We start from the raw sequence: 144,179 nt of genomic DNA, 5'->3' as shown, positions 1-144,179 counted from the left end.
TAATTTTAGCAAAAAATAGTTATATCTGAAAACTAAGTAGAAAGACTAGTATACAGTTTTTCTTATATTGCAAAATTCTGACAGTCCATCTTTGATGGGCTCAAGCACTGCAAAGCCCTGAAGAATTTTGAAATTCACCGAAGATGTGTTTTTGCCATCTTGTGAATATCTGTCTACATTTGGGTAAAATAGCAAACTTTCAAAGCAATAATGTTTGTAAATGCTCACTGAAAACATTTTTAAGCTGGAATTCTTGATTTTTTCCATGTGTTGAACATGTTCTACTGTAATGCTGAATGAGATCTCCCTTTCCTGAGGGAAATCCAGCTCTGATCCCCTGCAGCTGGTGTCAGATCCTGGTGCTTGATCTAAAAAGCACTACCTGTAGGATTGTGCCCTAAACACTGTTGGTGCCATTCCTGCCTCATCCAAAGCATGCAAACATCCGTAAAAATCTACCTGGGGAAAGTGGGATTGTAAAATAAGCTGTGCCAGGATTGACAGGGGCTGCTCTTCAGGGAGGGAAAGGAGGCAAAGGAGTAGAGGGACTGCTGCTCTTTTGAGGAAGAGGAGGGTGGGAGTGAAAGATGAGGAGTGAGGCTTGAAGTGTCTGAAGAGTTGGGTGAGCAGAAGAGGGTGAGAGATGTGGGCAGAAGCTGTTCAGGAGCTGCAGTGAGAAGCCAAGGAGGAGATGTGGACAAGAGTCATGGTGGGTAAGAGATGTAAATTAGGCAAGCACAGGAAGAGAGAAGATGGATAGCAGGTTGAGGTCTTTGCCAGAGACCAGGATTTAGACAAGAGAGCCGTGCCAAATGCTGAAGAGGTGCGTAAGGAGAGATTAGACCTACACAGGTGAGACCTATAGCTGGCAGTGGATCAGAGAAAGATAAATGTGCCTGAAACTGAAATTCTTTATATTTCTATATCCTATACAATGCAATGCAAAAACACAGATATCTAGAGATATCTGTGATAGTTATCACTGATGTATGAAAGAACTAGGTTAAAAAAGGGCAGCAGTAGGTTTGTGTTCTGTGACTCTTTCTTACACAAGCCAAATGTTACATTTCTACATGTACTTAGGGTGTGGGCATTAACATCTCCTTAACATTTACATGCAAAATAGTAAACTTCCCTCTTCAGGATGAACTGATGGTTAAGTACAAAAAAATTAAGTCATTAGATTTTTCTCCTAATCTTGATTAACGAATTACAGAAGAAAAGTATTACCTCTTAGCTGAATTACAAATCAAAATAGCCTAGATGATACTATAGATGGAGAATATACACATTAATCTGGTGGAATTTAGAGACCAGTGATTAGGATTTAGCTTGAAATACCATAATTTTTAGTCACTTTCCTGTTTGTTCATTCAATGAAGTTATCCAAAGTATGGAATATTAGGAATAAAGCAAAGGATTACATATTAAGAAAAAAAAAAACAAAACAAAAATTTGGTTGTTGAGGTGGGTTTTTTGCTGTTTATGCTGGCAGTTGGGCTGATGGAATACCTATTCCGTGTCCTTAATTAATCTTTTTTTATTCTCAACAATTAAAGTTTCTGAAGACTAGAGACAGCAAAATTTCATTTAAGCAAATTACATTAGTGATGTTAGTCAACTAAAATAATCAATGTTAATATTTAAATTTATACCTACCTTGAGCTTGAGTAAACAGAGCATGGCTTATTTTTTCACAAGCTTATAGGGTTCCCTACACTGAACATTAGAACATTAGATTGTTCAATGTAATAAACAAATAGATTGTTCTAATGTAAATGAAATATTATTTTCAGGCAAAAGCAAAAATTAAAAAAAAATAAACAAACATGCTACTGATGTCAAAAGCGATAGTTAGAGTTTTTATTTATTTCTTTGTTTTCTGATATTACAAAGGATTTAATCTTGGATCACCCAAAACAATGTAAACTCTCCAGATCCTCAAAGATTCACCAACCGGAAGGCAGGAATTTTTCTGAAGGCTTCAGAATTCCTGTTGTTTCCATCATTATTCTGGAATAGAAAAAGCAAGGCATATCCATTCCCCAGCATCCTTGACAATGCAGTGATGACTGTGCTATTGAAATCTAAATAAACTTAAAACTATCCTAAATTCATTATTTCCTTGGAGACAAAGAGACCCTAAAAAGAGTTCCTACATTTCAAAATATATTTTCATTCATTCATTCATTTGTTCATTCATTCATTCACTCATAACTTATTTCTCTGTCGTGTTTACTTGAATCTACATTTATTAAATTGGACTACTGCATAGATAGCAACAGCTGAAAAACGACACCAAACAGAACACAATAGTGGTGCAGTTTCAGATATTAAACACCAAATAGACGCAGGGACCAAAGGCAGTCAATGTTCTCAATTTCCAAGTGTGTTAAGAGCAGCATGAGAAAACACTTGGAGCAAGACAAGAGTGCTTCACAGCATCGGGGGTGCTGATTGGCTGGTGATTTGTAAGGTTGAATTGCACGGCAATCTAAATGCATTTTGATTGTAACACAACTTCAAAATTGCTAAGACTTTAAACACTACTGATTATTCTAAATTATTAAATGAGCTAGAAGAAAATTACCTATGAAGCCAAAATAAGCCTTGATGACTTATATTAGTGGTAACAAAAACATGTTGACATTAGTAAGACTGAGAAATGAACAAGTACTTTGCTCCTGGGACTGAAATTCATGAGAATGTGCAGATGTAAGAGTATTCATGCTGCCTGGAATACATATATATGTTTTATATACATAATTTTCTACTGTGGAAATGTGGAAAATTGGGAATCCTCATAATCTAAACTTTCCTAACCTTAAATACCTATTCTGTTAGAATATGCAATTGAATGTAAAAATAATATAATAGTGTAAGGTAGATAGCACCTGAAAAAGGATGTTTCTTCTTCGGGAAAAACACCTTTCCTCAAAAATATTTCTGGGAAGGGATAGGGGGTATTTTATATAGTTTAAATTGCTTTGCTGCTATCTACGTATCTCAAGAACCATTTAGAATTTCTCATGTTTTTCCAACAAAGATTGTAGTAGGTTGAACAGATAATTTAAAGAACAATTCAGGTTGCTTTTTTAGAGATATTGGAGAAATTTAATAGGACATATTAGCTCTTCTACTGAAGTGGCAAAGCATATAAAAAACTCTGATTAGCCATAAAGTTACTAAGGAAGTCTTGGGTTACACAATATAGAACATGCCATGCAAATTTTATTTCAACTTCTCCAAAATTTCCCATGATATAAACTGGAACCAGGACAAGACCTTATTGGTAATAATAGTGGTAAGCTAAGCATTTCAATTGTAAGTTTAAACCTCTTTGAAGTTCCATTCATTGAAGAATGTTAAAGCTTAGAAACTGAATACATGCTGAAGAACTCTTTTTCTAAGTCAGGTCCTTTTTGGATTTTTTGCAAGGCTGTTACATATTTCAGGGCTCAGACACAGATTTTGTTTGCAAGAGGTTATTGTGATTTAATTTGTGTTGGTAACTAAGCCCCACACATGGAGGAGACCTCTTCCTTTATTTTATTCCAGAACCTTTGTACAGGCTTAAACTGAACTTCAGACTGTTACTCATCACACAGTCAATGGTGTAAGCTGAGGGACCTTCTGCCTCCACTGCAAACTACCATCATATTTTCAACCACTCCCAATTTGGCTTCAGGTATTGCATTTGCTGGGCACCCCAGACAGAGGAAGGAATGATGCATCTGACTCCATGTTCTCAGAAGGCTAATTTATTACTTTATTTTACTATATTATATTAAAAAATACTATACTATACTATACTATACTATACTATACTATAAAGAATGCAGAAAAAATACTTACTGAATGCTAAAAAGATAATAATGAAAATTCGTGACTCTTTCCAGAGTCCCGACACAGCTTGGCCCCAGTTGGCCAAAGAGTCAAAACAATTCACACCAGAATCCAATCAGGCAATCACCTTTGGGTAAACAATCTCCAGCACATTCCAGACGAGCACAACACAGGAGAAGCAAATGAGATAAGAATTGTTTTCCTTTTCTCTAAGGCCTCTCAGCTTCCCAGGAGAAAAATCCTGGGCGATGGAATTTTTTCAAGGAATGTAAATGCCACATTCAGGTTGCTTTGAACATCAACAGTACATCAAAGATGTTAAAAGTATTAGCAATTCCTCCTGTTAGCACATGTAGAGACTTAACTTTGTGAATTATCTTTCTTGTATATTACAAACATTCAGATTGAAACCTCATTTTGAGCAACTAACATTTTTGCATGGCAGGGTACAATTTATTGATTTTGCAACTGAATTATTCAAGTCACTCATTGGCAGTGAAATTATGCAGCTTCAAAAAAAACTAAAACCAATACAAAATTCTGAAAGAAAAGTGCCAGGTATACAAAACTGAGTTGTTTAATGAAATGATAATCTTGTCTGCATGTGGAAAATCAGTAGTGTCTCAAATGTGAAATAACAAATTATTGATAGTCAGTAGACCTGATTCACAGCTTGGAACAAATCTTACATTTAATCAATAGCAGCATTTAATTTTCAAAACTTCTACAAATTTGTAAATCTAAAAGAACTTATGACATGGAAAATTATAACTAAGGAAACTATATTTTAAAAAAGGCTTATAGGCTGTTTGAAATACTTAGGTTAACATGGCTTTCAAATATTGAGGATGCAGCTATATTCTGAAGCTCAGGAATTTTCATGCATATGACAGCTTTCTTTGCAATATTGATAACAGATAGTCACCTAAGTACCAGCCCACTGAGAGGAGAATTTAGCCTTTGGCTTGAAGCACTCAGTTTCCATCACAAATCTTCCTATCTACCCATGTCAAATAGAACAGTGCTGCAGTTGAAATTCTTATGCAATGTGAAATAGGAATTTGCAGGTATGGATTTTCTGAGTTTAAAACTACTTTAACTATTTAGAAGTGAAAAAACGTCCAGGATATATCCCCCAGAAATTATACATTTCATAAAGTTTAGTTTTATATTGGAACTTTGTTATTTAAGCTTTTTTGTTATTTAGATCTGTAGTATAAGCTATCACTAAAGGAGTTTGAGACTATTTCCAAAGCACAGACAAACAGAACCTCTGCTTTCCAGTTTTGAGCAGACTTACCTTGTTTTCTTCATATTAGCTATTTGCTACAATTTCTCAGTTCTTTTATACCCAAGTACCATGGGCTTTATTTTATCCCCTTTTCCTGTGCGCTGCAGTGGATCTTTTGTGTCCCACCCCTCCCATTTGTTTGAAAACTCCTCTTCCCCATTAACATAAAATGTAAAACACCAAAATGTAATGAACAGATCTCATATGGTCCCCTTTTCCACATTATTGTCAAGGTTTCAACTCACGTGTGCTTGAATTCATTTTATTATTATTATCTAAAAAATAATGAACTTTATCATGTTTTGATGGAAGCAACAAAATGAAAAATTATTTTAGAATTCTGTTTCATTATCTTCTTCAAATGAGATCCCACTATCTCCCTTCTGTGGATCACTGCAAACAGACCTGCAGAACATTGCCCAAAACTGCAATTTTTTTGCCCCCTGAACAATTTCTTTTTTTCCCCTCAAATTTGGGGTAAAATAAAACAAACATTAAAAAAGCCCCAAAACATATCGGGCAAAACAAAAAACAAACAAAAAAAAAAAAAAAAAAAAAATCCATAATAAAAAAAAAAGATAACTACTTAATTATTCAGAGAAAAGAAGGAATTTTTAAATGTTAAAAAAATACTTGTTAAACAGATTTTTTATGAAAGAAAAAGTGTTTTGTGAGTGACATCTCCCTTTGAGGACTATACATCTGTTTAAAACGATCTATTTGTTTGTGAGGAAAGAGAACCTACAGTTTGCCACACAAGATAAGGAAGCCTCTTGCCTTTCACAGTAACTAATAGTGGATGTTTAAAAGAAAGGCAAAAGTCACAGTGAATGCCTCTAGACATGCATTAAATGTTGTAGACTGGGATAAAAAGTGGAAGGAAATTTGTCTCCTGACCTTTGCAGGAATCAGCACACACCTCAACAGACAGATAGGTGAGAAATGCAGAATCAATCACCACTATTAAACACATTAATGCTTGATTTTTCAATCTGATGATTGAAATAAAGCTTTAAAAAAAAGAAATTATTTTTTTCACAAATTATTATTAATTTAAATTATATTGTTACCTTTTCGCTGAAAATGGAAAGCTTTCCAAAGAAAATATAATTGGAACAATAAACATATATGCTTATTCTAAAAATAGCTGAAATGAAAAGCTTGAATTTTAATGAAAATGTCATGTCTTTTTTTTACAATTCAAAGCCCACAAACATTTGTGACATCTTGAACACTGTAGAAATTTCAATATTTTGCCAAATGAATTTTCCAGTGTAGTTTATGAAATAGAGACACAAAACATTGTTACTTTGAAAAATTAATTCGAGGAGGTGTTATGTGTTTGAAAAGAGAGAATTTGGAAAATAATAAGATTTTTTGGGGCTTGGTTTTATTCATTAAGAGAAATTCTTCTCTTCCTTTTCTTTTTAAAGTGTTTCATCTTTCTACCATAGTCTCTTTTCAATCAGAGAAATAAAGTTATTGTAAATTTCAGGAGAAAAAGTCCATTCAATCTTGAAAAAAACCAGCACTTTATTCCAATTCAAAGAGCACAGATGACATTTTTATTTAATTCTATTCCTTTCAATTGGAGTAAGGGGCTCACAAAATATTTTAGGGGATGTTAAGTAAAGTCCTAAAGTTAAAAGGCAATAAATGGCAAAAGCAAGGGAATTGATGAGTGGGGGGAAAAATATTAAAATAAAATAAAGTAATGAAAATAAAAATAACTGAATTGCTTCTCAGTTACAGAAGTCATTGTCATTCAGCACATCAAACACATATTCCTTGTAATAATTTGAATTCTAAGCTGTTCACGCTATGAAAATACCTATCTGATTTCAACACCATCATTCTGAAGCAAAAGACAAGAAAACTTTTTTACATGTAAAATTGACTGAGAGAAAACACCATGTCTAAATAAGAAATAATTGCATGTACTAAATTTTTAATCTTTTGGGATGGACTTGAAGAAATCAGATGTGGTTTGAGTCAACCAATAATGGTAACTCATAACTGATTCATTTTATTCCCATTTCCCTGCTGCAAGCGGGGATCCCTGCAGAAGGAAGATGACTTGGGATTTCAGATGCTGAAGATGGGTGAATATTTTTCTTTTTAAACACTAGATAGCTAGTGAAAGTTTTTTTTCTCTAAGTTTGAGGGCCAGAAGAAAAGAAGACTGGAAAAAATTGAGTGGTCTGATGATATTCATGTATTTAGTATAAAATTTTCATTGCTTGCCAAAGGACTACAAGGAGTACAAGTATAATTTAAAAAGTATAACCTTTAATTACAATGGGGTGCAATAATAAATCATCAATAAGGAAAATAATCTCTAGAATTTCTGTTAGGGCAGGAATGTAAATAATATTGCATATTGAGAAAGTTACCTACCTGAAGTTTAACTGTATAGTTATGATAACAAGAGAAGATGTAGAAATTTTTCCCCTCTGGTATTCAGATGGTGAGACTTGGGGCACTCAAAAAGTTCTTGTGGCAGTTTAAGTTACTACAGGAGCCACCCCCTATATTTTACCACTTCCACAGAAGAATTTGCTAAAGAGAACACGAGAGTCCATAGAATCCATGGTGCTTCCACGCAGGGTCTGGCACCGTAATGCAAATCCAGTTTAATTGTATTTTTAAGCCAAGGCATGAAACTCAATCCAAGACTCCTACTGATGTGTAGGCAGGTGTTCCCTTCTGACAGCTTTACCATGGAAATAGAAACCTCAAGCAGAAAAAAAAAAAGTAAGTAGCAGCAGTGATACCATCTTTATTTCAACAGGACTCACCAGAGTTCATCTGTCAGTGTTGTTAGTTCCCCAAGTAGAGATCAAAAGAAGCAATTAGAATTCTTCCTATCAGATTTCTCTTTTCAGATAGTATTTCTAATGGGAACTCTGCAACAACACTTTCAATACCTTTCATCTTATTTTCAGATTTAAAAGATTAAGTGTTCTTCCATTTATCAGAAAATCAGGATCTTTTCTGTCTGTAAGGAAATTCCTGAAGCCAAATTAAGACATATAACCAGAATACTCTCTACTCTGTTAAGTAGGATAAGATTCAGCATTAATAAGTCACCTAATGAATCCCTAATGGGGTACCTAGAAGCAAATGTGTCCCAAGAATATCTTGGACTGTTTTAAGAACAGTTAACTTACCAGAATAAATCCATGCCCATATACATATCTTCTTTAATCTGATCTAACCCCTGGTTACATGTAAAACATTTTATTTTCCCTGTAATTTCAGTGTTGACTTTTTTTCCTTCAATGAATCATCTGCTTTTTGCTAACAATATTGTCAAAGATTTCTTAGGTGTCATGCAGTACATTACATTCTGATGATACATCAGCTTGCTTCTGCTTGCAGCATCTGATGTTACAAGAGATATGAAACATGACATGACCAATGAGACTTGATAAAATGTGTTACAATCCAAAGCATTGCTCTGAAACCTGAAATTACCTTTTCTTCATTATTTTGCAATATTTTGTTGTTTGTACATTCACAATATAACTTTTATTTATTTTTTTTTTTAATTTAAAAGTGTGGCAGTAAAGCAATATAAAAAAGTTTATATTGAGGAAAGCACTGGTCCAAAATATTGGTAATACTGATACAACTCTAAGAGAACAGGACTACATATGTAAAATGTGGAAAGAAACCAAGATGGAAAAATGAAATAAAGAGTAAACATAATCCACTCCAGTTTTAAAAATAATTAACAGCCAAAAATGTTACTTGAGAAGCTGAGAAATATTACTTGAGAAATCTGACTGTAAAATGTGCTAATAAATGTTAATGACCCCTGTGAACTGGACAGCATACATATGTGTGTGAGCACACACACACATATATAGATATACATTTATGTATGTATATATATATATATATATTTGCATACACACTATGAACAAAATTATAAATGCTTAGATCTGCATGCATAAACAAAAAGATTAAATGAAACCAGGAAAACAGGAATGAGGGAATAGAAATCTCTGGGAAGAATAGCACAAATGAGAGTATATATATTCAGTAGAGATATATATTATTGTGACCCAAGAAATACAAGAATTGCCTCTGTTTGGAAAATTATCAGGGATTATCAGAGATTGCACGTGTACCGATGCCTTAGGGAATTCAGCTGAAATTGTACTTCAAAAGACTTACAAAGGAACATAAAAAATATTTTTAAATTATCATATTCCTATTTACTAGATGATCTTCACACTTTGTCATAGAAAATGTCATCATGTATAAGAAATGCATTTTAAGATTCTTTATATTAATTCTCTTTATTAATATGTATTTATGTAAATATTGTTAGCTGACAGTTACAACCATTATTAGGTTGTGGGTGAAAAACTGAAATAAATCATTCAAAAATCAACTGTGTTTAGCTTGTAATATAGCTTCTTTGTCATTTCTTACCCAGAAATTACATTAAATATTTTATGCTTCATCATCAATCTACTTTTCAGCATCTGCAAAAATCAAATGCATCCAATTATATTAATTTCATTAGAAAACAGTTGAAATGAAAGAGGCATTTCAATAATGTTTTGCATATTATTTTCAAAACTGAATTCATGAAAGTTAAAATAATGTGAAGTATAATATTGCTCATTCATACTTTGTTTTTTTGCCATTGCTTTTAAGTAATTTAAAGTATTAAAATTTTACTTATAAATTTAATTACAATGTAACTTTATGCTCATGGTAATAGCACACAGCATGTAACTTGATTTCTTGAACACTTGAAAAATAGAAGGGTCCATATTTCTATTAGCTACAGTGGTTTTGTTAGAGAATCCCTGTATATTTATTTTGTAAGTTTTTGGATGTTGCTCAGATGTCTCTTTTTATATTACATCAGTTGAAACTGGTAGGAATTATATAAGGAGAGAATTAGATCTTTATTCAATTAATTCCTGATCTTGCTAACACTTAGTTTTGGTCCTGAATTAATCAAACTTAAATGAGACCTTTACAAGAAATTTTTAAAAGCACCTTTTAATCTCTAGGAGCAAAATTTTATTCTGCTTTACAGAAACTGTGAAGATCTCATGTGATACCAAAGTGACATAAGGTCCTCACTGACAATGAATACACATCCACGTTGGGTTCGTGTGAATCCAACTTTTGTATCCCTGTTCTACAAAAAACCCATTATATGGCAGAGAAGCCCTTTGTAGACATGAAAATTTTGCTATCAGGCTAAAATGTAAAAACACAAAAATGTGCTATTTAAGTTTGCCATGAGATATTCAGGATGGGATATAGTTGAGACAATAATATTAGCTTAAATGGAATATGTTTCTAAGATTCTGTTCAGGATCCAGTTCAGGAGTATGGGTGAAGAGCATCACTGAAAAGCTAAATAAAACAGGGTCAAGAAACAAACTTCAGTTCCAGGCCAAGTGATACAGATTAACTAATCCATAATGTTTGAAATGAGTTCTCCCTAAGACTCCCTGATCTTATTTGCACTGCATTATTCTAGGTTGTAAATCCACCTTGGCCCTGGGAAAGAAGAGATCCCTTCTATTTATAATTAATTTAAAGTGCTTAAGATTACATTGTATGTTACTGGTATGGTGACTTAGCTCCTGTGAGGTGGAACTATATGAGTTAAACCCAGGGAATTGCATATTCTTGTGTTAGGTATGAAAAGTCTGCTGGGAGGGTGCAGGTAGAGCCTTGTGTGGTGTTACTCCTGTTGTTTCCCAGTGGAAGAATATGGAATAAACTGTTCTCATGATCCTGTTCTGGCTTCTTCTTGGTAAAAGCTGGCTGTCACAGGACAAATCAGAATAGTGTGGGATTGTAACTGAGCTCAGTCAGGAGCACAGTATTCCTTCCTAACACCTCACAGGCTGCTGAAGATATCCTTGCTCTCCCTCTTCCCCATGGCTAGAGTTTATAACTTTTCCTGTAGAATAGGCAAACTCCTTGGAGTGACGATATGTGACTTTTTTTACTACTTAAGGACATTTCCACAACTCAGCTTGCCTTCTGGCCAGCTGCATGCTCATCACTGCAGGTCTCAGTTTTACACTTCTCACTGCTCTTGTTCCAGTGAAAGGAGCTGGAAGTTATTATTACATGCTACTAAGGCATTTCCATTTTCTATGATTTCTGAGATGCCTCATTTTATGCTTTGTTCCATTTCAGATAATGTGTTTCTCAGATTTATTTTTATGCTGTTCCAATTTTTCATTTCTTGTTATTATGAAGATAGTTTTGAAAAAATAATAATAAAAGGCATGCCCATTTGTGAAGACTGATCACAACACTTGCTACCTGCTACAAATAAGGTTGTGTGAGAATCCCAGAAGTACTGTCACAAGTGTGCTGTCATGGTTTATTGACTAATAAGCAAAGAATTGAAGTCTTGATTAGCTTTATTTGTTGGTTTCTTGAAACAGAGAGATGGGAAGTACTGGACAGATTAATTAAATTTTGCTGGGGAATCCAAACTTTGGGATGCTGTCATTTTGATTGATGGCTGTGTAAAAGAAGAGGTGTTCTGAAAATAAAAACCTCATGAATTGTCACTTTTGTGACACATCAATATAATACTAAGTTCTTCATTTTAACTGCTTCCATTCTTTTTTTCTAATATAAATATCAATTTCTGCATCCAGAAACAACTTCTTGAATGTTTATGAAGCAAGGGTTAAACAGGATGTGAAGGGTTTTTAGAATAAGGAAAGTAAATGCTTATTAAAAAGATGTGTGTGTATATATCAAACTGTTTTAGATCAAAGATAAAGGACTGTTTGACCCTTGTGATTGAGAAAATATTTGAAAATTATAAGAACATTTAAATTGGTATAATTTACAACATATAGAAGATAAAGTAATGGGAACAGCTTTAGTTAGTGTTAGCTAAGGTTTTTATAAAATATGACCCCAAGAACAGTGGAAGATTGGACACAATTTTCACATTCCCATCAAGTTTGGAAATTCAAGGTTACAGTTCAATTATGTTCAAAGCTCACTATTCATTTAAGTTATTAGTTATTATTATTCTGTGATCTTGTGTTTTAAGCTACAGGTCTTTTGTTTTATATGAAAAACTCCAGGTTTGACCCTTTCAGATAGATTGACATATTAAGCTCTTTCACTACTCCATCATATAAATATTTCCTCTGAGAAGAGCTGAGAGAGGACAAGAATTAAACCAGGAATGTTAAAAGATATGTCCTGAATTATTGTTCTATAAATACTCAAACATTTGTCCTTATATGACAAGAAATAATTTAAAGCATTGCAAATTCATAAATTTGTGGAAGAAACTGCTATACCCTTTTCTCAGAGGCACTTTTTAAAAAAAGTCTATTGTAAAGCACTACAAAATAATTTCTTTATCCAAAAGCTCTGAAGCAGTTATTAAACCAGCTGTTTTCAAAAGTACACAAATCTGCTAAGTTGCAGTTGGGTAACTGTTAAATGTTAAAGCAGCGAATGATCAGCATGTAGCAGATGGCCTGGGAATGGGTTAGAAAATGGCAATGTTAATACCACCAGACTGAGATGTTCATTTGTGCTGTGGTATGTGCAGGCTGGGTGAATAATGAAGGCTCTGTAATAATTGTGTAAATCCCAACATTATTAAATCGATTCAGCTGGGGTTTCTTAATATATGTGAAGCACTTGATGTACTTTGAGAAACACCTCCTCTTTTTGCTAAAGCTGTTCTCATTAACTCATACTGCTTTATTTGCTGTGACCTCAGTGTTCCTGTTTAGTAATGAGTGGAATAAAAATTAGAAATCCACTTTAACTCTCAACAGGAGAGAGAGGAAAATATTCCAGAAACTAAACACCTATCCCACTGTTTTTGCAGATTGGCCATTATTTGAATTGTACACATTATTTTTTAAAATAGGATTTTAAAATTAAATTTAAAATTAAATTTCTCATAAAAGGAATAGAGGAAGGAAAATCACAACCCAGTCAACTGCTAAAAGTTGTTTTAAGGAGGTCAAATAAATGAGTACGTGAAAATCAATAACCCCAATAAGAATTTTGGTCCAACAGCTTATCAAAGCTTGTTCATGTGTGTGTAATGCTAAAAGGCAGAATGTTTTTTATGACTAGAGAGGACATAGATCAGGAGTAAAGCACCAAGAATATCCCATGTGACAGCCCCCAGAGGATGATCACCCATGATTTGGAGGTAAAACATGAACCAAAAACAAGCAAAAAGTCAAGACACTGTAAACATTCTACAGGCAGGTGCACAGCTAGCAGGTAGACCCTGGAGTACCATACTTGTATATGTGCAGGTGTTAGAACATTTAAAAACTGTTACCCACCTACAGCAGGTAGTACCTGTGAACTGAGAATTCTCTTTACCTCTCAGCTTTTACCAGATAAGGTGGAAGCTGAAAGTTATTAATACAATATTATTTTCTAACACCATGGGTAATATACTGATTTAACTGTGCCTGAGGGGACTTGCATTGACATCTATGCCAGGGCTGATGGCCAGACACCAGCCCTCTGCACCAGTATGAGGCACCGTGCATTACTAGCAGTCAAGGAAGCTGGAAACATAAATTCTGCCAATTCCTGTCATTAGCCACTGCATATACATTAGGAAAAAAAATAAATAAAAGAAAGGAAGAATTTATTAGTATTATATCCATTTTTAATGACCCATAATACACTCCTCAGAAAAAATAAAATCTTTAAGAGATGTCTATTAATAGTTCTGTTTGAAAATACTGGATGGTGAGGCACTGAAACAGATTACCCAGCAGTGGACGCCCCATCCCCAGAAGTGTTCAAGGACAGGTGGAATGGAGGTTTGAGCTACCTGATCTGGTAGAAGGTGTCCCTGTCCATGGCAGGGGGGTTGGAACTAGGTGATCCTTAAGGTCCCTTCCAACCCAAAACCAAATTTTACTGTTTCATGATAACTGAAAGATCTAGAGATATGATGTTTTATTTGTCCCTTAATTAGCAGTATATTGCTACACACAAAAGATGCAATATGGAAGATGGCAGTAAATTCTAATGTCATCTTACTGCTAAAATTCCAAATGTCTGTGAGAAATAAGCAGCCTAATATTCCCCTTCATCAGCTGTGTATCGTTTTGCAGAAGAGAAATCAATCTACTTACTTTATAGAAACTCATCCCAGTCTTCGCATTTGAGTGAAACAGTTTTTCTTTACATGACAGCAACAAACTGAGACTGGTTCGAATTAATACTACAGAAAAGGTCCTATTTTGCCCTCAGACACGTTGTTTTAACATGCAATGCTGTACATGTCACCTGAAGTGTCACATGCTTAGCTAAGGACAGAATTCCTCACTCAGATTGCCGGATAAAAAGGGACTGCAGAGCTCTTTAGGATCCCTGTGTTTTGCTTAGCTCTGCAGTATGGTACAGCCTATGGGAAACTTAATGAATTTCCATAGCTGATTTGGCAAGCCACAGTTAATTAGATTTAAGGATAAGCCAAATTTTACAAGGGTAATAAAGTGATCCTTTCACAGTCCTCTTCTCAACGCCAGTTGCTACCAGGGTAAAAAGTGAGTGAATTTGATACAAAAGTTGTACCAGAATATCATTATTCTATACCAGTCTTCAAATTGTGTTTTCAAGTTCCTGTGAAAAGAGAGGGACTGGACAAATCTTCTTAACTCTCAGTTTCTCTCATCAGAATGTAGAGAAATAGCTGTGCATAAAACAGCAGCAAGAAACACAAAGTTTAATTTTAAGGTCTTCAGAGATTGCTTCAGTAATAGCTGCAGAGCGTGAGCTATGTCCATCCTGTCTATCACAGAAGAGACAAACTAAATGGCAACCCACAACAGGTTTGTACACTGGATTTTATTTAATAGCCAACAAGAATAGTGCTTCTACTCTACTTCATTACTTAATGCTCTCAACTTCCCCTGCATTACCCAGTCTTGTCTTCCCATTAATGAGATTGATGCTGGTCAGGAAAAGCTGGACTGGAAGACCTGTTGATTGCATGCAGTCCAGCTGTTTGCAGTTCCAACTTCCCAGTTTATATGAAGAAGTACCATGTACCATCAGCTTCCCAGCTGTTTCTTTTGACAAATATATATTGTGTAGCTCTACACTTCTGAGAGTCCCACGTGTGTAACTTCTGCTTTGTCAGGCCATACCTGCAGTTCAAATCCAGCCCAGACTGGCTGTAGCTCACCAGGGTAGGCTTGAGCTTGAGAATTCAAAGGCTCAGTTTGAGACATTCATGCACAAGCACATACACAATTATCTGCCACGCACCATAAATGGCAGACTGAGTGATTTAGTGTGTATCTCTATAAGATATACACACATAGGGTGTATGCAGTGGGGAAGCAAAAGCCCTGCTGCAAAACAGGACAAATCAGCAGCAGGTGCCTCAGGGGTTAACACCTAGTGACTTATTAAATAGTTTCAATTCATCTAAACATATTTTTTACTTTCAGTGTGTTTCTAAAAACTTGCTTATGAGGAGGAGCAATAGAATTGGACCTGCTATGAAACACAATTATTCAGATGTGTACGGTTTATGATCTTCTCTTGAAATTGAAGTACAAAAACTGGCTAACATATTGATTGAACTCAAAAAAAATCCCACAGCATATTACTGGTTGTAAAAGCAGCCAGCACTTAGTTTTGTTTGCTTCACTCATTTTCCCTATTCATCCTGTTTCCAGATCATTAATGAAGACTAAAAACAGTCCCAAATTGCACCATTTAGCAAACTCTGTATTTTATATTTCCGTGTTTAGAAAACACTCTTTATTTTGTCAGTACCAATCCATAACAGTAGTTTTCCTCTTATCCCAAAATATCTGTATTTTCACGTAGCTCTTAGCTTTTTATGAGGAGTATGATTGCAGCATTTCTGAATAAAAAATACATTATATCTGTCAGTTCCTGTTTACCTGCTGTTTTGCTGACCAACTCAACAATATCTATCAAAAAGGTTGGAGTCATATTTGTCCCCTTTCTATAAGTGATTTTGTTCCAGTTATATCTTAGCATGTTCCAGTATTTCAAAGAACGTTTACAAAAGAATACAAAGTCTTAGTGTGAGGTATGTATTTTACTCAAATACATGAAATAAGAAGGTTTAGATAATGGAAGAGCATTAACTGTGTTAGGCAGGCAATTGAGCTGAATAATGGTGCTTTAAACTTTTAAAGTTTATCTATATTCATGCAGATATTTTGCAGTTTCAGGATTCATTATTTGTTTCAAACCTTTTTGGAAAGCTGTCATAATATTCACAGCAATTTTGAGAGTAAGGTAAAATGTTACCTTCCATAACATCTGAGCGCCACGCATTTTTTAAAAATTAACTTATTTTTGTAAGTGGCACACACATGCAATTCTTCAGTTCCTTCAGAGATTTGTGTGGACTGATTTTTTCTGGCTTTTTCCTTGGAAAACTAGAAAAATGTCTGAAACATCTGAAGCAGTTTCATAATCAAAATGTCATTTGAAAAAGAGGAGGTAGTGGAGCAGTGGTGAACGTGATTGCACGGGTGTTCAAACAGGAGGGAAAAGGGAATTGAGTCCAGTCAATTTCAATTCTGAAAAAGTCTGCAAAAGATAATCAATGAAATTATTTGCAAGTGTATGGATGACAGTAAGATGATGAACAGCAGCCAAGAAAAAATTGAGCCAAATTTTCATGTTTGTGCTTGTTTTTGTCCAAGACAGAGTTAATTTTTCTTTATAGTAGCAGATATGGGGCTTTGTTTTGTATTTGTACTGGAAATGGTGTTGGTAATTCAGGGATGTTTTAGCTGTTGCTGAGCAGTACTTACACAGAGTCAAGGACTTTTCTGCTTTTCAGCCCACCCCATAAGTGAGCTGAGAGTGCACAAGGATTAGAGAGGAGGCACAGTTGGGACAGCTGGTCCCAGCTGACCAACAGGACATTCCATATCATATAGTATCATGCACAGAATATAAACTAGGGGGAAGAAGAAGGAAGGAAGAGGCAGGGGAGGAACATTCAGAGTAATTTTGTTTGTCTTCTCGAGTAATGGTTACATTTGATGGATCCCTGCTTTCCTGGAGATGGCTGAACACCTTCCTGCCTATGGGAAAGTGTGAAGGAATTATTTGTTTTGTTTTGTTTGTGTATGTCTTTTACTTTACCTATTAAACTGTCCTCATCTCAACCCACAAATTTTCTGATTTTTACTCCTCTAATTCTCCATGTGTCCCAATGGGGGGGAGTGAGTGACTGAGTGGGGCTTAGTTGCCAACTGGAACTAAATCACAAAAATGATAAAGGAACAGGTGTTAGGATAGGAGAGAATTAATAGAAATTCAGTGACTTTAATCTATTAAATCATATGTCACAAAAGAAGCTGTGGGGGAAAATTCTGGATTAAATTTCTATTCTCTTGCAGCAAAACAGGTTGGACCGCTCAGTCCATAAAATAAGCTTCCAAAAACTCACTTTAACATAGAAGACTGTGTCAAGCAAAATTTTAAAGATTATAATAGTCTTCAGGATTTTCATTGGTAATCTTTCTGAAGGAATACAAAATTGCTTTGCTTCAGAAATAATAGAAAGCTAAATGAGAATATGCCAAGAAGGGTGCTACAATTAAGAAAGCATAAAAAATTTTGAGATATGGTCTAGAAAGAGTTCTAGTTTATTTTCTGTGAAAATTAATCAACTTCATGAGTGCTTGTCTGGTGCCATTTCTTCAGAAAGTGGAAGTTGGCTTTTCTAGATCATAAATTGAATACAAGACAATAAGGCCACAGCATTGCAGAGAGGGCAACCTGCATAGTGGAATGAATAAATAAATATGAGGACAGTCTATAAAATAAAAAGATTTTTTTCACTCCATCAGCTCAGCTGAACTGCAAAATTTTCTTCTGAAACATGTTTCAATGAAGATGCGAACTAGTTATGCCTGTGATAGAGAGAATGATCAAGTTCTACAGAACATGACCCAGATGAAAAAAATTGAGCTATTAAACCTAAATAAAAGAAGAGGGCTGGCAGAGGATACAGTAATATACTCAAAGTTATACAAAATGGAAAGGAATATATAACCTCAAAGGTCCACCTTGTTATAATGTCTATAGTAATGGTCAAAAACAGAATCTCAAAGTAAATACAAGGAAAGACCCCAAACCTTCTCAACCTTAAACTATTTTCAAGTGATGGACTTCCTGAGTTGGGGGTAGTTTTCATGTGCCTAACAGAATTTTGAAAGACTGGGACAGTGATAAAGAAAAAAATCTGTTCTCCATGCATGGCAGATAGGACTGTGAGTAATGGACTTCAACTACATCAACAAAAATTTATGTTATATTTGTAAAAAAAAACTAGTGATAATGGGTAACAAAGTAGAAAACCAGTTTTAGGTGAGGAGCTTGTGGAGTCTTCCATGTTATCAATAACTAAGAAGAGAAGAGGACTCTATGGGATTGATATAAGAATCTGTAACAAGTAGCACATGGTGGCAAAAAGGAGAACAAAATCACTCATGCTGCTCTGTATTCCTGTCTTTCTGTAGTTCTACTGATTCCTGACAAATTTTTCTTTTTTTTTTACATTTTTACAGTGATAGTGACTGCTCTTTCTTTCCTAAGCCATCAACACCAAATTAGGTAGCCCTAGCAACTAAGTACACTATGAATCAGCAATTTTAGTCTTTCCTATGGATTATTATAGGAAATTCTAGGAGGAATACTTTGTTTATATTTAGATATTTCATTTTTCCAGGTAATTTTTTCAATTATTATTTTTTCTCATAGGTTTTAATCTATCAGTTTTCCTTTATAAATGAAATAGGAAATTTGTGCTTATGTCATTTACTTTCTGCTTTTCAGAGTAATCATCAGAAAAAACTCATTTAATTAATGTGTTTTTATACGCAATGAAAATGCCACTCTGAAAGCAAATGCAGCCATCTCTCTGGCTGGCAAACAATTCTGGGAGCAAATAACTTCTGTGTAGAGTTCAGTATTAAGTCTGTGCAATACTGAGTGATATGGTCACATGCTGCCTCTTTATTTCAATTTAATTCTATGTTCATTCAACTAAACCTGTTATTTAAATCTTCTGTTCAAATAATCAGACAGAGAAGTGTGTGCGCATTTTATGACCCTTGAAAGGCAACAGAAGAGCAGCAGTTAACATTTTCATAAAACTTGTTCCCTTTCACTCTACTCATAGTAAAATCACTGAGTGCGTGAAAACATAGATCTCTGTGTTGTCAAATAATTTCAGCTAAAATTAAAGCTCTTAATTTGTAGGTGAAAGTGTATTGAACCAGTCCTAACAAAAAGGTCTCACTCAGCTTTTCATGAAAAAAGGCAAAATTTCTTAAACTGCCATTAACAAGGTGGATATATAGATAGATAGATAGATAGATAGATAGATAGATAGATAGATAACTATTTCTTTATAAAAAATATAAAACTGCCATTATTACTAAACGAACACAGTGTTTCACTCGGAAGGAGTGTCCATGTCAACCAATACCAAATCTACAAGCTTAGTCTTCTCATCAATAGATTCAGTAAGTTTTCAAAATCTGGAAAAATACCTACTTTTGAGAAGCCTAGGCTGTAATACTAGCCTTGAAGATCTGAGCTACAAACACCACTAACTTAATAAAACTGAATTTAATTACAAGCCTTTTCACTCTACATTAAAATTAATCAGTACTTCCTTTGTGTTTCTCCTCTTCTGCATAACATGTGGGTCCAGATGGTTCTCAAAGACTGTAATTTCTAGGGATTTTGAGCAACACATTTGTATTCTGTAATAGAAGGCATTTGATCCTTTATTTGATGTTGGTTCTCAGAAAATCCCTACCTTTAAAAATTCATGAGAGGATTGGAGTTGTAATCTAAGCAGCTGGTCATTTTCCTGTTCAGGTCTTTTAAATCTAGCAAAAAAAAAAAAAACCCAACAAAACCAAGAGAGAAAAGATTTTTAAACAGGTTCACGGTTTCCTGGTCCTAATAAAGATAATAGACTGTGAAATTTCATCTGTAGAATTTAAAATGTCAAGAATCTCAGCTAATGAAAACAACAATTGACTACAGGGATAGTTGTATTACCTGATCTGTTGAAGCAAAAAACCACACTTAACTGAAGGGGGTTTGTCTCCACAACTTAAATCCAGGCTGTTTATGAGTAAATGGATGAGCCAGGGGGTTGTGAGACAGATTAGACAGACCTTTCCTGCTTAGCTAAGTGGTCTGATAAGACCCAAATCAGTACAGAGTGATGGCCAATATTACTTGATGCCCAATGTGGCATATAGAAAATTGGTTCAATGTTTAATCCTAGTTCAGCAAGATCAATTGCTCATTTTACAAGAATGATCAATTGTTCAACTGCTAGCTGATCAGGATAAAAAACACAATCCAAGCTTATGAATAGAACAAATAATTCTTTATATTTAAGCATACCTTTGCTCAGAAGGAAAGTATTTTTGATGGTATGCTTGTGCTTTCATCACTTATGTCATGTCTGAAAAGGGAAGTGCAAAAAGCAGTTATGCCATGGGAATATGTGCAAATGCAAACACTAAATCCTGCAAAAGGCCTTGTTTATTTTAAAGCACAAATTTACTGTGTGAAATATGATGTGCACATCTGTATGTACTTGTGTGTCTTAATATATTTTATCTATTATAAATAATTGAAATAAAAGGTCTTATAAAATACATGGTAAATGTAGGAATTCAATCTAGTACAGTAATATTACATGATATTGGAAACCTCTTTGAGATATTTTTTTATTAAATGAATATGATGTTCTCCTCAAGTAGAACTTAAGTTGTGAGTAAGGTCATCTGTTTACTCAGATACATGGGTGGGAGAAGGATGGAAAATATGTATTACATAATATCATAGTAAGATATTAAGTCTGTTCAGATAATATCTAAATACATAAGCTTTACACATCATGCAAATATGAAGAGAGTTTAAGCTGAGTTTCTGCAGAGTCAGTCCTAAGGCTATGCTATATTTTAATAGCATTTCAGTCAGAAATGAAAATAAAGATGTAAAGCATGGAAATATAGAATCATATAAATTTCCTTTATTTTACAATATCTCATAAATATCCATATTTCTTTCCTAAAAAGAACATTTTAATAAATTTTATACCTTGATACCATTTTTTTAGCTTTTTAGTTTGTAAAAAGTTAGCTTTTCTTTCAGAATTCCCTATGAACATTTTATTTTCATGCGTTTCTCTCATTTCACCTTTAGTTAATTGTTTTCTCTGAGTCCTTGTCTTATCCATATTTTGACAATGATTTCTTTTCGTCTTTGCTATCAGGAAAATGCAAGGGATTTTGACCTGTTAGGTAGCAGGCTTGGGTATTTTGGGTTTTATTTATTTATTTACTGGCAAATTCTGTGGCAGCATGCAGCAAATTCAAGGGGGAACACAGGGAGAGGAGGAAGAAAGGAAAAAGATCATCATTTGGGTTAACAGTGATTGCCATAAGCATGCATGTGGTACTGCTCTCTCCAAATCTAATTACTGACATGAATAGCGGGAGCAGAATCCTCTGATAGGTTGGTTCAAAAGCACCCAGGGAATTTGTATGAAAGGACAGCATTTGCCAAATCATCATCTGTGTCCCTTTCCTCAGAGAGCTCTGTGGGAAATAGCTGAATTGTAAACATGAGTGGATTATCAGCTTTCATGGTATCATTGCATTGCACCTTTCCCCCAGCAAAGAGAATGAATGACTGACTGTCTTTATAATGATCGCTGGTGAAAGATGGTAGTGCTCGTGGATTAGATGGAATTTAACATGTCAGAGAGAATATTTCCTAAGTAAAAAAAACCCCCTGACTTTCAAGGAGAATGCATGGAAATTACTGTATTTCAGTTTTAGTGAATTCAAGTGATTAAGACAGCAATTTACACTGTATAAGAAAACCTATTTAAAAATTGCAAAGCAGAATTTAAGGACCTAGGAGCTAGGGGTTAAAATTCAGGGGCATTTAAACTGGTTAAATGTAAAGGATTTGCTTCCAAAGAGTCTAACACACATCCAATTAAGATTGTAACAGCTGAAAAAAAATAAAAAAAAAAGACAAAACCCACAAATAAGTAGGAAATCAAACACATTTGCTTGTGTGGCTTAAGAGACAGGAAAGGGAAGATAATTTTTGGCTGGGCTATAAGGAGTTAAAGACAAAATTATGAGCAGCAATAATAAAAATACCCATGGAAATTTGCTGGCATGAGTGTGAGTTTTGGTGCTTTGCCTGTTTTGCTCAGAATGACATGAATAGGTGAAGTATGTAAGCATTCAGTGGCCTCCGAAACTCAGAACCCTGCAGTAAAGAGAATCTTTTTCTTTTTGTTGTTTTTAAATCAGCCTCCCATAAATTCACATTACAGTACCATTCAGTAACAAACAGAACAGGGGTCAATGCAATCAGTCACAGGGTCAGAGATTTGAAGTGGTGCAAGACACAGACTGCAGGGGCACAAGAGCTGCAGCAAGGAAGTCTTCTAGGAGACTTTGAGGGCTGCTCCCAGCTTCTGACCAGATAAACCCCCTGCAGGGGAATGAGACATCACCAGCAGCATTATTGGGAACAGCGACTCTTGAAAACCAGCATCTCCTTGGCGCTGATATTTCAACACAAACTTCATTTGAGAACTCAAATTTGAGGAAGAAAAATGCATGCTGGCATACCTCTTGCTGTCCTTGGCTTAAAGGATTTCTAGCACAATACTGAGCATTTCCCTAAAGACACAGAAACCTGTGTAAGGGGAAGGACATGACTCTGTGCTCTTTTCCTAGTAAATTCAGTAAATAATCTTCACATTCTGTAATGCTGGTGCCAATGTGAGAAGGGCTGGCAGAGAAAGGAGAGAGTATGAGAGGAATAAAGGAAGGGAAGGGAAGGGAAGGGAAGGGAAGGGAAGGGAAGGGAAGGGAAGGGAAGGGAAGGGAACGGAAGGGAAGGGAAGGGAAGGGAAGGGAAGGGAAGGGAAGGGAAGGGAAGGGAAGGGAAGGGAAGGACACATAAGTGAACTTTGGAAATAGATGTTTTTAAAAAATATTCTGTCTTGTAGTGATAGTGGTAGTGGTAGTGATAAAAAAGGAACTCAGACTACAAGTACTTCTTGTTGCTTTTGTTTTCATGGATTGTGACATTTCTAAGTTGAATTTCAATATATACACTTCACTTGTTTCTTGATAAGAAAGACTATAAAATTCTTTTTCCTTTTATAGATACAATGTAAACAGATTTTGTAGATCACCTCTCTTTCAAAACAGACTTTTCTTAAATTTCCTTGGCTGAATTATCATAATGTGACAAAGCACATCTAGCTAAAACTGTCAAGTTGTGTAACACTGCTTTCTGTAACACGACAGTGCATGGCTGATGTGACAGGAGAATGAATAGAGCAACACAAAGTTTCCAAACAGGAATTTTATCGTGAAAACATTGTCTTTGCTGAAAGCCATTAAAGAAAACACATATCTAATCCCTTGTGCAATTTGCTCCATCTTCAGTCCCAAATGCAAAATGGCTGTACTTAGCTGCAGCTATCTGAAGGTGTTTAATAGACTGTGCTTTTCTTTGCAAATAATTGTGTTCTGGCAAAAATTAACTACGTTTATAGCAACTGAATTAGCCAGGAAGTTACCTGTAACAAGTTGGTTTTAGGCCAAATGCATTTCAGACTAAGAGCTCACAAACACTGAGACAGCTTGAGAAGCCAGTCTCTCCACACCATCCTGTTTTAATAGTTTAGTTTATTCAGCTTCATAAAGGTTATTTCCCATCCTTATGCTCAGGAAAGTGTGGTACCTATAAAGAACTGGACTTATCAAAATAAGTAGCTGAGTGTTGAGTACAGCAGAGGCATCATAAGATAGAGGGGATTTATATTTTAACAGCAACTCTTTACAATATTTTTGTCATCACCTCCTATTTCATCTACAGAGCTCATGTGGGTATGTGGAGATTGAGCCTGTCTTTAAATCAAAATTAAACAAAGAGGATTCTTTCTGCTTTATGGACAGATGGCAGCCTATTACAGGTACTCTCAAATGGTTTCTCTGTGCTTAAGATGACATATGTCAATGAAAAGTGAGTTGCAGTCAGAGTGGACTCTTGGCTGGAGACTATATACCAGTCTCTTTACGGATACATGAAAACATTAATAAATTAATTTTCTCACAGTATGGGGAATTTTCCATTATGATAAAACTACTAGTTTAAATTAAGTCATTATATGTCATTAGACTAAATATTGTGAGATCAATTCAATAATAATTCATCTTTGACATGTTTGTAATACAACTCTTTCAAACTATCCTCTAGTTCTTAGGGTCCCAGTACAGAAGTCTTGGAAGACATGAAAATAATTAAACCTAAATCCGTTCTCTGGTGCATAGTGGCGTCCTCATCTGAATCGCAAATAATCTGAAGCAGACTCTTGGTAAGGAAGCATAGACCGGTATAAGCTGAATTGCAAATGCTCAGAAAAGTGTTTCTGTTCTTCACAGAGACAGCAATTGCAAGCTTTGAGGAAATGCAATGCTCAGTTGCTCAACTGCAACTGGGAAGTTTAAAGAGAAGCTCAAGTAAATCTCCTCAGCCGTCCTCTGAGAGAGAACAGGGAAATGGAGCAGTAGAAAATAAACACTTAAAAACTAATCTGACCAGCTTTCACTGATGAATTAATTTATGTGGAATTGCCCATTAAAGCTTCAGTCCTACTAATTGCTGAGCATTCTTTCTTTTTTCCAGCAAAGCACTTAGGCATGTACTTGAACTTAAACATAACCATTCTTTGGGATTTGCTTGACTGAGCCATTCTACTCACTGCTTCATGGTATCAAACACAAAAGTGTGATCTGTGAATTTAGTTCCTTGCCATTTTCCCTTAAAACCCTTAAAATTACCTGCTCATTAAGTTTATACTCTGTGAAGCGAAAGTGCAAATATTTATTGGACAAAGTAATCTCTTTGCTGCTTGCTGAAGGACACCAATAAAATTATACCATTTCTTCTAATCTATTTAATATCTGACCTAATAAAATGATAGAATATGATAAAGAAAAACCAGAAACACCTCAAACTCCTCAGTAATCTACATTTCTCCATGCATATTTTTTATTTCATACTCCAATAGACAGGTGTTGAATACCAGAGGCTGTTATGAAATTGTTCTGCTTCCAGACAAGACAAATATGAGGAACAGAATTTGTGGTTATGATCTTGTGTTTAGTATATCTAAATAAGTGAGGAAGTGAGGAATCTGGCAATTTCAGATCAGGACAAATACTTACATTTGCAGTAGCTTGTTGAAGATAGTTACATGCATAAGGAAACTAATTTTTATTTTCCAAATAATTCTAAAAGACTGCTAATCCACAGTAAAGCAATGATGTGGGCAGTCAGCATTTATTATCCTTCAAATAGTCCTATTGATAAGAAGTTAAACATTTTTTTTAATTACAGGGAAATATTCATGCTTCACTCAATACAGTGCAAAACCCAATATTAGGATGTGCGAAAGCAATGGCTTAAGTTTTCTTTAGTGTTTAAATATCAACAATTCCAATTATACCTTACATGAGAGCTGCCTTTTTTGTTGCAGGTAGGTCTCTTTCCAAATAGAAAAGCACAGTAGCAAATCATATTTGGAGTTCAGTACAGATGTCCTGAACTTTATCATCTGGTGATATTCACTGAGACAATCATGTATTTCCTTGATGATTCTCTTTTCTTGTCAAGTATGTCTTGGAAATACTAAACCTTGTTGTGAGAAGATGACTATACTGTACTTCAAAGATCTTTTGCATCTTAGTTTCTTACTTAAAATTCTAAAATGTTTTATCTGGAGTTCAAATGTTCATTGAGACTTTGATAAATTTTCAAGAGGTCAGTGGATTCTCAACATTTTGGCTTTTCTACACACAGAGAGAAAGAACCTGCTGTTCTAACAAAATGTGTTCTCTGGGGCTAAGTGTAGACACCTGGGAGAGTATCACAGAGACGTGATAAAAATGGCAGGAAGTGGTGAATCTGTGGCAAAAATTATTATGAGACTAAGAACTAGAAATGTAGCCACATCTCACAGCTAAGGTTCTGCCAAGGTTCAGAGGGCAATGTGTAGAGCTAGGCCTAACATAAAAAAATCCCTGTGAATATTAATGGACCAAAAAATTAAAGTCCTGACAAAGTATTTACTGGCAAATAAGCAGAGAGTTGATCCCCTCCTGGAAGAGACAGCACAAGGAAGGCAGACAGAATTCTTTAAAAGACCTCTGACAATATTTTTGATCTTTTCCTATCAAAGGTTTGTCAAGCACATTTTACAGGTTGGTAATGTAAACATTTTGCAAGTCAAAATGAAGCTTCAATCTCAACCCACCTCTTCCCAAATTCCATTTTACTGAAGCAGTAGTTTGTCTTCCTTCATTGGCCAGGTTTCTTAAAAGTTATCCCTCTTTTTCCATTTTCACTCTCCAGTATTCTGTGGATGAGATGGGCTCACAGTAGAGAGGGCTTCAGAGCCCTCAAGTTCTCCTCCTCATGAAACCTCTGAAAACTGGTGCATAAATGTTCAGGCTTTCCTGCTGTGCAAAAGTTCATCTGTATGCTTCTGGTGTGGGGAAAGAGCCACAGTGCACAGAATCCACCTGCATTGATTTTAATTTGAAAATGGGAAAATTCCTCAGAAATTACCACAAAAACTGTAAATAACAATTGATTCAAAATTTCACCTACAACAACAAGATCCTTCTTAACAGGTCAGTCCTAGATGGGGAAAAAAAGTCACTCTTAGGATATTTTAACAAAAAGCTTCTTGAGCATTTAATAATCTGTATATATCAGCTTATACTGCAGAAGTGCGTACATTTCATGGATTTTGTTTAAAAAATGTAGAGGTAAATAGGTGATGTGTTGCCAGAATTTTATATTGAAGTTGGTAAATGAATGTAAACTTCTATTTGCACTATCTGGCACTTTTTTGCAGTATATTTATCAAAAACATGGAGCAGGTAAAAGCAGAGTAAGACTCTATAAATGCCTTTCTTTTACTTGCATTTCTGAGAAGCTGAAGAGCAGAGCACAATAGCTGCTTCCCAAGCCAAACGGAAAAAACACTGTAATTTCCAATGAGTTATTGAACCCTTACACTGCAAGTAAATTTAGAGCAAACTACTGCTTTTAGAAAGCCTGTTTTGGTCTCAGTGGCTGAACAATCTCTCTTTCACTGATCAGGGAAAAAGGGTCTGACTGTATTGCTTTGGTATCCTTGGACATCAAGAACGGGCAGCATTTTAGATAAAATGCCCTCTATTTTATAAGACAAATATTACAACATTCTGAGTTGCCTGATTGTCTGACACCAGCAGTGACATGAGAATGGTGAAATAAGCCATATAAATATTCAAGAAGAGAGCATTTGCCTTAATACTTAATTTAGCTTTTTTTCCCTACTAAGTGTACGAACAGACCTGCTATCAGAGAAGCAATTTACTTGAAAGCCATGCTTCCTAATGTTCTCATTTTGATTTTGTGTTTGCAGATCAAAGAGGAAATCTACCCATACGAAACTTTCTCAATTTATCACCTTGGTGGATTTCACATTTATTAAATTCTTATCCATTTGAGCCTATGCAAAATTCAATATATAATTACCACCATTATGTGTAATGCATAAGCTATGGCTTGACTTTTTTTGATGTCATAGATGGGGCAGTAGGTACAACAGGTCTTAAGAACTCAACTTTCTCACGACAGAATTTGTATAGATTGTGCTTAATTTCACCTTACCATTCATATGTCAAAGCAAATTATATATCTATTAAGAAAAAACAGATTTTATTATTTCAGCTGGTTTTTAACTTCTTCCATGAATTACGGAATATCATGAAGATATTTTCCTAGTAGGAGAAAAAAATAAAAACAGGCCTGGAGGAAAATGGAAAGGCAGCGGGAAGCATAAGAGAAAATGGCAAAACATTAAAAAATACTGGATCTAGTCATTAAAAAATACTGGATCTGGTTGCCCTCATTTCTTTTTTGTTTCAAGGAGAAGCAAAAGCTTACTTTCTGAAGCATTTAAAATGTCTAATCTTACCTAAAAAAATGACTCATTCACTTATTTATGCTCTTAGTATTTTGAGCATCTCTGAGGTTTTCATTCCATTTTTTTTTTTCCGGATTCCTCCATGAGGCGGAAAGAGTTTTTTGCTGATATGAAAAAAATGAGAAGTTTTAAACCCCAGATTACTGGAATAAGAGAACATGTTGTGGGAAGATGGCAAATAGCAGCCATAAATCATTTTCTTCACAGGCAAGGAAAGCACTTTTCCACATTTTTAAAGATACCTTATTAACTGGATTGGCCTGACCTAGTAGGACAATTCCTAGTTTATTTTAATTGGTTACTTTGTCTGACAAAGCAAAAAGGAACAGCATTTTCCTGATCATTTGAATTATTAAGTAGTTTAATTTCATATGTGCATTTTTTGCAATAGATAGACTGCTGGAAAAACAAATGATACAGTGAACACAAGAACATCATAAATGATCACTAATTGCAACTTTTAAGTTTGATATAAATTCTTAAGTAAAATGCATTGACAGTTTTCCTTAGATTATGTGCAATATTTATTTTGCAAAGGTCACATACATGACATGAAAAAAACAGGAAGAAGAAAATTGTTAGGAAATAACACAAAACTTTTATATGCCCATTGACTTTGCCTTTTGAAGAATGACCTCAAAACAGCAATGGCATATCCTATCTGAAAAAATAGTTTAAATTAATCTGCAACCAATATAGATGATGGAATCATCTTGACCAGACTGATGACATTTCCAGTAAAAAACTGTCTCCCTTGTTTCCCTGTCCTACTATGAAATTTGCTTCTGCAAGATGCATGGACCACACTGTCTCAGCTACTGGTGATTGCTTTCACCCAAACACCTGCAGCAGCTGTGCACCCCTTTGTGACAAGAAGAATATCAGAGGGACCAAAGTAGTGATATTCCATTCCAGTGAAGTGCAATGCGATGAAAATCTCAAAATACATTAATATTTTAAAATACTGAAATTACCATTCCAGTGATAATGAACTATTAACCACTGCAAAGATATTCTAAGAGGATAAAAGGTCCCATAGTGGTTTCTGATTCCACTGAAACTAAGAAAGCAGTTAATTACTGAAATTCTAATGAATGACAGTTTTCCACTGGCCAGACTAAAGGATGAGATATGTATCTTTAGCACTTGTGGCTCTCAGGGAGTCTCTATCTGATAAAAGAAAGACAAACATTAAAATAACAGAGAAATATTTGGAGTTATTGTATTAATAATCCATGCAACTTCCAGAATACTATAGATAAGAGCTAGAAATATAAAAAAATAATAAAGAGGAAAGAAAAACAAATGTGACTTAAGAATTAAATGATGGCTATTCCTTACCACCTCAGTACATTTCTACACAAAATGCATAAGGATGAGGAACCTCTGGATAAATACCAAAACCACAAACTTTCAAATTTATCTGTGTGAATTACAATGCAAAATAATAATTTAATTTATTAAAATTTCATTAAAAATAATAATAATTTAATATGAATAAAGATTGTAATAAAGTGTTCCAGGAGAATGTGATAATTGAATCTGAGCTCATATGCTTGAAAACAAAAAAGCATGAGTATGTAGAAAAAAAATCCAGAGGGGCTGAGACACAAACTGAGTTTCAATTAGAAAGGAACAAAAAAGGCAACATGAAATAGTTCTATAAATACACTGTAAATAAAAGGAAAACAAAGAGAAGAATAAGTCCATTACCGAGTGTGAGAGAGAGCAAATAATAGCATAGAAAAAAATGCTAAAATATTCAGTGCCTTTCAGTTTATTTAATCTTTACCAAAACATTAAAATGTGACTAGCTACTGGATTTTATTTAGAAGATAGGAACACAATGCAAATCAGAATGGACTGAAAAATATACAGTTAGAACAGTCTGAATGTTTAGGGTCATATGTTTTTCTGAATCAATCTCTAAGGCTTTACTGTCATCCCCAATGACTGAAGGAAAGCAACATTAGGAACTGTCTTTAGTAGAAGGGGAAAACTCAGAAATTCTCTTCCTTTTCATCTCTAGAAATAGTGAGGGTAAAATTATTAAATAATCAAACAAATACCTGAAAATACTAAAGTAGGAGAAAAGAATTAAACTTGATTTGACAAGAGCAAATTATGCTTAAATTTTTCAAAGTTCTTTCTTTGATAGAATACAGTGAGTATGGCAGGAATTCTTGTTTGGATATTGAGAATGTGCAATGGTTTTGGTGTTATTCAAATGGCTTGGCTCCTAAAAAAGCTAGATAAATACTGGTATAGATGTAACTTACATCAGTGGTGTTTTTACAACAAATGGACTGGTTCATGTACAACAAATTTGAGCAGTAAGTCTCAAAAAGAATTTTCAATATGTCTCTGTCAAAATGGAAAGGATTTATTGTAAGCCAAGTTCCACTTAACAGTTTCAGCGATTTGGATGTCAGAGTGACATTTTTGCAGGAAACTGCAAGGAACAGGACTTGCAAGCTCTTTGAGAATATGATCATAAATCAAAATGATCTTGGATAATTGGAAGGAAAGCAAGAAATAGACAAGAGCAAATTAAATGAAAGCATGAGCAAAGATCCACAGTTCAAAGAGAGTATTTAAATGGACTCATATAAAATGAGACCTGTACAGGAGTACAGAAAAGAATCTAAGGCTTATAATGTCTTTGAAATTAAATATGAGCCAGCTACATGTTTCCATTGCGAAAACATTAAATAGGCAATGCAGGTCAGAGCTTTAGCAATAGCAGTATCCTGTGTAGGACACAGAAAATAATTATTGCCTCCTATTAGTCCTGATCAAACTGGAGATAAGTTGATGTACACTCATTTCTAGGAAAAAATAAAAAAAGCTTTTTAATTGTTTGGATGATGGAACACTGGAGCAGCCTAAATCAAACTGTTGTGAAATCTCCCTCATTTTTTCTATTTATTGCATTTGAATTGAAGAAAGAAAAAAATAATGGTTGTATTCTACTGTTTGTTTAAACCAGCATGTTGGATCTATTTCTTTTTTTAAGCAAGTATTTGTTCAGGGAACTTAAGGCATAAGCTTTCAATGGATACCAAAATTTATGGATATTATAATCTATTTTTGTCCCCTGTAAGATTAACTGGATTGCTTTTTAGTCTTGCATTTCCTTTAGGCTACTCAGGCCTTGTATGTAAGTATATAGACTTCATTTTCCACAAAGCTTTCTTAACATCCTTAGCCTCTCAATAGTTTTGATTATTGTACAATCATACTTCCTTAAGAAATAAATATTAAAATAAAGTACATATGCTTATATAAACCAAAATAACAGTCTCTATGCAGATCTATGTTTTCACAGCTTCACAAAAGACAACATTTTATTAGCATTTGCAATTAAGTTTAATGATTAAATGAAGAAACCCAAGCTTAGTAAAAATTATTTTATTATTTTCATACAATAGCTATATAAATTTTTGAATAATGTTATATAATAAAGGTTTGAATCCTCCTAGATGTACACCTTTGATCCAATTTATCAGGGTATAGCATTAAGTATAGCAAAATTAAAGACTAAATGCTGTACAAATGTAATTTTGCAGGACAGAAATGTCTTGCTCTTCCAAAGATTTCATCAGTACTATGGATAGTGGGTGTTCATAAAAAGAGATTTGGCTTTTTCTTTTGCTTTTGCTTCTGCCTTTTGAATACTTTCTGAATATTTGCAATACTGAAGTGTTCTTCTAGAAGGGATCCTCAGTAGTGCAGACTGTGGAATAAGCAATAGTTATTCAAACATTACATTGTTAAGTTCATTACTGTGATCTCACAGGTACAGTAATGTTTGTGTCTCTTCAGTTACTGTCTGCATTTACAGTGATGAACTCTGAAGGCCAGAGAACTATTAATTCCCCTATAAAACATACAATGTGACTCATACATTTTATTTGTTTTTTAGAAATTCAGATGGTATAGTTGGCATATGCTAACTATATAGTAAGTCTTAGTTATAATTTGTTTCTTGTTAAGAGGTTTTAAACATTAAACTTAAAAAAAAGCTCAATTTGGACTTTATATACAAAGTTTTGCTTTATAGTCAAGTAAGGGATTTAATGATTTTAAATTAAAATGGAAGTTAGAGAAAAGTATTAAGGGATTGAGATTTATTAATACAAAGATATATATTTAATTTAAAAATTGTTTCAATTAAGTACTTTGACACTTTAGTTAAGACCAGTTTATTTCTTTTTATACTAAAATTTCACAAACCAGAGAAAATTATGCCATGAGTATTACGTACTGAATGTCATGGGCAAATGAGAGGCTGAGATAACTCATCTTCAGGTGATAAAAGGTGGTATCCAGACAATGAAATTCAGGTGATGACACAGATTTTTTTTGTACAGTCCAAAAGCAATCTCTACTACAGCCTCATTTGCAGTCAAAGTAATAGGCCTCGCCACATTACTTTGTGTAGTTAATAGCATGCTGTTAGGAAAGATGTTTTTCATAGAAGTTATATGTTATTAATTAATCATTGAAATATACTGCTACTTTCATCTGCAATATTCCAAGTTATTTAATTATTAGCTAGTTGGGAAATGTCGATGCATCCATTTAAATTCAAACTGTTATTTATCTAGCATACAATCATAGCTGCATCCAATCTAAATTAAAAATGCGTTGAAATGCACTGAAGACACTTTATTTAAAGTGTTACCAAATATGTTACAGGAAGTAAAGCTGTGTAATTACTTAAGGGATCATATTTATAGCACTGGAGTATCCCAAGCATTAAATGGCTTTTGTAGTTGATTAAATGTTGAAGTGATGCTGAGGTAGAACTGCCAACGCTGCCAATGTGCAACCCATACATTTTCCTCCCAGTCTGTGAAATGCTGTGCTGGCTTCCTTTAGGGCCATCCAACACTATCCCTTGAAACAGCAATGAATGATGGAAATTAGGGTTTACTTGCAATGTGTGGAAGATTCAGAAAGTAGTATGAGAGATTAAAGAGCATATAAGGAAATATTAGAAATCAGGAGGAAATAGCATCATGGAGGTGGAGGACTGATGTACAATGCTGGACAAAGATAGCTAAGGAGGAAAGAAGGTAGAGATGAAAAGGGCAGGGAGTAGAAAAACAAAGTGGATTTTATTTAATCTTGAAAATATTGTCTAGATACCTGACAAGAGGGTAGGGTCACATAAGAAAAGACATTCTAAAAAAAACTTTATGAGCTCTGTAAAGACTGTAAATCAGTAGAGGTGGTTGCATCTTTATGTAGTCGTGGATCAAATAATGGGTTTTTCACATGATCACAGTGCAGTCTGGGTCTTGCAATCCTCAGCAAGAACAGGATTCTTCCTCCTACAGACAGCACAGCTGAACAAAATGCTATTGGGCAACTCAACAGTAGGGCTATGTATGGTCAAGAAAAAGAGAAAGATTTATCAGAGAACATACAAAACCTCCAAATAAATTATTAGGGGTCAGTAGTAACCACTGATTGGACAATACTACCAGGTCTTCTGCGGTATGTTCCTCGTCTTCCTCACACAAAATTTGTGAGTGAATGGTATTTTTCTTGTTCTTATACATTAGCTCAATAAGTCCATACGCAGTCTGTTTATTCAGATTTTTCACACAGAAAAAAGAAAAAAAAGGAAAGGAAAGATACCTTGAGACAAAATTTTAAAAGTGCATTTTTTAATGTCTGCTTCATATTAGGAACTCCCTTCTGGCTCTTCTAATATTGTATTTGGAAAAAACTGTTCTATGTATAGAATTAGGACATTTTCAAATGTATTTTGGAGGAAAAGGCAAATAGACTGCATGAAAATGAAGGATACAAGAATACTATAAAAAATTAGGAAGTTGTTCAAAGGTGCTCATTTACACTGGAGGAAATTAAATATGCAAATATATTATTATCATTGAGATATTTAACAAACAAATGAGTAGGAAAAAAACATTGCGCCTTCTAATTCGTCTTTGTTTAGAAGACACCTGTGAGTTCTATCTGAAAAATGACAGTGCTGAGAAATGCAGATGGTTGAATTTTGCCTTCTCTCATTTACTTCTCTTACACGTTAATTACATGGGGGGAGGAGGCAAGAATGTTGTCTGTAAAAACACAATATTATTTAAATACACACATCAAAATTTACATACAATTTAAATATTTATGTTAAATGCCTAAATAAAAGCATGAAAGACATTTTTTCCTCTCATTCTTTTAATGTGCTTTGTCTGCTTCTCAAATTCACAGGAACTGCTAGAAATCCCATCTAAAAGATTTTTCATGGAAAATTTGAGCAGTTATACTCTTTTGTTGCACTGCTTTTTTAATGCTTCTTGACATGGTGGCTCTTGAGAATCATTACATGTGCTCAGAAAAAAATTATTATGTATACATAAATGACTTTCAAAAGAACACTATTTGCTTTTACTTTTTAAGCCAACTGTTGCTGACATAATTCCATATTTCAGCCAAAGTAATTTCATTTTCCTCTTAGATCTCAATTCGGAGATTAACTTTTTCACACAGCCAACTCTGGATAAAGAGAAAAATTCCTTGTGTTTTAACTAGTGGACTAAAGTTGTCCCACAAAGGGTCTCTAGGAATGTTAAAACAGCCAAGATCTACCCATTCTTCCATAAAACCTAATCTTTGAGAAAGTATGATGGTGTTAATACCTGTCCTGTTCTTCAAGAAAATATTTTAATACAAAAATGGGTTGCATCTATTGGCCTTTAAACTTCAAGGAGCCATTCAAAACTGGAAAGAGAATGTCAGGAAATAAAACTTTTAATATATGAAGACCATTTCATGTCCATTTAGCAATAGATAAACATTGACAAGGATTGTGTTTCAGTCTAAGAGTGCAAATTTTATAAGCAGAAGAAAACGTTCTACAAGAAGTCATTGCAGATATTAGTTATTGTCACTGTTGTTTTATTAATGCCTTTTAAAGGAAACCTTCTGCATGAAAACATTAGGTTGGTTTAGCATTTGTCTAACCACAGTTTTTGTTATAAAATGGGAAATTGGGATGGTAGTAAAAACATACAACTACAAGAGAATATTTTAAACAGTAGGGCCATGAGCTTTTGAAGACAGAGAGTCTCTTGAGCTCACCAAGAAAATGGTTAAAGAAATGAGGACAGTGTCAAGATAGTTAAATTTTGAGAAAAAAAATTCAACGTAGCCAAGTTAAATAGTCAACAGAGAGGTTTCACAATCCCAGGTAGGCAGGCAGAGCTTGACAGATGTCAAACTGGAAGGTACAAAGGAAAAGCTATCTACAATAATGACTGCATTCTTCAGAAAGGTACAGCTAAACATTTTTTTTACCTATCAGTTCTTTAGATTTTTTTTCTAACTTCAGAAGACAAGCGCAAAATTTTTTCCAAACATTAGTATATAACACAAACACATTGGTTTGAGAGGAGTTACCATACATACTTACTGTGCCAAATGTTGCAGACATTTTATTCCCTCCATATTTTATATCAATAAAAGAGACGAATGACTAAAATAAGAACTGAGGCTCTATGTCTTTACATGGGAAAATCTCAATTTTATTTTACATTTAATAAATATGTCTTTTATATACATCCTTATGTTGTCATTAAATATTGTTTGAATATAGGCCTTTGCTGTGATAGAGGTAGTAATGACAGTGCTGGAAATTCATTTTAAGAGAAGCCACAAGAAGGAATTGGCAGACCAGACATTGGTTAAGCAGAGTCCTGGAATGCTATATATATCTTTCTGAAGCAAATATTAAATGGGGTTGGCCAGGTGTAAAGCGATGGATCAGGAAATAAGCAGTGAAACAGGACTGGGCCAGAACTTGTGAGATAAATTTAAAGAATTTAAATTTCACTACTCTGATTACCATGAGTATGAAGGAGACATGGGAAAGCAAGCCAGGAGATTTAGCAACTTCTGGAAATATTAACTTCTGATAAAATCTTACAAAGCAAAATTAGTTTGCAAGTCTATTCTATTTCTTGCTTTGTACTTCAACAAAATATCATAGGCCTTTCTTGGGAAGGCAGTATGGAGGGAAATATCTGCTGAGAACCATAGGTACTAAATTCATCTCAGTGTGATATTTGTAATTTGGTTTCACAAGTATTCAAGACATCCACAGGTTTAGAGGTTTTGTTTGGTAGGTTTTTTGTTTTGGTTTGGTTTGGGTTTTTTTTTAAAGAGAAGAAAGGAAAGAAAGAGAAACATTTGCAAGAAAAACCGTACCCTATTTCAGAAATAATGTTTGCTGGCAAACAAGTACAGTATGTGCTCTAAAACAGTTTAATCTAATACAATATAAACTGAATTACTTCTTGAATTGCCACCTTCCAAAAGAAACAAGTAATAGTTCAGAGGATGAAAATTACTGATCGATTCCGCTGATTATATATATTTATTGTAGGTTGTGCTATAAATGTACCAGACGTGGAATAAGCCAAGTCTTTCATTCTACAAAAAACCCACAAAATCCTCAACAAAACCAACACACAACACATCAATTTTTTCTAGTACACTGGAAACATATTTTTTTCATAGAAATAAACACACTTTGCAACCTTTTCTTTTTCTCTTTTATTTTGATAAAATAAAAGGTACATAGCAGGGTGTCGTGTAACAAACTGTCTCTTGAAATTGCAACAGGACACTCTATATGCCTAGTGGCCATTTAATTTAATGGGATTTTTATTAGAATACACATACTGGTTTATTTAAACCACAGGGGTCTTTGCAAGTAAAAGCACAATTTGAACATTGAAAAAGAACAATCACACTTACTTTATTTTCAAAATTAAATAGATTGCATTTTGATTCAACTTTTTAAATTGTGTTTTTCCTAACTATTTTATGAAATTTCACTTCTGTTGCAGTATAAAATATAATTCACTTCTTTAATTGTCACTGCATAACAGTACAATTGCTTTGAGAATATCAAGAGACTTTACAACTAAAGGACATTATCTTTGCACCACAAGTAAATAAACTTTACATCCAAAAAAATCTCTTTGTTTTCCTTCTTGAGGGAACATTTTTATTTACTTCATATTTTCACATTCTAATAATTATACACATGGAGGCAGAAAAAAGGCTGTACATGGATGACCACAAAAGTCTGAAATATCTATCATGACAGTGTTTAGACTTCTGAATCTACTTTATTTGACTGCTGTTCCAGTTAATTAGTTATAGCTGTATTTTAGAAATAGCTATATTATTAATGAGATTAATTCACATTGTGATGACAAGTTTTGCATTTAAGTCGATTAATAATTGCATTTCTTTCTTAAACTCCCTCATTAAGGTTTTCTAAAGTGAAACATGAAAAACTGCAACACAAAATTTTGGGGTTGCAGTATGGAAATTACAAAGTAAAAAAAAAAATTTCACAGGAAAAGTAATGTTTTACTGATAAATGCTTCTTATACCTAAGGATCATATGAAGTTCAAAATATCTTTTTGTTCTTATCTGAAGTAGGCATTTTTCATATTGTAAAGTACAGTTTAAACAAACTGCTGTTTATAAGAAGTGACCAATAAGAGGTAAAAAAAAAAAAAAAATTATTAATACCAACATCTATACGATGGTTAAAAATATTCCAGCCAAGAACACAGAAAAAATGGATGTCGACAGGATGGTAGCAGTATACAATTATTTTCTTAGCTCAAGGGAAAATTGGCTAAGAACTTACACAGCAACAATGTACATGAAAAAACATTATCAGGGCTACACAGTCAAGCATTCAAGATTGTTAGAATTTCATGCTGCCACAAATGAAATGTTACTGTGTTTTGAAAAACCAGTACCAAATATCCAGCCTGCATCAACAAACATGGAAAGCCTCCCGTGCTAATCACTACTCGACCTAGGCTGTTTGTGTTACTTCCACAAAAAAAGTAATGAACAATTCCATTCATAATGGATTATGAATGCATCAAATACTAGTAGTGACCAAACATTAAATAAAATTATTATTTAATCACACGGTTCAATACTAAAGAAAGGATGACCATTATTTTCTGAACTATTTGCATCTATGGACCTGTATATGGTGTTTCTACCACGCATATATTTAATCTATTCTCTATGATTTTGTGATTCTGTATGATTAGTAAAAAGATTTGCTTTTCATACTGAACACTTGCAAAAGTATTTATGTATGAGCTAAAGTAGTTGCTTTGTCATCTCCCTGTTCCAAAAAAGAAGTTATTTAGCAAAACAAGGACCAGTTGGATCTTTGAGAGGCAGGTTACCACTCCTCTCTACAAACAATGAATAATCAGCTACAAGTATTCAAAATGAATGATTTACTAATAACAGATGAATTTCAAACTGTTGGCTGACATTGCAAGAACTCACAAATAGCAATTAATAATTGTATTAAAATTGAACTAGAAATATTTATTGAGTAAAAGATTTATAGTGAGAAAAATGGCTAAATTGACAGAGTAGTGGGCATGCCTCTGAGCTCACTTCCATAGAATTAATTTTACTGATTTTGATTAAGTCAGTAGGTTTGTTTGTTGGTTGTTTCAAATTTACAATAGTCTACCTGAATAGAGAAGAACAGTAATTTTTATAGGCAAGATAGTAAATTTCTGTTTAAAATATCAAGAGGAATCAATGTGTAAAGGCCACATGTCACAGAAAAAAGCTAAGTAATGAGCTCAAGTAAAAGGCAAACATTACATTATTATTAATGAGATTACCTTCAAGTGAAAATATGTTATTCCAAGTTAAATTACATAATTCAGTCTTCTATCAAGTTCTGTGACTTAGTCTATGGAAGTGAAGAACTGAGGTGCACAGCCTCATTTGATTTTAGGAGGTGTGACACTGGAGACTGAATACAATTTTGCTACTAAACCATAAGAGGGAAGATGATGTCCTGCTTCACAGTGTTTTACTTTCCCATATTGCTTAAAACCGCAGAAGACAGGGTTTATCCTGTACAATTTATTCTGTATTATAAAAACAGAGCAAGCATCATTCTGGGATTATCATTGACTAGTTTGATGTTTGGAACTTGTAATATGAGTCTTACAGCATGGTTTCCTTTTGAAGATATGGGTGTACAAGAATTATGCAACTCTTTTCTGTTTTGATAAAAAGCCAGGTCCTTGGCTGATTCCAGAATGTGAAAGCTAACCAGGTCACTCAGAGCCACACTGTCCTTTCTTACTGATCTATGCTTCATTCACTGAAAGTGTAATCCAGTATTTTGTCATAATGTTCAAATTTAAATCTCTCAAACCAATGCAAATAACAGGAAGTTATGAAGATGAAATTAAAAACTATAGAGCACATTGAAAAAGGAATTTACAGGAGTGATTGAACATCTAATCACAAGACACGGCAGAAGAGAGCATATGTTACTGTAAATCTGAGAAGTTTATAACTCGTGTTTAAGTTTATAATTGGGCATTGTAAAGACAACAAAAGGAAAATAATTGTAATCATACATTTCAATGAAAACTGCAGGTATCAAACCACTGGATATTACAGGTAGAGATAGCAGATACCACAGATTAAATCATCTTCTTTTCTACTAGTTATCACTTTGAACGTGCCAAAAGCCAGTTCTCTGATGCTGCCAATCTTACAAAATCACAAATCATAGCTTTTCCCTCAAAATCGTGAGTTTGATTTCAAAAACTGGGAGATTTTGTGTTGGCATATGTTTTCTTCCCTGGTAAGATATTAACACTTGAACATATGAAGAAATCCTGTCCTCTCCGGGAAGAAAGAGTAAATTACCTCAGTGAAAGCTTTTTTATACATAGAGAAGGAGATAAGGAAAAACTTGGTATCAGTGAAAATAGAATTGTCAAAGCAGAAAATCTGCTTTCAGCCAGCAACATTCTAGCTTTATACAAAGGCTACAACTTACAAACTGTAAAATCCTCAGTTGATTCATTTCTATCATCTGATTAAAAAAAAAAATAATAAAAGAAGAAAAAAAGACAATATTCAGTCTTCCATCATTCCTCCTCAAAAGGCTTATGTCAGATAGAATAATGTCAGTTCCAAGAAACCTAGAAACATATTTCCAATGTACCTCTATAGGAAAGGAATGATAGTCAAGAAATACCACTATAAGAAATCCAGAATGCTAGCAGGTAAAAGATACACAAAGCATTGTGCAATCACCTCCTCAGGATAAAAAATCCTGACTGGGACTATTGCACTTAGCCATACTTAATTCAGTGTAAAAAATCAGTGAGGTTTAAAAGCTTCATACAGAGCCTCTAATTGAATTTAGGTGAAGCAAAACTAATGTACTGTTTGGCATATCTGAATCACCCTTCATAAAAGAAGCATTTGACTTTTTCCTATGGTTTTTGAGCAAGGATTCAGCTCACAACCTGTAACCTGTGCTAAAAAAGTGTGTTGATGGGAATACACGTGAGTTAGAGGCACTGTCCTACTCAAAACCACTCATTCACCTCTGGCACACACCATGGCTGGCCCTTAGGTACAGAGCTGTAACCTGGAGTGGTGCTGTAGGAGGCCACAGACTCTGTGGCCTGTACCGATCACTGATCACATCTGATCCTCACCTCTCCAGAGCAATCCTGCTGGTTTTGAGCTCCAAACCACAAATAGCTCCAAACCACAAATAGGGTTTTGAGCTCCAAACCACAAATAGGGACCAAAAAGGGAAGCCTTTTGCATAGCCTCCTGAATTCTATGGAATAAAATATGGAACATACTTCCTTTCTCAGAATATAATTAAATGCATGCTCATACTATGCAACATACTTTCTATATAAAGGCTATATACACGATTTTAGGGCAAAATGAAAACTTCGCAATTATATCTAATTAACAGAATTAATTTTCTGCATTTTGCCAGCAACACATGTAGCACATCAGTACACCAAATAGACCTGTAGATAGGTAAGTAGACAGATAGATAACAGATAGACAGAAAAACAGATAGATAGACAGGCAGAAACAACTTTCACTAGACCAGGTTGCTCAAAGCAACATCCAACCTAACCTTGAACATGTCCAGGGATGGGACATTCACAACTTCTCTGGGCAATATATTCTAGTGTATTATAAAGCATTTCTTCTTAATATCTAATCTAAAAATACCCTTGTTGTGTTTAAAGCCTTTGCTCCTCATCCTTACATTATGTGCAATTGTAAAAAATTCCTTTATGGGCTTTCTTGCAAGCCTCCTTTAGGTACTGGAAGGCTGCTCTGAGGTCTCCCTAGAGTCTTCTCTCCAGGCTGAACAAGTCAAATTCTCTCATCCTGCCTTTATAGGAGGCCTTTATGTGTTCCAGCCCTCTGACTATCTTCATGGTCCTCCTCGGGACTCACTCCAGCAGGTCCACATATTTTTTTATGGGGTCCAGAGCTGATGCAGTATTCCAGGTGGGATCTCAGGTGAGTGACATAGAATGGGGGGAATATTCTCTCCTGGTACCCTGCCCACAGTTCTTTTGATGCAGTACATGACACATTTGGCTTTCTGGGCTGCAGGTGCTCAACAGTGGGTCATTTTAAGCTTCTTCTTAACCAACACCCACAAGTCCTTCTCCTCAGGGTTACTCTCGTTTCATCTCTGCCCAGCCTTTATTTTTGCCTGGGATTTCCTTGACTAATGTGCAGGACCTTGCACTTGGTTTTGCCGAATTCTGTGAGGTTTGAACTGACTCACGTCTCAAGCCTGTGAAGGTCCTTCTGGATGGTATCCCTTGCCTCCAGCATGTCAACGGCACCACACACCCCTGTGTCTTCAGCAAAGCTGCTGAGGGCGCACTCAACCCCACCTCCCTATCATCCATGAAGATGTTAAATAGCAGCACCCCCAACACCAACCCCAAAGAACACCACTCCTCACTAGTCTCCACTCAGCCATCAAGCCACTGACCTGAACTCCTTGAGTGCAGCCATCCAATTCCTTTTCCACAAAGTGGCCCATCCATCAAATCCTTGTGTGTCCACTTTAGAGACAAGGATGTCATGCAGGACAATGTCAAATGCTTTACCCAAGTCCAGGCAGATGACGTTGGTTGCTCTAATCCACCAATGTTGTAAACCTTCTGAACATCAAACCGATCAGTGCTTTTTCAGTCTTCACTGCTAGCAAGTATAGATCACTGCCTGAAACTTGTGTAATACTGTTTTCAGTTTTTCTTGTTCTATTGCTTGAGTGTCTACAAAGGGTTGCTTGTCTGTGCAAGTGCTATTAGTTGCCATGACAGTATTTGTGCTATCAATAAAGCAGCAGTTAGTTTGAAATCTCCTGTTCCCAAAAGGTGCTTGGTGCTCGCTATAAAACATGTAAAGACAGAGTCTGTCTTTCATGGTTCAGATCTCCAGAAAAAAATCAGAGACAGGGCCACCAATTATTCTTAACATGCCCAGCTACTGTCTTTAATTTTGTAAGGCAAAACCTTTCTATAATTCTTTGATTCTGTGCTATTTCACATAAGCAGTGGTGAGAAACTTGATTTCCTGATGGGGAAGGAACACAGAGAAAGACAGAAATACTGAACACTTGAGCCAATGGACCCTACCACATAAGGAACTGAAGGGCTCTTTTTAAGGTCAGTTCTGCTTTGAGGAGGTCAGCACAGACAAGTTCCAGATGTCTCCTCCAACCTAGAATATTCTGTGATTCAATGACTCAGTCGATGGATTCCTTCAAAAATTAGTCAGGGTCTTCTTTTAGTCAGATTTAGAGGGTGTTTTCAGAGGGTAGGGGGCAGTGGCATTCTCAGCGGGACCAGAGGGCAACCGCTGGTTTTATGTAAACATCAGTTTATAACAATAAGGAAAGGGAAAGTACAGCTCAAAGGAGCACCTTGAAGAGTAGGGTCTCTCATTTTCAATATCATTCAAAAACAACCAAAGCAGACTAATGCAAAACTAATTCATGGAGAAGCTTCCCATAGATATGCACACAGGTAGAGGAAAGCTTTTTTCTTTGGAATGCAAAGGGCAATGACAGGAAAAATTGTTACCTGATGACACAGGATGTGGTACAGCTCATAAAATGATTTCACATTAAGCAGCTATAATGCCCATCTAAGAATCTGAAACACTCAAAATTCATTTTAGTGCTTAACTCTACCAACTGGAATTATTGCACAAAGAGCATCTGTAGGCAGAACTGAAAAAAACAACATAAGGTCCAAGAGATACTTCCATTTTCCTGAATCAGTTATAAATATTATGCTATGGAAGGAGGGTAGCTACATAAGTACTGAATAAGGGATAAGATAAATAAGCAATATATGAACTGTGAGGCTAATATTAATGAAATAATTCAGTTGCAAATATGTTGCAGAGCTTTCTCTCTGTGCTTTGTTCTGTTTTGTTTTAATATGGGGAAAAAGTATAAATGACTGAACTAGCAATATCTATTTCTATAAAAAAGTATACATAATTTAGAACACAATTTTGATAACAAAATGCATTTGCAGGTCTCTTTAAATTTGTTTCATACTTCTTTGTATAAGCGGTGGGAGATATAGAATTTGATATAATTAAAACTATAAATAGTAAGACTTGCTTCTTGAAAGTACTGAAGATTGAATTCAAGAGCTATTTTCTTCAGTTTTCACTCATTTGTTGACTAGGCAGAAGAACAGCTAACATTTATCTTGCTTTTAGATCTTACACCATTTATTGCAAAAATGCCTGTGGAAAGGAAGAACCAAGAACTGCTGTGACTAATCCCCAAAAGACATCATAGGGTGCATCAGTTGTCCCTGATTTTTGGCCTTTTTGCCTGTTGACATTTACTGTTCCATTTAGAGCCATTAGGAAACTGCAAAATATAGATTCTGGTACAGTGAATGTCCCCTGTGACAAGAGACCAGGACAAATCTAAAAATTCTTTGGTTTAAATAAGCAGATTTCGGAATCCACAGGTTGTTAAAAAATAAGCAATGACAAGAAGGTCCTTTTTGGATCATCAGCTTTCCCCTTGTACCAGAAGAATTGCACATTAACACCCTAAAGATATGTTCACTTCCAGAAATTAGACAAAATGGAGAAAACTGAATTATCAAATAGTGCAAATTAATATAAAACAAAATGTAAATCAAAGTAGCTTTTATTTAACACTTACTAAAATTAATTTGAGTTAGATGAGTAAAAACTAATGTGACCTGAATTAAACTATATAGAACCAAAATCCCTGTCTCCAGATCACCAGCTGATAAGAACTGCACTTCTGAGAATCCAGAGACTTCAGCACAGAACCTACCCTGGAGTTAGACTCTAAATCAAACAGCAAAGTCATTGTGATTCTGGATCTCAAGCTTGATCCAGATCTGCTCCTCTTTCAGCTCCATAGAAGGTGACTGAAGAATAAGCAAATTTTTTTCAGAATGAAGAATTGTTTTGTAATGAAGAAAGTATGCTGGGACTAGTTCCCAGACCTGACAAAGCCTCTGTTCTGACCTTAATCTCTCTCTTATTCAGTTCCTTATCTATTAAAAAAAGACAATAATCCTTCTGTTCTCCCATTCTTTGTCTGACTTGCTTCCCTGAAGTGTCAGATCTTTGGAACAGCAACTGATTTCATTTGAGTATATTTTCTGGTCCTTCCATATCTACATTTTAATCACGGCTGAGGAGACAGAGGTTCTTTTAATACAAGCAATTAAAGAAAAATCACTGAGTGTTTTTTTGGGAATAGAATCATATCTGAAACCTAACAATGTAATACTGAAAAGCTTTCATGATAAAATCACTGTATATAATGTCCACTTTGGAACAAAAAGAAGTGTTGGAGGAAGGGGTAAGTGGTGAATAAAATAGTGGCAAAATATTTTGCTGAAGCTTAAGTTAACAACCTAATTACTTGACATAATTTATATGAAAATACCAAGTTTTACTGAGTATATGGACATGCGAGGTCCTGCATCGTTTTAGATAGGAAAGTATCCTAGATGCTTTTCCCATATAGCAAGTTAGACAGATTACCCCACTTCTACTGGCAAACTGTCTTAAACTAATTTAAATTAATTGCAACATTACCATGTACAAAAAAATATCATTAAATATACCAAAAGTTATCAAAGTGCTTTGTTCGAGACTATCTGAAGAGAAGTATGAAGGGAAACTACACTGAGAACCTGCAAGGCAGCATGAAGACTGACTGAAAAAGATTCCTGGATCATTTCTCAAAATGATACCAAAATGATTCCCAAAACCATACCTGTCATGGGGGACATTAAGTACTGATACAGCTGTTGGATAAAAACAAAACTAATCAAGCATGCATCATCACAGAGGGCAATTTTTTGATCCAGAAAGGAGAGGATTTAACTAGCCATCTCAAGAAGGAACTAATAGAAATTGTAAAAAATAGTGACATTCAATACTTTTTGACCACAAGCTGTTTCAATTTAACAAACTAAGAAATGCTCTCCCTGAACAAACCAATATAAAATACTGTATTTTCTAAGCACAAAGTGACATAACTGAGATGGTTAGAAGTAACAATGTTCAAAGGCCATAGCAGTATTAGATTGATCAGGACACTATTTCAGAAGCTTAAATCCCAGAAATATTTGCTGAAATAAATATATTTGGAAACAAGTTAGGTAAGATGTAAGGCAATTGAAAAAATATTGCAAGGGTCAAAAGAGTAAGGAAGATATCTGCAGATCTGATAACTGGAGAAAGAAAACTAAGTGAAATTTAGTTCATCAATAATTAAGGAGTAGGATTAAATAAATTATATGAACATGTCATCCTAAGGCTCAATTTAGGAGAAAGAAGTGATAGTGATACACAAAATGAATAAAACAGCTTTGAACATTTAGTAGGTAATAATGACTTTGAACACAGATTCTAGGGATTCAAGGACTCTACTAACAAACCTACTGAACCACTAAAAATTGTTTAAGTCATAGAGAATTAGAAAATATTAGAAAAAGCAAACCTAACAGTAATCATACGAAAAAGGAACAGAGAGAAGATTAATCCTTAGGATCCATGTATTTAACTCCATTGCTTAGGGAAACATATATAATGTAAGAAGTATAGGAAAATCATAGGAAGAAGCCTAGAATTTTATAGTGTCATTTGAAGAGACACAAATAATTACACACCCTTGTCAGCCTCATCACTCAGGCAGTATATCTAGTAAGAAATTAAAAGAGACAGTCACAGTTTGTCTTTTGCAATGAGCATTCAACATCCCTCCTCTTTTCCTGCAGATCCGCACATCACCCTCTGTTCAACTGTGTTCTCTGCCTGTAGAACAACAAAAGATGGATGTGGGGATATGTCTTCCCAAAACTTTCCACCTCAAAGTGTGTAGTCACAATGGAGCACTGGCAAATATCCCACCTTTCCCTAGGCTGAGTAGAGTAATAAGTTAAATATCATCTTACAAGTCTTTCATACTCTTCTTCCTCTGTGAAACTAACACATCTATGACAATTTACCCCTAAGTGAACATTTAGAAGATTGCAGTCATGGTTCTTGTGGATTAAAGAAATGCAGCACATTGCATACATACACATGTTAGTTTCAGGTAGCATCAGCTAAAAGACCAATATGCAATAACATTCTATGAGAGAACAACCTAGAAACAAACACTGATGAAAGGACTTCAAGTCATGATGAACAGTAGGTACATGTTGAAATGATGAAATTAGATATTTTTTTCTTAAGCAAATTTGCAACAAGAAGTCAATATGAAATGTTTGAAGGGACAGATGGGTTAAACACTGGCTGGATGGCTGGGCCCAGAGTGTGGTAGTGAATGGTACTACATCCCGCTGGTGTGCAATCCCTGGTGGTATTCCCCAGAGCTCAGTATTGGCTCTGTTCCCATTTAATATATTTATCCATGATCTGGATGAGGAGATGAAGAGCACCCTTATTAAGCAGGGCAGGAGTGTTAATCTGCTGGGGGGTAAGGAGGCTCTGCAGAGGGACAGACGAGATCAATGGGTTGAGACCCATGGTATGAAGATCAGCAAGTCCATGCTGCATCCTGCACTTGTGTTACCACAACCCCATGCAGCACTACAGCTTGGAGAGCTGCCCAGTAGAGAAGGATCTGGGGGTGCTGGTTGCCAACCAGCTGGCTGACCATGAGCCAGAATGTGCCCAGGTGGCCAAGAAGGCCAGTCACATCCTGACATCAACAGCATGGCCAGCAGGACTAGAGAAGAGATTGCTACCCAGCACATTTGAGGCCACATCTCAAATTCTGTGTCCAGTTCTGAGCCCCTCACTACAAGGAAAACACTGAGGTGTTGGAGAGAGCCCAGAGAAGGAAAATGGAGCATGTGAAGGGTCTAGAGAGTAAGTCCTATAAGGAGTGGCTGAGGGAGCTGCAGGTGTTCAGCCTGGAGGAATGGAGACTCAGGGGAGACCTTAATGCTCTCTACAACTACCTGAAAGAAGGCTGTAGCCATCTGAGGGTCACCCTCATCCCCAGGAAACTAGCAACAGGATAACAGGAAATGGCCTCAAGCTAGGCCAGGGGAGGTTCACTTTGGGCAACAGGAAGAATTTATTCATGGAAAACGTTCTCAAACGTTAACATGGACTGAGCAGGGTACTGGTGGGGTCACCATCCCTGTTCAAGAAATGACTGATCATGACACAGTGCTGTGGTTTAGTTAAAAAGGTGGTGGTGTCAAAGGTAGGACTTGATGATCTTGGAGGTCTTCTCCAACCTAATGATTTTATGGTTCTATGGTCCTATGATTCTATAGCATGAGAAAGACATAAAAAGTCACTTTTTGAGGTCTGAATACCAAATTGCACCTAAAATACTTTAGGCAGGCTTCTTAGGAGAGCATAGATAAGTTGAAAGGAATTCAGAAAGGAGCATCAAAAGTCATGCTGCTATTGCAGAAATTCTCATCTTATTAAAGAGCCAAAATGCTGGTATATAAAAGCAAGAGCTTTTAAATAATGAAAGAATATAAGCATCAGACAAGAGCAGAGACTCCCAGGATGAAAGGCCTTATACATGGGTCAGCAAGATGAGCTTCAAAACTTGACTTTTGTGCAGATGCACTTGTTTATGTCCAGAAAAAAGGCAGAACTCCAGATAATACACAACTCAAACTATACCAGAGGGGAGAAAAAAAAAAGAAATGTGCTTTGAAGCACACTATGATTTGGCAAAAGGAAAATAGCCCTATTTTATGTGTCAGTATTCCTTTTTCTTCTCTATCAGATGGGTAATATTAAGGGCAATATAAAATGCAGTATGCAACATAGTAATAAAGAAGAATAATGAAGAAGTTTCCCTTGTTTTTATTTCTTTTCATTATGTGACTACCAAAAAAACAAAACCTCTTTTTTGCTTTAAACAAAGCTCCTAAGGAGAAAAGTTCTGTTCAGTTGTTTTTGACAAATACATGTATTTAAATCTTATGCAATCATTTTGTTTTATAAATTAATAGCAAGAACTAGTAAAATCAGGAGCCAGTGTATACTTTGGTAAACATATTGAGAAAAGAGCAGAAAAAAGCAGAATAAATAATAACAAGAGTAGATAGCAAATTTACCTAAGGTTTTTTGGAATTAGAAAATGGGGGAAAGTGGAAGGAAATACCTAAGGTTTCTAAATATCTTTAAAAAGTTACAACAGAAATATTCACAACATTTTTAAAATAGATTAATATAAAGAAGACGGATAAATATCAACAAACAAAGGTGAAAGGAGGATGAAAAACAGGCCAAGTACAATATAATTTAAAAACTATATTAAGCAGAGAGATAGCAGAAGATAATGTCAAAACAGAGTCAAAAAAATAATGAAAAGGCTGAGAAAACTGACCAGAGAGAATGCAGCTGCAATGCTGCTGTTGCATCTTCTGAGCCTGCACTGTATGAAGGAAAATTTTTGAAAAGATAGTATACTAAAATGTCAATTTGAAACTGGAGCAAAATTATTGAGAACCAATTGATAAATGTCTTTTTCACTCTAATCTTTGCTCTGAGAAAAGTTAAAATTTATTTATCACATTTTCAGCATGAAAGGTAGATATTTTGTTGAAAGAAAAAAAAAGGAATTTGAGAGAGAAAAGAGAAGGCAACCATAAAAAAAGTTCCCAGAAGGTAGAATAAAAGGAAACCCTCATTAATTTTTTTATTCCTGAAATATAAGATTTTTTTTTCCAATACTTAAAGACACTATATCTTATAATTGGAGAACTCTGTTGAAATAATGCTTTTTCTCCTTTTCATACACCTACTGGATTCCAATTTGGTTGATTTCAAATCAAACTGGACACACGCCATGGAAAAATTAGTGCTAATGAATTTCTAGCTTGAATGCACCATCTCTGAATTTTTAGCACATTTTAAGAAAAGATCAACATGCATTAATCAAGCAACATAGGACTATTTCATTTCTCCATTTTTTTTGTTCTCAGAGGGCTAGCAAATTCAAATAACAATTGGAAGACTCAGAAATACCTCACACATTAGCAATCACTCCTTGTCAATAACTGAATATAAACCAGAATGCTTGGGTCTCTTTGCATTGTTATTACACTTGTTTACAAAGTGATCTGACTTCAAGTTTCTTGACATGTGGTTTGATTTCATGATGACACATATTTCTCTCAAGCACCTACATTTCTGCAATCAATGCTCTATTTTGCCTAAGTGATCATTAACTTTATTACCATTACTGCAAGCTGAAGAAATTTGTTGCAGATACTTTAGCTGTAGGATCAGCAGAATTTGGAAATACAGATTAGGGCTCACTTCTCGCTCATCATGAATGGGTAATTCAAAATTACCTTTGGACAAAAGAGATGAAAACTGGCTTTAATATTTCTGCAGGGACTTTACCTTGCTTTAAAAGGGAAGTTGTCCTGGTAAGCAGCATTAGCTGGCTTCCACTAAGATTCTGCTATGGTGGCTGGGCTGCTTCTGATATTTAAACTAACTTTCTTTATAGCTAGCTCATGTAATTCTACCCTGAACAACACGACAAATACAGAGAGCAAAGGTTGTGGGGGTGGGATGGGGCAGATCTTGTTGTGTTCAGCTATTTTCAGAGTACATTTGGCATTTGAGTTAAACTGGATGTTGAGAGTTACTGGATGTTCATAGGTGGAGAACAACCTCCTTATGCAGCAAGAATGTATGTGTCATAGAAATTAGCAATCAAGAAATAATTTTTCCACTGTCTTCCCTTGTCACATCTTTCTTGCAGCAACTAGTGACCAAGGTATCCATTCTGAACATTAGCTGTAATATCAGGGTAGAGTTGCCCAATTTTACAATGAACTATCACTGTCCTTGCTGAAGCTGTAGGTTTCAAGTAGCACTTTTTCCACCAGACCATTAATAATTTTTCAACACAGGTAGGCAGGAAATAATTTCCTATTGCCTAAGATTTCATTTTCCTTTATTCTAAATCTAGATGAAAAATAATATTATAGAAACTTTATCAATTGCTCCAGCAGAATATATTTGAACTATACAGGCTGTTTAGTTTCATTTTGATCCATTATGATCCATTAGATCATTTAAATTCCACCCAGTTTTCAAACAAATCAAAAAATATTTTTGAACAAAGAATTTACTTGATGATATACTTATTGCAAATTCTTTGTAATGTTCCATATGTCCCACAAACTCTTTCATTTGGTAGACAACATTTCCCCTACAATGATAAAAAGGAACACTTTGTCTCCCTGTTTTTCAGACCACTGCCCACTTACCTTCATCTGCACCAGCCCAGGGTAAACAGTGTCTTGTTGTCAGTCTTTAAAGTAATTTCTGAAAGATTTGTTTAGTGTGGTTCATTACCATGAAACTTAGTGTGGCTGGTGCTGCAAAGATTATGCACAAATGAGAGCATCTGTAATTCTAATGCTCACAATTTAGCTCTGTTTTTGCTGTTAACCAGACTCACCAGCATTTTTAACTCAGAATATTATTTGTTGAATAGAAAGTGCTGCAACTGATGATCATTGTTGGGTGTAATAAAAAATTCCCAATTTGATAGAATTAGCTGAGAAACTATGTTCAATTTCCCTGTATTATTGTTTTGGGCACAAAATTGCCAGAGAATGGAATAATACTCTGTTCCAACAGTACACATCCAATGTTATAGTATCCACCATACTACCATATATGTCACCATATCATAGGGTCTTCCAAAACAAATAACTTGAGGAAAAAATTAAGTGATTGGCTACATAATCACTGGCACTGTTTCAGAGTTCCTATGTGTGAATACTGACCTGAAAAAAAAAAATGAATAGTACATTTGAGGTGGACTAGAAGTTCTAGAATTCATTTCGGGCCTATGGGAAAATGAGACAACAGAGAGAATAAAAATGCTTGGGTTTATAATTGCCTTTATTAAAATTCAGCAAGGTATTTGTCCCTTTTCTAATGAAATGAACAAATAGGAGAGAGGATTGAGAAATGTCAATTTAGAAGTACAGATTTGTTAAGAAATGCTATTTTCAGGCTGAGGCCCTTATGGTTATTTGCAGAAATAACTCAGCAGTACCTGTTTGTATGTTTAAAACTGATTAGAGAAAGTCTGAAACCCCCAAACAGGTGAGGAATCCTCACAATACTGATATCCCCGAAGGCTTGTTAGAGTTTCATCCTGAAATACTGCTTTATATAAAGCTGTTCCTTTACACATGTGGACTGAAGCACAGTAATTGAATCCTCATGTGTATAGCAATTAGCAAACCAATGCTAATTTTGAGTGTAATTCAGACCCAATTCTCCTTGTACTATTATATAATGGAAAAATTTCAATTCTCCATATTGACATTCAAAACCAAGTCACTACAATAGATAACTACAAATCACGCAAGAATAAATTGGAAGCTAATGCTACACCTTGATAATAATTGCTACTTAGCTCTGTGGCTTGATTTTTTAATATACTTTAGGATAAGAATATTGATTTGGACAATAAATTTGCATTTACAAACGCTTTATGTATTTAAAATTTGCAGATTACTTTTAGACAGTTCCTATGATTTTGCTCATACATCCAAGTACATGACTGTTTTTTATAAATTGTGCAAAAAGGAGACCCAAGGATAGAGATTAATCATCTGAGGAATGTCATCTCTTTTTGTGGACTCTGGAGGTAATACCAATGACCACCTAACACTAAGTATCACACCTCTGGATGGAAACTGTCAGGTAAAACGGATTGTGTTCAAATTAAATCTTTTTCCTTGAAAACAGCCTGATCTTTTTTGCTAAATTTCTCACTAGAACAATTCTTTTAAGAATGCCAAATTTTAAAATGAATTTGCATTTCAGGGAAAAAGGCATTTTCCTGTAGTTCAGTTTGACCTAAAGCTATGTCTTCTTGAACTTCAACTGTTGAACTCTTACTTTTTTCCTGCATGAATTCTTTGATATGGATTTTTATATTAAAAAATATATTACAAAGTTAAAAACAAAATTTAAAATAAAAACCTAAACATTGGGTTAGAAAAATTTTAAAAGTTTTCAACATTTTCATTTCCACCTTTCAAAACAGTATTTTACAAAAAATAAAGTATATTATGAAATGCATTTTGATTAAATAGAATGATCAAGTTCATCCCTAGAGCAGGCATCAATTTTCACTCTTATTTTACACATAATGGTTTGTTAGCTGGAAGATCATAAGTTAAAGTCCAGAGATGACAGAGGCACACTGAAAGGAACATCCAAATTTCTGAATTTACAGTCAGGCAGAACTGTGGAATTAGGATTTTTAAATATTTGTAATTTCCCTTGATTGCATACATAAAATTCTGGTTTACAACAATTAAAATGGATATCATATAGTTTACTTTGTTATATTAAATACATTGATTTAAAGAAAAACAAGTATTTATGCAGTTCTGGCCTACTCTGCATAAAGGCCAGAACCCAAGACGCAGAAAATAATATAGTACATATTGGCAGCCTGAATTATATTCTGACAAACTTAGTTGAACTGTGGTGTTGTTCTGGTTAAAAATACATTTGGGGGCAGGAGGGGGAATATATAAATAACATCTCAGAATCGAAACTGGAATGAATTTCTCTTTCTAAGAGAAACATACAGTATTTTACAAGGTAAATATAACTGTCATGCTTTTCTTCTGAGTAAGGAAAGATGAGGTGTATTTGAATTGGTTTATTTGTTACTATGCAATGAAATCTGCTACTGCTTTTTCAGAACTGCAAAATATTACTTTTTCATGTTCATCTGTTATAGTGTGGCAGTCATGCAGTTAGTGGGGACACAATTCTGTGTCAGCAGACACAATGCACTTCTCAGAACGCCACAAACTCTAACCAGATCCTGAACAGAAACTACTTTGTGAGATTTGTATATTGCCATCTGAAGTGAAAGTATTTAAGCTTACTTCATTTAAGACTCACATTTTTTGTTGAGCTGAAAAATGTTGACTTGTACCATATTGGCTCTGTCCTTTCACAAACCCTCAGCTCTGTTTAGGCAAGATATCTGACTCAGGTGAGAGTTCAGGAAGTCTTAAGCATGTTGCATCTTCATCTACTATTTCATCTACTAATTTTCATCAATATTTCTTTTTCTTCAGGCTTTAATGTATTCATTTTCTGTCTCTCATTTGTTCATTTGGGGTTTTTAAAGCAGTCTATGACTTCTATATAAATATCAATATTTTACTGAAAAACAGAATTAAACATCTTTCCTTCTCCTCCATGGTGCCCTTTTCACCATCTCGTGATAAAGAAGACAACGGAACTAGTACAGTTAATGATCCCCTTTTCATTCTTATAACAAAGCAGAAAAAACTTTCACCCAAAATCTGCAAAAAAGAAAGTGTTTTGCAGAACATACATGGGAAGTCAACTGTTGGGACCCTGGGCGGGGGGGGGGGGGGTATCCCCTAGGATAGGGAGACACAAGAAGCTTCCCTCAAAAAGCTGTTAAGATCCCATTGGCCCCTTCTCCTGTTCCTATGTCTGTTCCTATGTCCGTCCCTATGTTCCTGAGCCACTCCCTCCCTATTCCCTAATTGGCCCTGATCTTTGGACTGCCCCAAGGCGAGGTTGACTCCCAGGGCCCCTTGAGAGGGAGAAACCTGGACTCTCCTTGTGTGCGTGCCTTGGACTCTGAACATCTCACCACACGGCTGAATCAACCATCTGTGGGTTTGTTTGGCCCATGCAAAGGCCCTTTTTACTTCTTTACCCTCAACTTTACTGGCAGCAATTCAGACTGCAACAGTCAATACCTGAGCAATGTCTGGTTAGAGAGAGCTAAAAGATATATTATTACACAGCCAAGTACTTTGCTGATACCTCTCTTATTGTTACACAAACAGGCTCTATCTTGTATGCATTTCCTTTTCCAAAGACAGAAATGGCAGCAGAGTCCATACAGAGCCTGGTAAACAACAGACTAAGATGTTGACCTTGACTTCACCACACTAATAAATTAGAGTAGGAAGACACAGATTCTTTAGATCTGCAAATCAACATCTGACTTACTACATGAAGACCTCCCTCCAGTCATTTTCAACTACAACCTAGTAAGCCTTTATCAATACTTTCTTCTCAATCTTTTTGGCTTCATTCGCTTATAATCAATCTTTGAGCAAAAATTTTAATTTAGATTCCCAAAGCATTCCTTCCTCTTTTGCTCAAGTAACTTAAAAAAAAAAAAAAAAAAAGGTAACAGTTAAGTCTTCAGTAGTGAGCTAAGTGGAATGTACATAAACCAGAAAGGATTATTGTCTCTTAGGAGTGCAGCTATTTCACGACTCTTTCATTGGCACACCCATATTACCCACTTTTGACTCTAAAGTCAAGATGGCTACATTACTCCTATTGTCATTCAATTTGAACTTGACAATAGATCATGTTGGCAATGGTAAATGTAAAGGACATCATGAAAAATCAGCAGCCACTTACAGATTAAGGCAGACTGTGAGTAAGCTGAGGAATAATAATTTGGTAAATTCCACCCTTGAATTATGTTAGAAATACTTGAACCTGATGCATCACTTCCATCTTTAATGAGTATATAACTTTTTTTCTGTCTAATGACTGCAGCTTATTTAATACAGAAATTTCTCACTAGCCATAAAATCATATACTGAGATTCCTAACATATTAAAATTCCTTCTTTTTTTTTTTAGGACATCAAGCACTGTTCTTCATGGTGTATTTATTGCTATTGTATTTATTGTATTTATTGCATTGCAATGGAGCCATAAAAGCCAAACAGACCAAAAAACACCAATCCTAAACCTTTTCCTGTAAGGAAGCAAACTATGTTGCACCACTGATAGTTCACAGAGCAGCAGATCCAGCAGATCACATGCACTGCTAATCCATGTTTTTCTGGTGACAACAGGGAACCTGGACTTAGAAGAAATCTAACAAAATTCAGACAGAAGGATATAGCCAAGGTCACTGAATACCAAAGCTATTTAAGTTAGTTAATTAACTATGCCCTAATTAATTATGACCTAAATAATATTTGGAAAACATTCATTTATTCGTATGAAAAACAAACTTCTCAACATACCACCCTGCTATCACCTATTTTACTCAGTTGAATCAGGACACTGAAAAATTATCTTAAATATACAGCTTCATGTACTCTGATTGTACAGAGAACTGAATGAGATACAGCCTCTGTTCTTCCTTGTGCAGCCCCTTTTGATTCTTTAGATACAAACACAGCTCATTCAGTCATCTTCCTAGCCCAGGAATACTTTTTCAAACAAAGTTTCCAGATCAAGAGCCAAGATCTCAAAATCAAGCTTTTATTTTTTTTTTTTCTCTGCTTCTGTTTGAGATATCAACTCTGAGAGAAAAGACTCTTGTGTGGGAATTAATCTGGAAATTCTGCTGATGATAGACAAGATAAAACAGAGCACAGCTCCTCCATTTGCAACTACATTGATCGGCAGTACTGACAAGATAAATGTGTTTCTGTCACTAAGCTAGACAGGGTGCTCAGAAGACACATAAGAAGAAGATCTCTTCAGGACATAAATACAAGTATATAAAGTTGGTTTTTCTGACTACATTCAGAGGAAAGGTTTCCTCCTCAAAAGTTATGATTAGCAGGTGAGAATATGCTTTTCTTAAAGTAGGCCAGTGAGTATTTTATATTCACACTTTGGTAACTCTTCTATTGGTTCCCCCAAATACAACACAGAAAACAGAATTTTGCTAAATACAAGAAAGTATTTTCATCACACACCAGATTTATTTTCAGTAAAAGAAAATTTCTGAAGCTGCCAAAATACCAGTGATAAAAAGTGAGCAAAATCAGTTTAAAAATAAACAATAAAATTGTGAAAATGAGCTGTCTGTGGGTGACAGATTTGTAGGGTTGTCTGTGTCTGTCCCAATCTGGGCAACCCACTCACAGGCCACAGTCCTCAGAGCCAAATCTCTTCTGGCAGGAGCACTTCTCCAGCAGCATCTCCAACCATGGCTCTTCCCAGATATCCTCAGCTTTCTGCTCCACTTTCTCTTGAAATAGTCCTGTTTGAACACACACCCTTTTATAAACTAAGCATGACCACAAGTTTAATATCCTTGAATTGTAAACCTAAGCTTTCCTCTCAGACGAGAGGGATAGAATTTTTTTCAGTGTGTACGCACACAGAGCACACCTCCACCCCTCACCCCTGAAGATTACAGTGTTTGGGTTAAGATTACCGCAGTTTGAGTAAACTTGCCTCACAACCTTCCCCTTTAGTCTCTATAAAACGCCAAGCCTAGAAGTTTACAAGGCTGGTCAGACACCGGTGGCGATCAGCCCCCAGCTCCTGCCCTGAGGTGTGCCGGCTGCCCTGCACCTGCGGGGTGGCCATGGGGGATGGCGGCGGGAGCACACGGTGCGGCCGGCCCGGGCCCCGGCCCCGGCCCCGGCCCCCGCTCTGGCGTTCCGAGCTCGGCCCTTCCCAGGACGGGCGTGGCCCACTGGTACTGCCGCGGGCAAACTTCCACGGGTCCAGAGCTTTCACCACTTTAACCCACTGCCGAGTAACATAAACCTTTATTCGCGCCTCTAGAACTGAGAAAAAACAAACAATGGGAAACACCTTTTCTCCTCCTTCCTGAGGCTCCACTTCAGTCGCCTCCCCGTCCTCCCTCCCGTCTCCAACCCCTCGGTGGGACATGCCTTGAAAGGTGCCGGTGCACAGGGGTGCTGTGCCCCTCGCTCTGTGCCCCCCGCTCTGTGCCCCCCGCTCTGTGCCCACCCTTCTGTGCCCCCCGCTCTGTGCCCCCCGCTCTGTGCCCCCTCTGCAGCCCCGCATCTCCCGCTCCTCTGCCCTGGCTCGGCTCCAGCCCTGCCTGCCCGTGCCTAAGGCTCTCCCAGCTCCTGGCGTACTCCTCGCCGTGCAGCCGCTGCCCTGCCTGATGAAGACAGCCCCTGACGGGGATAGGGAGCTCCCCGCAGGGCTGGAGCCAGCGCAGGGAGGCTCAGAGCCGGCACCGGGCACCGGGTGCCTTCGGTCCAGCCCGCTGCCAGGAGGCCGGTGCAGCCCTTGCCGGGCCCGGGGCTTCCGACAGAGGTGCCTTCTTCTAGCGGCACGGGTTAGTTCTGTCTCCGTGGGGAATAAAGTGCCGCCAAGCAGAGATGCAGGCTGTGACGGATGAAAATGAATTCTAGGTCAAACATAATTGCACTTTCCGTCCCTTCAACTCCCCCGCAAAAAAAAAAAAAAAAAAGAAAGAAAAAATAAAAAACAAAAAACAAAACAAAAAAAAAAAAAAAACAAAACAAAAAAAACCAAACAAACAAACAAAAAAAACCCAAAAAAAACCCCCAAAAAACAAAAAAAACCCCAAACCCATACACACACAAAAAACCCAAAATAATCCCAAGTAAATTAAAAAAGAAAAAAAAAACACACCGAAAACAAACAAAACCCCCCCCATAAACCAAAGCGCCAAACCCTTTTGTTTGTAATTATGGAACCTGGTCTTAACGCAGGAAAACACTGTGACGTTTTAACCCAGGCTTTTAAAAGCCTGTTAAGGTGAGTAAGGGCTGTTCTTGAGCCTTGGCCCGAGGCCAGCTTGGAGCAGGGAGAGAGCTTGGCTGAGTCTCTGCAAATGGATTTTGCAGGGGCCCCCGCACTAGGGTGATCCTCACTCACCTCCCATCCCCATCAGAAAGCCAGGAAGATTCTGGCAGAATGAAGATTTCCAGAACCAGACTGTTAATGCAGCAGGGTTTTTACTGCAGGAAAGATTGAGAGGGACTCAAAAAACCAACCCCAAAACAAAAATAAAAATGCCAAACAACCCTGACAGACAAGGATCATTGCAGAACTCAGTATGGAGAAAACAGGTGTAAATTCTTACTTGCCTACAAGCTGAGGGCAAAGGAGTCACAGTGGAGAAGCCAGAACACATCATGATGTTCTCTGCCCCATCAGAGAAAGGAAAGGCTACTTAAGTAGCCATGCTAATTATAGGGGTAGTTACAGATCCTTCTGGCGTACCAATGAGTAGTAGAAACAATTTTTACTTGGAACTAGGTGTAGTTTGTTCTCAGGAGAAGTGCCCATTAGCAGGTGGAGAGCAGTCAGTTACACGAAGCTGAGAGCATCTTCTGCTTCTACTTCTCTATCAAGTTTTTGTGTTCTGACAGTACTTTGCAATATGAAAGAAATATATGAATACATCAGAGGATTTGCTTCAAAAGCATATTCCTGATCTGTCCTGAAACATTAATGTGGGTGTTCCCCTTCTAGGCCAAAATTCAAGTATAAAATCAATGTCTTAACTTTCTATTGACTTCAGTGGTCTACCATTAGGACCATGGTAAAAACATATTAAATAACATTGAACATGTTAAGATTTTTGCCAACAAGATGTGTATCCAGCTGGCCTGGCCAGGATCATTTCTGTGCTGCACAGGAGAAGAGACTTGGCAGTGGAGTCCTCGCAGCAGCTTGGGGTCATCTTTACTGGCAGTGACAAATTCTACAACCTCTAAGAGTTATCAGATGTAGGATTGCAATTTGGGTCAAAATCTTGCTTTCTTGAGTCTCCATAGATCTTAGGCCACATTTCTTGCCTGTTGTCCAGGGGTTTTTTTGTTAGGTGTTTGTTTATTTGGGGGTGGCGGTGTTATTACATGTGTCCTTGAAATATATGTTTGCAATTTGTTCTCCTGAGCAACTAATAGAAAAAGAGCTGGTATATGTGATAAAATGCAATCTTGTTGCCATCTTCATTGTATTACAACAAAGGATCGTTGCTGACAGTCAGCTGGACTTTGATTTTTCCAAGTTCAAGACTTAGTCTTGACATAATGTATTTCTTAATTTTACTCCTGGGAATAGTGTTTTAGAAACAATGTCCTATGTTTTCAATACAGAGTTTTTAACCTTGTCACCCCTTTAACCCTTGTTTTATATTTTGGTTTTAGTGCCTACACACACATTTCCTGTCATAATAACTGCAATCTTAGCAATTTTGTTGCTAATTTCTTCACTCTCAAATAGCAATGCCATGTCTTCCTGCTGTGGAAGTGCATCCTTAAGAGCTGCAGATGACATTAAACCTCAGCCAGCTTAGGCAGCACTCCAAATTGTTGGCATGGCACATCAGTGTTACCAGCTCCTGTGTCTCCTTCCTGTAGTGCCTGATGAAATGGAAGAAGATGGGTCAAATGAAGGGAAATAACAGCTCATGTTCCTGTAATCTTCTCCCATCAGTTGTACAGCAGTGCTCACCCCATTAACTTCAGCCTTATTTATCCCTACTTTAAAATGTTTTAGAGAAATCAAGTCTGTATGGTCTCTTTTGAATGGTTTTTATTATTTATAAGTTCAACGCTCTCCAGTTATAGACCAGATGATCAGCTGGTGAATTCAGTACAAATTTACTGGCCTAAAGCAAGTTTCTTTGAAACTAATGAGGATCCAGCTCAGACAAATATAATCTTTTGGCTTTAAAGTCCTATGTATCAGCATGTATCTGTGAGATGATTAAAAGAGTGAGTGCCATATTAAAAATAAACTGTTTATGTGCTTTAGGAATTTGATGTCTGAGAGTGAGAGAAAAAATAAGGTCCACTATAGAGCTTTCTGTTGCATTTTAAATTTAAAAAGGGAGATGCAACAAAATACATATTGTATTCCTGGTATAGCCTATCTACACTACAAAGCTTTGGCAAGACAGTTCTTTCTGCACTTAAGTATCCAGTTTGCCTCTGCCTAACTGTTTGCCTCTGTTGGGAGGTGATTATACAGACAGCGTATGCCAGGGAACATCAACACATCTCAGAATTAATTTATGATCTTTTTTCTTGGATTATATTTGGAAGTAAAATTGTAAGTTTGGCTGCCTGAGGTCAGTAGGATCATGTGTTGGGATCAAAGGCCTGATTATGATTAAGGTAATTCAAAGAATGCCTGTCTATAAAAGGAATGGTCATCTCCTTTTCCTCCTAATAAAATACTGCATGTTCACTTTGTCTTTTACATTCTCTGCATGCAGCCCTACTTCCAGACCGAGTTCCTATTGAATTTAAAGTGGGAGTAAGGTCTCTATCTAGTTGTTTCTTTTTCAACAGCAGAATTACTTATTTAATCTTCTGTTCTGATGAACAAAGCAAACAACATCTCCTTGTACCTTAACAAATACAGGATTTTAAATTATGGAGTGCTTACCCAAGTACTTAGGTTTCCTCAGAATTTATCACTGAAACAGAATACTTGCCTTATTTTAAACTTTACTAACAGTCTATTTTTATTAATGTCCATTACTTAATCAACCTGATCTTCCCACTGAAATTAAATTGCCAAACTGTTGTTGATAGCAATGATATCAGGATCAGACCTATGTAGTAATTTTGTCATTCTTAAAAGGTTTGGTTTAGAAGTGAAAAGCTGTTTTGTCAGTGGATGTTCAAGAGCAGCACAAGAAGAAATTATGTAAACTTAAGACTGTATTTAAGTGTGCCAGCCTGCACTGAACAGATTCACCTGATTTTGGTTTTTAAACAGAAGTGGCATCAGTGTGCTGGTGGTTGCTCCAGAGCCAGGCTGAAATGCCTCATGTGGACAGAAAGAGAGGGCAGCATGATTGCTTCCTAACTGCTCCTTGCTTAATAACCATCCTTCTCTCTGACTCCTCAGGGTGCTTGGCCTCATTACGACTTAATTTGCTGTTTCCACAGATGTGTTTTCATTACATGAAATAAAATAAATCAGTGCTCTCCTACACCTCATGGATTTATGTCACCCCTTCAAAGTAGATTTTTCTGTTAACAGAAACTAAAAATCTAGACATTTCCTTGCCAAATTTTCCCTGACCTCAAAAAAGGAGATGATTGAAAATGTCTCATCATAAATTACAAAAGGGATTATAATACATTGACAATCAACATAGAAAAAGAATTTAAATAACTGAAACAATCTTAATCAGTGTTTTGCATCTTATTTACTGAAGCACATACAGCATCTGCAGCACTTTAGATCATACCAGAATCACTTCAGATAGGTTCCAAACTTCACATAAATGAAGCTTCTGTTCAGAAATGACAGCTCTAGAACAAATGTTTTTGATAGTTTCTTAGTTTTAGGAAAATTTTGCAGAAAATGTTCTTGTTAAATTCTGTCCTGAATCTTATTTTCTTTCTATTAAAGGTAGTCTGAAGCAAAAAAAAAATTTAAACTATTAAATGTAAAGTTTTTGCCTTTTGAATACTTAAGCATACATTTGAAAGAGGGGAACAACAATTCCCTTCAAGTGTTTAATTCTTCAAATGAGTAATCATTTCTCCACATAACTTTCAACCATATTTTATCATTACATTTGTTTTAGGCTGAACTGAACTGAAACAATTTCTTAGAATAGAGAATTTCAGTGTCATATATATACACTTATATAGCTGTGCTTGACAAATTCAAAGTGTGGAATTCGGAAATACATAAGACATGGACCATCTCACATTGTCAGGCACACAGAGCTAATTCTGTTTCATGTACTTAGTCACAAGTAGCAGGTTACATCTGAGACATGCAGCCACCTTTCTTTGCCAGAAGTGATGTGTTATCTTTATTTTTTGCTCAGATTTGCTGCTAAAAACAAATGAAAGGAAGTGCCAGAGTATGGAATTTGCATTTAGTAGCATGAGTCTCAACCATGAGATGAGACTTACTGTAAACCTTTGCCTGTGATGAGAAAACAAACTGAACTTGGCTACCACTGAACATAGGAAATCTAAGAATGTCCATTTCCTTATAAAGACTAGGAATTACCTACTTTCAGAAGACTTGTACCCAGTATTTTGAGTGACTGCACATCCCTGCACCATCTGCTTCAGTATCAGGTCCCCTGAACGGCTTCCTTTCTTTCCACCCTGCTGCCTACCCTTCAACTTATTTCTGTAGAGTGCTACCACTACCCAGATTTTACTTTCTGAGAATCATCTATCCCCAAAGAATTATCTTTTTCACATCAGTTCAGTGGTCATCAAATGACTCACACAGTCACTACAAGTTTGCAGTCAATATTTATATCTTTATCATAATATGGTATCCTAACCATCAGGGAAGAATAATAAACTCACTTATATTTACTGATAACTTGTTGACTACTACATTTAATCCCTGAAGGAATAAAAGACTGGGGATGTTCACAGTATTTTGTTAAACTGTTAGCAACATTTAAACAAATCAACCAAAAAAACCCAAGACTAAAAACAAAACAAGGAAACCACCCCCCCCGCCCCCCCCCCCCCCACACCTCCCCCATCATTCAAACCAGTCTATTGCAAAGGGCAGATTTTTTTTAGGTTCCTTCTAGGTCCAGTCTGGAAAAGAGAAGGATTGGGAAGACCTTATTGCAGTCTTTCAATACTTAAAAAGAACTTACAGGAATGATAGAAAAAGAATTTATACCAGAGACTCTAATGACGGGACAACGGGTAGTGGTTTTAAACTGAAAGAGGGTAGATTTGGATTGGGTATAAGAAAGAAATTCTGTGCAATAAAGGTGACAAGACCTTAGAAGAAGCTCTCCAGAACAGTTGTGGGTGCCCCATGGCCTATGCCCCATGGCTCATGCCCCATCCCTGGAAACATTCACAGTAGGGTTGGATGGGGCTTTGATCAACCTGGTCTCTGCCCCCTGCCAGGGGGGTTGGACAGTATGATCTTTAGAAAGTCCCTTCCAACTCAAATCATTCTTATCATTGGGTATGTGTAGAATTGGAATTGTTTTGTCATGAAGAAACAGACTCTTTTCGTAACAGTATCCCAATCTGAGTGAGGTTATATTTAGTCTTCTAATATTTTAGTATAAAATAATGAGAAAATTTTAAAAAGATAAATGAGAGCATCTTCTACTCATAGCCTATATTAAGAAAAGTAATAGACTGATACTGGTTATCTATGAAGAGATTTTCATCTAAGGTTTTGAGAATTTCCAGACAGTAAAATATCACATGCCTGATGAGAACTTCCAGGTCCTCCCATTTATTTCACAGAATCGCAGAATTAACTAGGTTAGAAAAGAAATTTGGGATCATTGAGTCCAACCTGTGACCTAACTAGAACATGGCATTAAGCGCCATATCCAATCTTTTTTTAAATACCTCCCGGCTCAGTGACTCCACCACCTTCCTAGGCAGCCCATTCCAGTGCTCAATCACTCTTTCTGTGAAGGATGTTTTTCTAATGTCCTGCCTAAGCTTCCCCTGATGCAGCTTAAGACTGTGTCCTCTTGTCCTGTCACTGGTTGCCTGGGAGAAAAGATTGACCTCCACCTGGCTAAAGCCTCCTTTCAGTCAGTTGTGAAGTGGGATAAGGTCACCACTGATCCTCCTTTTTTCCAGGCTAAACAAGCCCAGTTACCAGTCACTCCTTGTATGCCTTCTATCCCAGACCCTTCACCAGCCTTGTTGCCCCTCTCTGGATGTGTTCAAGCATCTCAATGTTCTTCCCAAACTGAGGGGCTCAGAACTGGACACAGCATTCAAGGTGTGGCCTCACCAGTGCCAAGGACTGCTGGACACACTATTCCTGACACAGGCTAGGATGCCAGTGGCCTTCTTGGCCACCAGGGCACACTGCTGGCTCATGTTCAGTCTGTTGTCAGCCCAGGTCCCTTTCTTCTTGGCCACTGTCCATCCACTCTATGCCCAGCCTGTAGTGCTGCACGGGGTTGCTGTGACCGAAGTTCAAGAGCTGGCATGTGGTTTTGCTGAACCTCATATTGTTGGATTTAGCCCATCTGTGCAGCTGGTCCAGATCCCTCTGCAGAGCCCTACTGCACTCCAGGACTTGGTGTCATCTGCAAATTTACTGATGAAGGACTTAATCCCCTCATCCAGATCACCAATAAAGACATTAAACAGGATGGGGCCCAACACTGATCCCTGGGGGACACCATCAGTGAGTGGCCCCCAGCTGGATGCAACACTACCAACTCTCATCACCAATCTCTAGGCTTGGCTGTCCACCCAGTGCAGAATGAAAATATCCAAGCCATTGCCTTTTCCAGGAGTATGCTGCATCAAAGGGTTTGCTGAAGTCCAGGTATTCACTCCAGTAATCCACAGCCTCTCCCTCTGCCACCAGGACGGTCACCTGGTCATAAATGGAAGTATTGGGACAGTTTGGTCAATGATGTTTTAGGAGTCCTCAATCTTCCCTGAGAAAGTAATAAATAATAAGATATGCTGGCAAAATCTTGACACCAGAAATTCCCAATGTGATTCTACTGTTATGTAATGTCTATCCAACAGTAAATTATGCATCTGCTTCTTCATATGGTTGTCTAATTAGGCTCTTTGCATTTTGAAAGGGAAAAAAATTTTGGTTCCTAAATGCCATGTAATATTTGGTTTGTTTGTTTGTTTTAATCAGTATTGAGAGAAACTGCGCTGTCCTGACCTCTCTTTTAATCAATCACTATTTCCTTGTCATTTTCCTGTCAACTTGCTGTAACTGCTGTATTAGATTATTAGAGAAGCTGTGGTCTCAACATACTGAGGTGTCAGCCTCAGAATGATCTATGCTTTAGAAAGTCATATCTAAGAGGGGTTATATTGCAGTAAGAGTCAGAATGACTGCTTTATTTTTCACTACTTGAATGATTCAGTGTACTTGGATAGAAAATGCTGTGTGGCCTATCAGCTACTCATTAATAACACTATTTCAAGACAGGCATCTCCTTCTTTTTCATTCTTTACACTCAATTTCCAAATAAGTGCCCAGTTTAAATTTCCAATTTGCAGTTAAGGGTTTGAACACAGTGCTGGAGGTATGGGATGCTGTGTACATTCTGGTACTTGAGAAGCAAGACATACTTCCAGGTTTGTATCCACTGTAAAAATGTAGAACTGTTGCAATATAATGTAAACAAAAAGAATGAAAAGCAAACAGTCCGGAACATCTGCTGTGGTTTTCAGGGCCATAAGTTTCACTTGAGCATATATTTAAAATTAGTCATACTTCAGAACTCTTCCAGGGGAAGACTAATGGTAATAATTAAGCTGATAATGCAGTTTTATATCCGCTGTCTGATGAATCTCATCAATTGAATGACAGTGAAACTCACATAAAAAATATAAGAACTTATGGATGTGTTGCAGAAAAACCAGACTTCCCTCAGGGAATTACATTTAGTTTAATTTATTCCCAGTTAATATAAATTTCTAATCACTGATCTGTAATTGAGGCAAAAAAAAGAGATGTAAACAGTTAAACACCTTTACTCCCCTGCTTCCTAGGCTCAGCTTAAGCTGAGCACCTCTCCTGACCCCTTTCTTTTATCAGCTTCTTTGTTTTCATTGTGGATTAAACACAGACCATCCAACTTCCTTTGAATGTGCCATGCAGGAGATCAGAGTGGTGTGTAAGAGTTTCTTACTGCTGCTACTTGCTCTGTCCAGGGCATTCCCCCTCCTCTGTGCTTCTCAGTGTGCAGCCTCCAGCCCTGCCCTCCATGGGCTGCAGTCCCCTGGGATTTCCCTGTTTCCCCATGGGCCATGGGCAGGCCACTGTCCATTGGGGCACTCCTCTTCTGCATGAAGTGCCTCCTCCCAGGAGCACATCTCCTGCTGTGGGCCCCCAAATGCTTGTTCCTCATGAGTATTCACCAAGAGTGGCTCCTTGGTGTTTCCTCACATCTCTGGCCCTCCTTTTCTTCCTGATACCAGTACAGTGTGGCCTCCTCCCAACCCTGCTATCCCCATCCTGTCAGGTGAGCCCAGTGTAGTATGCCAAGCTAAATATAATCAGTTGGTTTTGGAAACAATTGTAAACACGTTATTTTACCTGACTGACACATGGCTTGAGTGTGCAGTTGTGCATTACCAGTGCCTGCTGAAAGGTTTAAAGGGTGTGACTGGAGGGATGAAAACCAGGCTGCCAACTCACAGACCTGAGCAGGCAACAAAGGGAAAGAACCAGGTCTGCCCTCAAACATACCTCAGAGAGCTGCATCCTTGCGCATTGTGCATTGTTCTTTTTGTGTAATTTCTAAGGTAGTTTCTGAAGTAGGATTCTTATGTTTGTACTTTCAGATAAATTAATGCCATGATTTCCAGTTCTGGAGTACACATTACAGTACCCTTTCTCCCATGATTAGAAATTATTTTATCTTCAGGTTATGAGAGCCATTCCTCCACTCAGCATCCCTCAGGTGTAGAGCTAGGGGTTCAGTGGACAGGCAAGTCTCTTTCTGCCTTTGATACCCCTTGTCTAGCACATTAACATGGGGTCTGTTTCAGGAAGGCTTGCCATAGAAACTCCTCTTTTCAGCATTTTCTTTCTCACCCTCTGAATGGAAGGCACATTTATGCTTTTGAATATGTATGTTTAGGTCTTTCCCCTGTTCATCTTACATATAAAAGATGGGAAATGTAACTTTTATGTGGAGGAGACACGCAGCATTTTTTATGCTGTTTACTAACATGTAATTTATCTCCCTAGTCAGGAATCATTTTCTTATTGTTTGTTTCAAATACAAATCAGGAGTAAATCAAAATGAATTCCTTTTAGTGATTAGTGATCATACCATATCTTGCCTGTATCATACACTTCAATTTTTTTGTGATCAGTGATAGGTACAATGCTGATTTCTTCTGCTTACCATTTCATTTCTAGGGAAAAACACAATTCCAATTTTGTGATTTTATAAGTTAACCCCATTCAAGCTTCCAAGTATTTTAGGAAGAGTTTCATTGAAATTCAGTTAAAAAATGAATGTAATTTAGTCCTAGTTGATAATAAGAGATCATCTGGCTTCAGCAAGGCTCGCGTGACTGAGTTTAATAAAACATTTGATGAAATCTTGATTGGATCACACAAAGCTTGGTATTTGGGAAACATCAAGAGTGATTTGTGCTTTTGTATCATTGTAACCCTAATGTCTCTTCTTGCTGAATGAAATAATCAGCTTAAATGTATGTACACTAATGATGTGTTTGTCATGAAAACACAGCACACAATTCCTTCATCAGTGTCATGGGAAAGCACAATGGATTTAATTCAGTGCTAGTTGCAAAATATTTTTGTGGTGGGATGTTCTTAAAAGGCAAGAGAAATTTGAAAAGCTCTTCTGAGTATAATTTATACAGACAATAGAGTGGTAAGCAGGGTCTCATAGTAGATGCCCTTATTCTTCTCATTTTACATTTGTTTTACATTTTGGAGTTGGGAAAAATAATATACATTTGACTGTAATAGGATATGGTCTGAAGTAGAGTTAAAATCGCCATCATTCTTATGTGACTCTCCTTGAAACAAATTTTTTGCTGCAGCAGTCATGTATGTAGCTTGTTAATGCTAGATTAACGTTCCCATCTCCTTGTCTTCTGTGCTGGTTTCAGCTGGGGTAGAGCTAATTTTCTTCTCAGTGGCTAGTATAGGTTGTGTTTTGGATTTGTGCCAAATAATATTAAGATGTTTTGTTATTGCTGTGCAGGGTTTATACAGAGCCAAAGCCTTTTCTTCTCTTCGTACTGCCACACTGGCAAGGAAGTTGGGTTTCATGGGAGTTTGAGATGAGACGGAGCTGGGACAGGTGACCAAAATTGACCAAAGGGATATTCCAAACTTTGGGACATCATGCACTGTATATAAAGCAATGGGGAAGAAAGAGCACCTGGGGGGACATTTGCATGATGGCATTTGTCTTCCCAAGTAACCATTAGGTGTGATGGGGCTCTGCTCTGCTGGTGATGGCTGAACACCTGCCTGCCCACAGGATGCAGTGAATTAATTCTTTGTTTTCCTTTGCTTGTGTGTGCAGCTTTTGCTTCCTTATTAAACTCTTCTGCCTCAACCTACACATTTTACTTTGATTCTCCTCCCCATTCCACTGGGTTGGAGGGAAGGGAGAAGGAGGTTGAGTGAGAGGCTCTGTGGTGCCCAGTTTCCAGCTGGGCTTAAAAACACAGCACCTTCCATGGAGGCAAATCTTCATGCCAATATGAAACACTTTTCTCCCATTGTAAGTTGTTAATTTCAAATGCACATTTACATCAGATGCGGAAAGAAAAATTGAAATCTTATAAAACGTTCTGAGATAATACTGTTTTCATTGAAGAACATCACCTCATTAAAATTAAAGCAGCTAGATTTCAATAATACTTCTTTAAAAAAGCTGAAGTAATTTCAATGAAGTCAAAATGTTTTAACTGATGAAACTGAAATGTTTTCTTTGATGAAACATTGTGACTTTTCATTTCAGAATATTTGTTCAAGAAATTTGCTATGACATTTTATGTTACTCAGTGGGAAGATAAACTGGCAAAGTCAAAATGTTACCTTTCAGTGCCATCAAGCCAAGAGATTAATTTCCTTTTATTTTTCCTTTTTTTTTTTTTTTAATTCAAATTTATAGAGTCTGGAAGAAGATTAAGATAAGATTCTAATAGTACAAATATATGTATACATTTGTGGTGAACACCTCTCTAGAATGGATATTAATCTTGTCATCTGTTAGCTGCAGCATTAGAAAAGTTTTCATCTGTGATCCAAATAAACTAGGCTGGAATACCTATTTTACTTTATATTCTCTGTATTTAAAATATTTTTTTACATTTTAATTTCGGATTGAGGTGCTTGTTTCCTGGCAGATCCTATTTGCTCATTGCATTCTGTAAGAAATATTTTATTATACAACTTTTATGACTGCAACAACAGATAACTACAAAGTAAATTAGAATTGATAACAATCTCAAGAAACATCTTTTAAAAAATTGAAATCCATATGAATCTAGGGAGGAAATGCCAGGCCTCTAAGTTGTCCATTTTGTTAATTTTGTTATTCTTGTTGATTTGTTGCTTATCTTGTTCAGTTGTTGCTTACATTTGGTTTTGTTTTTTAACTTTCTCTGTAGACCTTCAAAATTGTGAATATATTTCTTCTTGGATGGCATGTTGGCAACAGATACTGCTGTCTTCCCTTGGTTTATTAGAATATTTTTCAAACTGAGAGTGCAAAAGTGAAGTCCCGGTGTCTCCATAGTTTATTTACCAGAAGACTATTAGGAGGAAAGACTGGGCTGAAGCAAAAATGTCTTCTTTTTTCTTTTTCTGAGAGGAGACATTCTGAAGTGGAATACTTAAGGGAAGGAAACAACATTGCATCTTGTGTGAACTGTTACCATTTAGTGCTTGCAAAGCCTTGCGCGGCTTTTTAAAATTGGAACAACGTTTAGTTGAAAGTTCTGGTTTAGAATTTCGTTCATGTGTCAGTAGCATCAAAAAGCTATGAAGTGGCAGCTTGTAGGTGGGAATGAGGTGAGAGCTTACATTAGTGAACCACAATGCATGAAGAACACTCAGAATTTCCTGTATTTATGACCTCTGACTTTAAATGTACACAGGATGTAATATTTGGATCCACATTTCATATAACATTTTAATGAGCTCTGGATCTAGTGTCTGATATAATATTTATAAATTTTTGTATTTCTAAAATCCATCCTTGTATATAATTTGCAGATATTGTATCTACTGTTACTGCTGTGTAGACAGTGATTTTAATTTTATTGTCCTAAATTTTATACAAGCCAAAAAGGTCTCATATTGGATAGTTAATTTTTCCTTTATAATGCTCCTGCACCTTTTAGCAGCTGAAATTGTTGAAAGCTTGATATAGAAACTAATAACCACTAAAATTAATGAGAGGATCTGTCTTATGGAGGGGTGTTTCAGCCTCTACATCTTCAAGTAAATTTAGTATTAAGATTTGCAATGTACTTGATCATGTACCTTGTTAGTCACTTAGATCCCCATTTGAATGGTTTGGTTAATACTCATAGAAACACACAGATGAAGGAAATGACATCAGAACAGAAAATCTGTCACCAGTAAGATTTATTGTGAATATAGAAGCCTCTGGAAACCCTCCAGCACACAATTTACAATACTACCATGCATGTCCACTAATGTTAGGGTCCATGTTTCATATTCTTTCTCTAGTTATTTGACAGTAGCAATGTTTTCCTGCTGTGAAATACCATAAAGTACCAAATTATTTATATTTGCTGTATATCTAGAGTTAGAAAATTATTTAGAGAAAGAAGATTTTTAGGGTGCTTTGGCTGCTGGTGTTCAGTGATTGTAGGAATTCAACCTTCTTACTCTTGGAAATGTTTATTTAACTCAGAAGGAAACATTGAGTAATGCCACAGGCTTAATATTCCTATGACTTTTTGCTCTCACACTTCTTCAATTATGAGATTAATTTTGTTCATCTGTAACTTGACTTTAAATATACAAGTTTCTAAAATTTGGTAATTTAAAATTATCAAACTTATTTCTTCTTATACTATACAGAAAGAGATGGATTCAAAGATAAAATATCTGGTTTTTAGGCTGTAAAACATCATTATAGGCTGTATAATATATGGTGTAAAAATAAATACATCTTGCTACATTCGGACACTAAGTTTTTTTAAAAAATTTTTCAAGGGGTTACCTTTTTATCTTAGTCTTTCTGCTTTAGTTTCTTCACATCTATTGCTGATTTTACACCCACAAAATGGATTAGAAGGAATGATAAAAAAATGCAAACATATGCAAAATATTCCTTTGGAAAATACCAAATACTGCAAGATAGCCTCTAGCCCTGTACATGAATCTGAAAATATGAACAGTAGCTAAAAGCTAAGAGCTTTCTCAAATGACAGGTATCTCACCAAAGTCAGAGTATTCCCTAGTCAAAAGGGAGTCTGGAGAACAAACTGAAATTTTATTATCTGGACAGCAGTAATCATTTGGCAAATAGCAGCATTTGATTTCTAAAGTAACCTGGGATTCAGAGACATTTTCTATATGTTCGGCACTGTCCAGGTACATTTTTCTAACCTTACACTTTCCACTATTTTAAGCTTTCCTCCTCTGGGGTCAGAGTTTAGCACTTGTAAGTAAACAGTGATTTCACAGGCACATCAAACTGTAACTGTCATTTAGGATTTGCTGTAAAAAATGGCATGATTGTGCATGAGCTTTTATTTGTTAAGCACCACAATGGTTAAAATTATTACCTGGCTTCACTGTCTTTAAAATAATTTTTGTCATAAATTCTAGAGCTAAGAATGCAAAAATTGGTCTAGAGAGAACAGGAATATTAGGGGAGGAGAAAGCACTATAAAGAAACAGCAGTGCAGAAAAAAAGTCCAATAAAAGCCAAACTTGGAATGCGGTAATAATTATTGATTTTACAGATGAAATTTACTGCATCCTTGGTGAAAATAGTTTCCTCAGTCTATTCCTTGATTTAGTTCCTAGTGACTTAATAGGCATTACCACTGCATTGTGTTTTTGTCCACGAAAACATTGTACAATATGTCTTATATGTCTCTGTAAGTGTATTGCTGAATACAGAGCTAAGGATATGTAAAGATTTGGGGTAAGAGTTGTACCAGCACATGTGCTATTACTATTATGTACTCACCTGTAATAAGCAAAAGCCACTGGTATCATAAGGAAAACCTAACACAGGGAAGAACAAAAGGGACTGTTGTGTACATCCATATTGAGAAAGTAAAACTAGATGAAGTTAAAGTTTGTTGGTGTTATGAAAAACAACGAACAGTGCAGGGCTGCTTAAACGTGATATGAATGTGTTGTTTGACTGGTAAGCCAGGACCCTGGCTTCCAAACCACAGTAAATAGAATATAATGTAGCCTAGGAAAAATACAAACATTCCTTGGCTGAACAAGAATTAAAGTAATACTAAAAATTAGTTCTGTTAAGAGAGGTAGATATTGCAAAAAAATTCAAAAAGGTGTCTGTAAAAACACAGGAAAGAAATAGAGAACATAAAAGTAGGAAAAGGCTTAGTTGTGTGTGCCAGCCCATGCTGAACAATAACAATTACTGGGGAAAAAAAAGAGAGGATTTCCTGTGTATGAAAGATATGACAATTTTTGCTTAGAGTAAGCAAAAAATCAGCAATGTAAAAAAGAATCACATACTCCACTATATAAATACATATACATATAAATATAACATGTATCTACTCAACAATTTTCTTAGCAGCCTCAAAGTAATAGTCATAAAGGCAGGGGTGAGGCTGACTGGCACAGCATCAGGGATAGCCCAGATGGGACAGGTGTTGGAGGGAAGAACAGTGTTGTGGCAGTGCCATTGTCCCTTTGGCACACCTTTTGCATCCCAGTGTCCCTGGAGCTGTAGGCTTTGTGGCTCCCTTGACACAAACCCTAAGTCTGGTCCTCACTTTCCTGACTAATGTCAGTTAATTGCTACCCTTTTCCAGTTTTCCATTTGTATTTCCAAGGTAATTAAATTAATAATTTAATTTTTAGATTAGTGCCTGCGTTTTTTTTTTATGATTTGGGGGCTTTATTTGTATGTTTCCCTCATCTTTGCTTTTATTATTTGTATGTAAAAAAGAGGAAGTATCTGCAAAATTATGGCAGACTCTTAATCCATGTAACTCTTAGGAGAGATCCAAAAACTGGTAAGGCAGACACTGATACTTGTTCTGTTATATCTGCTGTAAACAAATGTGAAACAACTTCCCATCTTTGGTTTCCATCTCACACATTCTTTTGGGGAATTTTAAGGTATTTTAGAGGAGGTTCATATATTTCCATTGAAATTCAAAGGAAATAGATGTTAGTCTTTACATAGGGCTAAAGGAAAAGTAAAGCTCATGACTGTGTTCAAGAGATTATAAGAATTAATAAGAGAAAATCAGAAACCCCCAACAAAACACTGAAAAATCCTAATAATTCTTCTGTCAAGAGAGATATTTGTTTTTTCCCCACAGCTTCTATATCTTTGGTTTCTTCATTTTTATCATTCAAGGTAGCAAGGGGATTTTTTTTGTAGGAAAATATAGCAAGATTTTGCAGTTGCTTAAAGATTTGATTCTATACCTCACCCTAATGAAGATTAATGTGAATAAAGTGTCAAAGGCCATTTCAAATTGCAAGAAGAATATAATTTGTTCTATCAATCATCAGTTTATGTCAGTAAATATGTGCGACGTGGTATAGATCTTGAAATTTGTCACTTGCTTTATTACTGTTGTTCATTTTTTAGACTAATCTGTAGTCATATTTCACATACTTCTTGTTGATGCCAGCAACTGCTTCTAAAAGTGATTTCTAGGTAGTGATATCAAGCTCTAGGCTGGAAGTTCCTTTAAACTAGAGTGGTTTGATTCAGATTCTTGTTACAGCTTTATATCAATGACTTCACCTTTCAGTTGCTCTTGCAAACGTCTTGAATATCCTGTTTCTATATGGTCTGAAAGTGAGAAACTGTTGGGAATCAACTCTATAAAATAATTTAAAATTATTAGTAATTATTTTTGTAGACTCATAAGTATGAACTTTAGGAAGTAACATAGAAAGTCATTCTTTTATTTCATGCATCTTTTCTGATAGCATTTGAAATGTCAGTGTTTGAATGCAAATGGGGTATAGCACCTCTGTGCTGTCAGCAGTCTGTCACTACAATTATCTTGTCACGGAACCTGAGAAAAAAGGCTCTTAAAAACCTGTCTTTATAAGCAATCCAGAAAGTCAGGGATACCCTTTTTTTAATATGAGTCTGCAAGTCCTCCTAGAACTCTTTTTCAACTCTCTGGGGCCTCACTGGATGGTATGATTTATTAAATTATTTCACCAGTAATAAAGTTGTTTGTTTCTCAGTATAAACTCTATATTTGTGAAATATATAAAACAATGTCAAGGAAATTTAAAATCTCTTTTTCTTTAATCCTGTAAATTGTTCTTTGGCCATTAAATGAGAATGATGGCATTTAAATTCCAATATTTAGTTTCTAACCATCTACTATATTTTTCTTTTTTTCCTTTTTCTTTTCTTTTTCCCCCTTTTTGCTATAGATTCAAATTATAGCTAAGCAAGTGGATCCCAAGGTTGTCCACACAGTGATGACCTAACTTAAGAGGGCAGTTGGGAAAGCTCCAACTTTTGATGAAACAGCAGGTGAATCAAGTGGTTACAGAAAATCCTGGGGTACTTTGCCTGGTGGCTGCTGTGCTTAATTTAGGCTATCCAGAGGGGATCACTGTAAAGCAAATAATTTTAAAATTCTTACCCTTATTCCTTTGTGTGCTCTTTGCCAGGTTCATAGCATGTTAATTGAACTTGGAATTCAGCTGCTTTTGCTGCTTTGAAAAGCTGCAAATTGTCAAGTCATTTAGAAATATTTATTGTTATAGGCATAGCAGCAGTACAATAAAGCTGTAAAAGAACGCTATTGAAGTGAATGACTGTGCAGATTTGTACTTTCTAAATGTCTTGGATGAAAGCTACAGCCTGGCTGAGAAGAGTCCAGAGCCAATATTCAGAGCCAGTCTCCTCAAATCACCACAACATTTGGAGCAATAGAGCCTCCTCCTGAGTTTGAACTGATAACTGTAAATATTATTAATTCAACAATTTAGCAAAATATAGAAAAACATTTCTAATTGAAACAAAAGGAGTAATTTAGTAGGAGGTCATTACATTTGTTTTCCAAAAGCATTCTAAAAGCACAGTCCTTCGGTGTACTGCTTTTCACAATTATTTTAATTCATATTTCACAGGCAGATTGAAGAGTTTGGTGTGACCCAGTTTCAGACATGAATTATACAGCTGTACCAGCTTCTGCGTGTGCATTCACCTGTTACTCTCTTTGCATTTGTCTGTGTATGGTCACCAGTGTATCTAAATATGGCAAGAATATTGTCTGTTTTGTTTTCACAACTGTGGAAGAACCAGTGAGGAGTTCTAGGAATAACGGTGCAAATATATGAACTTTCAAGTGGTAATTTCACCTCCATCCTTATTAAAATAAAAATCACAGTTCAGCATTTGATTGTATCCCGAGCTGCACAAGTAACCCTTGGTTTCAAGTACACATGAATTTCCTTTTTGAGGAAAAGTCCTTTCAAGTGTGAGAGGCTGAGAACTGAAAAATGCAGTGATCCTGATGCCCTCTGTATAAAGGCTACATTTCAAGCAAGATCCAGTCATCTCAAGTCTTCTCCTTTTTTACTTCTCATGTCTGTTGTCTCCTGTATAATTCATGGCCTTATACATGCCAGGTAAGTCACTCTTTTATTCCAACTTTAATATTACAAATAATCTCGCCATGTCTTGAAAAATCAGAGTTCCACATCTCTGCTTTTTCTGACTTTCTTTAATATATGATTCACTTGCATCACATATCTGTCCTAAAGAGGTTTTAATTTAATAGTTTCATCAATCTTTCTATCATCATCTTCTCCCATATTCTTCTATATATCTGTCTATATACCTAAGTCTCAAATGTTTAAGATCCATCCTTTTCACTTTTTCACCATCAGTTCCAAAAAATAGAAATAAAGTCTTTCAGAATCACATACATTTTATCTTGTGCTAATATTTACCTTTCCTATTTCTTTTTCCCCAGGTTTTTATGCTCTAAATATGTGGTTTGCATTTCCACTTGTAGCAATTTCTTCCACTAAAACTGCAGTCTTCCTGTTGGTCACGTCACAACTATTACCCAATAGTCCATCTTCCTACCCTCCAGCTTTGTCTTTGCTAGTAAATTAAAGGCTACTGGGGTACAGACCTAGGCATGGGGACATTCTTGACCACTGAAACTCTCTTTTGCTTATACATATATTTTTATAATAAGTCTTGCCCAGATTCCATCCAGGCCAAATAGGACTGTATTAGCAAATTTCAGAGCACACCTCTCAATTTAAGATGAGCCATGAACATAATATTAAATTCATTGGTTAACTTGTATGAGACTACCCTCTTGTAGAAAATAAGTACATTTATTGGTATGGACACAGTTTGTTGGTCTCATTGCAAAAGCTCAGTCCCAGACACATTTAATTTACAGGTGTACATAGTCTCACATTGCTTCTCACTGCAATTCATTCTGTAAACTGCCTGTATAGGCTCTACTCATGTACTTCATCCTATCAAACCTACCAGTTCTCCTATGTAATTGTTGCCCAGTATTTACTTATTTACTTTTTCTTCATTAGGCACATAAATCTCTCCTTACATAAATCTACCTTTCCTTTTTTTCATACTGCTTCACACATTGAGAAGCTTCCCAGATTCTGTTCCAAGCTGCTGTTTTACCCTATTTGCTGTTGTGAATAACCACTTTCCCCGAGGGGAGCTCAGAAGTCACTTTATTGTCAACATGCTTTTATCACTTCAAAATGCTTTCATCACACATTGCTTGTCTATTTCCTATAACACCATTTGATTACTGGTGATTAATACTGATTTGAATTTCCTCTCCTATTTGGCTTTCCTTTCCCTTGCCATGAACCTGTCACAAGTGGCATAGAATATGTCTACAGGGGCAACTCTGCAGAGGTACTTCTAGTGTTTACAGAGTCTCTGTACTTGAAGTGATACACTGCAGATTTGAGTGTAATGCTGATATGCCTGAAGTTTTTCTTTTATGGTGGAATAGATGTGGTATAAACCAAGGCACCCTGTGAGCACCCCTCATGCAGTGCAGACACAAGATCCTCAGACAACCAGTGCTCTCTGCACTCATGCATTGTGTGTGTGTCTAGGATAGGCAGCTGCAGCCAGAGAAATTAATGGTTGGTAAAAACATTGTAAATATAGCTCTGAACTGTAACTAATCATAGCAAATCAAACCTTGGTCCCTTCTTCTGTGCATTGCACCTGTTTCTTATATAGTCAGCTCATAGGTATCATCTCAATAGCAGGAATCAGCTCATGACGTTTTGCATTCCAAGTAGAAAATGTATCTGTTATAAAAACTATAAATTAATTAAAATTTATATAAACCTATGCATGCACAGCTTTTCTTCATTATACATGACAAAACACGAGAAATGGAGAACTGAATTTTGGGATCAATTCAAGGTCTGTTCCTGCCTTGTTTCCAGCAATAGAAGGTGAGTCAAGATTATGTGAACACCATAGGGGTCTCCTAAGATCTCCTAGTTTCAAAAGTTTTGTGAATTAGGGTCCTCCTGAATCACACAGTGTCTGGTATTTAGCAGTCTCTGATAAATTCTTCTCTCATCAATGCTTTCAGCCTCTGTTCAAGTTGTGTTTCCAGTGTATTCTGAGGATGAAATCTTTGCTAACTATCCAAAGTTAGGATTCTTCTTTAGACCAGGGATCATTCTTTAGACCTCCAGCCAAAGACAAGTCACTGTGACTTTGAAAGAAACACTAATGAAATCACAAGACTCAGAAGATATACTTTGATTTTATTCAGTAGCATACCAAAACCCCATCTTCTGCTGTAGACACAGTAGAGAAGTACATTGTACCCACTGCATTGCAGGCTGAAGTCTAAAGCAAAAGGTGTCTGTCCTCACAGATGGAAAGATTTCAGGGAGAGTGAGGGAACAAAGGTAGAGACACAATTTATTTACATAAGGAAGAGAAGGGGAGACAAATGAAAAAGATGGGTCTGCAAGCCCAGATGATTACTATTTTTATGATTTTACATATATTCATAGATGTTTTGCTGTGTCAGTGAGCCATTTAGGATTTAAAGCAAGATAAGTTATATAATCAAATGGAGAAAGGCTTCTGATTTTATTAATACATAGAAATCCAGAGCAGGTAATTATGCTTAAAGGTATAGCACACAACATCATAGTATTGAGATGAAAAATATCCAGCCTAGAAAGGAAAAAAGAGAGTAGAAAATAGAGTTTAAAAGTCTCCTGTTAGCTGTAAAGTGAAGCCAGAAAATTACCTGTTTAAGCATGTGGTGCACTGCCACATTTTGTTGGTCCACAGTGATCCCCAGGCCTTGGAGCCAAAATAAGGTAAAGCAGTGGCTGACCAGCGTGCCTCCTGAGAGAGGCTGTGGCTCAGGCAGTGGAAAGGGCATCTGGTGGTAGTGACTAGCAGGAGCATCTAAGGAAAGGAGGCATAACAAGGAATAGCTTGAAGAATAAAGATCCATGGAGAGAAGTCAGTGATGGCACCAGAGCAGAGCAGGGAGCAGTCAGAAGAAGATATTAGAGAGGAAGCAAGCCACAGCTCAGGAGGACCTGACAGTCCTGAACTGTGAGTAGAAAAGAAAGCAACTAGCCATCCTTGCCATGTCATGCACTCAATAGCAAAACAATAATGTAATAAGGGAAGCATTCAGTCAATCTAAACTGATGTTTTTTCTCTTCCTCATTTAAATTCATTCACCACTTCCCATGGGCAGGCAGATGTTCCAGCCATCCCCAGGAGAGTACGACTCCATCGCATGTAACCGTGGCTTGGGAAAGCAAATGCTATAACTGTGAATATTCCCAGAGTTAATCTTCCTTCTTCCCCAGCTTTATTTACTAGGCATGATGTCATATGCTGTGGGATATCCCTGTGTTCATTTGGGCTCACCTGTCCAGAATGTGCCCCCTCCCAGCTTCTTGTGCCCCTCCCATTCCCCCATCCTGCTCACTGGTGGGGCAGTATGAGTAGCAGAAAAGACCTTTTCCTCTGCCCAGCAATAGCTAAGATATGCCTAAATTATCAGCACTCTTTCCAGCACAAATACAAAACATAGCTCCATATTAGCTACTCTGAGGAAAATTAACTCTCTCCCTGTCAAAACCAGCACAGGATAACAGCTCAAGCCACTGTTTCAGTAATGGCCTCTTAATGTTGTATCCTTATCTCAACCAGTGATTTCTTCTCAGAAAAGTTAGGCAGACCTAAAACTACCACAGATGTCTCTCTGGGGTGGAACATCCCCAAGCCACATCATTGTAATTGCACCACAGAGGTCTCCTCTTTGAAAATCATTAATTTCTTAACTCTAACTGTAATAAGCTTGAAGGATTCGCTATCATCTCTCCATTAGAAATAACTGATGTCGAAGCATTCATGCACATAGTGGATCGTTACCCAGTGATAAAAACAGTCTCTGTTAACACCCTGGACTCATGCATCATACAAATTGAATTATTTCTAAGGGTTAAAAAGAACAAAGCTATGAAGCTTTGACCTGTGGATCGATAAGGAACTTACATCTCCAGCAATGTGTGGCTCTTAATCAAAACCATGGCTGCTCATTTATTCCAAAATAAAAGGTCATTGATGCACTTTCAGGGAAAAGATTGACAACTTTCCAAAACTCCTTCATTCTCTGATCCTTAAAATTTTTTAATGAGCAAGAAATGTACAAGAGGAAGTTCTTCTGACTGAAAAATACCATAAGAACTTAAATAAAAGACAGCAGATATGAAATTGGAAAAAAACCTTTCAGTCCTTTGACTGACAAAGCTGACATGAACAGAAACCTTTGTATCCATGTTCTCTGTAAGAGCAGTGACAGTATGAACTCATCTGGTGACTCTACTAGAAGCTAAATTGCAATACAAAAGATAGCTCATCAATCTTAAGGTAAAAACAAAAAACAATGTTTAAATTAATGCATTTTTAACAAATGTTGTTGTTCTACACAGTGTTAATCTAGTTCTGTATGTAACCACACTTTATTTTTCACACTATCAGTAAATGTTCTAATAAAAGCCACAATATTTGTACAATCTTGACATAATTGCAATATCTTTAAGATAAGTTTTTATGAAAGTTATGCAGCAATGTCAGTGATGAGTGTCAGATTTATTCTATTAAGAAAATTTATAAAAAAATAACCTACCTTCATGTAAACAGAGGAAGACATCACAAACATCTTGTTAGTGTAGTTAGCAAGTTTCACCGTGACAACTTTGTCAAACTAAGAGTTAAATAAAATTTCATTAATTGTGGAGTAAAATTTGAAAACTGCTAATAGGTCATTCAATTTCCATAAGAACTAAACATGCAAAATATCACAGGGTGTAAATCTTCAGTCATGCCTGATCCTTGAACAGTGCAGGTATGTACCAGTGTCATGCAGACTCATTTTCAGCATACAAATTAGCTGCTAATATGATCTAATACAGTAGAGTAACCAAATCACTGAAATAAGAACTCTGTACACAATTCTTTATCTATTTTACTTGCCTCTGTTTAACTCATAAATTAACTTTTAATAGCAAAAGGTGAAAACAGAGACTTTTTATGTAGTCAGTAAAGGTGAGTTCTTTGACCTCAACAATTCACGCAAAACCACGGTCTGAGCTGCTTTGTGTGAAGAGCTTGGTGTGGCTTTGTTTTGGTGAGGAATAGCCCATGGATACTTCGTCTGACATGTACAACCCTCTCACAGGCCTCATATCTGACAGTCCTGTATGGTAGATGCTGAGATAGTAGCATGACACAGACTGCCATTAAGCTCTAATCCTGACATAAATCTGAGTTCATTGTATTACAGCCAAACACTCGCAGTCCACAAAAAAAAAATGAAGTTCTTTCAAAATTCTTACCTCCTTGTATCAGAACACCTCCTAATTTTCTATCACTGACTATTTTAGCCTTAGTAAGACAGACCTAATGGGACAATAAACAATCTGACAGTGTCTTAAAGGACAGTGTTTATACATCCATCAGTCAGTCTCTGTTCATTGGTGACAATCTTAGCATGCCGGCCACCCTCCAAGAAATCCAGGTCTCTTAACCTTATTTCGTGTACTAATTTTCTGTAATACTTCACTATGTGGAACAACTCTCTGTGTCAAAGCAGCAATAAATATTCACATTAATCTGTTCTGACTATTCTCTGGGTATGTATTTATGATTGCTTCTTTCAGCTGACAGAAAAGAAAGGGATTTCATTAACATAGTTTAAATTACAGCTCCATCATGTCACCAAAACCCACCACCCACCATCAAACACAAAAACTGCAATATCACTCTTTTCTGTATAAAGTTTGTTAAGAGCAGCTAATCAAGCCAAAATATGTAAAATATTAACAGAATGGAGAAGGCTAAAATCCTTTATTTGTTCTTAAACATGTACAAAGAGGTCATAAAACAAAGCAAGCCTATCAGTGTCTCACACAGTCATTTGGCAGGAAATTCTGTGAGTTGCTTAAAATATTGTCCTTGTGAATTACTTGTGGCATTTTTCAAAATGGTCCTTTTCTGTTCTCATTTTCTACACCTATCAATTGACCGCTTCAAGGAAAGGCATTTTTTATTGCTATACTCATCCAAGAGAAAGGGAAAAAAAATTAGTGACAGACCTTGAGAGAAATAGAAAGCAGCAATAACTTGTGTCACTCTATTTGAGAGCAGATGAATAAAAAGACAGTAAAACCAAGCTGGTAATATTGCCCAGCTGATACATTATGCCAACCACAACCTTATACAGTATTAGTTAATGTAGCTTTCACATAACTTCTGGGAGTTTTAATGTACCCATTTTCCTTTCTGCCTTAGAAGATGAATCTGTGAAAGCTCTCCTAAGCTCTCAATATCAGTATGGTAAATTTTGGTGCAGATTTTTCGTCTGGCTGTAAATCTAAATTCCAGACTAATCAAATTTTTAGACTGTTATATTTTCTGCATAATATTACTGATTGAATAGATCCAGAATAGGGGGACTCCTCTTTTACCCACTTTTTTCAATACTTCTTTAAAATAATGGCACGTGTTTTCCCAGAGTTGCCACTAGATTGGCAGATGGAGCACTGTAGTTAGCGTGTTGGAATCAGCTGGAACCAGCTGTGTCTCACACAGGACAGCCCCTGGCCTCTTACCACAAGGCCAGCCCTCCAGCAGACACCCCTGCCACAACCCTCTTGCCACCTATACCCAATACATGACTATGTGAAGAAAATTTATTATTCTTTCTGTGAGGTCTGGACTCAACAAAAGATTACTCTCCTTTGGGATATATAAAACAATGTTAAAGAGGCGTTTAAATGCAAACTAAAACAACCCTTAGAACAAAGAGGTGAAAAAGACAATCAGAGAAAAGTAAAATTAAAAAAAGTAAAAATAAATTGCTGCCCCAAGGCACAACCATCCCTCAGTGAAAATAATCTCAAATATGTTGTCACCTACATGAAGTCAAGTTTGGCTGATTTTTAAAAGTTCGTAAAGTGATAATTGTTTTTCGGTCAAGGAGGAATTCTGACTTACATGAACTTGTGCAGAGGACTTGCCTAGACCCAGGATGTTGAACTTATTGTTCATTTCAGATCAGCAAGGTAGTACATGAGTACGAAGTTTGATATCCTTGAGTGCTTGGCCTACTGTGCTCTGGCAGCTTGTGGTCAGATTGTAAATCAAGTTAAATAAGAATAAACTAATCAAGCATCATGGAAAGCATTGATTAACTTGGTAAGTAAGTGTAGTCCTTCTGTCCTCTTTTGCTTACTGAGTTTGAATAAAACCTGAGTCAGAACTTGGGCTACCTTCATCTAGACAATATGCCATAAATCTTTAATTTAATATGAGTGTTTGTAGGATTGTATAATGGATGGAAGTGCATAGAAAAAGGTATTAATGGCTGTGACAACAAGACCTATAATGGACATTGACAGAGCTCTGGAAGGACTTAATGTTGCACACAATGACAAAGTACAACGAGTTGATAAAATAGTTGTCAACAGAAACAGGGGAGTTCAGACAGAAACATAATGTATTAATTACCTCTAAGTCAAAGACAGGCACCTAAAAGAAATCTCCCTAAAAGCAATATTTACCACTTAATAAGATAAATTTATGTCCACACTTTATTTTTGTGGTTTTTTAAACAATGGCCTGAGTGCTTTGGTTCTATACAATCTGTATCATCCTTCCAAAGTTGTAGAATAATGTTTTCCACTGGGAGCTAAATGTGGTGATTTTTTGTCAGGTGTGGTCATGCATAAACTTAATTCATAGCACCATAGCATCAGCAAGCTTGAAGAATAATTATTTTAAGGTTAAACATCTTCTAGAAGCACTTCTGTTGCACCAATACATACTGCTAAACAATATAAAGAACGGAAATTTCAAGTGAAACACATGGCTTTGTCCTGAAAAGAAAAATTTCTTCTTAAAAATGAAATCCACTTTCTTAGAGTGGAAATTTTGTACTGAAGAGAAAAGGAGAGCAGAATACAAGACCTTCTTTTATTCCCTTATGCCTATACAAATTCCCTTTAGTGTCAATGGGCATACAGTGAATAAAGTATAATGAATAGAGTGAAGTATAATGAATAGAGAATAAATCCTATCATGAATGATTTAAAAATATTATTTTGAGCTAATATACTCTGGAAAACCTTCCTGACAGCCCATTGAAAGTCGAAGAAACTGTAGTTATGCCACTCCTGCTCTGTTTCCATTGCCTGAAATGCTTTTTTACTATGCTTAATTGACTCTAATGTTCATAGAGAAAGTGGCAGAAACTCCCCTATGCTGAAATTCACATCTCTAAGGCAGAAAGAACATCAACACTGTTAGTGCCAGTGCTACTTTCTTTGTCAGTTTGATGTGAAATTTAGGTAGACCACAGCTCCTTAGAAGGCAGAAGGTAATACTGAAAATGTGAGCAGCACTAGGAGGCGGATGAGAGCTATAATTTTATTTACAGTCAAAAGAGAGATCACTCACTACCAATGAATGTGATAAGAACCCATGCCTGCTCTGCCTGTTCAGTGCACAGGCAGAGGACTGTGACTATATAATATAATAACATGTAATATTACATTATATTATATTACATTATGTTATGTTATGTTATGTTATGTTATGTTATTTTATGTTATATTATATTATATTATATTATATTATATTATATTACATTATATCATATTATATTACATTACATTAAAATAATACATATTTACTTATACATAAATACACTATTTACATAATATACACATGTGTATATATATGTGTGTGTGTATTGATGGAACTGCAGAAATTAAATAGATATAGCCATAAAATCATAGGTACAAAATGACTAAAAGAGGTTTAATAAGAGCCAATGGAATAGATAATTAAAGTTTAAATAGCAAGTCATTAAACAAAAGTAGAAGAAAATTTCAGAGCTGCCACTTTACCAGGTTGCAGTACAAGCCATGGCATATCTGAAGTGTGGGGACTTCAAGGTCGTGGATGGGTGGTGAATGGGATAGGGGACAGGGCACAGACAAGCTGGAATATGTCCAAGGACTGCAGACCCCTTTTATGAGGCTAACAAGATGCCCCTGTTGCAAGCTTGGAAAGATGAGCCCAATCCAGTGAGCTGGAGTTAGAGATCCCTGCATTCTGCTGCAGCCCAACAGGATGAACATGCAGATTTAGTGGGACAGACTTAGGCCTTTGCATGGTGCTACAAGGCACACGCAAAGCTGTCTGAAAAGAGAAAACCAGAACAAATGCCAACTTCAGAAAAACTGGTATGTATGGACAGTAAGAAAAAGGCACAAAGGAACTCTCACAAATGACTGCTTTCTTTTGATGTTTTCCGTGACATTTTCTTCTGGCTTAAAAGTATCTTCACTGGCTGGGACAGTAAAGACATTTAGCATTGGGATGGTCTTCAGCGTCATAATACTAAGTAAACCGTGCACTTGGTAGTTGCAGTTCACTGCACAAGCTTTTGTTATCAGAAATTCCAGCTATGCAAATACAAATGTGTGTAAATAATCAAATGCACGTTGCAGTTAGATCAAAACTATCTGCACAAAACTTAACTTGGCAGGTTTCTCTGGGTGGCAATAAAATTTATCCAGAATTACTAGATTTATGAGCTGTTGGAGTGGTCTAAACCAGCTAATATATCTCTATGTACAGATCCACTCAAGAATCCATATGCCAATACCATTAATAAAATACCAATAGGTTCTTTCCTTTCACAGCATAACATCCTAGAACTGAATGCAAACTAGGTAGCATAACTGGTCAGAGTTATGCTACCTAGAGTCCACCAGTGAAGATTGTTCCTTTCCATGATTGGCGAAGCCTTTTGTAAACTGAGACTCTTACTCCTACTTGATTTGCAATGGAGAGCATCTGGCGTGTATCTGAAATAATAATTATCTTCTTCTGACACATTTATGAGTTTTCCCTTCATTAATTTTTATCTGGGAAATATTCACTGCTATGGTAGGGTAGTTTTAGAACAAACACCTGGTTTTTACAACTCTTATCAGAAATTTGCAAGGTTTCAGGCAGGGAACAGCTTAAAATTAATGAAGTGAAAAGCTTAACCCTTTGGGCCTCCTTTTGATGTGTCTCAGCAATACCCTTTCCAGTAGCTTTGAAGGGTAATTTTTTCCTTTTTTTCCTCCATATATGTTATTCTCCCTCAGTGACTCACAGCTCACAAGCTGCCATAACTTTCTGCGAACTGGAGGTAGCAGAAAGTGAAATATCGAAAAGAAGTCATTTTGCTGGAAAGATCTGAAACCTTTCCCATGATTCAAAATTTATTCCCAATTCACTGTTTTTCTGAATGCAAAGAAACAATGAATTTAGCATCTTTGAACCCCCCTGTGGTCAAGCCTCTATACATTTCCCTGTATTCCTGTTAATAACATCTAAAAAAGAAACCTTGGTATTTTTTTAAGATGGTTCACAACATCTGGCAGTAGCCATTAAAGTTATCTAGGCTACCTCCCTTAAGTCAGTAAAAGGAACTGTGTGAAAAATGCAAAACACTTATTGTGTGAGGGGAACAGAATTTACCAAAATTATTTATCAGCTCGTAAAATAACAAATATATTTGTAAAGCACACTAGGAACAACCTGAAGCTGACTGAATAAGCACTTTTTTTACTTCAATCACCATGTAGAATATACAAAGACTGCAATCTCTCCTAAAGAGAGAATCCTTGACAAACAGAAGTATGGAACACATTAAATTGATATAAGTTCTAATGCATACAGTCTCATAATACAGCCAAATTATCATAGTGTTCAGCTTTCAACTTACTTCTCATATTTATTACACACATAAATATATATTGTTTCATGCAAAAAGAAAAAAATCAACAGAATAAACCCTTTGATTTCTTTAACTCAAACCATCATTTTTAGAGTTAAGGTATAAATCATGACAAAACTGACATTTGAGGAAGGACTAAAAACTGCTTTGGTGACAAAACAGGTTTTCTTTATCTCTGAGTCATGGTGCAGGATCTTTCTGAGCGCTGTGAGAGATATTGTGCATCCTGCTTTGAGCAACTCAACTTGTTTTTGCCTTTGTGTTTGGATAATATTTCTCAGTTTCTGTAGCTGATAGTTTTTGTTTTGACATTTTCAAATGACAAGTTTTGACTTCAAAATGTCTCTTTCCAAAATTTATCTCTGAAAATCTCATGAAAAAGTAATGGCTGTCTTAGCTCTCATGCACACTGTTAATATATTTAGTTAGCACAAGGAGCTGCAGTTCTAGCATGTGCTAATCTTCCTACATCTAATTTTCATGTTAGCTGATAATTTTAACTTTCAGAATACATTTTTCTCTGTTTTCTATAAAAGAACAAGAGAGAAAAATATAGAAGAAAATAAGAAAAAATGAATAACCTCTATAATCAGTTGACACATCTCATGCACTACCAGCACAATAAAAAACCAAAGCAATGAACGCTGCTATTCATAAAGGATTCTTTTAGTCCTATGCAAACGTGCTTCGTGTCTTCCACAAAAAAGAAAAAAAAAAAAATCAGCCTTTAAGTAAGGTTTGCGTCTTTCCTATCCACAGATATGTTATTTTAAATTAAAGTCAGAAGAAATTCTCATTATTGTTAAATGAATGAAATTCCACTCATATGCAAGAAGTCTATGTTCATATACCAGGGTAAGTCTATCTCTCAAGTCAAATTTATTAAAAAATCTTCTAGCATGAAAAAAAATCTGCTTTATCCCAACTGTGACATACTTGACTCTATTTGCAAAAGTAAAAGACACACATTTTGCCTTTTAGGTAGGAAATGTAGATGCAAACATTCCACTTTTAAGAATTTAAGAGAAAAATTTTAAAAATCGTAATGTTGCATTATTTTTTTAAATTTAATACATAGGGCATGTAAAATGGTTCATTTTTAAAGCCTACTTCAATGACAACAAAGATTGAACAGCTTAATGTCATAAATGTAAGTTCCTTGCTTGAACTGTAAACAGAAGAATTTACCCTTAATAGATCAGAACTTTACACCAAAACTGTAGACCTGCATACTTAAAAAACCTAACTTTTAAATTTTATTGTTCCTGCTACCGGCCTTGCTTTTAGTTGTCCTCTTGGTTCACTGAAATATTCTAAACAGAAACACAAAGTCCTGAACAGGCTTAAGATTGGATAGCACTTCTTAAGTTGCTCTTCTTAGGGAATGAGAGGGTTTATCCCCAGCTAATGATTTTCAAACATACTAAATAATTTAGCCAAATCTTGCAGAGATCTTGAATATTTCAGGAACTGTATAGGATCTTATGGAAATTTGACTGTATGGTTCTATTTTATTTATGCAAATTCTATTAAATGTTTGAACTAATAATTTGGCCACTTTGAACAGAAACAGAAGTTGATAATGTCATGCTACAATTCCACCTGCTTATTTTAATACCAGGAATTTACAAGCATAATCCTATTTGTTTGGGATCAAGTCCCAGTGGACTGATTGTGAACCAGCTGTTTTATATATTTATTCTTAATTTGAAAATATATGAAATAATTTTTTTAAGAATGTCTAACTTAAGACCATATGTATGATCATATGAATGTTAGTGTTTTGTGAGATGCTCATGAATAATTATGGAAATAACCATAGTCAAATTTTGATTAAAAATTATTATCTCATCTGCAGAAAAAAAGACAAAAATACATTTGTGACAATCAAAAAACCCAAAGATCAGAGAACACTGATTTCTACCTGAACTAGCAGTGTTCATGGCTTGATTGACTGAATGACTTAGTATAATTCCATCACTTCATTTCTCTTTGCAAATCTTTGTTTATACATAAAACAATAAGCTTCTAAAGTGAAGACAGTCAAGTTCCATAAATTAGTTTTAATAAAGATCAAACCATAAATGTTCAATTACTTATCTTATTCTCTTTTATCTTTCTATTTCCATGATAATAAATCGGAGATAGTTGTGCGCATATCTGTTCTGCTACATCAGGTGAAAAGATGGTAGAAGATAGTGCAGTTATCTGTTAACCATGCCCTGTAACACAATACTCTTATGCAGGTTCAGGTACACTCAGTACCCAATCTTATACAAAGTGGTAGCAAGATTAAGAAATAAGTCAACACTGAGAGAGTTCTCTACCAAAGACCTTGTTTCCAGGAGGCAGGTTAGACTTACAAAGACCTCATCAAAGCTCTTCATGCTCAGACTATCAGTAGTTGGCCTAACTAGATCAATTCTGGGTTTTGAAAAAGCCGTGTTGCAGAATGCACTGTAGTACAGGGAGGCACAAACTACTCTTAGAAAAAATAGCATTGCAAGACTTGCATTTCTTACGTATTAATGTGTGCAACACAGTAGGTCACAACCAAACACATAAACACTAAATCCCTGTGTGGAGGGAAGGGGTGCCATCCAGAGTGACCTTGGCAGGCCTGAGAGGCAGACCAGTGTAAAACTCATGGAGTTCAATGAGGTCAGATGCAAGGTCTTGCACTGGGACAATCCCAAGCACAAATACAGGCTTGGCAGAGAATAGATTGAAAGCACCATGTGGAGAAGACCTAGGGTGGTTGGTAGATGACAAGCCGGATGTGATCTGGCAGTGCACACTTGCAGCCCAGAAAGCCAACACTATGGAAAGGTCAAGGAAGGTGATTCTACCCCTGCTTGCTCCAGTGAGACTGCACATGGCATTCTGTGCCCAGCTCTGGGGCCTGCAACACAGGAGCATGCATGATGTGAGTGTAAGTTGCAAAGTCCAGAGGAGGCCACAAAGGTAATTGGAGGGCTGGAGCATCTCTCCTAAAAGAAAAGGCTGAGGGAACTGGGGTGGTTTAGCCTGAAAAAGAAAAGGCTCTGGGGAGACCTCATGGCAGTTTCCAGTGCCTAAAAGGGGCCTGTAAAAACCAGGAGAGAGACTTTTTGCAAGGTCGTGTAGCTGCTGGCTTTAAACTGAAAGAGGGTACATTTAGATTAAATGTTAGGAAGGAATATTGGAATTGTTAGGAACAAGTTGCCCAGAGAAGCTGTGAATGCCCCATCCTTGTAAGTGTTCAAGACCAGGTTGGATGCAACCTTTGAGCAACCTGGTCTAGTGAAAAGTGTCCCTGCCCATGGCAGGGGGACTGGAACTAAATGACCTTTAAGGTGCCTTCCAACCCAATCCATCTGATGAATCTATGATTTTATATAATTTGCTTACAGAGTGATGAGAGGAGGATGCGAAAGAGTAAATATGTGGGAGCTTGCAATGCCTACCAAGAACTACTCTAGCGAGAGCAAAGAGAGACAAAGAGGATAAAGTGTTCAGGATGCAAACTCTGGAGATATTTCCTGCTCAGATGTCTTGGAAAACTCTATATTAATTTTATTACAGACTGCCAAGAAGAGACAAGTCACGAAAACACATTTTTACAGGGCTCTGTTTTCAGTTTAGTTACTGCATATGAAAACTTCAGAGGTTTTTTCTTTTGGAATTTTATAGAAAGGAGGGATAACAAAAATATAAAGTGTTTTGTATCAAGTGCTTCTTTACCACCCTCTCAGCATAAGTCAGCACAGTGACACTCAGCCGCACATAGCTGAAGGCACATATCAACAGAAATAAATACATATTCCAGAGCACAATTACTGAAATTATTAACTTTGTTTTAAACAGATCTTCTCAATTTCATTTATGAAAGGCCTTTTTTTTTTATTAGATTTCTCTTGTCTTCTTTTCTTTCATATTTGTTGTGATTCACTACTTAACTACTAAAGTTTAGAAACAAAATTCTCCTTTGTTCACACACCATCAGAAAAGTGGGATTTTTTAAAAGCACTGAGTATTGACCCAACTGTGTCTATTCATGCCAGTATGAGCCTTACCTCTGACTCTGGTTGAATGGATTTTTTTTTTTTATATTTATTGTTTGCCTTTCCTTCTAATTGAAGTTCTTTCAAAAAAAGGGCAAAAATTTTCTGTGAGGGAAACAAGGTTGGAAAGAATGGATTCAACAAAAAATTGGGCAATTCAGGACTAGAAAAGTAAAGAAGAAGGAGCTAGGAACAGTGGTGGTATGCATTCTATGGACCAAGTAACAGTATTAGAAATAAATGTAAGTGTACTCTTCTGAATACTACTGATTTCCCAACCTCGTTTCTCTACCCTTTGGTGCCAGAGATTCTGCAGGTAATTAGCAAGTCTTCTGTGTCTACTTTCATGGCCATCTTTTGCAATTGCCGTATAATTAGTAGCTTTCCAAACCCAGTATTTCTTTTGCACTGCAGTAAAATGTCCAACACAGTGCAAGCCCGGTTTCACTTTGAAAGAAATATAGATACCATTATATTACAAACTAATATTAGGTTACAAAAAATACAGATGTGTTCAAAGTTCCACAGATGTAGTAATGAAAAAAAAAAAACTTGAGAGATTATAACAATTCCGTTATCAATAATTTTCTTATTGATCACAATGAAAAGATACTTTAGTAGCTAATTTATGCTAGGGCTGATGAGGAAAACACCACATGAATGATATTCTGAGAGAAAATTTATTTTTCACAAAATTTAAATTTTCTGTAAAACTTTGTTTCGAGAAAAAAGTTAATTTACATCTGAAAATGAAATTAAGCATTGTATTTTCAATATATTCAGTCTCTAATTTTAATTTTTTTCATTGCTGAAAGACATCAAAAGCCCCAACCAAATTTCTCTAAAAGTAATAGGCTCTGCTACGTATAGACTCGTTACCTTGAAGATTTATATGTCCCAGAAAAAACTGGGACATACCCAGTTAAAAGAACAATGAGCAATCTCATACCACATTACAAGTCTGCTAAAGCTGTTGTGTGCATACCTTTGCCTGGACTAAAGAAAGTTTAGATTCAAGATTCTCCTCAGTCTTATTTGGAGAGACCTGGTATGAAAAATTGTAATGGGAAAGAGGCTGAGCACAAATGTTTCCTGCATGTAACATATTCTTGCTCAGGACCACTTCCAATACATTCTCAGTGTGGCTTTGCTTTAAGATAATTCTGCTTTCTCACTTCTTCAAATTTCTGGCTTTGTTCTCAGGAAAAATACAACACATTTTGGTGCCTTTAGTTTTGCTTTGGAGTAGAATTGTCCTACTCATTACAATGTGTTTGGAGCTAAGAAGAAAAGTATGTAACGTTAGGAAATCCCCTAGCAATATGTACAAATAGGATAAAACTCCAGTTACATAAATCTTGAACACTGGCTCTTAGTTTTAGCAGCAAATATATAAAGCTTTTTCCTCTGTTTTGAAACGTTATATACTAATCAGATTATGGTTCTCAAATTTATTCTAATCAGAGTTATTGCATTATAACTCTTGATACTTATTTTAAACCCCAAAGAATTTGTATATAGTTAAATTTCTTTATAATTTTCTTGTCCCTTATAAATAGGAAATATACCATTATCAAAGAAAGCTGTTTCATGAAGCCCATGTGGTGTAGAATTGCTAAAAAATCTGAGTTATCACTTATAAAGTATATTAAACCAAAAAGAAAATTAGGCATATGAATTATGAGGAATAAGCAGAGGAAGTGAGACATATAAAGAGAATAATATTTCATTGTTTTTAAATATAATTTATTTTGAGTGGTTGTTTTGGCGTTTTGGGGTGATTTTAGCAAGGCATCATGAGATGGCTAATAGGAATATGTTTAAGAAATATAAATTTTCATAATCAGGTGAAAGAAAGATCAAAATGTTTAATATACTCAAGCATGGACACAAACTGTTGACCATACTAGGTTTCTGAAATAACTGCAACATGAAATCAAAGTTTTAGTAAAAAAGAATTTAAAATTAAGTCAGGTCAGCGGCACTGTTATACAACAATGGAATGACAAAATAGTACCTGCATTTAAGAAACTAGTATGAGTTTATATGATACTTATAACACACAAGATATTAGTATGTGTCACACAATAAAGTTTGGTATAGAATGAAGATAAATAGAAGAATAAAATGCTGATTTACAAGAGTGAGTTCATGACAGAATAACTGGGTAGATTTCTCTGAGCAAGTGAGTAGCTTTCTACAGAGACAAAATTTATGTTAGCTGTTGATAACTTGAGTCTATCATTTGATACTGGTGGCCATATGGGAAACAATTAGGAAGCCAGAAATGCTGGTTAATACAAAAATAAGCTGAACAAGCAACTAGTTAAATGAAGAGCTGTGAGGCTAAAGAAAAAATAATTAAACTATTCAACTTTTAATGGTAAATAATCTGGAGTACATTTCAGTACATAAAAATGAAATATAGGAAAACCTGAGTGGCCTTGATGAACAAAGTCAAAGGAACACATTTTGAGTTTTCCTTCAGTAGAATTCAGCTGGCCTAATCCTCAAATATTAAAGCATCAAGTAAGTACCTAAAGTCATGTCTAGATTTCATCTAAATTCTAAGAATATATACTGACCTAAGTGATTTTCTTGCATTTCCAACTACAACTTCTTTTAATTATACACAGATGAGGCCCTGCTCAATGGTGGAGAGATTTTTTTTCTTCTTTCACTGCAAACCCAATGGCTATCACAATTAACAAATGTATTAATAGCCAGGTCTTTTGAAGGGGATTTGAACTTGAATTCTTCATCTCCTAAGCAAGAATCCTTTTCTCCCTCTTTAAATTATTTTAGGATATCACTTTTGAACTTTCTTAAATGACTATATTAAAGAGATTAAGACAAAGACTTTAGCTCAATCCACCCATATCACAGAATCATAGAATATCATGAGTTGCAATGAACCCACAAGCATCACTGAAGTTCAATCCCTGTCCATGCACAAGACAACCCAAAAAATCACACCATGTGCCTGACAGCTTGTCCAAACACTTCTAGAACTCTCTCAAGCTTGGTGCTGTGACCACTTACCTGGAGAGCCCTTTCCAGGGTCCAACCAGCTGCTGGGTGAAGAACCTTTCTCTAGCATCCAACCTAAAGCTCCCCTGACACAGGTCCTGTCACTGACCACGAGACAGAAGAGATCAGTGCCTGCCCCTCCTCTTCCTTCTCAAGGAAGTTGTGACTGCACTGAGGTCTCCCCTCAGTCTCCTCCAGGCGGAACAGACCAAGGGACCTCTGCTGCTCCTCACATGGCTTCTCCTTAAGGTTCTTCTTTGGACACTCCCTAATAGCTTTGTTTATATTACACACCCGAAATTGGCCCTAGCACTCAGGGCAAGGCCGCTCCAGCTCAGAGCAGAGCAGGACAATCCCCTCCCTTGCCTGATGCCCCCCAGAACAAGGGTGGCTGTCCTGGCTGGACACTGCTGAATTATGTTCAACTTTCTGTCAAGCAGGACCCCCGGGTCCCTTTCTGTGGCACTGCTCTCCAGCCTCTCATTCCCCAGTCTGTCTGTACATCCAGGGTTGCCCCATCCCAGGTGCAGAATATGGCCTGCATATATCATATTCATAATATACAGAAGTGATTGTGATGAAAATACAGTCCCACTCTCCTTGTTTGCTAGTTTTAGGCAGCTGCAAGCTAAACTGATGTGAACTGGCCCTTTCTGCTGAAGGTCTGTGCCTTTAAAGATGCCAAAACTTCCCTGCATACTGTTATTGAAGATGAATCTACCTGCAGATTCCTGGATCTCTGTCTGATGTCTCTTACCTGTTACTGTACTGAAACTAGATGACAATTCTTTAGGAACTGAAGTCCAAAGTGACTTAGACTCATCCTGAACTGACAAGGGGATAAGGAAGAAAACTGATTTGATTTTCTACCCATGGACCACAAGGCATGTGCCACACATAAAGTGTTCTAAAATGAAGCCACTTATACCTTCTCTATGTCTGTGGAAAGGATTATATGAATCTTAGCAGAGTACCAAACTTTAACAGCACTTTTGGCCTTTACAGTCATCCTAAAGAATGACTACTGTCCACATATAAACACAAATATTTGTGAAGCAGGCCAGGAGACTACCTTTCCTATGGAAATGGTGATATTGTCTCTATACTTAATGGGAGGGAGAGAGGGAAGAAATCTGTAGCTGGGACATTTGTCTTTTAAATGACCTTCTTGTAGTCATATTGAGATATCTAGCTCCTCTGTGGAAGAAAACAAAACAAATTAGTTGTAACAAGAATCAGTGGTGGGGAGTGGGAAATGTGGGCATGGTTTATAGTGTACTACTGAGTTTCATTAAATTGGCAGCTTTATCTGATTTCTTTTTCTTAGTTTTAGTAACTACTTCTACTGTTATGTTTGTATTCAAAGAGATAAATTGCTCTGAGGATAAATTAGGTAATTTAATATTTTTTAGGTTTCTTTCAGAGTAGACTATTCTTAGGGTACTGGATGCTATGTAATCAGCAGTAGTAGAAAGAAAGTTTTAGTTAACATCTTTGTTACCCCATAGCACAGTTCACACACAGTTTTCTTGCTGATAGAAGACCAACATCTGTTTCACAGAAAAAGCCTGTAGTGTATATGCTTTTGAATTGTTCTGTTTACATCAGTGTGTTCAGTTTTTCTTTCAGTTTCACACTTCTTCCTTATATTGCATGATTAAGATAACAGGAAACTTAGTTTAAGAAAGAAAATGTTTTTCTTGGCCTAGTTTTGGCAAGTTTGTTTGTTCCTTGTGTTTATTCTTATATAACCAAAGAAAGCAATGGACTGTAATAGCATGCCATGTTCCTTTCTAAAATGATCATAGATAAACACTTTTTTCCCAGCAATGAACACAAAGCATCTTGAATATTAAAATATACTATGATGACCACCGCCTCTCTGTGATTTACTGGAGAACTCCTGCCTAGAACCTTGCTAACTGCTCCTTTTAACATCAAGAAAGTCTCCAGAAAGATAATTTTTTATGATTTTTACCTGTGATCTGTAAAGCCCTATTTCCCTGAAATTGCTTGAACAGGGCAGATGATGATGATGATGATTCTCTACTACAACACGGAATAGCAGCCACACTCAGGGTAGGTTTTGCAATGAATGTGTTTATTTTACAAATGAGTCCATGCATGCCGTGTTGTAACAGGCAAGTGGTGCAAATCTCCTACTGGGGAATGCCCCTTAGCCAGAAGGTCTCCAGGATATCTGATGAGGGATCTCCTGTTGCTTTATTTGGCTCTTGCTGGTACCCATTTCACTGCTGACTGGACAAATGCAATTCAACAATAAAATATTCTTGCCTGGAGGACTTGACACAGATGGGTCTGGTCAGATTAGTCTGTTTAAGGGTAAGGAATCAAGCTTGTGACCTTTTTTATTGATAATGGTATTATATGTCATATTTTTCACAGAAAAGCTGTTCACTGTTTGAGTTTACATTGCACTTCTATTTAATTTTTACTTCTTTGGGTTTTTTTACCTGACACTCCATACAATCACAGATCAGTCTATGGAAGCTGAAGATAATATATAATTCTTCTATACCAAATATAAAAACAAACCACATTTTTTTCCTTACGTTTTTTTGGACAAATGTCACTTTTTACTAACAATTGACTAGTCATTATGAAGATTATGATAGCCAATTCTTAAAAATCATTTTATGGTGATTGGATGTAAAATAATTATTATTCCTACCAAAGTGTGGCAATATGTTACAGAGAAGCAACTCATTAATCACCATGTAATGAGATGGTAAAAACTGGTACAACAAGCCACTTCTCCATTGAAAATAATATAAATTTAGAAATACTTCACTGAAGTTAGTAATCTGATTGAAATGAAATGAGAATAAAGTAGGTATGCTACCATAGACCTTATCTATGTAGTAATGTGGTGTATGACTAAACTCAAAAAGTTTCAGGAGTTATCAGAAAGTAGTTTTTATTGATCATATTGTATATATTTCATTCTTCTAATTGTCTCTTTTTCTATATTGGAGTCATCTTGCAAAAGTAATCTCTATAGTCATATGTAAGCAAACCCAAATACATTCCTGTCTATGGTATCTAGAGAAATATTTTTTTTTTTTTACCATGAGGTAAGGAAATAAATGTGACTCTATAAGGCCTCTTTCATAGTGGAAGTAACTTTTGTAAAATTATTTCTTGAATCTCAACATTATAGTATACTACAATTCGTTGCCATGATATTTTATGTTACATCCCTCTTTTTAGCAACCAGAAATTAAGAAATGAACCCAGGTTTAACATTTTAACTGAATGTATCAGGACAGCTAAGCCACCACAGTTGGATTGTAAAATAACATCCCATTCCATGTTAAGATTCTGTCAGTCTGGGTGCCTGGCTGCACAAGTCAGTGATCCAGCTGCAGTAATTGAGGCAAATATTCACCACATGATCCCAATCACAGGCCTAGGCTAATCTCATCTACAGGAGAGTGCTAGAATCACTGGAAATTTTGGTAAATACCTCGGTGAATTGCTCTCTGAGTGTTGGCAAGTGCCAACACTTGGATTTTTTTCTCTCTTGGCTAAGGGTAATAATTCTGCTCTTGATCATGTGTCATGTAGGTCAGGGACATAAGTCACCTCAGTAGACAATTATAAGGGATTATCTCCCAGTACACCAGACCAGAGTTTTGGTATGGCCAGGTAGATTACTTGTAAAGTACGTAGAACTGAATATAGGTATTTAATAAGGATCTAGTTTAAGAAATTTCAAATGTACATGTGTGTAGTTCACTAAAAAGGCAAAGTTTTCTCTAATTACTCATTTGTTAGGAAATATTTACCCAACTCTGAGATATTAGTCATTGGTTGGCAGAATTTAATCTTCAGAAATGCTAGAACTGTTTTTATGTAGAAGCAGCACAAATAACTGGAATGTAAGTTTCCTCACTTTAATGTCTGTACATCTCAGGTCTAAATTGTTACTATAAAGTTGTTTTAAATTAAAACTTGGAAGTTCAAATTGAAAATTGTCTTGTATGTTGTAATCAGTTTTTGAAAAATGTAATTGTAGCACAAGATGCCATTTAAATAGTTATTTCCCATGGTGTAATTACCACTGAAGAAGAATAGAGCAGCTAAACTACAGCGAGATTGAATTTACAGCTGCTAATGCAGCTCTACTTCAGAGTACACTGTTGGCTGTAAGGCAGACGTGAGATCTCCCAAGGTTACAGGCTGTAAGTCTCAAAGCCTCCAGCAGATTACTTCCTTCATAACCACACAGAGAATAAAGTAGGTATGCTACCATAGACTCAAAGAGCTCAGAGGCTTGACTTTAGAACAGAAATACGTATACCTCAGAGAAGTCACTGGTACATCATATTCAAGAAATTTCAATGTTAAAACTATGATATAGGAATCAACACCTGTTCATAGAAAAATGTCTCAAACTTTTGTCTAACCTGACATTTCCCATGGGAAATTTGTGTATCTCCTGCTTCTTATGGCTTTTAATAAAATTCCAAACCCAGATATAAGGAGAGGCTGGAAATACAGTCATAATGAGCCATTAACAGACATGATGAGACTTCAGATTTGTCTTATCCATTAATAGTATTATGTTTTAATCTTATTTCAGCAGTTCATTTTGATCTAACAGACTCATTGTTCCCTACACTTAAGATCACATAGGCAATCTGTAAGGTGATGAAAGGAACATTGTCTGCATTGTGTTCCACAGCTCTGCCCTATTGACCAGGACCAGAGGAGCTTCTAGAAACCATCCAGCATACAGATATCCTTTCCCTGTGCTTACCTATTGCTTACAAAGGAACACATACCCCTTCCTAAAAAGCAGAGTTTCCATAAGCTACAAGAGAATACATGTCAGATAAAAGCACTGCAGCTGCTGAATATGTTTTTATATATTAAAGCGTATTGAGATTGTGGGTATATTGCAAGTAAATTATTTAACTACATTCAGCTGTCCTGTAAGTTGTTTGTAATTACTGGTTTTGCTTTTGAGATGTGCATAATAAAGTTCTCATCGTAGCTCTTTCAAATGCAGCAGGAATGCTGACTCTTCAGTACTTGATAGTCCAATCACACAGGATATCTTCATATTCAAGTGAGAAAAAATAAAAAAGAAAGATAGAGGCAGCACAAGGTAATGCATGGTATTATTAGTGGCTTAAATTCATTTGCTTTGCAATGATAGCTACAGTCTTTGAAAAAATTTTATATTTTTAATCATATCTCTGGCAGTACTCACAACTTTAATATTTCAGTAAGTCTATAAAATGTTTCCTTCATACATTGACAAATTTTCCTACATAGTCTAGACTAAAAGTTTCCTTCTAGTCAAAAATGATATCAAAATATCTTGTCCTAAAAATGTAAGATGCTCAGACTGCAGAAAAACAAAGCAAATTTTTCAAGTGTCGGTGTAAGGTAATTTGGCATATACTCTGATCTCCAGTAATCTCCCATTTGTACCACAGTTTATCACCATGACATTGAAACAACTGGGATTTTTCCTTTTTTTTCTTAGTTTCCTATAGAATCCAAGCATATGCATACATGCCCTATATATGTCTAGAAATTGATAGCATAGCCAAACATTTGTGAAGCCCTCTAATTATAATGAGTATACTAAAACTTCCTTTCACAAGAAGTATAAGCAGATAGGCTGACACAAAACAAATTGTGATTCTGCCAACACATTCATCAGGAAATACGTGAAAACATGATTTTATGAAGTAGCAAGAAATTTGGTAGACCAAAAGATGAGAATTAGAGTGGTACTGAGGCTCAGATAAAAATTACAGTGCTTCCACTCAAGTTAAGAAGATATCATCAAGAAGAGTTCATCCTGACCAGTATGCTTATTTTTGAAGAATAATTTAAACGTTTTTGATTTTTAACTTTCATCTAAATTAACTTCCTGACAGATGATTTGACTTTCAGAACATCTCCTCCCACTTCTTGTTTTTGAAGATGAGGGTCTTCTGGTGGAAAAGCTTCATCAGTACCTCTTTCTAACTCCCCTTCCACTTCCATCTCTCCTGCTCTTCAGATGTCAGTAGAAATATTCATCTTACTTTGATTGGGAAAAAAGTTTTGTGTTCTGTGTGATGAAAACAAACTGTTTCAAACTACAATTGGAATTTTACTTAAATTACCTCAGAACCTGTTCCACAAATGAAAGCACTTTTCACTTTTCAATCTGTTTTAATTTGATGCCAGAATGTACACATAATCTGAATTAGAGCATTTTTGTGCTTATGAAAAAGACCAGATACACAGACAAATGTCTTTTGTTTACCTGCAGACCATGCTGCATTGAAACGAGCTTCAGGAGTTAATTTTAAGAGGACAGGAATTAAAATAGAAAGTAAGGCAAATAAATGCCTTCAAAAGTACTTTATTTTCAAAGACTCTTCAAAATCTCTGCAAATACAAGGTAGCAATTATGAAGACTGCTTTGTATATAAAAGGCAAAGCTTTGTCTGTGTTCAAGCAAGTTTTGCAATCAGTTTTATACAATATTCCCTTTTCTTAAGAGAAAAATGACTTTTCAACTCTCTGCCCTGTAAAAAGAACTTGAATCCCTGCCATAGTGAAGTATGAATAGTTGAATACAGGAGCATTTGAACAGCTATCTTCCCTTCAGTGCACTGTATGGTTTAATCTGTCAGTAAATATATTTTAGAGAGATAAAACACAATGCAAAACTAGGGCAGGTTAAGTTCAATAAATTGAGCTCTAGTTGTTCAGGTTCTTGGCCTGCAGAAGTGTACCCCTGCGACAAAGTATCAATTTTTATGTTCTGATTCCACATCTTTGTCTGGTATCTGGCATGAGGGAGTTCTCTTTCTGTCCTAATCTTCTCTGGGCAGAGTAACTGATTGAAAACTTGTTAGAACAGATCACTGTGGTATTTATGGCCACTTCTGTCCAAGGACTGGTTTATACATTACACAGTAACTATTTATGGGGGAGATAAAAGCTGGCTGTGCATCCTCAATAGGCAAACTGTGCTCCATCATAAGGCACTGCTCATCAGAGAAGCAGCAGTCAGTGAAATCAAGCTGTCCCTTTGAAACCAGCACTGAGGCTATCTATAAACAACCATTAACACTTAACTACATTGAATCTTCTCTTCAGTTCACCACTTCTAGAACTTCATTCAAATCCAGTGGACCAGTATAATCACAACATAGAAGATGGACTTAACCTTAGAAGTGGCTGTAGACACTACTCATTTCAACTGCTTTTCTTTCTCATGTAATGCACCCAGGTCCACACAATTCCACTAAAAAGCAGGATCTGTCTCACATTTATTCACTTGATCAAAAATTTAAGTATCCAGGTGTCCACTTTAGTAAGAGATGCCTCTGGATAGCAAGTAGGTATCTGAAATAGTTAGGTTACTTCACACCAGTGAGATTTTTTTGTAGCTCATTGTATTTTTTTAAGGCCCAGAGACTATAAGGAACCAAAATAGCTTCAGCTGTGTATTGACCCTCTAGATAATTATGTTGATTGATATGAAACCTTTCAAAATCTTCGGGGCTTTTCCTTGTTTTTATAATTTTGTACCCTTAGTCCTCTCTTTTTACTCACATCAGCATTTTGATCTCACATTGCTATTCCTTTGATTCTGCTATTGATTCTAGGTTTGACAGCAGTTGTCTGCTAAGAAAATACTAGTAGTCCACTAGGGGGACTGAGCACTGGAATTCTCGTTTAACTGCTTTTTCTGATGAATTATAAAACTTTTTTTCATTGGGAAGAACCTGTATATTTTTCCCCACTGTTAATGCAAGCCAAAATATGTATCAATTGCCAAACACTCATGAAATACTGAATTCTATTCTAAATTATTCAATCATTTTAAGTCCTTTTTTGGGGGGATAGAAATTAGAGCTTTCACTAAAAAATGAAATTTTAAACTGGTCAAGTTTTCCAAAAAGTTGTAAAAATCAATACAAAACATGGCAAAATTTCTGGAAATCATGTCATATTGACAAGAGAGTCATCAGTGGAAATCAAATTTAGGATTAGTTTCAACATGGTGGTGTTTACTATTTGCTACAAAGAGGTCAGCATTCAAACCCATGGCTAAGGTAGCACGTCCTGAAACATTACCATGGGTCAGATGAGCTGTCACAGTTCCACATGAGCTCAGCCTCTGTGGTAAATTCCAACAAGGTAATTAGAATGCATTTAAAGAGGGAAAATGACAAGCCTGAGCCTATGAGTGGTCAGTGCCATAACTTGGTATGGAAGAGTCACATGCTATAACCGAGTCCTCAGGTCAGTTATTCCTGTGAATCCCAATACCAACACTTCTTCAAAAGTCTGTTCCTCTGCCTTTTCCTATTTAGTTTTACTTAGAAGGGAGAAGGAAATTCTCAAAATGAAGGCTAATGTACAAGAATAATTTCTAAAAAAACAAGGAACAGCAGCTATTTAAAACAAATGAACATGTAACAAGCTTACAGCACTTTAACAGCAGGATATGGGACAAAAAAAATGCAAAACTAGCCACTTCAAAAAATTGTTTATTAGAGCACTCATCTTCCCAGCAGGAAATAAGAAAAATACTGGAACAGCCACCTGAAAAATAATTTAATAAAAAACGCATCACCAAAGATGTACAGAAAGAAAACAGTTTACCAAACAGCTTAAAATAAATTTATTCAACTATGCACCAGCAGGATATACTATAAAAACTATAATCTCCACTGTGTGAAATAAATAAATAAAATTATTTTGAAAAAAAGGGGCAAGAAAATGTCATTTTAAAATGGATTTATATCGCTTTCTTTGCATTAGTTGAGCATAAAGACAGTTTTATTTGCCAGTGGCTTTACTCTTCATGATGTCACTTTCCCTGGCCCCATTCAACAAGCATGTCCAATATGCATTTAAACAGAATCATCTGAAAGGCCCATGCTACCTCAGGTTTAAACATTGATAATCTCACCATCTTTAATAACTAATCTCTTTAAATTAAATTATATCTTCAATAAATTTTCTTGCAAGCCTGTTTTGGAGAGGGTGATACAACTGTTCTAAAATTTCTTTTGCAGCCGTGTTACTATTTTCACTGTGAATCTGTCATCCTTCCTGGCACGTCTCAGTTTGTATTTGTGTGAGGGTGACATCCAAAGTTGAATGGTAGCAAAGTATCTTTAAAGAACCCAAGGATTGCCTTGTTGTAGTGTGTTCTTAAGTTTCTCGTTTGTTCCCCCATTTTAAGTATTGTTCCCCTTTGTTCTATGTAAAATGGTTCTGCCCTCCCCAGTTTTCCCGCCACTGCCCTCTTGTCAGTTACATTTCCATGGTTACCCCTTCGCCCTGGCTTTGTCAGTTAAGTAAGTTATATAATTTCCCCTCCCATAATTTTCCTTATAAGTAAACTTTTCCTCCTCCCTGGGCCCAGTCAATCACCCCCCACTCCTCCTAGTCTTCGAGAACCTTCTTCTCTCTGGGGGTTGTGGTTGGCTGTGGTCCCAGGGCCCCTCCTTTACTTTGTATTTATTGGATACTTTTGTATGTCGATTATGTTGTGTGCTACCCTGTTCCTTTCCCTATTGGTTAGCTGGGCATCCCTCCTTTATCCACCCCCCCCTACCTTTAAAACCCTGTTCCTCCCTGTGTTCTTGGCCATTTGCTGTTTGGTGCCTTGTCTCGGTTGGTGCTCTCAGACCATCAATAAACTGACCTTCACCCCCAGCAAGTGGTCGCTCCTTTGTCTCGTCTCTTCAGCGCTGCGAGCCCGGTCCGCGATCCAGCCCAGCCCGAGGCCAAGACGCCAAGGGGGGGCTGGCCTTCGGTGCAGCTGAGGCATCGGCCCTTATCCTTCAGCTAGCCGGACCTTGGCCACTTACACCTCGCCGCATTGCCTAATTCCAAGGAGGAGCATGACAGTGCCTCATTCTACTACGATGTTATCTCACTCCACTGGGCCCAGTGGGGCGGGTTCTGATACTCCATGGTAGGGGTGACAACGCAGTCATTCCAAGCTATCACCTTGATTTTGCCATCTGTTGTGTAAGCTCAGATACACTTGTTAGCCCCATAGATCATAGTTACTCATTTTTGCACTCAACAATGATCAAACCAGCATTGCTGCACTAAGGTGGAGCATTCAGGATATTTATTCCATTGCCCCACATGCAAGTAAACTTAACCTCATAAATACTTGTATGCTCTACATCTCTCGCTCGGATTTTTGTTGTACCAGTGTGAGCTAGGTTGGTCAACCTAGAGAACTTCTTTAATATCTAGATAGCCCAGAACTCTCTCTGTGTTTAGGAGCAGGCATGGGGCCACAAAGGATGCAGTGATTCTGCTGTGTTTCAACAGACCTAGACTGGCTACATGCTTTATCCATGCATTTTCCAAGCTCTGGAAAGCCACCATGCCTGCTGATGCAATGCAAAGAGAAAAATCAGATTCCAGAACTCCTCCCAACATCAGTTACCTCTATTCCAACATGCCAGACTTTCTGTGGTAGTAATAGGAAGCCATGTTACTCACAGACATGTTCCTATAATATTCATTCTATGTATCCCTGCCCTTCCCCACTGAGGCCAGGAGAAGTCAGGCCCTGGACTCTCCTTCTTGATGTGTGTGAAACAATCACACTGACAAAAAGCTCTGATGAATTTGTATGGAGACAAAACGACAGGAAAAAATGACATGAAAAATATGTATAGTATTAACAATCATGATGAGTTGAGAATTGAGCCTTCTAAGTGGCATTACTATGAAACCAGGGAAGATAAACTCACATTATATACAGAGCAAATACCTCCATAAATGTAAATAGATGTGTGTGTATAAACATAGCAAAGGAGACAAGAAAAAGATGAACACATGCCAAAGCCACTGTGTGAAAATATGGTTATTATAACATATATATCCATGACATTAAAACATTTCACTACTTTTAGGGAAAGCTAAAACAAATGCAGGGAACCTCTTAAGAATTCATTCTGCATACAAGTCAAGCAAAGTTACTGTATGAATAAAGGCTTCAGGATCAGGCCTAGTCCTCATTTATTTCTTACCCTGTTGTATAATTCTATAACTAAAACTGCAAGGTAATATGTGTATAAAATTTAATCTGTTGAGATGTGGCTGATTACTTTATCAAAAGAAGAGGATTGTGCTGTTGGATTATGTTAAATCAAACTTCAATCTCTTTATAATCTTAAAAAGCAGCACCACAAATAAAGTTCATCTACAGTAAAGCTGGGGTTGCTGCTCAGGAAAATATTTGTGAGTGCCAATGATGATTACAGCAAAGGAAATAATTCCTTAAGCATTATTTATTCTGTGAATTTCACCATTTCTTCTGTCCATGATTCGTCTGAGATCAGACAGCAATTCTCTCAGTGTTATTCTTAATTCAGAATTGTTTGGGATGTCATCAGTGTCATTGTGATCTGAAAGACATTCACAAACAGCTTTTCAGGTTAAAAACTGGCCTGAGCCTGTGATTGTCTGCAGGAGTGTCTCAGGTAGCAGGTGTCTCAACTGAGACTTTTCTCACTGACTTCCTACTCATCTTTGTAGAACATCTTGGAGAAAAAGTATGTGAGCTCATTAAAAAAAAATGCCTCACTGAAAATGCATTTCCAGCTCTGGAAAAGAGAGGCTTAACATTAATTATAGGGAGAAAGCTTAAAATATTGAACAATGCAGTTTTCTTGACAAATTTCTACTTGAAATCCAGTCACTTGGAGACTGTGGAGAAAGCAAGTAACACAGCTGATAGCTCCTCCTAGAATATCCTTATAGTGCTTTCCCCCTGGAATTTCCTAATTCACCTGTATGGTGGCAAGAAAGGAAAGGTAAGATGTTGAGATCATGAGGTGGTCTCAAATACCATGAAAAAAAAGGAGCTATCTTTAAAGTGTTAATTGTCTCCCAAGTACTCCTTTCCAGCATCCTTCTCATCAACCTGCTGTGTATAAATAGTAATAGTCAATAAATGCTCAATAGTAATATTCAGAAAAGAGCAATTTCAGGTTCATGGCCATTACAGGTGACTTAAAACTCTTACACTTTTCCTGTTTTCAAATACTTGGTATCTACATGAAAATGTCAGTAGTGACACAGAAAACTATGACCTCAATTAATAGCAAAAAAAAGCAAAAATAGCAAAGACTTCAAATGAGCAAATCCTTTTAGATTCATTTTAACATCCAGTTAAAATGTGTAAACACTCAGTAATGTTTACTAAGGATGCCAGGGACTGGTAAATCGATGCAAAAAAGGCATTCTCATTTCTTCATCAGCTTTCTACTCACCAGTCTAATGTTTATCTGCTATTGCACTATTGCAAGAGATTTCTTGCTGGCTAGAAAAAGAAAATTCTCATGGGATTTCACCTAAATAAAGTAATAAGACCTGAGTCATCAACATAAGGAAAATTTCATAGTGTTTCAGGTATAAAAACTTTCATTTAGAATAATTCATATCTTAGTAACAATATTGGACATACCCTTTAGCTGTGTTGTGTACAGTGGCTGTGCACTACCAAAATACTCTTTTTTCCCATAATGGTTTTGGAAAAAGAAAATATCATGTTTAGTAATGGGGTTATATTATGTTCTTACTATTTTTGATTTTTTTAATAACAACATTCAGGAGATATTATTGTTCTCCTTTTATAGGAAATTTTTTTTTGGTTCTATTAAAAATCATTCATCTAAGGAGTTTAATAACACTCCTATATAAAGAAGTTCTTATATTAATATGTGTATTTTACACCACTTCAGCTGTAGTTCTATCTTTAATTTCATATAAGCTATTTGGAGTTGATTAAGTGCTATATAATCTCTGCCTGCCAAATACATGAAAAGTTGGTGGTGTATTTTTAATCATCTATATTCAGGGCTGGAAATTAATTTTACTTTGATTTTTTTTAAACATCTCCTGATTAAAACTTAAGCAGTCAAATATCTCAGGCATTTAACTTCAATGTTGTGTCCTCCTCTATCAGAACAAAATTGGGCATTTTCCTATACACAATGGAGGAAAAAAAGCAATTACTATCAATCAGTGACTAAGCAACAGATTGGAGTATTTAGAAAGACTCATTCATACACAGATTTGCAGCAGTGTTCAGCTCTTCTGATTAGATTCCATAGATTTTAAATTGTAGCTAATTAGGCTGTCATAGGTTCATTAATGGCTCTACTGATTCAGCACTCCCTCACCTGCATGCATATTAAAGCTCATTAGCTCCCTTGTCTAAAATACCACCTGCATTAATTGCTGCTGATGCACTAGGACTCCTCAGAAGGCTCTTCTGACAACAAGTCTACCTGCTTGTAATACCCATTGCCCCCAGAGCTCTCCAGGACAGCCAGCACATAAAGTTCACAGTGCTTCACACATTGTAATGCTGCAGCTGTTGTCAGGGCAGTCAAGCCTGTTTTCTCCTTAACAGCAGGAAATAAATAATTAGCAATGCCTGTACTGTAATACTTACCACAGGACCAGTTAATTTGCTCTAGAATCTCACTACTGTAACCTACCTAACAATACCATGTACTGTGGGAGATCCAAAGACATAAATAATCTATTATGTCCAAGAACACGAGCTGACCTCAAGTTTGACTATGTCTGATGTTCAGTGACCTCTTTAGATCAAATGTTTGGTGAATTATCTGCTGTAAATTCAGTGGGCCAGGCCTGAGACACAGTGCTTACCAATTCTTTGGTCACTCTTTGTGTGTTGGTGTCCTCATTGGTATCAGAGCTAGATTATGTACCACAGGGTCTACAGTTGGAGTGATAAAGCAGAGCTGTTCCTGACTGGAGAATTTAGGAAGCAGTTTTCCCTGGCTCCTGGTTTCCAAGCAGTTACAATCTCAGGGGGACTAGTAAGCTAATATATATCATAAATTCAAAACACACTTCATAATGTTACTGACAGCAACTTCCTTTGCCGAATTCTGTTAAACTGCAGCCAATGTCTCACTCTGTCATGGAGAGTTCTGGGATAAGCAATGGTAACCTTTCATAGAAGTTGTCCCCAAGCATAGCAATCATGTTAGGAAGATTGTTGTATTAATCATGGTTAGCAAACTTTATTTTTTTTCTCCCAGGAGTTACATATGGCTCATTTCAAAGTAGCTTTTCGTATTTCTAGTTGTATTTTCATACATACATTCGTGATTGTATTATCACTCTTCCAAAGTTTCTATTTTGCTCACTTCTTGATATAAAAATAAATCACAATATTTTGAATTAAATGTATTTATTATGCTGATTTTGTGATTATTGATTTATTTTTTATTATTATTTAATTGAAATTTAATTGAAATAATTAATTTTTTTAAATATTGAAATTATAACAATTTATTTATTACATTTTCTTTCTTAGTTGGTTTATGTGGACATATATATGTATACATACACAAATGTCTATATCCTCCTAGACCTTTGTGTGTACTACACATGCAGAAAATTCACAAAATTTCACTTTGCTTTTGTCTACTGTAAAAGTATTTTGGGGGTGAGGATGAACTAACTATCCTTGCATCTTCTTTCCCTTGGAATTATTCAGAATATCTCCTGAAATGTCCAATCTTTTTCCTAATTTTGAATAAGGTATTTGAAAGAAGGAACACTACAAATGAGAAAACCTCTCTGTTTCACATCCGTTATTGTAAACTTACCATACAAGGTGACATTTCAAATTTAATTATTTGATGTTGAAAATACTTGATGGAACAGAGAATGGCTGTGCAGTAAAATCTAGATCCTGTTTTGGTAGAAATCATTTGGTAGAAATCATTTGGTAGAAATCAAGTGATTAGTGATTCCTCAAAGAAATGTAAAAATATAGAAATTATTAAGAATTTACAGTTACTGTTTGAAGCTCTTCCTCTGACACTGAGATCTTTCTTACCTATCCTTTTAAAAAATCCAAAAAAATTTATTTTCAGTGAAAATACCCACCATTTGAGTAAATTCTCAGTTTGCTCAACAGGCACTGCAGTAGTTGGAAGACATGAAACAGAGCTTTTACAGTTGTGTTCTTCTGCCCTTTTTACTGGACACATTCAAGTGTTTGATGACACACATCACAGTTCTTGTTGTGGATGATTTCACATCCTGTTACTTTTTTTTTTCCCTTTCCTATCATAAAAGAAAGAAGGAAAATGTTATTTAGTTCAACCTCCTTTAGCCCACCTGAGTCCAAGTCTTCAGTGAGAGTGAGCATAGAAAAAACAAGTCCATATTGTCAGTATAATTTTGTTATGATCAAAGGCAGCCTCCGTAGTTATAATAGCAGTGTCACCATGGTGAGAAATGAATACTTCAGCAAATGTCCCAGCCCGTCAGGGGTTAGTGTAATGGGAATCCAGACAGGCAAATTAAGGTTTAGGGATAATACTAAGCCTTTCACTGAATTTTGATCAATACTTTGATCTTGCAAGTCTGAATGCCAGTCTGAAAAAAAGAAAAAGAAGAGAAAAAAAAAAAAAAGTAAGAAACCACTGTATCAACAGCAGGTGGCTTAAAAATACCTTGCATGTGCACTGAGGCACAGGCAGATGGAACCAGCAGAGCAAACCCACCGATGATGTTTCAGAGCCATTTTGGCAACATCCAAATATAATCCCTTCTTCCCACCTGTGTAACTGCAGACAGATGTCAGCAGACCTGGGCTAAGAATATGAGAGCTCAGTTCTCCACTTCTTCCCACCTTATTCATTCTTTCCAGTTCTGCAGAGCTCTGAGGTGTGACAGGAGTGGCTTATACTACAGGATTTCATGGGAAGCAGAGTCTAGTTCTTGTCATAGCGGTGGCTAGTGAGAAAAGTACTCCTTAGTCTTTATTTTCCTCTAAGTTTTATTCCTTTTCTTTTCTATCTTCTATTAATTAAATGCACTTGTGGACTGAAAACAAAAATATTCTTCATTTTTCAGCTTTTATTTAGAGCCTAGTTGCATTCCAGAGGTAATCAGATTTACTAATTTATTTGGATTATATTCTTCACTTTAGACTGGCAGAGATACAGCTTTTTTTCAAATGTGATTGTGATCATGAATCAGTGCATCTGGAGAAGTCACTAATTCTCAGGTACTTTTCCATTAAGAGTTTATTTTTCCATTGTATGTTATAACACATAAGTAATGTGTGTTTCCATTAGGAGTTTATTTTTCCATTGTATGTTATAACACATAACCAAGTAATGACAACTGACAACAATCTGCGCCTTTACTGTCAGCCTCAGCTGAGTGAGTACACCAGGGAGACCACTGCATTTCCTTATCCTTAGATGTGGGAATTGGGACACAGCAGTTAGCAATGTGAGCATAGCTGCTGCTTTTTACCAGTCAATGAAGGGAATTCTTTTGACAGTCTAGTGTTTTCAGAATATATTTCTCTAAGAGTTTTTGAAGTATAAAACCACTCAAACCCCTCTATTTCTTCTGTCTCCAGTGCTGTGTAGAGTTTTTGATACTTCCCAGAAGTGCTGTCTGAGAAGATCTGTCGCATCACAACAGACTTCCCATAGGGGAAATACACAGGTGCTTCCAGCACTGCACAGAGAATAACAAAACATATATTTTGTAAGCATATACAGGATCAAATTGTCACCCAATGCTATACCAGAAGACATGTTGTTGGAAAGAATGTATTTCTTAGCCCACAAACAGACTACCATGCACTAACCCAAGCAAATGCTTTTATGTACAAATCACAGAAGTATTTATCTATGCTGAAGAATAGGATTATTTTCTTCCATTCACCTCCACATACACACAAACATCCTTTTATTTTGGAAGAGAACAGTTTGGAAGTGGACTGTTTGAAGGATTAAAAATTGTTTTTCTCCAAATATCTGCCTTTGAGCACTCCAAAAAAAAGGGTTGTGTGAAAGAAAAATCAGAAGCACTCCTGGCAGGGAGGATGTAGCTATTCCTGACACTTTTTCCTATCAAATTCATACCAAAACCTCTCCTTTAACTTGGGATTAGTTTTAACAGCCTGCCCACCAGGGCACAGGCACTGGCTGCCAGCCAGGTAGCACGGTGGCCACCTGCCAGCTCCTGGGCACTGTCAGAGAGCGGCTCCACGGGGACAGAACACGCTCTGTGTGCCGGCACACACGATCTGCACCGATGGCTCTGACATGTCCCTGGCCATGCAGCTTTCCCTGGGCCCCAAGTGCAGTCTCATTTGCACCAGGCAGCTCAGTCCCAAATATTGACATTAGGAAACATTGCCATTGCTCATTTGTGTCAGTGGGAACTGGCTTTGGATTAGAGCGCTGGATTTCGCAGTCTATTGGAAATGAGCATTTCTCTCCTTCATTTTTCTTGACATAGGAAGAAAAATAAGGGCCCATCATTTTCGTCTCTTTTATTTAGTGATCTCTTTGGCCAGAATATCTAAAACAATAGACTAATATGTATTACAGATGTGAAACAAAAACCAGTTAGATACAGGTACATATTAGATATTAGATTTCTATATTTGCTTTAAATAAACTAGAAATGCCCCTACTTTTCTTTTCTTAGATACATATTAGATTTCTATATTTGCTTTAAATAAACTAGAAATGCCCCTACTTTTCTTTTCTTAAAATGTTTTGTCCATGTATCTTTGAAACTGCAATGTTAGCAGGAAAAAGATCCTCTCAAGTTCTTGCTGCAGTGTCTTTTATTTTTCTTACAGAAAAGGGAGTGCGTAGTGCCTTTGAGACCCTGAAGAAACCTGACTAACAGGACAGGCCTTTGAAGTTTAAAAAACATGTATAATCTACTTTTACTTAGTCTAACAGAAGAACCATATTTACCATGCTCATGTCATTATGGATTTTAGGTTTTTTTGTTCTGAGTACAAGGTGTATGATAGTCTGGAGATTATCAATTTGGGATACATTTGAAATTTGACTTTGATCTCCTTAAAGCTATCAACCCCAGCTTTGGAAGGAACAAAGAGATAAGAGAAACTAGAAACCTAATTTGCATCTGATACCTCTGGAAAAAAAAGCAGAGAAAACAGGGAACTAAATAACTAGAAAGCCAAAAGTCTTGCTCTGTGCACCGCAGGGTCTTTGTAAAATTGCTTGTTTTATAGCTAGAGAGACACCCAACAGACTGTAGTGAGATAAAACCTAGCAACTCAATTATAGCCATGGGCAGCCTTATTCTTTATATGGCTCATAAAACTAGGATTTGTTTTTAATGATGAACTAGAACCTGTGTCTTCTGCAAGATATAAGCCAGAAGCCACACAATAGGGGCAATTATTTAGACTTCAGAAAGAAGCCTGATAAAAACTGGATGTTAATTATAAAAGGGAATACAGGAATAGCACTCTGTTAAGAGCTCTGCTTGAAAGTGTGTTTTGATGATTTTTCTTTTGAATCAATTTCATCCACTCTCTTATCACATCACGCCACCTCTTCACCAATGATTCAATACCAACATCCGAATGCTGCATGCCTTTCTTCCCATTATCTATATGAATGAAGTGCCCTACCAGAATGGGTCAGGAAAGCCATTGCCCTTTCCTTTTGTAATTGTTTCCTGAAAAAAACCACTTTTCTTCTGTTGCCTGCACGGAAATGACCAGGTCAACACGCACTTCTTCAACCTTGTAAACTCTAACATAAAAAAAATAACAGTGTGTACATTAGAAAAAAATTGCCAAATGCCTAGCACGGCTGAATGCTTTACTACACACAATTCTCCCCCAAGAATAAATACAAGGTATCTGAAGGAGATTCTAGCAATGTCATTTAATGCAAAAAGGTGCATAATCTTCCCTCTATGGCACTCAGAGTCTTGAAATGGCTGAAAGAGTACAAGGCACTGCACACAGTTGAGAGGATGAAGAGCCCTGGGGATTGTGTGTAAGTGGATACACAGCACCAGCCAGCTTGCAAGCCTGCAGGGAAGGATGGCTGCAGCAGAGCTACACTCTGGGATGATCCAGCCTTCCCATCCACTCCAGCCACTTCCTTGTGCACCTGGAGACCCAGCGTGCCCTGTAGTTCGCACTTTGTAAATTCACTGTCGAGCCCTCCAGGCAAACCATAAGAGCCTTCATGTGACTGTGTATGGAAACACCTGCAGCCAGGAGTGATGGCTGTCTGTGTAATGTGTGATGTAAAATCATCACTCTGATGATTTCAGCCAGTGATTAGAACAGAGGCTGAATTAGAGGTTCTCATTGACCTCATTTAATTACCTCGTAAGGGAATTGCTCGTGGATCAGTGGGCATGAATTGGGGGACATAGAGAAATCCTGTTTTTACACCCACTACTAATTGCAAAGCTCTCACTGATAGAAAGGTGGGGGGGCAATAATTTTCAATTTAAAATTAAAATGGAAATCCCAGTAGGAAAATGAGAAAGGGTCACATAGAGTTAAAGGAAAGACATTTGACTGTCAAGATAAGTCAAATAACTTGTAGTGTATCCCATGATCTGTTCCCTTAGCTGAGGAAATATATCTCACTTCATTTCTAAACAGCTTCTAGGACATGTCTGTGTGTGTGTGTGTGTGTCTGTGTCTGTGTGTTCGTGTGTTTGTGTGTGTGTGTGTTTCGGGGCTTGAGAGGGCCTGAGGGGGTTCACTGGAAAGAGGATGTGTTCTTTTTTTTTCACTAGTGATAGTCTGTAGGTTATTTAAGTCAGATAAGGAACTTTTGTTTTTTTTCTTTTTTGTTTTCCTTAATAGTCATACCCTCAATTTCTGATTTGATCCTACAGGAATTTGAATGATATTCGGTCTATATCAGATGATATAAATAACATGCTAGTTTTAGTACACCTTCTTTTATTTTGTGTTTCAAGCATTCTTTTATTATCCCGGTCTTGTGACAGAAGATTATCTTTTTCTCCTCCATTCTGTGAAGTATTTAGTGAATAAAATTCTTGTTATTTCAAGCTGTTCTTCAGCAGCAAGATCTAAATACTCACTGATGTATTTGAAAGTTGTGTAATCTGCTGTCTGAAACAAGGATATCTAGGGTGTAATGCACTGAAATATGAGACCTCTCTCTGGATGTGGAATTCCATTTCTTTATTTTTATATACATGTTTTCTAAATTTAAAATTAACTCCACCTGGCAGTCTTTCATTAAACTTTCATATATTGTCTGAAGATTTCCATTTAAGGAATTGATCACTGAGAATATTTTTCTTCTTTTCTAATAACATAAATCAAGAGCAATTTTGAAAACATCTGAAATACTTTTGCACCTTGGGAGCTCAGCTACATTTTAACTTGTCTCTTCTGGTGCCATTCAAAACTGAGTGCAAAATAACATCATACTGATAAAATTTTATTAGACTACTTTGAATAACAACAAGATTAGCTACAGGAAATTTAGTGACCTGAAAATTCTTTGGGTCAGTTTGTAACCATGAGGATCATGTTCTTTCATTTCTGATTAGTGCTGATGATAATTTCATCAGTATATTTTATTTGTTGACATAAGATATGATGTTTTAATACTTTGCTAGAAAATATCTCATTTTTGGTGTGAATAAACTTCAACAGATCTGTACTCTAGTTTCACCCTAATAGATTTTTCTTGCTGAATTGTTTCTAATGAACTATATGGAGCTAATTCAATTAAAAAATGTGATCAGTAAAACAGATCCATGGGTAGGTTCCACTACAATCAATGAAGCATTTCTGTCAACTCTGTTTTGTAATTCCAGTGCTGGATTTCAGTGAACCAGAAAGCATGACAATGAAATGTAAGGTGATCACTTTAAAGAAAATAGGTACAGAAATGGAGAAGAGGAAAAGGAACAAGAAAATAATTCCTTAAAAAAGACATCATTCATTGAAGTCCTGATTCAAAGCCCCTAAAACTGAAAGCCCTGTAATACCACCAAAACTGCTATGAATATTTGATTTTGTCTCAAAGACACAAAAATTGAAGCACAGTGAATATCTCTCTTTTTCTGGTGTACAGACAAAATGGTTATTTCTTTACTTGGCCTGGAAGACTTATCTAAGAGCTACAGTATTAATGATTAAAAGATAATTATTGACAAACAAAAACAGTGAACTACTGATCTCTTTCCTGAGTAGAATAAATAGATGGTTGCTTCCTTTGCAGACCAGAGCACTAGATTCTGATTGGTTTATGCTTCTTTCCTGACCTTTTTTATCCTTATGCCTTCTTTTCCAGCACACTTGTCTGCCCAAGCTTCAGTGTCTCACCAGAGCTGAGCAAACCTAGCAGGCAGCCTTTCAGTTTCAATAGTCATGGAAAGAAGGTGATGCACTGCAGCAGAATATTAGCTAAGCTTTACTCACACCCCCTGAAAAAAAGCACATTACCAAGCATGGAGACTAAAGACTAAAGGTCTAGTGACCTCCCAGAATGAAGACACATGCATTTCCACTAGGAACTAAATATTGTTTTCCAGGGAAACACTTGCTCCCCAGTTCTTGTGTCATGGATGATAAAATATATCACACAGATTTATTGAGACTAGCTCTGTGCCTGTGTGTAAGGAAAGGAAAAGGACACAAAAAGTCGTGCCTCTCTGCACTTGCCTTGCAGCAGCATTGCCATACTGAGCAGTTATTAGGACTGTGAAGACTGCTGGAAGCAAATCCTGGCATTAATTAGCCTAATCAAACCAGGTCAGAAAGAGAAGAGGGTTATGACCACATAACCTGACTTATCCTGGTAAGAGATTCAAGCCTTTTGTAGTCTTTGCAGTTGCCTGGAAATCAGTTGAAAATATTGTTTTGTTCTTGCTAAAGATTTAATATGAACCAGACATGAGGTGCTATGACAGTATTACCTGTCTAGACATACTGCACAGATTCAACAAGATAAAGCCCTGGAAATTTAGTAAGTGTGGTGAAGTTTATGAAAAAGTATCAATGGTTTGGTCCAGTTTTGTTTTCATTTCTCTACACTTGGCATTTTATGGAGCTGTATGTATATAGGGAGCTACCTTGTAAACCTGAAAAGTGTATCAAAAACCACATTGAAAATGGATCAAAAAATATGGGTTTCTATTGTACTGTGGTTTCCTACTCTTACAAAACTAATTCTCAACATTCACCAAAGCTAAATGAACCTAATTTTTTTACAGTTACATTTAATTAGTAAAATACATTTATGATTCATCCTTTTTTTGAAAATGCTGGCCACCAAATTTCTCTCCCCAAAAATAAGTTGGAGATTATATAGTAGGAGGACATTTGTTATAAATGATGTTAAAAAATCTTTTTTTCATGGAACTTAGGGCTCAGAAACTATCTTTAATTCCATATATAAAATATATTTTAAAAGTAAGAGTAACAATGACAGAGAAAAAGGAAAGGGGAAAAAAAGCTGAAATGTAGTCTCAAAAACTAGGCAGATTGCAGGGAAGTTTAGCAATGTCATTTGAAATAATTTTTTCCTCCTTTGAAGTCAGCAGTCTTGAGATGTTATCATGTGCTGATTGTGAAATCTTATGTGATCATATTCTGATATTCTGATTAGGTTCTCCACTCCCCATGGATCATTGCTTGCATAACGCTGTAAACTTTTCTGAGTTGATTCCGAAAATGATATACAGAATTAAATTGTACTGCGAAATAATTTGTACTCTCTATCTTTCAGGCCCGCCGCTTGTGGGACTGATCCATCTTATGAAAACAATCACTTTTGTCTTAGGTGAAGAGGTTTTGTAGTTAAACAGAGGAAATTCAATCTTCAGAGGATTTATATAGCAGCTTTTACCAGTGTTGAAGCCAGTGATGCTTTTCTTTTCCCCGAAGTGCAATTTTATACTATTTCATGTCAATGCAATCTTCCATTGTCCTGAGATGGTACATCCATGTCTCATGTAGCACTTGTAATCTGACCACTGTGAAAATATGCTGTAAAAGAAGCCATATCAGGATATTATAAGAAAGATTCACTTTCAAATTCATAAAAATCACTGTTATGTTCATTATTAAATCTTAAGCTATAAAAGTACATAAAGGCTGCAGTGGTGAGGAGTCTCTTATGCCGTATGTGCATGAACACTCAACAAAATTCATAAAAAGTTTTCCAGATTTCACTGCAGTCAGCAGTGGAGATAAAACCACCAGTACATGAAATTTCAGAAAACTTTCAAGAGAGAAGCTGCATCAGAAAGTTTCAGCATTATGACAATGTGGAGCATGCCAAGTGGTGGTTGTTTCTTCTAAGGTTTTTGGCTAATTTTCAAAAACTTTGGCTAATTTTCAAAATGCTGATGAAGATGCAGCACTTCAATGAGTATGCAAACTGTACTATAACATCTTTGTGGTTCATCTATCATCACACAACATCTGACACCTTGATAAATCATCATTTATTTCTAACTTCATTTATGCACAATTTTTCTGCAATGTAGCTGTTGGTACTTGTTACAGATCCTAATTTTCAAAGGTTTGCAAAAAAGTAGATCCTTGTCTAGAGTTCAGGTCAAAGAAGGTAGTAGTAACTGGACATTTGTAGCATGTCACCTCAAAACCAGCAATTCAAATCAGGATCAAATCAGAAGAAACTGAAGTTATAACTATACAAAATTTTGATCATTCTCTACAAAGTAAGTTTATTGTCTCCATTCAGTTCAGTGTCCATGCCAAAAAAATAAACCAAACCACATGCAGCTTTCCCACCCAATTACTGGCATGATTTCAGTGAAAGGATATACCTTTCATAGGCATGAGCATTTCTGGAAGTCAGAACAAGTGTAATAAAGAAAAACTGAAAACATTTTATTTCCCTTAAATTTACAGACAGCATATTCTATACATTTAGTTTGTATTGCAGTCCATGTTTTATTTTGGGGTATGTTGACAATCACAGTGATGACTGTATCTAAAACCCTAGGTGTGTATGACCCCTGCTTTCAAAGAGCAGTAACCACAGGATCACAGAATTATTGGTGTTGGAAAGGACCTCTGGAGATCATCCAGTCCAAGCCCTCTGCCAGTACAGAGTCACCTGGAGCAGGTGACACAGGAATGCAGCCAGGTGGGTTCTGAATGTCCCCAGAGAGAGCCTGGGCAGCTTGTTCCAGTGCTATGCCACTCTCAGTGTAAGAAAGTTCTTTTTTGTGTTGAAGTGGATTTTCTTATGTTTTAGTTTATGGTCCTTACTCCTTTCCTGTCACTGGACACCACTGAAAGAAGTGGCCTCACCCTCTGGATACATGCCTTTGAGATATTTATATGCATTAATGAAATCCCATCTCACTCTTCTCCACACTAAATAGAGTCTCTCCTCATGAAGAGAGATGCTCCAGACTTCAAGAATTTTATATGAGTGATGATTTTATAAAAGAGTGAAGCAATTAAAACCAAGACATCAGTGATGGAAGTTCTACAAGGATAAAACTGATATCATACTCATGTAAAAATAATGTGCACGTGGCTTCAAAACATTGATGTATTGCAAAGGAATGAGATTTAAGGCACCATAAAAGCCCACATTCTGCTCAATTCAGCCAATATTGATATTTGGCTGATTTTATATGGGAATCAGAGAACAAATAAAACCTTCACAAGAAAATAAGGATGTCCCTTTATTCAAGGAAGGCATGCCAAGGAAAATTTATGCAAAGGAAAATTCCATCAGTATAAAACTAAAGAGACAAGAGTTATGCTGCATCTCAAAACTAACAGTGAAGGAAATCTGGTACATGCTCAAGGCTGTAGGGAAAAGTTGATCTGAACAGTTATGTTTTACACATGGAATTAAAATATGTTTCAATGAAAGCAGGAACAGATTAGTAAGGGATAGTGCTGTTAGGTTGGATGGACATTTTACATGATGCCATAGAAGCAAAAGTAACACAGATGTAGAAAAAGTATGGGTATTAACCAAAAATAACTGAGGACCTGTCATGCTGTCACTCTTAACATATTTACACATGAGGAAACAACTTACGTGCAAAATATGCTATGCTGGAATTTCCAAGCACATTCCATATCATCTTTTCATAACACTGCTCTGGTTTAGCAGAGTGAAGAGGATAACAGAATTTGCAATGCTCACAGAGAGCAAGGTTTGTTTCACAATGGAGACTATACCAAACAACAGTAAATAGCTATTTAATAATTTGGATGCACTCTGAAACACACATTGTGACTTGTTTTTAAACATCACTTTCATAAAAGTCAATACATTTCAGAAATTGCCTGTAGTCTAATAGCAGTATGTGTTTCCATCACACCAATCTAACATAATCACTGCTATAATACCTATTCCCAAAATAATTCTCTTTCCACAACTCCCTTTTTCCTCTAAAGATTAAAACAAATAGCAAATCCCAGTCTCTACCTGCAGAGAAGGGTGTTTTGAAGGATGATAGCTCTCTTAGGCAAAGGGAAAAGAATAAAGAGAAAGCTGCAAGTGAGCTGACAGCATCAAGCAAGTACATGATGCTTGATCAATGCTTGCCTTTGTCAGAGACATCCTTTAGGGAAATTTTCCATTGCAGATGTCATACACTAAATGAAGTGGAACAGAATTAATACAGAACCTGCAAGACTAACAATGAAATTTTCAGGTTTATATTTCTTTGTTGCTTTTCTTCTATAACTGCTCTTTAAATTGCCTAGATTTGGGAATGAATTGTTATACCCTAGATGTAAGCATTGCTTATTTAACCTGCTTATGATCTTATGATCTCAAACCCACATCACATCATTGATTGGGTTTTAATTGAAAAAAAACTCCAACAAACTTGTCATGTACTCATATACAACATTGATACCAATGTATAATAAAAAATTTTGAAATATTTTTGCAACCATCCAGAATGGAAGCAAGACAAAATTGTTTTACTCCTTCTGGGGTTTTTTTGTTGATTTTTTTTTTTTTTTTTTTTTGGTTGGTTGGTTGGTTTTTTTGACCCAGTACAGATGGGGAATATTGGAGAGAACAGTGATGGAGAAACGCTACAAATTTTGTGTAAATGAAAGGGAATTGTGTTGGGGTTTTTTACAGCTATCCTCAGGCCAAAACCAGAAATAAGACATCCTTCTGATAAAATGTCATGGAAATTAAACAGGTCAATCACTATAAGTGGAGGATATGTAACAAGGAATAATTCCATGAGCAGTACAGCTAAGTAATAAAGATGATAGGATTTTCTTACATTAAAGTATCAAGTATAACATCTTGGTCCCTTGCTGGTGTTGTTGCTTTCCTTGACACACACGGTGACAAAAAACATTATATGATAAAATATGGCAGAACAAAAGGGTGCCTATTATATACTCCTTCACACTGAGGCATGGGCACTGTCCTTTGTGTGTCAAATTAAAATACTTAATAATCATTTCCACGCTCATGCTGCAATGAGCCTTTGTTTTGTTTTTTCCTTTCTATTTCTTTTCCTTCCCTTTTTTAACAGGATATTTCATTCGTTACTAATTCCGCTTAGGACCCACTTTAGTAATACTTTCTGCCTTAGATTAATTACCCTGATCTAATTCATTTAGTGGAGGACAGCTGTGGTACGTGGGTTGCCCACTGATGTATTGTGTTAAATGACGCCCATCTGTCATTGCAGCATATCAGCATGGATGCAGTGTCATCCACTTCATTGGCTCTGCTGAGATGTGAAGTACAGCTACAATGTTTACCACTGCTGTTAATTTAATATCTACACCTTTAATAACCTGACTGCTGTCATTTGCTGAACAATGATACATGATGGCCAGCAAACAGCCAGATAGAAGGCATTAACATGACAGTGGAGTAGGCCATTTGGTACAGTTAATTAGAGCACTTCTGGGCAAACGTGCTGTTGAGGGTCTTGTAGGGCATTCCCATGCAAAAATGCCATATTGAAAATAAAGGTAAAAAAACTACTTTCCTGTTAACAGTGATTTTGACAAGTGTGATCGTTAGCCCATTCTCTTGACTCAGAAGTGGTATTTTTTCATAATGGCTACTTTCTCTTATGACTGATCAGTCTCCTGCTCTTGTCTCTAGCCTGCTTCATATCTCCCCTCATTTCTTCTCTCCTTTCTCTCTCTGAAAAATGGAAATGCTGGGGGTTGCACATCCAAACACACACTGTCATTACAATGCACTGGTTTATAGGCATGTATCCAAAAGCAGTGTGGATTTCTCTTTGTACAATATCAGGTTCTGTCATTGACCCTTTCATGAATGTGAAAAAGTAACACATTCAAAGAATTCTATCTTTTGTCTTCTTTCTGAATGGAAAAGGTAATATCAAAAGAAAAAATGGTAGATACTTAACATAAAAGTTCTCTTACACTGTAGACAAAAGTATGAATATTGATGCTCAAGTATTTTCTAGAGAGATATTTTATAGTGGTTTATCTGTAGGCTTACATGAAGACTTCACTGAATAAAAAAAGTATATGAAAAAAAGTAAAGTGTGCTCTTAACCCACTTTCATGTATCTCTGCAGACAGAAATAGACACACACATCTGACCACACTGTGGTTATCATATTCAGGGAGCTGGGGAAACCCATATGATTGCCTGAATCTGGTAGGGTGTGATTAGTGTTTTGAGACTCTTGGCTGTGTGCCTCAAGCACACATTCAGCTTTGGAGCAAGACTCACACCTGTTACACCAGCTTGAAGAACCTCAGAACTCCCACAAAATAATTTGGAGTATTATTCTGAGAAAAACCTTTCTGAGTCCTTTGCTTTGCTTCTATTTTAGGATGCCCTAAATACGAAGAGTGCCTCAACCATCACAGGGTGGGAGAAATTGTTCTTACACATATTTCCTATTCAATTTTATATTGCCTGTGAATAGAAGGATATGCTGGTGTTTTAAGGTATCTGGGACCTCATGTTTGTCTCAGTTTTCAAATTGCAAATTTGGGACTTTCCTATTTCAGCTGACATCATAGTAAATGTGTCAAGACCTTCATGTACAACACAAATGGGCAACCCTGAATGAAGCCTGACAGTTCCTAAAGTTCCAGGTTAGTTGAGATGACCCACCTTGACCCAGGCTGGTCTAGTTAAAATAGGCCTGGAAGATTTTGTAGACAAATATTAATTTCAATGTAGTCAACACTGCAGAATCAATATGACTACATTAAAATTGAGCTGCTTCTCACTATTTGTCTGAATGACCCATTTACAACTGGATTAGGGTGGTCTTAGGAATGAATCAGAAACAAAAATGAAAATCCCTCCTGCAGTATGAAGACCTGCAGTGAGAAGCCTGAGGGTATAGCAACAATAGAGGCTTAGAAAGCTCTGTAAAGAACAGCTTCATGCTGTTCATAAAAGAAAGATATCACTCCCCGTTTCCCTATACTTAAATAAAGTAAGCCCAGTATCTTCCTGTGGAGATTGCTTTCCCAGACCTTGCAAGAGATTTTTTTTAACATGTTCCTGAAAAATAATGATGTAATATTAGCAATAGTCTAGGATTCCCAATACTAACAACAGGAGGTATGAAAAGTATATACATTGCCACACTTTTTGCCAAACAGACATGTAGTTCTAGCTGCAGAGCTAAGAGTTAACTAACATCAAAACTATTTCAATTACCCAAAAGAGCATTCATCTACTACTTTTCTTTTGAGAAATAATCTATAAGAAATCAATATCCACAAGAATTTTAGTACACCAATTTTAAAAGAAGGGGGTTTTTACTTTTAATTAAAAATTTCAGATTAGCAGAAACATCATAGAGAATGAGTTCCGACTGATAATATCCAACTGTTATTTTAATACAATTTTCTACCTTTTTCCATCATACAAAGAAATGTTATAAACTACCAAATTGTGAATATGGTGTCTGTGAAGATCCTGGACATAAAGCCAGGGAGTCACTCCACATAATAAATATCTCTGCTGATTGCTGTCAAATGTATTTAGTCAGCTATGAATGCAGATAAACAGCTCCTAGAGTACAATACAGTCAGAAAAAGCTGTTGAATTCTGCTCCAAAACATTTATATGTTGACAATGAAAATTTTACCTGGTTTTAGCAAGAAACATGGTCCCAAACTTTTCAGTTTTTAAGGCCTATAAAATGGCTCCCATGCTTATGTTTGCAAGAAGAAAATGGTTTTTGTGTGTGTCCTCCTACCTTTCCCTGAAAGAATAAAATAAGACTAAGAATAGATTGCTTTAATTGACTGGATGTTCCTTAGGCTCAACTGAAAATAAGATTTTTCTTTAAAGCAGTCTTCCTGAGATCTCACATACACAAACACTTGGAGAAAGATAAACAGGGTCTGGAAAAAGATGGAGGCAAGTGTATTTCAATAGGCTCAATTTTTAACTTCTTCCTTTTCCTTTCAGAGCAATAATATATCTTGCCTGACAGAAATGTAAGCTAGCTGAGTCAAAGGAAAGCAGACAGGTCTTGGAGAATCAGACACAGAAAAAGGAATTCGATTCAAACCAGACATGCAGTCATTCTTGACTCCCTTTAAGACAGGTGAAGGCGTCCTGAGTAGTATTAATCTGATTTTACATACCTAAAAATGGCCAGATTAATAATTCTGTAAAAGAAACTTAGCTCTAAAGAAATTCTTCAAGAGAAACTCCCTTGTTCCAATGGAGAAACATGTTTCTCAATTTATTAGGTAGATTATTTCTACAATTTAAAGCAAAGAAATCACAGTGGAGACTGTGGAAGTTATATTAAGAATATATTTGCATCTGCACCACTATCTGTGTAACACATTGCCTCTGCCATTCTTCCACTTAGAGCTCTTTGTCTTTTACTTAGAAATCTCATGCAGTCTAACCAGACCAAGTGCAAGGTGCTGCACCTGTATCAGGGCAACCCCCAGTATCAACACAGCCTGGAGGGTGAACAGAAGGAGAACTCTCTCCTCCTGGGAGAGAACTGGGGGTGCTGCTGGATGAGAGGCTGGACCTCACACTGCACTCACAGCCCAGAAAGCCAAACGTGTCCAGGGCTGCATCCAGAGCAGCGTGGGCAGCAGGGCAGGGGAGGGGATCCTGCCCCTCTGCTCTGCTCTGCTGAGACCCCAGCCACAGGGCTGCATCAGCTCCGGGCTCCCAGCACAGGAAGGACAGGGACCTGTTGGAGAGTCCAGAGGAGGCCACCAAGATGATCAGAGGGGTGGAGCACCTCTACTATGTGGAATGGCTGAGAGAATCTGGATTATTCAACCTGGAAAAGAAAAGGCTTCAAGGGTGACTGAATTGCAGCGTTCCAGTACCTGAAGGGAGCCTACAAGAAAGTGGGACAGGAACTTTTTACAGGGAAACATAGTGCCAGGACAAGGGGGGATGGCTTCAAACTGAAATATGGTGGTTTAGATTAGTTATTAGAAAGAAATCGTTTACCTGATGATGAGGCACAGGAATAGGTGGCCCAGAGTAATTGTGGTTGTGCTGTCTCTGGGAGTGTTCATGGCTGGGTTGGTTGGGGTTCGGAGCAACCTGGACTAGTGGAAGCTGAAAGCAAGAAACAGTGTTATGCAATGTAAAGCAGACTTTTTCCCAACAAGTCTGAAAAAGGAAGAAAAAGTGCTTAGGAATGGCACGGGATGCATGCATGGGATGCAGAAGGGAAGATAGATAAATACAAAGCAACAGCCATTTTCCAAAAGGACAGTGATCTGTTAATTTCACCATACAAGAGAATTTTGACAAAAATGCAGGTCCAATCACCTTTGTTAAAAAAAAAAAAAATCATTTAAGCTGCAAGAATCACAGAAATGGTCCACCAAAGTAATTGATCGAACAAAGCACCTGCAAACTGAGATAAGAAGACTCTGAGATAGAGTGTCCACACTAGAAAATATAATGGTAGGAAAAGAACATGAATGTGTTAAGGAGGAAAATTTTCTATTTAATTAGAGGTTAACATTGGTGCATGGGCATAATTGCATAAGCCAGCACAGAAAATTCGATCTGGAATTTATAAAATGGCTCCTGATTATTAGGGTCTCTGCTACTACATTCCAAGAGGAGTGACTGGAGCTAATGGCCTACTGGATTTTAGTATGGAATTTTATAAATTTTTAACTAGAAGTGGAAGAGAGAAAAGACAACTATCTGTCTAGACTGTGGAATGGGCTAAAAGAACCCTGTATAAGCCTAGAAAAAAATTGTATGTTCCTTTGGCCTAGAAATGCTAGCTTAGATTTCCTAAAACACATTTATGGCACTGTTATTCTGCTCATAAGCTGTCAAACTGCCTCTGGTCATTTTGCAGGATTAAATGAATATTCATTGTGACAAATACTGAAATTGAGGATTCTCATCCCTAACTATCCAACCACTCAAATAAAGGATTGTTCTGAGATTTCGTCTCTTGCCCAGTCTTAACACGTTAAACTATTTTCTACAAGAAAAGATGTCTTGTGCAAGGTGGAATGATGTATCTCTTCATGTCCACAATGCAGAACATTTGATTAAGCCATTAGTGAAGAGTGAGAGCTCTTTGTTTGAAGCATTAAATCAAACAGAGAGTAGTACCATAGCAGCACTTAATTTTTTTTAATATATTTTGGTTTAAAAGAAGTTATTAGGTTCCTTTAAAATGCAATGCTTCAAGTGGGTTTTAGCAAGGAAGTAGTTAAATGCAATTATGTGCAGAGGCAGAGTGAAAAATAGATCTAGAGCCTGTTTTACCAAGATAATTGCACACCTCCTGCATGTAATTTGAATTATTTTACTGGGTATCAATGAACTGCTAAACTTTGGAATTAGATTAATATTGCTATTCTTTTCAGTTCAAAGATAAAGAAAATATGTAAGGAAAGGACTGTGTGGAAAAGACTTTTTGTGACTTCAATGAATTTTAGCTTTTCGGCAGCTTCTGAAAAAATGCTTCCCCTCCAAAAGAAAGTCACCCTTGCTCGTACATCCAAGCTACTTTCAATTTAACACTGTACATCATAAAAGCAAGAAAAATCTAAGGTTAAGACAAGAAACTTCTTCCTTTTCTGAAAGAGATCTGTGAACAGGGCAACAGCCCTTGAAAGGGCCAGCTTCCTAATCAGAAGCAGTTCCATCAGAACTATTGAAGAAGGGGGAAAAAAACTGGGAAAATCAATGAGACTAAATACTTTGTAGTCCCTTCCACACTCAGCTGGTCCATAAGAGTTTAAGGTTGATTTTGCAGACAAGCTCGCTGGCTTTTAGAATGTAACATTTTCAAAATATGTGCAACCCTTTGGGATTTCTACTTGCATATGCTACAAAACAGAAAACAAAAAATAGCAACAGAAAAAATGCCAGCATTGCTATACATGCCCAGCCAGGCTTGTTGGTGGCCTTGGACAGGACTTGATGTGCAGTCAGTTCCTTGATCATTGTTCACTACATGAAGTCTCAAGAGAATAAATCAATGAAGGTACACAGAATGGTGTCTCTTCTGCTTCTTAGGGCAACACGGGACATGAAAACTCTTTTTTCAAGGAGCAGGAGCATCCGTCTAAGAGATAGTAAAGCAAACCATAAACTTCAGTCTCTCTCTAGGCAGGAGATTGCAAATGGACCCTTGGCCAGCACTGTGGTCCAATCTGTGCCAGAAACCTTGCACATCTCTCTGCCAGATTTGCATTTACTGACCCTTTGCCTTCCTCCAGGCTTCATTAAGGTTTTCTGAGTCCCACTGCTGGGCTGAGTTAAAAACAATTACAATAGCAAGTATTGATCATATCAGTCTCATCACCTAATAAACATAGTTATATGCCCATGCAGATAAGCTAAGCATCACAAAGAAAGTCATATGTAAATGCTCTGGATTCACACAATTTTTGCTGTATGTTTCCAATGCTACATTTTTCACTTTCTCTTTTAGACACTGGTTAGTAGCAGCAGGTGTTGCATCAACCTAACATGGCCTGTGAAGATGCTTCCCTTAATCTACAAAGGAAAATAAAAACTATATGCAAAAGGAAAAGTTATGAATAGAGTTGCTATTTGTTTTTTGGTTTTTTTTTTTTGCTTGCTTTTTTTTTATTATAAATTAGTAACAATAGTACTGGAATTGTTAACAGTATTTTATTTGTGAGACTATTGATTTTGTTCACCTTTCTTGGTTGGAATATCCTAGTTCAAAGGCATCTTTGACTTAATGAAAGATTAGTTTTACAAAACAGAAGAAAATACTGTGTTTCTTTCTTTCACTTTCTTCTTGTAAAACAAGACAAAAAAAAACCTCAAAAAAGAGTAAAATCTCCTTGTTTAGACAAAATGAAATTTGGCTAAAGCCCAATTATTTGTGTACCATGAATGGGATGCACATCCCCCCTGAAGTCAAATACTAAATTTAAAGTCAAAGCCAGACATTAATGAAGCATAAAATGAAGAAAAAGCAAGCAAGTTCATATCATAGGCTTCACAATAATTTTGTTGGACTTTACACAAAATATTCTTCCGTGCAGCCAACAGTTGTAATCACTGTCAATGAAATTCTGCACAATCACAAAAGGAAGACATTTCATAAAATCTTACCCTTTGTGTCAATCCATTCTTAGTACAAAAACTTGATCCTTTTTAAAGAGAACAAACCTCATGTTGTCTTCCATGAGTCAAGTGAAAAATCAACCTAAGATTAATTTCCATTCACCCGTGCTCATCTACGTGTGGTAAGGTCCTTGGCCAATTCAGCTGGGCATAATGTGATTCATTTCAATAAATCTGTGCAGGTGATGTCTTTAAAAACTCAACATTTTATTAGCTGTAAGACTTCTTTTTGACTTGTATTTTGTGGTATTTGACACATGTTAAGTGACAAAATACTTCCTATGGAAGGATTTTCTGTCCAGTGTCATGCTGACAACTTCGATCTCATATTTTAAAGTCAATGTATATATGTTACATTAAGCAATTGAAGTTATAGCAAATATTTTTAAAGTTTGTTTAAGAGATCTACTGTAAAATAAAATACAAACAATATGATGTGAACTCTATATTCTTTCCTCTAGAATATATTTCAGATGTGTAGTGTCTTTTGGCTCATTGGGATTAAGTATATTGAAAACAGGAAAATTATTAAAGGTAAAGTACTGTATTTTTCATTATAAATTTCCTCTGCACAGTAATGAAAACTGAATAAGCAGATTAAAAACTGATTTAAAAATTAATCCTCAAATCTCTTCTTCAAGAGATTTTGGTCTTCAATTAGTAACTCAAGATTTATAAAATTCACATTGCAGAGATCAAGATTTACATTATTGTCATGCCTATTGCAAATAACCTATTGCAAATAAGTGACATGAAATGAAAGTACTTCCTCATTCTATTTTAGTATGAGACTTAATGAGCAAAGTAAAAACAAATTCTGTATTAATTTGCTTACACTAATATTCATTGGGAAGAAATTAGTCACACTAACTTATCTCAAAAAATTGTTGTTTCTAGAACAACAAAGTTGTTTCTAGAAAAAATACAGTTCTGACAGCTTTCAGGTAAGAGAAAATAGAAAATACTTCAGAAGTAGGTGTTTTTATTGCTGAATTTGAAATATTGAGTAAAATCCTGATCCCACAGAAGACTATGGCTAAATGTTCAATGATTGAAGTAGCATATTTTTGCCTGTTTTGAGGAAAAGTTCATTATGATTGATGCTTTTGAGAACCTCATCTTTTTCTTCCTCAATGATATAAAAAATTGTAGATATCATCTGTCTAGCAAAATCACTTTAACTTAGGGAGAATTTTAGACTTCTTACTATTTACTTTTTTTCTTGGTCAACATGACACAAATTTCTCCTCAAAAACATTGACTACTTTGATAACTAAAATACATTAATGCTATTTTGGAGAAAATGCAGAACCAAAGGTCACTATTACTTTTTAAAAATGAATACAAATCTGTATGTCCCAACAAAATAGTTCCTTTTTGCTTCCAAGTTTAACAAAAGTAGACTTTTAAAGATTTTAGTTTCCTTATTTATATTTAGAGCTAAACTCAGTAAAAAACCTCAAACAAATAAACAACAATAGATACCACAATCTAAAAAAATAAAATGCAGAGATTTATTTCCATCTTCAGGGCCATTATCTGTTCAGTAGACACTGAATACCATAGGTATTGGTTTGTTTTATAGCTACTGAGGTGTGGTTTACGTTTACTGAAGCACAACCATATACAAGTGCGTCAGATTTCCTTCTATTTTCCTACCAGCCTTTAGCAGTGTTTTACAATATGCACAACATGCCTGCTTATATAGATAGATATAGATAGAGAGAAAATGTGCTATGTAGGTAATACCCTTCTCCTTATTAGTCCAAAACAGCCATTGAATTTCCATACTGACAGACTGCAAGGAAATATAAAAAATTATTTTTCTTTCTTTTCTGGCCCCTTTCTACTTATTCACATCCAGACATGGTCCTTCCAGAAAAGAAATGCAAAGTTGTGGGTTTCAACTCAGTGTCATTCAGTTAATGGGACTTCTACTCTGCTGGGAGATAATGGGAGCTAGGATCATAATTTTCAATTTTGTTGTCAAAAATGCATCACAGGGTTCCTCTGAAATAACCTCCACAGGAGAAAAAAAAGGTCTAACTTGTTCCATAGGACTACCTCCAAGGATCTGAAAACTCCAGCTGTGGTATTTGGGCTAGCCTAGAAAGAATTTGGTTTGTAATTTTGATCTGTTTCACTACCGCAGTTAAAAATGAGGCATCTCACTCCTTATGCTTGTTCTCCAGCCTTTGTCACCCAGAGGCAAACCTGCCTAGAATGTAGGTAGCCTGGTTAGTGTTGTGCCTAATTGTATTTATTGTCTTCAAACCCATCAGATTAATTTCAACCATACTAAGTCCATTAAAACATCCTTGGTGGGAGGACAACGTCCAAAAAAAGCTTGTTTGATGGTGTCAGGAGAGTGACAATGCACCATTTAATTGATTCTTTATCCAATGATTAAACACCATCACTGTAAAACACCCTGTTTTATTTTGGAAAGTAGAAATAAAATCAGCCTAGTTTTCCTCTTTTGGAGGAAAAACTAAGCTGATTTTAGTGTCCACTTGCTATACCTACTTTAAGAACATTTTTAGTCTATTAATTTTAGTTTGTACAAAGGTATTGATTGAAGGAAAATTAAAAATAAAACTTAAAAAACAAACACAAAATTATTCTTTAATATCAGTTTAGCTCTTCTTTGGAGATAGAAGATCAGATTTATCAAAACAAACTTAAAGCAATATATAACATTTATATTTCCCAGCGCAATTTTTAATTTAGTTAGGACTGCCCGTGACTTCAGAATGAAGCCAGAAGAAGTCTTTATGTGAAGCAGGGTCTCACCTGCCCCTGTTTATATCTGAGTGTCTGAAGTCCTACACCTTTAGCTAGCCAGAGCAGTTGAAGACTATTCTTCAGCCACTCTTAAGCCACTTTTCTCCCTGAACACTCCAGTTATGTTTCTTGATAAAAAGGGCAGTAAGAGTCCAGTCAAACCTTTCTATTTTATATATATGGGTGACATATTTCAGCAAAAGATGGAAAAAAATGTACAGTGACATTTGAAATGTACTGTGGGTGATTAAAAATAATCTGTAGTGCTCAGTTGCTTTATCACAAAGACGTAAGATCTAGCTGTGTAAATCAGCACTGTGTTAGGAACAGAAAATCACTGACTGAGTGCAGGATTCGGAGAAGAGAACATTGCCCTGTTTACCAAGGAATTATGAAGCATGCAACTCATTGCAAAGTATTGATTGTCTTAAGGCTTTTTGCTACCCTCTCTTTGTATTATCAGGAAAAGCAACTATCTTGAAATGACAACCTTGAAGTGATTTGGAAAAAAAAAACATGTAACCTTTTCTTTTTGACATCGCAGAAGGGAGATCAGTTAGTCATGAAACTATTTTGGCACTTCAATGTTTTCTCCTTAAAACATTAGTCCAACTTGAATGCTGTATCTTTTCATGCACAAACAGTAAGTCTTATTCTCCAGAGAGAAGGTGAATGGCAAAGAGCACTGTTTGTGTTGGCATTTGCTGACAGTGCATAGCCAAATAGCCAAATAAAAAATATTCCTGCAAATGTTTTAGTGCCTGTTTATTTCCCAAACCACCAAAATTTAACAAGCATCAAAGTACAGTTGTACTGGAAGATATGTCTAGTCTTAAATTAGGGATGTACAAATATGTTGCTGAGATACATGGGGAAGAATCTCTCTTGAGGTGGCTTTGTTTTCCACGTACTACACTTAATGCCTGGATGATTAATTCAGAGTAATTACTTAAATTCTAGACATCTAATTTTCATGTGATTATTTTTATCTGGAGTGGCTAGATTTACAATTCAATTCTCAAATCTTTTTGTTAAATCCATTCATGTTCTAAATACCTATAATATCATTTGATGCAGAGAAGAGTTTCACCATGTGCCACTGGTTTTGGATGGGTGACCATAGCTCTGAATTAGGCTCCATTACAGTGTCTGATGATCTGAACCTAAATCAGTTGGACCTGTGAGTGGTTATATCAGTGCAAGAGGAATACGTTGCCCTTTGAAATAAATTCCATGAGCTCAATTTTGCATGACAGAACAGATAAATAAATGCACTTTGTGTATATAAAACCTTTTTTTTAACAGAATTCTCTATCATTTTAAATTGTTTATCTTCTGTGAATCCATGCCTGATTTTCTGTATGTTGAGACTATTCTGTTCCAAATATAGGAGTTTTACAGAGTAATGTTATTATGCGTAGGAATCTAAATGGAAATTGTGTCTTTTGTATTTTGTTTTTAGAGTTGGCTTTGGGAGTTTTTCTTTCAGAAGTGGCAGTAATGATTCTTTCTTTTCCCAATCCCCTAAAATATTTTTTCCTATGGCCTTTCCATGTTCTGCCAATCCATTCCACAAATCTAACACACCCAAACTCTCTGTGCTAGTTGTCATATTTAATCTTGCTATTGTGAAAAAGTCTGAAAAGTCTCTGTTGTCATGATCTCTCTCATAGTTCAAACAAGGGGTTTGAGAGTGAATTTTTTCCTTCCACAAAGACAATTCAAACTCTAAAGGACAACTGGAAATAAAAAGACTGAAGTCGGTGATGACACGGCTGTGATTTGTGCTGCCAAAAGCCTTTAAGGAGTTCTAAGAAACACCATTTTTAAGACCACTAAAGCATTTTGTCTTTCCTTGTAAATTCAAAGCTCACAAGCTTTTCTGTTCCCTTGACCTAGCACTTGCACATTTCATCTTACCCAGGATTTCTTGTAGATCAAGAACACTGAAGTCCTGTGGGCTGTTGCTGTTTCAGTAACACATTCTACATTCTGACAGGAAATAAAACTCCATCATTTTCTATTGTGTTGTTTCCATGCTCACAAATAATAAAAGAAATTAAGATTTGTAAATGTTATTTATTCCATGAACTCTGGAAGATGCAATAGAAGGGAACACAAATATGACACCTCTCAGCAAGATTGCACTCAATACAGAAAACACAAGTTACTTCATTATCGCAGAAATAGACTGCAATATCTGCCTAAGGTGGTAATGGCTCTTCCTAAGCTCACTTAAAATTCAAACACAAATGTCAAATTGCAATGTCTTTCAAGAAAGCTGCATCTTACTTGAAATTTATTCATATAAGTTTTAAGAAATATCCCTCAGGGAAATAGAGCCTCAATTTTTTATTACTTCAGAGAAAAACAGGAAGCTATCCATGGGGCTGGAAACATAAGACCCCAGAGAAGGAAAGAAAGGCCTTGCAAATGGCACCAAATCCCAAAGCAGACACTTAAAACTGGTAATGCACTCGGTTCTTACTATTTTAACCTTCTAATTTTCTCTTATTTCCCAAACTGAAATTGAGCCTCTCACTTTTCAGATCAGGCACTGAAGGGTTTATATTTTATAGCAATAATACTCAAGAAGCAATTCAGGTGTGAGTGAACACAGTAGCTTATGTTTTCTAAATAATTTGTGGCAATCCTTTCAAAGCAATTCACATAGGCTGCGTATTTGTATGGATTGCTTGCCCTCAGACTGTGGCAAAAACCCCTACAATGCATAACCCCAAACCAAAATGGCAATAATTGTAAGAGAGTAATAGCTAATTTTATCTGGTATTAATGAAAAGGGACTTTACAAGATTAAATACTGTGGAAGTTGCCTAATTGTTTTCAAACTGAACTGGCTTTTAAACACATCCTTTGAACTGCTTATAGGAATGTGGTTTCCAGAAGTCATTACTGACCAGCATTTCTAAATGGCAGAGACACAGCTTCTAGACATGCTAAGGGTGAAACTTTCAAAATGCCTGCTCTCCTGCTATGCCCTTCTACAAATATAGGTGGGAGTTGGACAAAGAGTATATGCATTTTAAAGTTAAGGAAAATAAGAAGACATGGTAGTACAAAACAATAATCAGACTTAAAGGGAAAGAAAGACAAAATCTATATGTAGGTACCATTTTGCATATTTTAATCAAAGCTCAAGAAATTTATGTTCACTTTAAGGCAGGAAGACTTTAGTCCAGTGTGAAATTAATACTGCAGAGTGACAATTATTTTTAAACATTAAGTTCAATTGAATCAAGTACAGTTGTTTAAATTAAGAAGCTTAATGACAGAATTTTCATTAACCACAAGTCTCAAAGGCAAATGAATTTTAAATTATTTCAGAGATTTATTTTAACTGTAAAACCTCATAACCTGCTTTTATGTTATTCACTCTTAGAAAAAGCTATAAAATGAATTCTAAAAAAATAGAAAACATTTAATACTGTAAACAATTTGCATGCAATCAAATAAAGGAGTGGTGCAGTTCTAAATTTAAAGCATGACCTTTTATAATCTTGCAGAATCCCTCTGAATTACAATTCATTTTTGATCTTCTTATTACCATACCTTCAAACCAATAATCATCACTTGCTTTCATCAAATATTTTTCAGCATAGCCTAATACCATTCAAGTGTTAGGAAGGTATTTTCAGCAAGATGCAAACAACTGATAACTGGAAAGTTCATTGTGCAGTATTTAGAAGTTACTGACTCTACATGGAGAAAATTACCCTTGTTCAACAACCCTTTTCACAGGTGAATGCCTGATTATGTAAACATCAGTTTATGAGAACATCAGGGTAGTTTTAAGTCTGTAAACAGGACTACAGGAGTAAATTAAAAAGGCATGTAATTTATATGATTGGAGCCTAGAAGTTGGCCAGAACACAGTAGTAGTTTCAAATGGAAAAGAGTATGTAGATGCTTCACAGTATTACAATCAAAGTCCACATTTGAATTTAAGATGAATCTTATTTAAATTTACCTATCATAAAAATTGGAACTTATTTTAAAGTTCATCATTAAGGTTCCTATAATAACCATAGAAAGAGAAATGCCTGTCAAAAGAATGCCTTCATGTAAATGTGTAACATCATGACAACTTCATTTCAGACAAGGTTAAGATGAATCCCCAGTGACACCTGTTTAACATACAATAAACTGATGACAACAAAAAAGTACTATAACAAGAAGACAGAGAATGTTTAGAAGTAAAGAAACAATTTTAAAATATAATCATTTTATATAATCATTTAGACAGCTCAGACAATATTTACATTCCACCATCATAGAAAGACTAGAAAAATTGTAACTATTGCCACAATTTCCCAGCTAAAATCAAGGCAATGTAAACTCAGATTTCCTTTTTCTATAACACAGACTGGTATTATAGCCCCTAAAGGCCTGAAGGAGCATATTTGCATAAGCATTTCCCAGTAACATTCCTCAACTTTTTACCACTACTTGGAAATAAAAAGAGGAGTTCACTGCTTGCACTTTACCAATAAAATATGCATGTCTGAGTGATGAACTATGCTGGTTGAAGCTAACTCAGTACAAACTGCACTAGGGGTAAGATCTTGTGCCTGGGAAAGCATAATCTGGGAGTGCAGCACGGGCTGAAGTCTGCCCTCCTCAGGAGCAGCTCTGTGCAAAGGGGCCTGGGGGACCTGCTGGACAAGATCAGTATGGGTAGTGCATCCCCATTGAGATGATGAGTTGACTCAACAGGGTGTCACCAACAGGAATAAAGAAATCATTATCCTACTGTACTCAGCACTTTCCAGACCACAACTGGAGCAGTGTTCACTTTTGGTTCCTGTAACACATAACAGATGTGGACAGGCTGGAAAGGATCCAGAGAAATCCACAAAGACGACCAAAGGACCAGGAAGCCTGGTGTATGAAAATGCCTGAGAGAGCTGGGTAACTCTGGGGAAGACATGCTTAGCTAAGACCTGACCACCATGTTACAGCATTTAAGAGATGGCTACAAAAAAGATGGAGATTCCCTTTTTACAGGAGGGAATCACATGGAAACAATGAGAGGTAGTGGGTAAAAGGTACCCCTGGAGATATTCTAATTGGACACAAGAGGGAAATTTTTCACAACAAGAACAATCAGCTGTTGAAATAATCTCCACAGGCATGTGGTAATTTCCCCGAAATCAGACAGTTTGGAGATCCACCTGGTTCAGATGCTGGTCCCTCTTTCCTTAATAGTGCTTTATGCTGAGAAAGTTTGATCCAGATGATCCTTGGGGTCCCTTCCAACCTAATATTCTATTATTTAATACCTGATACCTCTTTTTTAGATCTTGATGACTGATCCTTTGAAAAGCAGAGTAGTGGGCAGTTAAATTAAAATGATGTCTCAATGTTTTACTCCTTGAGTATCACTGAATCACATGTACGAGGACCACAAGATTCTAAAGAAGTTTAAGACTGGCAAGGGAAGTACCTTTGGCTTTTTATGGGATGACGGAACGTGAAGTCAATTAACATTTTCTGAATTTAGCAGCTGGAAATTATGTAGTCTTATATTATATACTCTTAAAGGTAACTCTGAGACTTTTCACTGATTTCTGGCGATTATTGTGGGTTTGATTGAAGCCCTGACAGATAGGTATAACAAGACATTGTTTATCTTGTAATACTTTCTTTATCTTGAATATTCTGAAGCATTGCAAAGATGATACTTTTTCTAAGCCCAATGTGCTTTGAACAATTCTAGTTTGTGTACATCTGGAAGCCATATATTTCTCTCTTTGCCACAACTCAAAGTATATGGAATGAAAAATAAGCTAGTTTTAAGAGAACAGAAAGAGTTAGTGGACAAGTCCTCTCATAATGAACAATAGCCCAAAATACATCATAGCTGAGTAAGGATTTATTTATATCCCCATTGCATTGTAGGTGTTACTTAGGTTTGTCATAAAAGGATGAGACTGCATGGCACTTGTGTATATTAAAGCTGCATTGCTGAAAAGAAGAAAGATCTGTAATGGTTCCCTTCACAAAAATGAACAGCATAAATACATTGCATTAAAGTTGGAAGAAACAATGAGTGTAAAAGAAAATAATATTTTCCTGTACCTGCACTAGCTGATGACACCGGACTTTCATGAAGGCTCTGAAGTTCTGTAAAACTCTGACATTTGCTAAATGTTGTTTAATGACAGTGACATTTTAGCCTAATTTGTTCTTTTAATAGTTTTCATTAAAAATGTTTCATTTACTTTAATTTCCCATCTACATCTGTTTAATGCATTTGCTCATTTGCTACTTCAGAGAGTAGCCTCATCCAAACATTTTAGATTTTGAAAAGTAAAATTGAAAATAAAAAACATTATAAATTTTCCTGGATATGGGTTAAAAATCTCTAAGAATTTTATGGGATTATTTTTTTCATTTATTACAATGACAGTAAGTCATTATGTCCAAGATAACTGTTTCGGTTAATCCATGTGTATATGCCAAGGGTTATCCCTGGAAACAGATTCATATATTATTATGAAACTGCAATTTATAACACATATTCTTTCCTAAGAAAAATCTTTAATAATGATCTCCTGTAATGAACATGATGAATTCAAAAATCAGAGTAGGAGTTTTTGTCTCAAGATCTTCCTACAAAAGCAATTAGAACTCATAGAATGCAATAAGGAGGTAGGGACATTAAAATGCTCTTGGCTGAATATAACCTGACTTGAGGGAAAGAAAAGATTGAATGTTGATGTGAAGCTAAAACTCTGAACAGGAACTCAATAAGTTTATATTCTACATCACTATATTTCCATTGATAATCTTTGTGTCCCTGGATCTACCATTAAAAACAAAAAAAATTTGTGTCTCTGCAGCAGTATATGGAGCTTTTGGAAATTCATTGGGCAAATACATTCTTCAGCTACACTAAGGATTTTAGTCCCTGTCATTTTTGCTGGAAACAGTGGAAATTTATCCAAGAATCTAAAAGTTTCTCTTACTGTCATTATCATTCAGTCTACATGAAATGAAATCTAGATTTTCCAGTCTTCATAAAATATGTCCATTTCACATTTCTTTATAGTTCTTCATCCTAGAATGCAGTTTAGTCCCACCACATTTTTCCCACCCTATAACAAAATTTCCGAGGCTAGTCCCACGTGCTTTCAGGCAGACTTTATTTGCATCTGCTTTGCTGCTTCACCTTTCTTGAATCCATGTATCTCACCAGACTGTTCAATGGTTTCAGTCTTTCTTTAATTCTGAGCCTTAGGCCTGTAGTATAACACTCCATGGGTAATGTAGTATTCTGACTACTGTCAATAGAAGACCCTGTAGATCTCAGTCAGTCTGTTTTGCAGGCACAGTCTCCAATTTCCCAAATGAAACACATTGAGTGTTTATCATTACTCTTTTAGTGGCTAATACACAAAGTAATTCTTCTTAATTTATAACTAATCGATTTTCAGATAATACTAAAGTGCCAAGTTACCAGCCCCTATAAAATCCTTTTACTGCTTAAATTTTCATGGCCTGCGTATTCTTTTTATGAGATACCATGTTGCTTCTCTGTGTGGATGATGTCTTCAGGTTTCCATCATGAATAAGCATAGTTCCCTAGATCAACTGACTTTATGAGAAGGTCACAAATGAAAACATTATGTAAGGTCACATGTATTTGTTGAAGGACCCTGGTAATCATTTCTAGCTCCAAAATTCTGCCTTGAACACAATTTATTTTCATCTTCCATGTAGACAATTTCTTATCCACTTCACGCTTCTTTTATAAATCCTAATCTTCTCCTTACTTGAGGTTAGCAGGAATGTATTTGTTGGCACTGTTGCTTCAGATTCCAAAATCCACGTGTTTCAGGGAAATTATTCAATTCTTCAGATTTTCACTGTTCCAAGTCCTTACAAGTCCTAACCCAGGTTCATCTGTTTCTGTTGGCCACGTTTTCTAGTGCCCCAGTTTATTCCACTGAGTCTGATGGATTATTCACATTTTCTTCACTTGTGCATGCCTTTTATCATGCCAAACATAAATATGGGCAGAATTCAAAATCCTTGAGTATGGAGGTGAGCATCATAATTAAAAAAAAAAAAAATAGAAGCTGCTCAAAAGTCTAAGTCTGAGCACTTTTTACAGCTGAACTTGGAGAATAGATTTCTTTTTAAATTCAAACTCAGGTCACTGTGAAGCTTAATCTATTAATCCACGTGAAGAACTGGGGTGCTATAGTGATCGTCTCCATGAAAAAGCTTGCTGACTTCTGAGAAATAAATGTCCATATTTCTGGTCAACAGATAAAAAGCTGTAGAGTCTTTGATGTTAACCCACTGCAGAAGCTACATGACATTCATCAGACAGACTACAATTTTCCAATGCGCTGGATTTTGAGAAGATATAGTTTAGCTGGATAGGGAAGTAAAAGTTCTCATTCTACCAGAATGTGCATGGAACAATGGTTTGGCTAAGAATTCTCAAAAATAGATGGGAAAATGTAACTGATGCTTTCATTTTTTTTACTAAATAGAGACCTACTTTTCAATTAGGCCAAGAGATGCAAGGTAGAAGAAAAAAATCAGACATCGACAAAACAGTTTCATTTATTCATTCAGTTTCAGGTTGAAAAAATCACAAGCTACAGCTTCAGATTGTGTACAAAAAGAGTTCATATGGCAGTGATACAAGCCACATATGTTTAAAGATAATGAGATAGTATTCATGATTAATTGACAGTGATGAAATAAGCTCCAATTCAGTATTGCATGTAATAGCTTCATAAAATTATTTCTTTCCCATTAAATGGGGAGAAGAAAGCATCCATTAAAATATTTTATTTATACTTTTATTTATTGAAAGCAAACCACTAATTTTCTTAACACAGTGGCGTAGAAATGAGCTATCCATTAGAACAGCATGAACTATCAGCACACATCACTAGCAATATCCTCATCTGCAATTTTTCTGTGGTGTCTACCATAATGAATGTGGCTTTTCATTCTTATTAATTCGAACCTTTCTTGTTTACTATATTTTAACTTCTTTAAAAATTCTGCAATTTTTCAATGAGTTACCTGAAACATGTTCTAGCAATTCAAAGGTAAGCTCCACACTTACCTTTCTTTATGGCAATATCAGTTTAAGGAGTTGCCACTTTTAACCCATGTTATTTCCCTCATTTATATATAAGTTTAAAATGAGGTACATGGGGTCAGCTGGTGGCAGGAAGGCTACAGTGAACAGTCAGATTGAAGAACTACCAGGCTACTACCATATAAGAGGTAGTGAGTCTAAGCAAGATTTTCACCTTTGCCACAACATTAGGATGTCTGCACTGTTGTTGACAAGAGAGACAATTCTCTAGTCTGGTGATTGAGTCATAAAAGTTCATCAAGAAACAGCTACTGAACTAAGCAGTTCATGTTCTTTACTGCATCTAGTGAAATGTGGAGTAAAAGGTCAAGCAGGAGGAATATGGAAATATTTTCAGAGTATGCAGGGATGCAACCAGTAAGGCTAAGTTCCACTTGGAACTAAATGTGATAATAAATGTCAGGACAGCATAAAGGACCTCTTCAAGTACCAGCACTTTAATCAGTAGTGCAAGGAAGACCAGGAGAAATGTGGGCACACTGCCAAATGAGATTGATGCCTTGTGATGGAAGATACGGAAAAGACACAGTTGCTGAAAACCTACTTGCGTTCAGTCTTTACTGCTAAAGACAACCTTCACCAATTACATGCCATGGGGACCAGAGAATGTTTGGAGAAAGGAAAATTTTCCCTTTGCAGAGGAGGATCATGTTAGAGATCATTTAGGCAAGCTTAACATCCAGAAATCCAGGGGCTCCATGAGTGCTGATGGAACTGGCAAATGTTATTGCTAAGCCAATCTCCATCATGTTTGAAAGGTCTTAAAGAGATGGAGAAGTGTTTGAGGACTGGAAGAAATCCAGCGTCACTCCAGTTTTCAGATGGCAACATGGAATCTACTGGCCAGTCAGCCTCACCTCCAATCCTTGAAAAGTGGTGAAACACCTCATCCTGATTGTCATTTCTAAGCACATGGAGAAAGATTATCAGGAGTAGTCAATGTGAATTCATCAGGGGGAAATCATCTTGGCCAGTCTGATAGCATTCTATGATGGCACAACTGGCAGGCAGATGAGGGGAAAGCAGTGAATTTTGTGTCCCTTGGCTTCAACAAAGCTTTTGACACTTTCTCACATAACATCCTTATAGATAAGCACAGGAAGTGTAGATTGGATGAGTGGACAGCCACATGGATTGGGAACTGGCTCAATGGCAGAGCTCAGAGGGTTGGGATCCATGGCACAGGGTGCAGCTGTAGCTCTGTAGCCAGCAGTGTCCCCAGGGGTCAGTACTGGATCCAGTCTTGTTCAATGTATCCATCAGTGACCTTGATGAAGGGACAGAGTGCTCCCTCAGCAAGTCTGCTGATGATAGAAGGCTGGAGGAGAGGCTGATACCCCAGAGTGCAGTGGTATCATTCAACAGGAAGGCTCTCTAGACCCTGTTCCTAGTTTTTAGGGAAACGAAAAGAGAAAAAACTATTTTATTTTACAAGTTCTTTAAAATCGCCAAGTCCAAAGCTTACTGAAGACAAACTCCTGTATTCTAATTGGGCATTTTCAATACAGCCCAAAGGGGAAAACAAACCCAATAAAACAGAAGTGAAAACATGACTTCTTTTGGTACGAATGATGCTGTAAAGTGGTGGACTAATCAACTGAATCACTAGAGAATGTGGTAGAGGGAGGAGGAAGTTAAAGGGAAGGATGAGGAGGCTCCTCTGCTGTGATTTACTTTCTTTTGCCATGCAAGGTAATTGAGAAGTCAAGGACAAAGCCATGCTCGTTATGGTCTAACATTAGCTGGTTTGTGAGTGTATCCCCCAGAGCAAAGCAGCTAATCAATATCGAGACATTTTTAAGCATAAATATCCAAATGATAAAAAATGGCATTTATTCTTTTATTTTCGCCTTCAATTACAAGTCCCATTAAATAAAAAACATTTAAAGGATTTTTTCCTGAAATTTACAGTATTAGATCAATTGTCTAATTATTTTATGTCAGTGATCCTGTGGAAAATAACAAATTGCCATTGTTCATTCAGACTTGCTGCAGCCCTTCACTCCTGAATTCTTTCTAATTTTCTAAGAATTTGATCAAATGAATCCCACTTGCTGAACCAATTGAAAATATTATCAGTCATGACTAGAAAAAACTAATTAAGTGCAGAGAATGTAGAAACAATGATTAAAAATGCATCTTCCTTAATTTTGAGTCATTATTGTGCATAATCAGCAGCATTCTTGTGATTGAAGACACTCCTGAAAAACCATGCACATGATTTAACAAGTGGTCTGATCTAGAAATCAGCAATTACATAAGATTGAAAAATCAGAAATGCCTCTGTCATAAGAACAGCTGTAAAGGAGATTTGCACCTAGAAATAGTAAGGTACTTTGAGTTCAGTAATAACAGAAGATGATTAAGGAACTTTGAAGCTTTCTAACTTTTTCTGAGTCAGAACTGGGATAAAATTGTGCACTTAAAAAAGGCTGTGAAGATTTTCATGCTCCTTCTTCTTTCTTCTTCCTTTTCACAAAATCAGAGAATCATGAATGTTGGAAAAGGTCTCCAAGATCATTGTGTCCAAACTTTGACTGAGCACCACCATACTAAACCACAGCAATAAGTGCCACGTCCAGTCATTTCTTGAACTCTTTCAGGGATGGTGACTCTGCCAAGTCCCTGGGCAGCCTATTTCAATCCTTGATAAATCTTCCAGTGGGAAAAAAAAATAATTTCCTTGCACTTATAGTGATACAACCTGCAGTGAATGAATGACGAGAAAGAGGGTTGGAAGACCACTAGAAGCGAAATTCGCAGCTCAATGACACATACTCACAAACATACATACATACGCACAAATATATTAACTCAACTGGATGTGTGTTGGGAATAGTACAGCAATACTCACTCACGTGAACCCCTCACTCACTTAATCCCCTAAATCCAATCTAGCCCAGTACATCACAGGCCCAGGGAAAGAGGTCACTTGGACCAGTTGTCATGAGGTTAGGGCCTGCCTGGTAGTTTGGATTCATTTTGTGGCAACACTTCCCCAGGCTCTGCCATCCATGTGGAGTCAGGCAGCCATGTGTTCTCCCCCTGCTCCATCTGCTAATGTTTGTGCTGGTTTTGGTTTTGTCAACCAGTCTGTCACCCAAAGCAGCCCATGAGCTCACCATATCTATTTTAGTTTTGACAAAGAAACTAGGACTGCCCTCAAGGAGACTGTAAGGGGTGCAGAAGAGCAGTGATAAAGCATGGATATACCAGACAATCATTCATGGTAAGTTGTTACTTTTATCGTCTTTTTGGTCCAGAAGACTTGTGAGGATCCTCCTGGTCTCTTATGTATTGTTATATATATAAAATAATATGCTGTGAACAAAAAAAAAAGCCTCAGCAACCTGATCTTAGCTAGAAAAACCCTGCTATCCCAACTTCCAGTTGACCGCATCCTGTCAGAAAAAAACACATGAGCATAACAAGTTCTCATCTTCTCAAAAGCAAATATTGTGGATGTTTTCTGTCCCTCTGGAGCACCATTATTGAAACCCAAGGAAAAACCATCTGTTGACACAAGTATAAAATCTCTGTCTTTTCCCTCTCTGCTCAGACACTATTTTTGTTTTACTTTTTCCCATCTGCAGATAATTCCATCAGTCTGATTTATCTTCTGTACCTCAGGTGCTGTTTTCTCTGTGAGCATTAACCATGGTATTCAAAGAGTTATATTGAAAACTTTAATACTTACAAAATATTTAATAAAAGCAAAAGCCTTGAAGAGAAAGGCATATTAAAAGGATAAAACAAGTTACGTGTGTGATAGATATGTATGAAGCTTGTTCACAGGGTGTGATGAGTCTGATAGTGCTAAGATTTTTCTGGAACTGATTGCTCTCTTCCTGGAATATGCTGTTACCTTGCCTTCCCTTGTCTTCAGTGAGAAGTGCAAATAAGGAAATAAAGAAATTTTGATTTATTTGCTATCAACAGTCAGAGGAAAGAAGTGACAAGGTTGAAGATTCCCTGTAACTTGCTTTAGATTCAGTCAGGATAAAAAGCTTTTGTGCTCAAAACCTTCCTACCTGAATAACTGGGGCCTTGTTTGTTTGATTGTTCGGTTTTTTTCTTTCTTGTATTCCTAATATGTTCAGTATGTAAAAAAAGGTATGTTCAGACTGCCAGCTTGTAGCTGCTCAGAGATGACCAATATGAAATATTTGACAATAAAAGAGTTTCATATTTCACTTTAAACAGAAGTTGCCACTACTCTTTCTTTCAAAGACGTGAGATGGTACTTTCCTCTGAACGAGGATATTAGAGCCTGGAGATCATTTGTCCTGTTTGAGTTTATTTGGCTGAGTTAGATGGTTGAGTTAAGGAGTTCAGCTAGTTGGTCTCTCTCTTTTGCTTGGATGTTGCACTGAAGATTTTGTACTCCTGTTTGTCTTATTAACCTTCCATCTTTTTAACGCTAACAGCCCCTCAACCACTATAGGAGGCATCTAATGTTGATCACTTCTTCTTGAGGTCACTGTCCTCTTTCTTCTCCCTATCTTTTTCAGAATGTGGGGGAAAGTGGACCTCTGATTATCAGCAAGCATGCTGAGTGACCACTTAGCATCAGGATTGCATCCAGGAGCAGTGATCAGAGTCAGAGTCAGGACAGGGGTGTCCTGGCAGGCCCACAGTGCCAGGGAAGGCCAGGAATCCCAGTGCACAGGTGTGGGCCAAGGGCAGGATGGATGGGGTCACACGTGGGACTGAGCACACCCCTCCCTGCTGCCCGTCTGTGCAGACACACAGGCTGGGCTGGCAGTAAAGCCTCTTCCTAAAGCAGCTCCCAATGGAAAGGAGAGGCAGTGCCTCAAGCTTGGCTTTTTTCACAACAGCTTTTATGAGTGAAGTAGTGACTTTGGATTCAGTCAGATAAACACCTTACCTCAGCCACATAAGCTCCAGGAAAGGGTGACGTTCTCAGGATCTTGAGACAGGCTGTGAAACACAGAGGAGCCTAGGAAGTTGGTTGATACTGTTTAGATACTATAAGTTCAATTTAAAAAAATGGCTCATTTCATAGGCATCTCACTATTATGTCTAAAATAGGCTAAGATTCTCAGATATAAAATGCCTTAGAAGTGAACAGCATTTTTTCTTTTCAGGAACTAGGTACTGAGAAAGAATTTCAACAGAAATTATGATGAATTTAAGGGCTTTCCTAGAACATAATATAGGAAGTATAACACAGATCTCATGAGCAGAGATTAATGGGTTTTCTCACG

Source organism: Melozone crissalis, unplaced genomic scaffold (assembly GCF_028551555.1).
Source record: "Melozone crissalis strain CALT ecotype California unplaced genomic scaffold, PUWL_Pcris_2 ptg000016l_1, whole genome shotgun sequence".
NCBI lineage: Eukaryota > Metazoa > Chordata > Aves > Passeriformes > Passerellidae > Melozone > Melozone crissalis.
The sequence above is the reverse complement of the archived record's forward strand: the minus strand, read 5'-3'. Positions refer to the sequence as shown.